Raw genomic sequence first — 144,179 nt, 5'->3', positions numbered from 1 at the left:
ACTAAAATTATTTTAAATTTATACAAAATGCAAAGGTAGAACACAATCCTTCATGTAATCAAACAAAAATCTCTTACTTTCATTTAGTACATTATATATTTTTAAAAAGGATATGTCTCAAAATTTTAAAATTTGCTTCTCAGACTTACTGTGTGTTTTTGGCTCACATTACATTGATATAAAGAGAAAATTCAGGTTTAAAATATCTGTCTATCTAGCTACCTGTCATCTATCTATCTGTAATGACCTGATCACTACAGCTTCACTCTAGTTTGCATATTAGCCAGTCCTGGGAAAGCGTGTCTCATTCAGAGAGTACAAAATGACACAAGAGAAAGACAAACTAAAGTCCTGTTTAAACAAGCGTTCATCTTGAACAAGCATTCTTGGTGCCAGCATGAAAAAGAAAGAACATGAAGACATATAAGAGGCATAGACAATATGTTTGCTTGACTGTAGGATTCTAAAGTTAGGATGTCTGGATTTAACTGTCCAGCTTTACTTAAACAGCAATTTGGTTTTATTCAAAGACAAATGGCATGTAAACATGTATCCAGGGAATTTCACAGCTGAAATAAGTACTCCTATAGCTTCATAAATAGATATATATCTAAATTAAAGGTGTATACTCCTGTTATTAACTAGCATATTACTGGAATGTAATATATAATGATAATTTCTCCATTTGGATTTCTCAAAGCCAGATTTTTCTTTTTAGGGAAATTCTAATGCTAAAGTAAAGATGTGTGGTACTGAACAAAGATGTACTGAAAGACATGGAAGAAGAAAAAAATTATTTGATTTTCTAAGCCAAAAGAATATGCTCCAAACAGGAAGAAGCTAGAAATTTTTATAGATTTTTCATAATTGTTACAAAAACTGATCCTTCTATGAGCCATATATTTCAACAAAATATAAAGATAAATCATCCAGAGTATATTTCATCAGAGCAATGGAATCAAAATATAAATAGTTAATAAGAATAACGATGACAAAGACAATGATTACAACTATAAAATCCCCAACCTCTTAAAAATTGAACACATTTAAAAATAATTCACCAGTTAGAGATTAGGAAAAAGTGTTAGAACTGCATTATAAAGAAAATAAAACATAACTAAGGTGTGATCAACTCAAACAGTATTAAGGGAAATTTATATCCTTAACTCTATATATTAATAAAGAAGTTTAAAAATCAATGAGCTAAACTTTCAACTCAATAAGTTATAAAAAGAGCAGAAAATTAAACTCAAATTAAAGAGAGAAATAGTAAAGAAAACAAATGTACAGCAGACTGTCACATAGGAATTTGAAAAAAAAGAAACTAGTTCAGCAATAAAATTAATCAGACTCATGTTTAATTAAGAAGAAAGGGAGAAAATACACCAGTTATCTACAGCAAGAACAAGAAAGGGAAAAAAAGGTAATAATCTGGCCAACAGTGAAAAACATAGTAAGTGGGTACGATAAACAAACTATGGCTAATCAATTTGGCAATTTAAATAAAATAAATAAATGTATTAAAAAATATAATTTACCACCCCCAATAGAAAAATAAATAGAAAACTCCTTTGTTCAACATTTTCAATATTATACAGAGCTGGGTTTCTTTGGTTTTTATATTGACAAAAATATTTAAAAATCATGAGAAATGCAAAGGCCCAAGATAATCCAAGACAATCCGATGAAAACTAAAGAAAGGAAGGATTTAAACTGACAGAAGTTCTCCTGCAAAACTGCAGTGATTGAAACCCTGTGGTTTAAATAGCAGAAATTTCAGAAATAGGGCAGTGCATACAGAGTCACCTATTTTATAACAAAAGTCTTACTGAAGTCGAAGGAGTAAGAGACACCACTTCAGTAGACAATTATTGTTTTATCGCTGTCATGTCTGACTTTTTGAGACCCCTTGGACTGCGTCACACCAGGCTTCCCTGTCCTTCAATATCTCCTAGAACTTGGTCAAATTCATGTCCATTGAGTTGGTGATGCTATCTAACCACCTCATCCTCTGCCACACCCTTCTCCTTTCACCTTCAACCTTTCCCAGCATCAGGATCTTTTCCAAAGGGTCAACTCTTTGTGTCAGGTGGCCAAAGTATTGGAGCTTCATTTTCAGCAACAGTCCTTCCAATGAGTATTCAGAGTTGATTTCCTTCAGGATTGACAGTAGAGGATAGACATTGTCAATAGACATTGTCAGCAGACAGTATCAAGTGAATTAGTTATGTGTATGGATAAGAGTAGACAGTTTGTGTGTTCCATCTGTAAGAACCAGTTGAAAATATAGTGCAGACTGAAGGGTAAATGGCAAGCAAGCTACCAGGGAACAGAATAAAGGGAAACATTATCATTTTGGTGAGGGCAAACATTTCTCAACAAAATATAGAAAGCATTAACAATGCTTTTTAATGTTTTATTTATTTTTGACTATATTAAAATAAATTGGGCTATATTAATTTGATTATATGAAAATAAATCATGCTTCTCACAAAGACATTAAGAGAGCAAAAAGGCAGATTAACAGATTCAGAAACTATGTTTTGTTTTACATGCATCTGACTTGATCCTTATCCAAAATATATAAATAATATTTATAGATCCACCTGACCGCAGGTCAGGAAGTAACAGTTAGAACTGGACATGGACAACAGACTGGTTCCAAATAAGAAAAGGAGTCCATTAGGCTGTATATTGTCACCCTGCTTATTTAACCTTGGAGAAGGAAATGGCAATCCACTCTAGTATTCTTGCCTGAAGAATCCCATGGATGGAGGAGCTTGGTGGGCTACAGTCGACGGATCGCAGAGTCGGACATGACTGAGCGATTTCACTTTATTTAACATATATGTAGAGTACATCATGAGAAACGCTGGCCTGGAAGAAACACAAGCTGGAATCCAGATTGCCGGCAGAAATAATAACCCCAGATATGCAGATGACACCACCCTTATGGCAGAAAGTGAAGAGGAACTAAAAAGCCTCTTGATGAAAGTGAAAGAGGAGAGTGAAAAAGTTGGCTTAAAGCTCAACATTCAGAAAACGAAGATCATGGCATCTGGTCCCATCACTTCATGGGAAATAGTTGGGGAAACAGTGGAAACAGTTTCAGACTTTATGTTTTTGGGCTCCAAAATCACTGCAGATGGTGATTGCAGCCATGAAATTAAGACACTTACTCCTTGGAAGAAAAGTTATGACCAACCTAGATAGCGTATTAAAAAGCAGAGACATTACTTTGCCAGCAAAGGTCCGTCTAGTCAAGGCTATGGTTTTTTCAGTAGTCATGTATGGATGTGAGAGTTGGACTGTGAAGAAAGCTGAGCGCCAAAGAATTGATGCTTTTGAACTGTGATGTTGGAGAATCCTGAGAGTCCCTTGGACTGCAAGGAGATCCAACCAGTCCATTCTAAAGGAGATCAGTCCTGCGTGTTCTTTGGAAGGAGTGATGCTATAGCTGAAACTCCAGTCCTTTGGCTACCTCATGCGAAGAGTTGACTCATTGGAAAAGACTCTGATGCTGGGAGGGATTGGGGGCAGGAGGAGAAGGGGACAACAGAGGATGAGATGGCTGGATGGCATCACTGACTCGATGGACATGAGTTTTAGTGAACTCCAGGAGTTGATGATGGACAGGGAGGCCTGGCGTACTGCAGTTCATGGGGTCACAAAGAGTCAGACTCACCTGAGTGACTGAACTGAACTGACATTTACAGACATAATAATTAAACAGTGCAATAGAAAAAATACATTGAAAATTCAGCTGAACTTTACTGAAGATGATAAAAAATGGCAAAAAAAAAAAGAAACATCTGTTTTACCCAGCAAGAAAACCCAAACCAAAATCATAGTGTTCTAACACAAATACTAAGATGACTACAGAGAAATAATTTTTCTTTTAGTGACCAAATGTTTTCAAGGATTTCAAGTTTAGCAACAAAAATCCTCTCTGGCTGCTGCTAAGAGTTAATTTGGTGCATTTACATAAAAAACTGTTAACAGTATCTAGTAAAATTACCAGAAATCTAATGTATGATTCAGCATCCATTCCTAGCTACACCTACAGTAAAAATACACTGAAAGTTAGTTGATCTTCTGAGGACCCGGATTGGAATGCACACCCCACCATCCTTGGATCCAAGGACTGTGTAGGTTTTGTCACACTGGTGATGAGTTATTTTCCTCCTCTATTTATAATCCAGATATAGTTGCTTTTATCCATAGCAATTAGAAAATCAGCTAAAATAGAATTTGATTAAGCTAGTACATACTATTCAGTATACTTTATTTATTAAAACAATTTTATTCAAGTATAGTTGATTTATAATGTGTTAATTTCAGTAGTACAGCAAATGATTCAGTTATATATATATATGTAGCATTTAAATATATAAATACTATATATATTACATTCTTTTACATTATAGGTTATTACAATATATTGAATAGAGTTCCTCATGCTATATAGTAGTTCCCCACTGATTGTCTATTTTATATAGTAGTGTGTATATGTTAACCTCAAACACTTAATTTATTCTCACCCTGTCCTTTGTTAACCATAGATTTGTTTTGTGTGTCTATGAATCTGTTTCTGATTTCTAAATAAGTTCATTTGTATCATCGTTTTTCAGATTCCACATTCTACAAACAAGCGATATCCTAACAATATTTGTCTCTACCCGACTTACTTCATTTAGTAATCCAGACAATTTTAAAACAGCATATTTTGTTATAATCTGAAGAACATCAGGTTTGTTATTCCTTTACTAGTGTTCAACCACCTTCCTATTATATCCTGACAAGAATTTTTCAGGTTCAGGATGGGCTCTTGTGGTCCCATAATTACAACTTGCAGTAACTCGTAAGTGGCAGCAGTATTGACAAAAAAGTACCAGCAAGAGTTTTGAAGCACTGGGATGCTGAAGTGCTCATCTGTGTAAACCGTTTTTGTTACCCATCATTGTTTTTGATACTTACCACCACAGAATGGTCATGTTTAATTTGGTGCCACATTCATACCCTCTAAAATCTAGCTTTAATTGAATTTGGCTAAGTAATACTTTCGTTTTATGAATGATGGCATTGAATCTCAGTTGTATGACCTTCTCCAAGGTCATACAAATAGTATGTGACATAGTCATGTTCAGTGTATGTAAATTTACATTTCTAAGCAAACCTTGCATGCAATCTATACACTCCAATTCATTGACTGTATAGCCAGTGGTTCCAAAAATGTTTTTGTTTGTTTGTTTTCTTGTTAGCCAGGTTCAGATGGTAGCCTAGGAGTTTACTAAATGGGGGAACTCACGCTTCCTGTTTAAATTCTCCAAGATTCAGTTTTCTATTTGTAAAATGGAGCTCCTGAAGGATAACGTTGTATAAACGTACAAATAAGTTACTATAGACAATGTGCTTAGTTTACCTGACATTACTAATTTTGATTGAGTTGAATTCATCTATATTTCACTACAGTTTTAAACTTTTTATCTTACATTAGTTTGGAGACATCTAAGACTAAGAACTAAATCAACTAAGAAATAAATTGCAAATAAACATTTTCATAAAATATATACATACACAGTTAGTCTTACATCTTTTCAAGACACAATCCCTTTCTTTTTTTCCCTCAAGGTAAATGACCATAAAACTCACTACACAGAGGTAGTTTCTTACAATTTATTTGTTAAGTGAATACGGCTATAAAAATGATAGTAAATGATAAGTAAGCCAAGTAATATATCAGGAACAAAAGGCATACAAGTTTAAGTGATAGTTAAGCTAGCATCTTAAGAGCTAGACACTACTGTGCCTTGTTAGGATTACAGGCATTTTCCTTTTTCTTTTCAAATTATAGATGCATTGAGTCAGTGCATCTTTTCAATTAGGAATCATTGTTTTGCCCAATTCGACTTTTGCTACTAGACACGATTATTTATAATGTCTACTTTTTACTGTTAACATCACATGTTAACAAAACATTTTCATATTTAGAGTTAATTAAGAATGAGAATCTAACCAAAGAGAGTTAAATTTAAGAACTACTGAATTACCCAGAAAATATCCAGCCTCTTTGTTCTAAATCAGTAACCAAATTCTGAGAGGGTTTGCTATTGCTACAGCCTGAAAAAACAGTCTAGGGTGCCAAGATCAACTGCTAAAAAAAAAAAAAAAAGAAAGAAAGAAAATAATAATACCAAATATCAAAAGCTATGTTTCACAGTTCAACTCTGAAACAGAGGACTGTATAAACAATACTTGTTATAGTCATAACAAAAACCCAAAGTTTTGTGTCAAAGCAAGAATACTTCTGAGCCTTTTAAAATTCCAGCTCAAATGGGATCCCTGATTAAAATATTAAAAAGCGAAAAGGGGCGGGTTGAGGTGCCAGGATTAAGGATAAGATAATTGGAGGTGAAAATCCCACGTTTGAACCATAATTCAATAAACACATTTATTATGCTAGCTTTAAGGTGTTATTCTTGTGTGGCTTTTAGACAGCATAGCATTTAGTTCGATTTTGCTAAGTAGCATCTCTGAATTTAGATTATGAAAAGACTTGTTTCCAACCATCCTTAGTAGCTTCCATTTCTACTCAGAGTGGTGTGGAGGGAAGGTGTGGGTTTCATTAACATGTACTATTTCTAAACCCAAATAACTTACTGATTTTGAGAAAAAGGCTTTAAAGAAAAACCCTGTAATTAAGATGGAACATTTTAGCCCCCATTATTATGAATGTTCTGAGAATCAAATTTGAAACAAAGTATGTGTATCTTTTCAAAAGGGAATTTCCATCAAATGTATGGAATTGTTTTTATTACTGTTATTTAAGTATCATTGTGAGTATGATTTGATCCTAGAGATAGTGTCCCAGTGTTATGAATAGCTGAACTTCTGCTATTTTTGCAACTAATGAATGAAGCAATGCTATCAGAAGGCCATAGTTTTCTAAGGGAAGAAGAGATGAAGGTTAGTCAATTACCAGATTGAATTGTGAAGAGGTCATTGATGGGTTTTCAGTTTTCAATAAGGAATAAGGGACAGTATGGTCATTTCAGGGCAAGAAGCTCTGTTTAGAATCTTTAGTTTTAGTGTTAAATAGCAATTCATCTAAATATTACCCAGTAACATAACTTGGGTTTCCCTTGTAGCTCAATTGGTAAAGAAACTGCTTCTAATGCAGGAGACCTGGGTTTGATTCCTGGATTGGGAAGATCCCCTGGAGGAGGAAATCACAGCCCACTCCAATATTCCTGCCTGGAGAATCCCATGGATAGGGGAGCCTGGCAGGATAAAGTCTAGTCCATAGTATTGCAAGAGTTGAACACAACTTAGCAACTAAACCACCACCTTACCTTAAGGAAAATTAAAGACAATTCAAATGAAAGACTTGAATATTCTTAATGATGGGAATTTGAATTGCTTGTTTTTCTTATGTGACACAATCCTAATTCATATTTTCATAAATGAAATATACACGTTGTACATGTTTTCACCACTGTCTGTAATATTTCAGGCTAAATTATAGCTGTATGAATATTATACATTTGTTTATTCATTTCACCAAAGACAAATAAATAAGTATTTCTGAAGTCACTGTTCAGCAGCTCCTTTTTAATTCAGCAATTAAATCCTGGTGAGTTAAGAGCTGGTTCTAGTATGCGCTGTGCTCAGACAGTTGTGTCTGACTTTGCAACCCCATGGACTGTAGCCAACCAGGCCCCTCTGTTCATGGGATTTCCCAGGCAAGAATACTAGAGTAGGTTATCATTTCCCTCTTCAGAGTATCTTCCTGAGCAAGGGATTGAATTCACATCTCTTAGAACTCCTGCATTGGCAGGCAAATTCTTTACCACTATGGCCATCTTGGAAGCCCTAGTTTTAGTAGATTTATTATTTAACCACTAGTACCCATTATTTGATGGTCATGTGCTAGGTGTGGAGAGTATGTGGATTAATAAAATCTGCTCTATGGCTGAGAGAAAGGCTCAACTCCTAGTGGAGAGATATTAATCATCATTTATGTCTTGCATTGTGTTATATATATGAGAAACAGTTACCTTAGACTTCAGAGACCAGGAAGGCATTTGAGAAGTAATTTCCATGCTGTTCTGAGCTCGACAGAAAGTGATTCTAAAGGAAGAACTGTAAGATATGTGCATATAGTCGATGTGAGGCAGCTGTTTTGATGGGCTGTTTTAGCCTTTGTTGATGTTCAGTCTCCCAGTCACGTCTGACTCTTTGTGACCCCATGGACTGCAGCACACCAAGCTGCCCTGTCCCTCACTATCTCCTGGAGTTTGTCCATAGTCATCTTTATGTCTTTTAAATTCAGACTCTAAATTTGTATCTATTTTTTAAATTAATTTTTTATTGGAGTATAGTTGATTTACTATGTTGTATTAGTTTCAGGTGTAGAGCAAAATGACTCAATTATACATAAAAAAGTGACCATTCAGTTTTAGATTCTTTTCCCATATAAGCCATTACAGAGTATTGAGGACTTTCCTGTGATATACAGTAGATCCTTGCTGTACTGTGCTTAGTTGCTCAGTCATGTCTGACTCTTTGCAATCCCATGGACTGTAGCCCATCAGGCTCCACTGTCCACAGGATTCTCCAGGCAAGAATATTGGAGGGGGTTGCCATGCTCTTCTTCAGGGGCTCTTTCCAACCCAGGGATCGAATCCAAGTGTCTTGTATTGCAGGTGGATTTTTTTACCATCTGAGCCACCAGCGAAGCCCAAAATGGGTCCTTATTAGTTACCTATTTTGTATAGAGTAGTGTGTATATATCAGTCCCAATCTTCCAGCTTATCTCTACCCCAACCCCATACCTATTTTAATTATCAAGGAATTTGCCAAAGATGAATATCTATCCCCATCCAGAAGCACCCTGCAAACTTGAGCCTTTCTCATCTCTGATCCTCAAGTCCAGTCTGGGGTTAGGAATGGTGCGTGAGGGGAATCCTTAGCAGGTGGAAGTCAGAGTAGAGGGAGAATAGGGGTGGCTGAAGGGGAAATCTTGTGTTACTGCCATCCAACCAGCCTCAAATGACCGGGGCTACATATTTACCACACTTAATCACCTCAGGAAGGGCCGCCCATCTCTCTAGGTAAAGTTTCTCAATTATCAAAGTTCGTTTGCATCTATACCTCTTTCTTAAATTCTCAGTTTCTTTCTTTGTTCACAATAATCACAATTTACTTTCAACTAGTAAATGGATTTGGTTACATAATAAGTGTATTTGAATAACCATAGCTTCCTAGACGTGATTTCTTGTGTTTTTCATGGGCTTCCTAAGCCCGATAATCGTATTGAGTATGGATAGATTATCACTGGGGTCTGACTGATGACTGAAAACATTAATAAAATGGAGTAAAATGATTAGATCACAGAGGGCAACTCTCACCATAATGGTCCTGGGAAATAGAGCAAGGCAGGTAAAGTTTAATTTATAGAACCTCATACCTTCTCTTTCTTCCTCTATCATCTTTCTCCTTCACATGTGAGCACTAACTATTCCTAGGTTCCCCCTCTCCAGTAAAACTCCTCTCATGGAGCACCATATCCTGCTCCAAGCATATTTCTTTTCTTTTCCCCAATATTAGCTTTAGACATTGCCTGCAAAAATATTTTATTATACTTGCCACATTCATCTGTCTACACCCTCAGATTTTAATCTAGTCTTACTTCCTCTGTAAACTCTCATCACCATAAAAACATATTTACCTTTAAAACTCATTGCATGCAGTGTATACTAATGTACTTAGTAGCCAAGCCAGAGGTGCCCCACAGCACATAGACAGCAGGAATAAAGAGAAGGTGAACCCCGAATCTTATGGTTCAATGTGTGTTTCATCTGTGTTCTCCAGAGAAAGAGAAAAATAATTTGTTTATACAGAGAGATTGATTGATTGTAAGGAATTGTCCTATTCAGCTATGGAGGTGAAGTCCCCAGCAGGTTGGAACCTGGCGAGCCAATGGTGTAAATTCTACCCCATGTTTTAGTCTGAAGGCAGGAGAAGACAGATATCTCAGCTGGAAGACACAGAGAGAATAAAGCCTCCCTCACCTTGCCTTGTGTTTGATTCAGGCCTTCAGTGGATTAGTAGAGGCCCACCACATAGGGAAGGACAGTCAGCTTTACTCAGTCTACAGATTCAAATGTTTATCACATCCGGAGACATCCTCACGTACCCAGAACCATGTGTAACCAAGGGTTTGAACTCCCTGTGGGCCAGGTCAATTGATATATAAAATTAAGCATCATAGTTTATGTAGAAATATGTTAAATCAAGTCAAGCAATTCAAAGATTCAAAGCCTTGGTGCATGGGGATGACCCACAGAGATGTTATGGGGAGGGAAGTGGGAGGGGGGTTCACGTTTGGGAACTCATGTAAGAATTAAAGATTTTAAAATTTAAAAAAAAAAAAAAAGAAAAGTAGTCCCAGGCCAATTAGAAAAGGAAGGAAATATTAACGATAGTCAGCATGCTGGACATTAGATTCAGGAACTTAAAACGGGAAATCTGTACCCTTTGAATATTGTACTTTAATTTTCTCACCATGGCAACAATAACAAAGTTGTGATTATATGAGGTGAAGGATGTATTAGCTAACCTTATTGTAGCAAACATTTTGCAATATATATGTGTAACAAATCAGCACATTATACATCATAAACGATGTTATGCCAATTATATCTCAATAAAACTGGAAAAAAAAAGAAAAAAAAAAGTAAGTGAGGGTACAGATTTGACTGTGGCCCAATTGTCTCCAAAAAGGGACGTTATTTCACCACATTTTGACAGTGAAATGAGGAGATTATCTGAAATAACAGGACAAGACTATATACCTTCAGGGACTTTCCTGGTGGTCCAGTGCTTAAGACTCCATGCTCCAATGCCAGGGGCCTGGGTTTGATCCCTGGTCAGAGAACTAGATTCTGCATGACAGAGCAAAAAGTCTGCACAGGGCAATGAAGATTCCACATGCTGCAACTAAGACCTGACACAGCCAAAAAGAAAAAAAAAAAAAAAGAAGTAAAACCAAGGCCAGCAGGAGTGAAGTGCAAAGGCAGCTAAGACCTGAGGGATGATATTCAGGTGAGGCTCTTCCTTCCTGCATCGTAATGCTGTTAAGTTTCCAACTCTGCCCAGATGCTACAGGGGGAGAAGAAAAGGGACACAAGGAAAGGTAAGAGTCCTTAAATTAGCTGGAGTCAGAATCTTCATATTTCTAAGTAGATCTGCAGGTCAAATCATTCATGAATAATGGATTTCCATAATAGAAAACAAAGAGAGATATGTTTTTGCCCATTAGAATTATACACATGGTTACAGAAAACACTGCTTCTACTTATTTTAAATGCATAAAGTCATTTTCATTTCTAAACAACACTTTGAGGCAGGTACTATTTTTATAACCAACTTGGAAATGAGCAAACTGAAAAGAGCATTGAACAGCTGCAAGTACTGCCCTTTGTGACGGAAGTGGTTCCCGCCTGCTTAACTCTATACTCAATTTTTCTTTTCTTATTGTCTATCTCCACTATTCAAAGCATGCACCCCTGTTGACAATAACTACTATATGTCTTGCTTGTTCTATTTTTAATGTAAACAATCTTTAGACTTTTATGTTTCTATCCTTGACAACACAGCTCCCTCCTGCCCCATAATTTTTTTATTTGGGAGGTTTCATGTTATCAGGCAAGATGAGTTAGTAAAAGTTTCCACTCTCCATGTTTCATGTCCAAAGAGTGCATTTATGCTAGTGGAATTTCACAGGGTAGCCATAACAATTAATTCACAGAGTTTTATAAAGTGAACAGAAGGATTTATGAGTTCAAGGCCCAGAATAACCAGGTCCCAAAATCAAATGGATTGGTTAAAAGGCATATAACATCCTGCACTACAGTTTATTCAACATACTGACTATATAAAAAAATGTGTTTCCTTTACTGGTTGGAGGTCAAACAAGTGTAAACTTAATTTAGCCAACTTATGATAAGGGTATAGACATGGGAACATGACAGTACCAGTTCATTAGTTTATTAGCTGTGTAATTTGAGACAGATTCCTTAACTTCTCAAGTCATAATTTTTTCATTGATAAAATAAGAATCATAATATCCATGTGCCATAGAATTTATGGGGAGGTTTGGGTAATATTATAAAGTATGCTTCTTGGCTCAGGGTAGAAAACAGAAGAATCGCTCATCATCATATTCACTATCATTCTCCACCATTCACCTAATCTCCTCTTAAAAAAAAAAAAAAAATAACTGAGTACAGGTGATCCATGAACCATGCAGGGGGTAAGGGCAAAACTTCTTATGGATAGACCTGCACAGTTCAGACCCAAGTTATTTCAAGGGTCAAATGTGTTTACATTGTTTCAGGCTACTGAGACACATTAATGAACAAACAGGAATGGGCAGCTGTCTTAGTCCATTCAGGCTGTTAAAATGAAATAACACAAACAAGGTGGCTTGTGAACAACGGAAATATGTCACCATTCTGGAGACCAGAAGTCTGCGATCAGGGTGGAGCTTGCTTGGGGGGAGCCTGCTTGGAGTGGGATGGGGGGATGCTTCCAGGTTGCAGACACAGTGTCACTGTGTCCTCAGGGAGGGCAAGGATCAGGGAGCTCCTTGGGTATCTTTTCTAAGGGAACATCACTGTCATAGTCTAATCACCTTTATGGTTCTACCTATTAATACCAGCACCTGTAAGATTTCAACACCTGCCCTTGTGGCGGACACAAACACTCAGACCACCACAACAGCTCTACTCCTTTGCTATTTACATTCCACGGGGATGCAGACAAACATCACACGACACAATTAAATGTGTAAGTAAATTGCATGACATTTTAATAAGCCTTTGAATGCCATGGAAATCAGCCAAACATAGAGCAGGGTAAACTATATCTTGATAGTTGATTTGAAGGAACTGGGCTGTGGAAGGGGTTATCATTAAAAACGGAGTGGTAGTCTTCATCAGAAAGGTAATCTTAAAGCAAATATAGGCCATGAGCGAATTGGCCAGAGAGAGCAGCTTCAGGTAGAGGAAACCACCAGTGAAAATGCCCCAAAACAGGAGCACGCGTCAGGATTCCAAGGAGACTACGGTGGCTAGGATGGAGAGCAGTGGTTGAGTCAGGAGTCAGCTGCGGAGACAGATGGCGAGCCTGTTGTCAATGCTCTGGTTTTATTCTGAGTCAGATGAGGGGCCACTGCAGAGTATGAACCAGAAGCTATGATGTTCCATCATATTACTAAGATGCGATGAATCAGGGCCTGAAACACTGTCACCGTATAAGAAATGGATCCCCTATAGAACTTCTCATAGTTATAAAGATTTGAATTTTTGAATTGGAAAATTTTATTTTAATTGGGCGCCTTCTTTTTATTGCATTTTTCAGTAAAAGGAACTTTAATAGCAACATTTCAGAATCAAAACTCTTACTTACAGAACAAAAAATATGGATTTAATGGGGGAAAGGCAAGGATAGATTGAATGTAATATTAGAGTTAAATTTGTTTGTCACCAGTGGCTCTGTGGTAAAGAATTCACCTGCCAAAGCAGGAGACTCATGTTTGATCCCTGGGTAGGGAAGATGTCCTGGAGGAGGAAATGACAACCCACTTCAGTACTCTTGCCTGGGAAATCCCATGGACAGAGGAGTCTAGAGGGCAAAAAAGGTTGCACATGACTTAGCAGCTGAACAACAAAAATAATTCAAAAATATAAAAATGAATAGTTTTAGCTTTTAAACAAATGGATTAAGGCAGTGATTTGAAACACTGAATATGTAACTAATTTGCATTTGATTTTCCTCTTTCCATTTTTATGTCTTATTAAATAATCTGATTTAGAAATATATTGTCATGGTCAACCTGGATTAACGCACCAGTAAGAAGGTCCTGGCTTGCTGCCACACAGATATTTTTCTGGTTTGCATAGACACCATGGCTTGGACAACAGCAAAAATAGGTATGCAGAGTATAATTTGGAAAAAGAAGCAGAATGCAGAGACTCTTCTAGAAGTATCGCACTTCTCCCAGAACGGTTCTCTTCTGTCCCTTAATCTTTTCCTCATAACTCAATGGCTACTCTAAAATTACATGTGCTCTAAGTTCACACTAGAGTTTAAAGTACAAATAGCCCTCATTTTCAACTTTGATGCTGGATGTGTTATGACCTCCATGGCCCTGCCTTCCACTTAAAATAGAGGCACATCTTGAGAGCCACTGAAGGGCATGCCCGCAGGCTCACAGCCCTGACACACGGCAAGGACTCAGAGAAAGGCTTCTACTTGCTCAAGTGTCAGAGAACAATTTTTATTTTAGCTGCAGTGGCCTGCTACCATCATTGAAAGTATGGCGCAGATTTTTGTTGTAAAGCTGAGGGGACGTGATTGCAGAGGAACATCTGAAGAATGAGAGAGGGGAAAGTAAAAACCTAAATGATTCATACAAGAGTACTCTGGAAGTGGTTAGATCTGGTAGCCAAACTGGAAATTCCTGATGACTCAGGGCCACTGCTCATCTATTCTTGCAAATTAGTGGAGAGTTGAAGGCTTGTCTCATGCAGGAAACTGGAGTAGTTAAGTAGTAAAGCACAGCTTTGCAAGAGGAAGAATAAAAAGTGTTATGTTAGGAAACTGACATGGAGATTTTAGTCTCCAAAGAAAAGGTCATCTGCTTTGAAAATGATGTTGCTACGAATGAAACTGAGACATTTGCCCAGAAAAGAGGTGAAGGAATTGGGTGTTTACAAAGAAAGAAACCCTCCTAGACAGGGCCAAGATGTGATAGGTTTTAGAAGGATGTCCTCATGATTCTTAAATTATCTATTTGTTGAAATGATATTTAAAGTATCTCAGAATAAAATTCTAATATAGTTTTCTTGGGGGGGGAGTGGATTTCCAGGTGGCACTTGTGGTAAAGAACCCACCTTCCAATGCAAGAGATGTGGGTTCGATCCCTGGGTTGGGAAGATCCCTTAGAAGAGGGCACTGCAACCCACTCCAATATACTTGTTTGGAGAATCTCATGGACAGAGGAGCCTGGAAGACTATAGCCTATGGGGTCAAAGAGAGTTGAACACAACTGAAGTAACTTAGTACATAGTACATAGTTGTTCCAGGGAAGAACATGTTTTACATTAAGGATGTGTGTGGTGTATTAGGTAGCCAACACAATAGAGGAGGATATTGTAGGTTTTCAGTAGACAACAGCCACAGATGCTTAATTTCCTGCATTTTGTCATTTTGAGAAACACAATCTTTCCATCCAAAACACTGACATTGGCACCATTTTTAAAAAATGAGGTAACTTAAGGGGTGTTTTTGTGAAGAATGCAAGGTTGTACCCCCAGTGTCTGGTCCAAAAGCAATGGAAGATACTTAAAACATATTGACCAAACCCAAAGCAACTGTGCCCTATAACCTGGTCCATTCCTATACGTTTGCATTTTTCTTTTCATTAATATTTGGTAAGTGTTGGAAAAGGTCTGGGATATTTCCTCTAAAGAGATCCAAGTTCTCTATTCTGAAATTTGAGCACAAAGACTCTGTTCATTTCAGACAGGGGTGATGTCAAATGGAACAATGAAGAGAGGTACTGGGAGGCAACACTTGGAGGTGAGGAGGGAATGGAACTGACTGCCAATGTCTTAGCGCCCCCAGATTAATCGCAAAGGAGTGTCAGAGTATCGTGGTTGAGTATACTATGCTGGTGTTTGCTGACTGTCATGTACACAGAGAGCTGGTGTTTGCTGAATATCATGTGCATCAGGTGGGCATTTTTATAAGAGTAGGTCTGAACGATGCCCAGATACCTGCAGCTCTTCACGGGAACAGTGTAATCTGAAGCAGATGCCTTCAGTCAGAGAGCTCCTTGAAGCATCCAGTTTCATCCAAAATTCTTAGGAAGTGCCTTTGAGTTGTGCAATTCGCTGAAGCTTTGCTTTAAAATTCAGGATGGAATAATGAGTTTATCCCATGCCACACCTCTGTTGGAAATTAAAGCATAATTTTATGACCCTTAGCAAGCAGATTTGTTTTTCACTCCTTAATCTATTATAATTGCCAATTCAAGATAATAAGAAAAGGTGTGAGTAATACACATGTTTATGTATTCACATGGACATCACCAGATGGCCAACACTGAAATCAGATTGATTATATTCTTTGCAGCCAAAGATGGAGAAGCTCTATACAGTCAGCAAAAACAAGACCAGGAGCTGACTGTGGCTCAGATCATGAACTCCTTATACCCAAATTCAGACTTAAATTGAAGAAAGTGGGAAAACCACTAGACCATTCAGGTAGGACCTAAATCATAACCCTTATGACTATACAGTGGAAGTAAGAAATAGATTTAAGGGACTAGATCTGATAGACAGAGTGCCTGATGAACTATGGAGAGAGGTTCATAATAGTGTTATTGATATTTCTGTCGGCAATCTGAATTCCAGCTTGTGCTTCTTCCAGCCCAGCGTTTCTCATGATGTACTCTGCATAGAAATTAAATAAGCAGGGTGACAATATACAGCCTTGACGTACTCCTTTTGCTATTTGGAATCAGTCTGTTGTTCCATGTCCAGTTCTAACCATTGCTTCCTGACCTGCATATAGGTTTATCAAGAGGCAGGTCAGGCGGTATTCCCATCTCTTTCAGAATTTTCCACAGTTTATTGTGATCCACACAGTCAAAGGCTTTGGCATAATCAATAAAGAAGAAATAGATGGTTTTCGGGAACTCTCTTGCGATGATGCTGTCGTCTAGATCAGGCATCCGTGGGCCAGTGCTTCAAGTAATGGAAAAATTCAACATAGAAAACCTACTTACTTTGGAACAAACTGCCATTTCCAAGACACGGAAGTGAGGCATGCTGGTGGGAAGAGAAACCAACAGTTAAGCAAAGGTCAGTTCCTTTTTGGGGCTTCACCATCACTCTCTAGTGCCCTTTCACGGCAGAGATTAATAGGAGTGCTGGCAAAGAGAAGTGTGTTCTGGACTTTCAGTTCTGGTAGCTTTAGAATCTGGAAGGTTGATTTTGAGCTCAGAACCAATAGCTTAGTAGCCAGTAGAAGAGTTTATTACTTTTTACAGACCATTGTACAAATACCTGAAAGGTTTGTGTAAAACATTGACAAGTTATAAATTTCAGGAATATTTGGAGTGCTGGTGCTGGAGTATTTGCAGTGGGAACATCTACAACCACAGTGATCCGTAAAACCTAGCTTACCTGGGAAGAGCGACCGACTCTGCTCTGGAAGAGGAATCCACTTCCATCAGCTGACTCCTAGTCCGCTTTCGTGGGATGCCGATGGAGCAGGACAAGCATTGGTATCACGCCCCCTATCCTGCAGGGAGGGGTGCTTCTGCCCTGTGTGCTCTTCTCCTCTGCTGCTGGGAGGCAGGCATGGTGGTCATGCAGTGGCGGCAGCCAAGCTCCATCAAATTTTGTCTTCAATGTCTTATCTGATATTGTTATATTTTTTAAATGTTACTGTTTGATTTTGCTTCTGTAGAAAAATACAGCCATATCTGTCCCTGCCTTGTTGTCATCCAATTCATCTGACTTCTATTAATTTTACCCTGGTTCAGTTCAGTTCAGTCACTCAGTTGTGTCTGACTCTGAAACCCCATGAACTGTAGCATGCCAGGCCTCACTGTCCATCACCAACTCCCGGAGTCCACCCAAACCCATGTCCATTGACTATTTCCACTTTTTATTTGAACAGAAAAACCATGGGCTGCATTCTTTTGAAATGGCAGGGTGTAAAAAGACATGAAAATGATAACTATCACCTATTGATTCCTTAACATGAGCTGGACACCTTTCCAAGCAATATACATGATCACTTATGTCTACAAAAATCCTACAGGGAAGGTATTATTTTCCATTTTATTGTATGAAAACTAAGTCATATCCATAGATTATAGCATCTGTGATTTTTATAGCAAGCCAAATATTTATTAAACTTTTTGTTTCCTTCCTTAAACTTCAGTCTGGAAACTGAGACTTGTTTTATCTGAATAAGTCCTGAGAAAGGATTGAGGACAGTTAATCTCTGCTTCCATTTGTCGATAAGTAATTGGGATACCACTTGCTTCTCTTAAATTATTTCCAAAAGGAGCTATGAGATCCGCTGGAAATACTAAAAACCTTAAAATTTATATTTAAAAAATCAAACATATAAATTTTTAAATCCAAGCTCCATCTTTATTACCTTAGAGAGCTTAGAAGTTTAACTTATTCTTTCAACTGCAAAACTGAAATAATTCCTAATTCACAAAATTATGCTGAGTTAAATTTGTTATGTAAAGTGTACATTTCACCTAACTTGTCAAACTAATTCAATAAATTGCCTTAAAGTTTTAATCGTATGCTCAAAATTTTCGATCACTTGTAAAATCACTTTTGATTATTTGGTGAATAAACAGTACCTTTTATTCCAACTCTTAAGTTAGAATTCTAAATTCAAACCGCCTTTTAGATCTTTATTTTTCATTTCCCTTCCGCCTTTGCTTCCAAAGTTTGGGCCATTAAAAATAAAACAAAAATGGAGACCAACCACATCTATCCTATGTTCTGTGTCATAACCCAGATTCTCCAGCTTTTTTACATTTCACATTTCTCATGAGGTGTTGAGAAGTTTTATTTTTAAAACCAACACTCTGGGGAAAATCTGAAAATAATTCTGTATAATTGAACTCTCACTCACCTAAATTGACTCTCTTTTTTCTTTAAAGCAGTGCTTGTTTGTTTGTTTCCACTGTTACATGTGTCACAAACAGTTTGGCTTTGCTACTATACTTCAGAAAGCAGTGAAAATCTATGCTGTGTGGGTCAACCTAGAAATTACCAAGTGAAGTCAGAAAGAGAAAGACTAATATCATATGAGTCACTTACACGTGGAATCTAAAAATTGATACAAATGAACTTATCTGTGAAAGAGAAATAGACTCACAGACACAGAGAACAGACTTGTAATTGCCAAGGGTGGGGAAAGATTGGGAGTTTGGGGTTAGCATAGGTAAACTATTATGTATAGGATGGATAAACAATAAGGCCCTACTATATAATACAGGGAACTATACTCAATTCTCTGTCATAACTTCTACCGGAAAAGAATGTAAAAAAGAATATATATACATATATACACATAATGTAAATATATATATAACTGAATCACTTTGCTATAGAGCAGAAACTAACACAATAGTAAAAATAAACTATATTTCTATAATATTTTTAAAACGTATGCTGTGGAAATACAAAAACACTACTAAAGCCTGAGTCATTCCTTAATTGAAAATCTAAAATAGTTTTAATTATTGAAATAAAAATGTTATGGTAATACACTTTTAATTAATTCATTTTCCCTGACCAAGCAATCATCATCTATTATGTACTTGTTCCTTATTTTTGACTGTTATGTTTGTTATGTTTATCATGGATTTTTCTCTAATTGAGACTCTGCTTTCCAAGATTAAGTCTCACAGTTTGTTGAAAAAAAATTTACTCACCACATTGTCAATAGTAGTTTTACAAGCAAAGGAAAACTTTAAGCTTACAGTCAGGATTTTACAGGAAATTTATTGAGTTGGTTTACACACTAAGCAAGTGTGATTTTTCCCTGAATTTCTCAAAGATGATGCATACATATTAATAATAAACAGTAAACAATTAAGAGTCTGCTAATGTGGCTCTATGACTTCACACTGGAGATGGAATTAACAGGCGTAAAATCAGTGGTATGCATCAGAACAACAGAAGGCTAACAAAATAAAGTCAAAATATCATTGACCATACAAAGAAAAGCTTGAAATTACATGTAGGTAGACCACCCCTCCAGAGAAAGCTCCTGGAGGCAGCGATACAGGTTTGGCATCCCTGGTCTTAGAATGGAGCTCTCCCAGGATGCCAACATCAGGGAAAGAGACAGTATGAAGAGTCTAGTAGGCAGGTTCTTAAACGCCTTGGCTCAGAAATGATGCACAGTACTTTTCTCACACCCCACTGCCTACATGCAGTCAACAGTCTCACCTAATAGAAGTAGCACTTGGAAGATTTAGACTTTCTATGTGACCAGAAAAAGAGCAGAACCAGATCTGGGTGAGTGTTAAATACCTGGACCGTAATAAGATGTATTTATTAAATTAATTCATTCAGTAAAAACACATCATCTCCCTAAATATGCCAGATTCTGTGCTAGATGGATGCTAAAGTGATCAAACATTGAGATTTTCCTCTTACATTTCATAGGGTAATCTCCACCCATCCTTTAACCAAACACTGGCAGATAGGTTTCATACTTGGTGTGAGGGTACAAAATTGCTTCCGTTTGACCTTGAACTACAAAGCCTATGGCCATATTCCACTTGCATGCTATTCCTGGTCTAAGCAAAGTTACAGACTTGCAGGGATTCAGAAGTATAATGCTCAAGGGTGCAGCAGTTGCAGCATGATTTTTGTTATTCAGGTACATGTACTTTTATAAAGCAAGTGGGCTGGGTTCCTGCAGATGTTATATTAAATACTGGTTCCCAGTCTAGGTGCACTATCCCAAATTCCATGAAGCATGTGGTGTCAAAAGGAAGAGATAGGTACAGGTGAAATTTAGATGCACATAACTTACCACAGGCTCAAGGTTGACTCCTCTACCTGGTCACATTGTGACTCTGGAATGCCAGTTATGTATGAAGAAGTAGTTCCTATGAAAGGTAGGTTTCATACCTAAGGTTACTGTTTGTGTGTTTCAAGGAAAAGATGACATCACCAGTTTCTATATTATTAGCTCAAGAGACTTTGGAAACTATTTTTTAAAATAATCTTCTCTATGCAAAAACATGGGCTGAAAGGAGAAGTGGAAATTAAAAGGATTTAATAGATTTAAATGTGCCCTAAAGGATGTTAGGAAACTCAAAACTCAGGGAAAACTCAAACATGGCTGATTCATATCAGTCTATGGCAAAAGCCACTACAATATTGTAAAGAAATTAGCCTCCAAATAAAATAAATAAATTTTTAAAAAAGAAGGAAAGAAAGAAAACAGAGCCCCAGCAGAGATGGGAGAAACAGCTGGATAACATCCAGGATGCTGGTGGAATTTATTCAAAAGTAGCCTATTAAAAGAGCCACTCCTGGAATGCTCGTAAATATACTTGACCTAATATGGACAGAGGTTGCAGAAAGAGCCCTTGCTTTTGAATTTAATAATTTTCTGGGTTGATGAATCTCTCAGATGCAAGTAGCATTTAGGATTCAAGCAATTCCTTAGAATCAGTGCTGGAATCCACAAGATAAAATTTTTGACTCTAGCTATGACAGTTTTCTTCAGAATTACCAAACAAATCATATTGAATGATGAGACATCTTGAACAAATATGCAACAAGATATAACAAATCTAGGCTATGAGGCCTCATCATCTAAAAACCGTTATCCTGACTGAATCTTCCCCAAAATGATTTATCTCTCTAATTACATTCAGTTCAGTTCAGTCACTCAGTCGTGTTTGACTCTTTGCAACCCCATGAATTGCAGGACACCAGGCATCCCTGTACATCACCAACTCCTGGAGTTTACTCCAACTCATGTCCATCGAGTCAGTGATGCCATCCAGCCATCTCATCCTCTGTCATCCCCTTCTCCTCCTGCCCCCAATCCCTCCCACCATCAGGGTCTATTCCAATGAGTCAACTCTTTGCATGAGGTGACCAAAGTATTGGAGTTTCAGCTTCAATATCAGTCCTTCCAATGAACACCCAGGACTGATCTCCTTTAGGATGGACTGGTTGGATCTCCTTGCAGTCCAAGGGACTCTCAAGAGTCTTCTACAACACCACAGTTCAAAAGCATCAATTCTTCAGCACTCAGCTTTCTTCACAGTCCAACTCTCACATCAATACATGACCAATGGAAAAACCATAGCCTTGACTAGACGGATCTTTGTTGGCAAAGTGATGTCTCTGCTTTTTAATACACTATCTAGGTTGGTCATAACTTTCCTTCCAAGGAGTAAGCATCTTTTAATTTCATGGCTGCAGTCACCATCTGTGATGGGACCGATGCCATGATCTTCGTTTTCTGAATGTTGAGCTTTAAGCCAACATCCACTCTCCTCTTTCACTTTCATCAAGAGGCTTTTGAGTTCCTCTTCACTTTCTGCCATAAGGGTGGTGTCATCTGCATATCTGAGGTGATTGATATTTCTGCCGGCAATCTGGATTCCAGCTTGTGTTTCTTCCAGCCCATCGTTTCTCACGATGTACTCTGCATAGAAGTTAAATAAGCAGGGTGACAATGTACAGCCTTGACGTACTCCTTTTCCTATTTGGAATCAGTCTGTTGTTCCATGTCCAGTTCTAACTGTTGCTTCCTGACCTGCATATAGGTTTATCAAGAGGCAGGTCAGGTGTTCTGGTATTCCCATCTCTTTCAGAATTTTCCGCAGTTTATTGTGATCCACACAGTCAAAGACTTTGGCATACTGTTACGAAATCATGACCATGTAAACAGTTGAATAAAGGAAAACTCAAACCATTCTAGTGTTTGCAAACCAGGGTAGTTTGTGACTTCTGGTAGTGTACCTTAGGTGCTAAGATTCCATTGCTCAAGCATATGTGCACTGCTGTTCTAGGATGATAAAGAAATACTAGAAATGATAGAAATTATCCTTCCATTTGTGGAACCTATAAACCAGAACAAACACATAATAGAAAAAACAATTTTAAAAGACCCATCTTATTTTCAGATGTCATAAAATTTCATAGACTGACTGGCCTAAACAATAGGAATTTATCTCATACAGTTCTGTAGGCTGGAAGTCTAAGGTCAAGATGCCTGTAACCTAGGTTCCATTCTGAGGTTTGGATTGCCTTGTGAATGGGCACCATCTTGCTGTGTGTTCACAGGACCTCATTTTGGGGGTGCGAAAGGTGAAGGATGAAGCTCTCCAGAGTCTTTTTATGAGAGCACAAATCCCATTGTGAGGCTCCCACCTTCATGGCTTTGTTTAAACTTAACTGCCTTGCAGAATCCCCATCTCCAAACACCATCACCCTGGCACTAAATTTTAGGGGAACACAAAGCAGTTCATGACTAGAGCTGTATAAAAATAGGAGCGCGCCTGTTTCAGGAAGGCTTCTCAGGTGGCTCAGTGATAAAGAATGCCTAAGGTAGGAGACTTGGATTTGATATCCTGGAGAAGACAATGGCAATCCACTTCAGTATTCTTGCCTGAAAAGTCCCATGGACCAGCCCCAGTGTTGATGTATGGCAAAACCAATACAATATTGTAAAGCAATTAACCTCCAGTTAAAATAAATAAATTTATATTAAAAAAAAATCCCATAGAAAAAGGGACCTGGCAGGCTACAGTCCATGGGGTCACAAAGAACTGGATGGAACTTAGGGACTAAACCACCACCACCACATTTCAGGAAGATAAAGCATTGGAATAATTAGTTTCCTTGTGGAGTGTCTGAATTTGAGGTATTTATGAGTAAACACAGGAAATAAACAATAATCAAATACTATCACATGTAATGCTAACATAAGAGATCATAAAAATAGTCATTCAAAAAAAATCAATGACTAAAGTTATAAATAATTGAATACATCATAATAAATAAATAAATAGACATGTATCTTTATGAGAGTTAAGTATTTGGAATATAATATTGACTGTAATAAGTATATATTTATTATAGACAAATATTTCAAGCACATATAGCTAATGTAGAATAGAAAATAGAAATATTATATGACTTATGTAGAAAATGTAAGATTTGTATTGGATCTTATGTTGCAAAGAATAATATTAACTCTAGTTAAAAACTCCACTCAGTGTTATAGTCAGTATTCATCCCAAAAAAGACAAAAAGGATAATATCCAGAAGTAGAGATTAAAGATATTTGCATAGATAGACATGGGTTATAATTACACAGAACTTTAACTGCTCTACAAGTCAGTTAAATATGATTGCTTTTATTTGAAGTAATTTTGATGGTAACCGTTAATAAGGGGTGTAGTACTTTACATATAGGACTTGAATTTAGCTTCAGGACTCTTATAATCCAAAGATTCTGCTTGAATGTAAATGACTAGCCCTGTTAATAGGTATACAAATGTTTCATTCATATATTTTTCTAATATTTTATTCTCTTCTGTGAATATTAATGCTATTTTATCTTTGAGCAAGATACAAAGCTTCATTTTAAGTAGTTATTAGTATTTTTACATTAATGTTTTCCAGAAAGACTACAATAATAATAATAGCTATTATCATACTTGTAATTGCATTTACATTTTTATTAGATGTTTTACATTCTCTATGCCTGTAACAGCTAAATTGTTCTCCTCTTAAAATTTGTATGTTAAAGTCCTAACCTCTAGTATATCAGGATTTTCCAGGCAATAGTCATGGAGTGGATTGCCATTTCCTTCTCCAGGGGATCTTCCCAACCCAGGGATAGAACCCAGGTCTCCTGCATTGTAGACAGACACTTTACCATCTGAGCCACCAGGGAAGTCCATATTTGAAGATAGGGTCTTCAAAAATGTAATTAAGTTAAAATGAAGTCATTAGCATGGGCTTTAATCTAGCTTGCCTGGTGCCCCAATAACAAGAGGAGTTTAGGACACAGATAAGGAAGGAGAGATGGAGAAAGAAATGTCAACCCACTCCAGTATTCTTGCCTGGAAAATCCCATGGACTGAGGAGCCTGGTGGGCTACAGTCCACTGGGTTGCAAAGTGTCGGGCACGATTGCGCGACTTCACTAAGGAAGCAGAGAAGACCATGTGAGCACACAGGGAGAAGCTGCCCATCAGCACACCCAGGACAGCAGCCTCAGAAGAAACTAGTCCTACCTACACCTTGGTCTTGGGCTTTCAGCCCCCTGGACCATGAGAAGTAAATTTCTGTTGTTTAAGCCCCTGAGTCTATGGTCCTTATACTGGTAGCCCTATCGGAATAACACACTGCCTAACACCATTTATATTTAAAAGTCAAGGTTGAGAGGGGTTGATTCACTTTTTGACAGGTGAGTACCTTCCTATAACGTGGGTTATCAAAAGCTATTATCTACTTTTTAGGAAGAATTATATTAAGAAGGGTTAATTGATTTATCTTCCTTTGATATTTTCTTTGACTGTAAAATGTGTGGTCTACAATCTACTTTGTTAGCTAGGATGGCTTTCTGTATGTATCTTATGACACTGAAGGCATACAGTGTGTGCACAATAAGATGGGACAAGAAATTAAAGTAATAGAGAAGGTTTCAGAGTTAGGAAGCAAGGAAGAGAAAGGCTTAAGGAAGGAATAAAGGAAGGGAAGAAAGAATGGAAGAAAGGAAAGAAAGAAAGAGGAAGGAGGGAGAGAGGAAAGGAAAAGAGGAAGGAGGGGAAGAAAGAGATGGAGAGACATCCCGGTCTCTGTGTGAAACACAAACAAGTCACTCCCTTCACAAAGGTGCGAGGAAGTGTTTTCTGTCTGTGATTCTGGTAATACTGGAAAAATTATTAAAATTAGTTTTCTGCATTAGTTTTCTAAAGTGCCTGCAAAATGTACCACCATTGGGTGGCTCAAACACCAGAGATTTGTTGTCTGCTGGTTCTGAAGGGTAGACATTGGATTCAAGGTGTCAGAGGGTGCTTTCTTGGGAGGCCATGAGGAAGTCTGTTTCTGGCACTCAGGTTGGCTGGCTGTCTTTGGTGTTACCTGGCTAGTAGGAGCATCACTCCAGGGTCTGCCTTTAAGTCCACATGGCCTTTCCCTTGTTCATGTGTCTGTGTCCTCATTTAGCCTCCTCTAAAGACACTCATCATGTTGGATCAGGAGCCACCCTCCTCCAGTATAATCTCCTTCAAATCAAATTACCTCTGTAAAGACCATATTTCAAAAAAAGTCACATTCTGGAGGTTAGGAAGACATGTAAATTTTGGGAGCCTGGAGAAATATCAATAACCTCAGATACACCGATGACACCACCCTTATGGCAGAAAGTGAATAAATAGCCTCTTGATGAAAGTGAAACAAGAGAATGAAAAAACTGGCTTAAAACTCAACATTTTAAAAAAGAAGATCCTGGCATCTGGTCCTATCACTTCGTGGCAAATAGATGGGGAAACAATGGAAACAGTGATAGACTTTATTTTCTTGGGCTCCAAAATCACTGCAGATGGTTGTTGCAGCCATGAAATTAAAATATGCTTGCTCCTTGGAAGAAAAGCTGTGACCAACTTAGACAGCATATTAAAAAGCAGAGACATTACTTTGCCGACAAAGGTCCATCTAGTCAAAGCTATGGTTTTTCCCTTTGCCATGCATGGATGTGCAAGTTGGACTATAAAAAACGCTGAGTGCCAAAGAATTGATGCTTTTGAACTGTGGTGTTGGAGAAGACTCTTGAGAGTCCCTTGGACTGCAAGGAGATCAAACCTGTCAATCCTAAAGGAAATCAGTCCTGAATATTCATTGGAAGTTGCTGAAGTTGAAGCTCCAATACTTTGGCCACCTGATGCAAAGAACTGACTCTTTCCCTGATGCTGGGAAAGATTGAAGGCAGGAGGAGAAGGGAATGACAGATGATGAGATGGTTGAATGGCATTACCGACTCGATGGACATGAGTTTGAGCAAGCTCCAGGAGTTGGTGATGGACAGGGAAGTCTGGCGTGCTGTAGTCCATGGGGTCGCAAAGAGTCAGACACGACTGACTGAACTGAACTGAATGCAACTCATAACAGCATCTATTGAAAACAGCTAAACTTAAAAATATCCCCTCTAAATGCATTTAAAATATTAAAAATGCCTATGCTGCTGCTGCTGCTGCTAAGTTGCTTCAGTAGTGTCCAACTGTGCGAACCCATCGACAGAAGCCCACCAGGCTCCCCTGTCCCTGGGATTCTCCAGGCAAGAACGCCGGAGTGGGTTGCCATTTCCTTCGCCAATGTATGAAAGTGAAAAGTGAAAGAGAAGTTGCTCAGTCGTGTCCGACTCTTTGCGACCCCATGGACTGCAGCCCACCAGACTCCTCCATCCATGGGATTTTCTAGGCAAGAGTACTGGAGTGAGGTGAGTGTACATATGTATACTATGTAAATAGAAATAAAATAAATACACATTTATATGGATTTACACATATGCTATGTGGATTGAGAGCTGACAAAATAAGGAATTATGAAACCAAAATCTAGAACAAATGACAAGCCAGAGCTACTAATGAACTTTGAGAGAGCCTGTGAAGGTTCTCATTACTCAGGCTAAACTGGGCTCTGGAGATTGTCTCTGAAACAAAAGGGGAAAGTGAAGATCCAGGGCTCACCCTCAGTGGTGCATCTGGTAAGAAATCTTCCCCATGTTAAACTCAGATCCAAAGCTCTTTTCCTCCTAGAGCCCCAGAAGGATGGTGACCTTGCCAATGAAAAGAGCTATCCCAGGAGTCTGCATCCAACAAAATATATTTAGTAATGGGGATATTCTGAATTCATTTTCAAGCAAAGACCATACTACCAGCAGGCCCTGGCAGAAAGCAAATGAGTCCAGATAGAAGATTTGAGAAGAAAGAAAGAATAAAGAACAAAGAAATGGAAAAGCATTCTGATAAATCTAAATAGTCGGTACAAACAAAATAACTTGTTTTAGGTTGAAAAAAGTCAATACAGACTTTAAAACAGCTTGATAATAGCAAACACCAGAAGGCGGCTATCTTATTCTAGTCCACACAATAATCAAGGAAGACAGAGTTAGCAATAAACATTTAGTTTAAAGGGATCCTGTGATTCTTTGGACACTTGTGAAAAGAAAAGAAAAGAAAGAAATCATACATTCTAAGTAAGTAGATAACCTCAGATATGCAGATGACACCACCCTTATGGCAGAAAGTGAAGAGGAACTAAAAGGCCTCTTGATGAAAGTGAAAGAGGAGAGTGAAAAAGTTGGCTTAAAGCTCAACATTCAGAAAACTAAGATCATGGCATTCGGTCCCATCAATTCATAGAAAATAGATGGGGAAACAGTGGAAACAGTGTCAGACTTTATTTTTTGGGCTCCTAAATCACTGCAGATGGTGACTGCAGCCATGAAATTAAAAGACACTTACTCCTTGGAAGAAAAGTTATGACCAACCTAGATAGCTTATTCAAAAGCAGAGACATTACTTTGCCGACTAAGGTCCGTCTAGTCAAGGCTATGGTTTTTCCAGTGGTCCGGTATGGATGTGAGAGTTGGACTGTGAAGAAGGCAGAGCGCCGAAGAATTGATACTTTTGAACTGTGATGTTGGAGAAGCCTCTTGAGAGTCCCTTGGACTGCAAGGAGATCTAACCAGTCCATTCTGAAGGAGATCAACCCTGGGATTTCTTTGGAAGGAATGATGCTAAAGCTGAAACTCCAGTACTTTGGCCACCTCATGAGAAGAGTTGACTCATTGGAAAAGACTCTGATGCTGCGAGGGATTGGGGGCAGGAGGAGAAGGGGATGACCAAGGATGAGATGGCTGGATGGCATCACTGACTCGATGGACGTGAGTCTGAGTGAACTCCGGGAGATGGTGATGAACAGGGAGGCCTGGCGTGCTGCGATTCATGGGGTCGCAAAGAGTCAGACACGACTGAGCGACTGAACTGAAGTGAAGTAAGTAGATGCCCATATCTTATGACCCAGTGGTTTCACTATTAGGAATATACCAGAGACAGTTAGGTACTTGGCACCGGGAAACATGAACAAGAATGTTTATGGCAACATCATTCAAAATAGCCCCAAACTTAAAATAATTCAAATTTCTATCTATACTTTGGTAAAACAAATAATACTGTAGTCTGAAATGTAGTTAAAAACAACATTGAAGGCAAACTTTGCTTGCATGCAAAAATATACAGATGAACCCCAAAGCTTTTTAATGCAAACTGAAAGACATGGAGATTTTATAAACTTTGATTTTTAAAATCAATGTTGTAAAAATAAGCAAAAGAAATTGTGTTGTTTAAAAACACATAGATGGGTAGAAATGCTATAACAGAAATCAATGGACTAATTACTACGCTGTAATTACAACAGGTCCTTCTAGGAAGGCAGGCTGATACATGACTGTATTTCTTGTCATTTGTATTGATTACATGAGAGTTGGTATTATAATTACTCATTAAAGCAGATGATTTTTTTTCAGTGAACATTATATTTAATAGAAAAAGAAGATTTAAAATGTATATATATTGAAACTACTTAAAGCAATTTGTTGTCGCTAAAGTAACAGAGACAGAAATTTGGGTAATGAGAATGTTTAAAAGATCTTTTTTAATATTACATAATGGAGGTCCTCAGTTCAGTTCAGTTGCTCAGTCGTGTCTGACTCTTTGCAATCCCATTAATTGCAGCACTCCAGGCCTATTTGTCCATCACCAACTCCCGGAGTTTACTCAAACTCATGTCCATCAAGTCGGTGATGCCATCCAGCCATCTCATCCTCTATCGTCCCCTTCTCCTCCTGTCCCCAGTCCCTCCCAGCATCAGGATCTTTTCCAATGAGTCAACTCTTCGCATGACGTGGCCAAAATATTGGAGTTTCAGCTTCAGCATCAGTCCTTCCAATGAACACCAGAACTGATCTCCTTTAGAATGGACTGGTTGGATCTCTTTGCAGTCCAAGAGACTCTTAAGAGTCTTTTCCAATACCACACTTCAAAAGCATCAATTCTGTGGTGCTCAGCTTTCTTCACAGTCCAACTCTCATTAGTATGCCATATTTTAGTCTGAATTTACCTTGAATAAGCTAGTGAACTCCGGGAGACAGTGATGGACAGGGAGGCCTGGCGTGCTGCGATTCACGGAATTGCAAAGAGTCGGACACGACTGAGTGACTGAACTGAACTGACCGAAGCTAGCAATTTATGTTTTGGAATGTTTTGATATACATTCTTTTCAATGATGTTGATAATAAGGATAATAATTAATACTCTGTGTTATATGAGTAGATTTTATTAAGAAACCAAATTAATATGATAGCTTTAAGTTTTCTTCAGTGAAACATCTTGCATTTAGTTGGTGCTCGATTAATGTATTATGAACTGCTATCTAACAGGATGAAAATAAAATAATTCAAGAAGCCAATTCAAATACATAATCTTCTATATAATGCTTACTCTTTGGCTCTTTCCTCCAATATATGTGTTTGGTTTTTTTTTTTTTTAGGAAAATTAGATATTTTTGTTTTTTTCCTTAATCAGAGTTGTATATAGTTAAATTTCCAAAGAGATCTCTGTTCTTGTGACCAAAATGGAAAAGAATATTGTGAAGCATCTCTGGGAACCTGGATGATGCACGTGGCTTTAGGTAGCACTGCAATTATCCAATTGTCAATAAAATGTCTTTATTACTTTCAGGCTTCCCAGGTGGCTCCATGGTAAAGAATCCACTTGGCGATGCAGAAAACCAGATTTCATCTGCGGGAAGACCCCCTTGAGAAGGGGATGGCAACGCTCTCCTGTATTCTCGCCTGGGACATACCATGGACAGAGGAGCCTGGCGGGCTACAGTCCATGGGGACACAAAAAATCAGACATGACTTAGTGACAAAACAACAACATTACATTGCTATGATTATTTATAGGATTTAGTTTCTGAAACTGTCTGCAAAGTAATCATAACATATATACAACCTTGGCCAATCTGAGAGATTGCCATTCAACTGTTGAACTCAGCCATAAGTGGACTCAAGAATTAATGATTCTTTCATATTTAATTAGAGTTACAACAGAGAGAGCCATTCTTTACTCATCAATTATTAACTCTACCTTGGTAGAATAATGATGCATTATGCTACCAAAGCTTTCCTTCCTAGAGATAGCTGTAAGTTTGAACATATAGTATGACTATGCACATCATTTAAATGCCCTTGTTTACAAGGATGTCTCCTAGGAAATCAAACATGCTTTGACAGGCCATTTAAATTGTTAATATCTTCCTGCCAGAGTACCAAGATTTCTCATAGGGCTCAAACCTGACATCCTACATAAATATTTTATGACTTTGGATTGATCAGGTTGCTCCAAAATATAATAGTTTTTCAAATTACTTTAGTTTTGCCCAGTAACTGAGCTGTGAATTAATTATCATTTTATTTATTAAACAGCTTTCACAAAAGTCTCACTTTCCCAAATGGTGTATATTGTAAAGGAGAGAGAGAGAGAAAGAAAGAGAGTGAGAGATGGGAGAATTTCCTATTTCAGAAAATGTTCAGTTTTTAATTATGAAAATAAATGCTGAATCTTTAAATGGAGGTTGAGTACTTAAAATATTATGATGACACATTTTGATATTTCCCTTTCCCTCTATTTTTCTATAAAGCCCCAATAACATTCTAGACTAAAAACGAAGCTAATCATCTATCATTGGCATTCTATAAATAATTTTGATAATGATTAAAGAAATATCAGTCAAAATCAATGTTCTTTCTTCCCAAAAATGCAGTTAGCTGTGAAGCAGTGGCTGGAATACTCAGAGGTAAAGATGTGTTCATGTTAGCCCTCGAAGTCAACAGTCTCATTCAATCATCAAGGTGACAGATTCCCTGCTGAGCCAACATGCATCTGCATAAGAACAACTCTGATTATTCATCAATAGCTGTGTTTACATTAAATAAGGATGCTTGAGCTTTGGGAAAGCTATAGACAAGAAATGGATTTTTGGTCAAACTTTTTCTTTGGAGAAGAGTAAATGCCATTTGTGTTCTGGCAAATGCAATCAAACTGTGATATTTTGAGTAGATATGTTCAAAAAAGACACAATATATGAATCCTACATCAAAGAATTATCTCTTCACAGCTTTAAAAAAATAGAGAGTAATCATGATGCCCTTTTTTTGTGCACATATGATTAAAACATTTCTTCAGTTCTGAGAGACAAGTGATAGATCTTTGCTTAAGACTTTTTTTCATTAAAACTCAGAAGCTAAACAACAAAGTTCTACTGTATAGCACCAGAGACTGTACTCAATATTCTGTAATAGCCATAGATACATGTAAATGTATATACATGTATATTATATGTATATATATGTCCATGATGGTGGTGGTTTAGTTGCTAAGTCATGTCGTGCTCTTATGACACCAAGCACTATAGCCCTCCAGGCTCCTCTGTCCCTGGGATTTCCCAGGCAAGAATACTGGAGTGGATTGCCATTTCCTTGTCCAGGGGGGGTCTTTCTGAGCCAGGGACCAAACCTGCCTCTACTGTCTCACAGTCAGATTATATACAGCTGACCACCAGTGATTCCCATATACATATATATACATGCATGTTATATGTCTATATGCATATTATATATAATAAACATGTGTCTATTCTTTTCCAGATTATTTGTATAATATGTATATACATGTGTGTGTATAACCGACCACTTTGCTGTATACATGAAACTAACACAATATTGTAAATTAGCTATTTTAAAAATCGGTGTATGAAAAAAGAAACTCAGGAGTTGACTTGGACAGATGAATGGTTTCTACTTTTCTTTAGTTATAATGTAAATATTAAAATCAACAAAGAAAAGAGAGAAAAAGAACTTAGAGAAAAACACCATTTCAAATATGTGAGAATTTATTACAATTATTCATTTCAGGGACTATTTCTTGCTTTCTTAATCAATTGTGCTGCTTCTTTTAAGGATGCAAGCATCACAATCACAGAGCACATTAGACAGATCCCTAGTATTCATCCCTTGTTGTACAGACATGATTGAGCAAAACTTACTTGTGTTAAAGCACGTATATTATTTCCTTTACATTAATTTTCCATGTGATTTTGCTCCCCATTGATAGTTAAGTGTAGCTTTTGCACTTAGTAATTTAAACATTATAAATAATCCTTTAAAATAAATATGATTTTATTTTATTAAAAATAGAAAATTCAATGTTAGTTTATTGTTAGTGTATGAACTTAAGCAAACCCATTATGTTTAGAATTAATGATCTCTGATTGTTTCCAAAGCAAACCATTCAATATCATGGTAATCCAAGTTTATGCCCCAAACAATAATGTTGAAGAAGCTGAAGTGGAATGGTTCTATGAAGACCTACAAGACCTTTTTGAACATTTAAAAAAAAGAGGTCTTTTTCATTATAGGGGACTGGAATGCAAAAGTAGGAGGTCAAGAGATACCTGGAGTAACAGGCAAATTTGGCCATGGAGTACAGAATGAAGCAGGGCAAAGGCTAATAATAATTTTGCCAAAAGAACGCACTGGTCATAGCAAACATCCTCTCCCAACTACATAAGAGAAGACTCTACACATGAACATTACCAGATTATTAATACCAAAATCAGATTGGTAATATTCTTTGGAGCTAAAGATGGAGAAGCTCTATACAGTCAGCAGAAGCAAGACTGGGAGCTGACTGTGGCTAAGATCATGAACTCCTTCTTTCCAGATTCAGACTTAAGTTGAGGAAAGTAGGGAAAACCACTAGACCATTCAGGTAGGACCTAAATAAAATCCCTTACGATTATAAAGTGGAATTGAGAAGTAGATTCAGGAAATAAAAGCAAAAATAAACAAATGGGACCTAGTTAAACTTAAAAGCTTCTGCACAACAAAGGAAACTATAAGCAAGGTGAAAAGACAGCCTTCAGAAAGGAAGAAAATAATAGCAAATGAAGCAACTGACAAACAACTAATCTCAAAAATATACAAGCAACTCATGCAGCTCAATTCCAGAAAAATAAACGACCTAATCAAAAAATGGGCCAAAGAACTAAATAGACATTTCTCCAAAGAAGACATACAAATGTCTAACAAACACATGAAAAGATGCTCAACATTGCTCATTATCAGAGAAATGAAAATCAAAATCACAACGAGGCACCATTTCACGCCAGTCAGAATGGCTATGATCCAAAAGTCTACAAGCAATAAATGCTGGAGAGAGTGTGGAGAAAAGGGAACCCTCTTACACTGTTGGTGGGAATGCAAACTAGTATAGCCACTATGGAGAACAGTGTGGAGATTCCTTAAAAAACTGGAAATAGAACTGCCTTATGACCCAGTAATCCCACTGCTGGGCATACACACTGAGGAAACCAGAATTGAAAGAGACATGTGTACCCCAATGTTCATTGCAGCACTGTTTATAATAGCCAGGACATGGAAGCAACCTAGATGTCCATCAGCAGATGAATGGATAAGAAAGCTGTGGTACATATACACAATGGAGTATTACTCAGCCATCAAAAAGAACACATTTGAATCAGTTCTACTGAGGTGGATAAAACTGTATGCTATTATACAGAGTGAAGTAAGCTAGAAAGAAAAACACCAATACAGTATACTAACTTATATATATGGAATTTAGAAAGATGGCAATGATAACCCTGTATGCAAGATAGCAAAAGAGACACAGATGTATAGAACAGTCTTTCGGACTCTGTGGGAGACGGAGATGAAGAGGGAGGGATAATTTCATATATGAAATGAATCGCCAGTCCAGGTTCGATGTATGATACTGGATGCTTGGGGCTGATGCACTGGGATGACCCAGCGGGATGGTACAGGGAGGGAGGAGGGAGGGGGGTTCAGGATGGGGAACACATATATACCTGTGGTGGATTCATGTTGATGTATGGCAAAACCAACACAATATTGTAAAGTAATTAACTTCCAATTAAAATAAATTAAAAAATAAAAAAAAGAGAAATATATTCAAAGGATTAGATCTGATACACTGAGTGCCTGATGAACTATGGACAGAAGCTAATGACATTATACAGGAGACAGGGATCAAGATCATTCCCAAGAAAAAGAAATGCAAAAAAGCAAAATGTCTGTCTTATACATAAAAGGAGGCCTTACAAATAGCTGTGAAAAGAAGAAAAGCAAAAAGCAACGGAGAGAACGACAGATATACCCATTTGAATGCAGAGTTCCAAAGAATAGCAAGGAGAGATAAGAAAGCCTTCCTCAGTGATCAGTGCAAAGAAACAGAGGAAAACAGTAGAATGGGAAAGATTAGAGATATCTTCAAGAAAAGTAGAAATGCCAAGGGAACATTTCATGCAAAGATGGGCTCAATAAAGGACAGAAATGGTATGGCCCTAACAGAAGCAGAAGATACTGAGAAGAGGTGGCAAGAATACACAGAAGAACTATACAAAAAGATCTGCACAACCCAGATAATCACAATGGTATTATCACTCACCTAGAGCCAGACATCCTGGAATGAGAAGTCAAGTGGGCCTCAGGAAATATCACTAAGAACAAAGCTAGTGGAGGTGATGGAAATCCAATTGAGCTATTTCAAGTCCTAAAAGATGATGCTGTGAAAATGTTTCTTTCAATATGCCAGCAAATTTGGAAAACTCAGCAGTGGCTACAGGACTGGAAAAGGTCAGTTTTCATTCCAATTCCAAAGAAAGACAATGCCAAAGAATGCTCAAACTACCACACAATTGCACTTATCTCACAGGCTAGCAAAGTAACGCTCAAAATTCTCCAAGCCAGGTTTCAATAGTACATGAACCAGGAACTTCCAGATGTTCAAGCTGGATTTAGAAAATCAGAGGACCCAGAGATCAAATTGCCAATATTCGTTGGATCATTGAAAAAGCAAGAGAATTCCAAAGAAACATCTATTTCTGCTTTATTGACCATGCCAAATCCTTTAAGTTTGCAGATCACCACCAATGTTGAAAATTCATCAAGAGATGGGAATACCAGACCACTTGACCTGCCTTTCAGAAATCTGTATGCAGGTCAGGAAGCACTAGTTAGAACTGGACATGGAACAACAGACTAGTTCCAAATCAAGAAAGGAGTACATCAAGGCTGTATATTGTCACCCTGCTTATATAATTTATGTGCAGAGTGCATCATGAGAACCAGTGAGCTGGATGAAGCACAAGCTGGAATCAAGATTGCTGGGAGAAATATCAATAACCTCAGATATGCAGATGATACCACCCTTGTGGCAGAAAGTGAAGAAGAACTAAAGAGCCTCTTGATGAAAGTGAAAGAGGAGGGTGAAAATGTTGGCTTTAAAGTCAACATTCAGAGAATCAAGAATATGGTTCCGGTCCCATCACTTCGTAGCAAATAGATGGCGAAACAGTGGAAACGGCAACAGACTTTATTTTTTGGGCTCCAAAATCAGTGCAGATGGTGACTGCAGCCATGAAATTAAAAGACGCTTACTCCTTGGAAGGAAAGTTATAACCAACCTAGACAGCATATTATAAAGCAGAGACATTATTTTGTCAGCTAAGGTCTGTCTAGTTAAGGCTATGGCTTTTCCAGTAGTTATATATGGATGTGAGAGTTGGACTATAGAAAAAGCTGAGCACCGAAGAATTGATGCTTTTGAGTTGTGGTTTTGGAGAAGACTCTTGAGAGTCCCTTGGGCTGCAAGGAGATCCAACCAGTCCATCCTAAAGGAAATCAGTCCTGAATATTCACTGGAAGGTCTAATGCTGAAACTGAAGCTCTAGTACTTTGGCACCTGATGGAAAGAACTGACTCATTTGAAAAGACCCTGGTGCTAGAAACATATAAGGTGGAAGGATAAGGGGACAATAGAAGATGAGATAGTTGGATGTCATCACCAACTCAGTGACATGAGTTTGAGTAAACTCCGAGAGTTGGTGATGGACAGGGAGGCCTGGTGTGCTGTTGTTCATGGGGTCTGAAAGAGTTGGACACGACTGAGCCACTGAACTGAACTGAAGATATAGTGTTTTCCTTATTCCTTTTTTAATTTGAAAAAGTGTTAATACACATGTTCTGTGATCTGATAGGCTCAAGCTCTACTTTTTCTTCTTTTAGAGTCACTCCTATGTATATATGTGTGTGTGTGTATTTCTGTACCTTACATGGTTCCAGTTCCCTACAGAATTGGTCACCTTCAGACTAAAATGTATTTTCTTTGGATACTTCATCTACAGTAATTTTTAAAATGTTTTTTATTCATTGTCTTTCACCCATCCCATGTAGGTCAGACCTCTTAGCCAAAGCACAGAATTGAATAGTCACTATAGACAGTTCAGGTAATTACATTGAATAATACATGTCTTTTAAGTAAAAGTTCTGAAAAAAATCTTAATTCTCTGACTTATTTGGCCTTGGAAACATGACCTAGGAGCTATCATTAAACTGTGTGGAAGAAGTAACTATTTTCTTGAAGGACAGGCATAAATAGTTCAGTGGGAAAAAACCCACAAAAATCGTTTCTGTTCTGGCAGACATTACAATGAGATGTCTCCCAAGTGTGAAAGTAAAAAGCACAGATGATTCTATTTTGGAAATGATCATAAATTTTAGTGCCAAGGGTAATGAATAAATAAAATGTACAGCTCTAAGACAGAAACATGTTTATCAAGAATGGTCCAAAATTCTGAATAGTCAAAATAGTGAACAGACTAGTTACGAAAGAAACAATGTTTTAATCACTAACGTAATAAACATCTTGCTTTTTGTTTCTACTTGCCAATATAATTAAATTTTTGAGTATCAAATGTGAATAGCAGTAGGAGTTAAACAACAATAATATTGTATTTTTCTTATTTCCTAATTCAAAACCTTCTACCACATACATTATCTCAATGACTAATTCTGGCCTTTGATGTTCTTTGCATCTTTCATTTAAAACTTACCATAAAGTGTCTTCTATGGTGAATTTATCTTTGTGTCTTGTCACTGGCTTGTAAATATTTTGGGATTAGAAACTTATTGTGTGCCTTCTGATATCTACTAGAATGTCTCGTGTCTCTCAGGGGTAAAGTGGGACTTATTGGCCAAATCAGGCTGACTGCTGTTTTTGCGGAGCTTTATTAGAACAAAACCACACCCTTGGTTTGTAAAATCTGGGCAACTTGCAGGTTAGAGTAATAACGACTCTGGTTACATAAAATCTGACATTGTGTAAATATAAAAGAAAAACCAAAACAACAGAACTGAATAATTTTCTTTTCTCAGAAATACCAGTAGAGAGAATATCAACATATTAAAAGGGATTTTGTGAGCATTTCAACTTTCTTAAAGACCCCAGAGATATTATTTGGAGAACATTTCTCCATTGTCAATATCATTATTTTATTCATATGCCACTAACAATCTGTGTTGTTAATAAAAATCTTTTGTAGAGTAATTAAGGGCAAAGAAAGTGTGAGAATATTACTCAGGAAGCTAGAAGGCATGCCAAAGTGATGGAAGAGGATGTGAGTGCCTCTCAGAAATTGATCCTGCTTGTTTGGGTTCTAGGCTGGACATCAAACCCTGTTTCATAAAGCAGTAGGCTCTTGAGATCAGGCCACTGCAAACTTAAAAAGAATGAATTTTGCTGTGATCCTCTTAATCAACAGGAAAAAAATATATAGCCCTCATAATTAATGAGCTGTTGAAGTTATTTTTAACCAAGGGACAATTAGGACAACCCAGAGTCATAAATCTATGGCATAGGTGCATCCCAATTTGATTTACTTTCCTGATGAAGCTCAGGAAAAAAAAAAGAAAACAGATTAAGGCATAATATTAAAAAAAATATCCTTCAAGCTAGGCTTCAGCAGTATGCGAACCGAGAACTTCCAGATGTTCAAGGGGTTAGAAAAGGCAGAGGAACCAGATATCAATTTGCCAACATTTGCCGGATCATCGAGAAAGCAAGGAAATTCCAGAAAAACATCTGCCTCTGTTTCATTGTCTATGCTAAAGCCTCTGACGGTGCAGATCATAACAAACTGTGGAAAACTCTTAAAGAGATGGGAATACCAGAACATCTTACCTGTCTCCTGAGAAACCCGTATACAGGTGAAGAAGCAACAGTTAGAGCCTTATATGGAACAACTGACTGGCTCAAAATTGAGACAGGAAGTATGACATGGCTGTTGATTGTCACTGTTTATTTAACTTACAAGCAGAGCACATGATGCGAAATGCAGGGCTGGATGAGTTACAGGCTGGAATCAAGATTACCAGGAGAAATATCAATAACCTCAGATATGCAGATGACACCACTTTAATGGTGGAAAGTAAAGAGGAACTAAAGAGCCTCTTGATGAGGGTGAAAAAGGAGAGTGAAAAATCCAGCTTAAAACTCAATATTAATATAACTTAAGATCATGCCATCTGGTCCCATCACTTCATGGCAAATAGAAAGGGAAAAGGTGGAAGCAGTGACAGGTTTCCTCTTCCTCGGCTCTGAAATCACTGCGGATGATGAGTGTAGCCGTGAAATTAGAAGACCACTGCTTCTTTGCAGGAAAGCTATGACAAATCTAGTCTGAGCATTAAAAAGTAAAGATATCACTTTGCTGAAAATAGTCTGTATAGTCAAGGCTATGGTGTTTCCAGTAGGCACTTATGGATGTGAGAGTGGACCGTAAAGAAGGCAGAGCACCAAAGAACTGATGCTTTCAAGCTATCGTGCTGGAGAAGACTCTTGAGAGTCCCTTGGACAGCAAGAAGATCAACCTAGTCAATGTTAAAGGAAATCTACCCTGAATACTTACTGGAAGGACTGATGCTGAAGTTGAAGCTCCAATACTTTGGCCATCTGATGCGAAGAGCCAGCTCACTGGAAAAGACCCTGATGCTGGGAAAGATCAAGGCAGAAGAAGGGGATGACAGAGGATGTGACGGTTGGGTCACATCACCAATTCAATGGACGTGAACTTGAGCAAACTGTGGGAGACAGTGAGGAACAGAGAAACCTGCCGTGCTGCAGTCCATGGTATCGCAGAGTTAGATACAACTTGGAGACTGAACAACATTAAAATATTCACCCAACAACATTTCTCCTCTGTTTGTTTACTTATTGTTTTACTTCACCTGTTGACATAAAAGACATAGGAAAGACCTGACTTCACAAATATACTAGTCATATGTCATAGTCAGAAAGAATAGTGGGGTTTGTATATTACTTTTTCTTGTTCTTTATGATTTTTCCCGTGTTTCGGGAAAATTTGTGAAATCTTCCCAGCAGTGATATTAAGATGAAAGTGTGAGTTAAAAAAAATACACTGAAAAGATTCGTGAACTTTTGCTGTCCAGTGACAAAGAATAGTCTGAATGTTTGTTTTCTAGTCTCCACCGGAAACAGGCATACTTCATTAGCTCTCAGGCTTGAAATAGCATGAGCCTAAATTTAGTGCTTGGGTCAGACAGCAGATCGAACGAAACACACAGAGTAAATAGTGCACAGTCCAAAAACATTGCCCAGGGGGTGGGGAGGGTGCTTAGCTTATGAGAGAGAAGAGACTCAGAAAATGGTTTGGAGGAGTATATTTTTCTCTGTCTCAGGAAGAGCGATTTACTTGCTTGTTTTTCCTGTTTTTCAGAGGATATCAGTAAGCTGAGTAATGTTTAAGAGACATGCATTTTGCAGGAGTCTTGTTTTTTTCTTTTTTTTTCTTTCAGACAATATTGCATAGGTTTAATTCATTTTGTTACCTTCTATTGTGCAAAATTTTTTCTATATTGCTAGAATACGGAGTGCTCAGTGATACATAAGTTATATTTTTCCACCCTTAAAACTTCAGAGCTAAAATAAGAACATTTGGCAACTAGGGATAAACTGAGGAATATTAACCCAGTTATGCTTAGAAATGATTTATCTCATTTGCTCTTGTGAAACCCAGAGGGAATTCCCACATCCCTTGGAAGGCAAAGCTGCTTGATTCCAGCACCTGAGCCACTGTGATCATTCTATCTTTTCTTTATATTTTGCAGTCCTCAATATTCTATCTCTGAATGTTATCCAAACAGTTTACATTAGACCAAATCTTCTCTCTTCTGCTCCAAGTGAACTCCCAATGTGAGTGATCAGCACCCACAGAATATTCCAGTCATCCCTCACCAGCTCTTAACCAGAGGTGCCAGCCTTAACACAGGGGCTACCTCCAATTGTTGTAGGACCCAGAACAACAGTGTGTATGAAAGCCCACATATTTGTCAAGCTAATAAACTGCTACTTTAAACAGAGTCTATAGTCCTACTTTGAAAAATAGACTTTCACAAAAACACACCTTTTAATATGCAAACTATGATTTATTTAAAAAAACCGAATTTATATTATTGCATCTAGGTGGACATAGTATTGATAAGTTAGCAACACTTTTGGTGAGAAATAAATTAATTACATAATTCATAACACATTTATTTCAGAAGTTAGTTTAATTTATCTCACTTATATAAAATCATTACTTGAGTCAAAGTTTTTCTATAATTTGTTTTATTAAAATTGACATGAATATTTAGGATTAAAACACAATTAAGGCATGATTTATTAGAGAGGTAAGTTACATAAAATTTAAAATTAACATGTAGTTGTTTTCATTTTTTCAAAGATTTTTCCCTAAACTATTAATATTTGCTCAGCAAAATTCAGTAGAAAATAAAAATCTGAATAAAAATATTAAGGATTTATATCTAAATTATTTACATTTAAATAAGTGCCTAATTTTTCAAAATATAAATAAATCTTTAAAATACAAAATAAAGAATCTTTAACTGATGCTAAATCTAGAAGAAATCTTGATAAAGATCTGGACAATTGCATCATCTTGAATTGTTCTCTTATAAATTGCTTAATTTTTGCCTGAGAAAAAGTAGTAACTTTCCTATGGAGAAGTTGGGACCCTCAAGATAAATGATCAAGCTGAACATCACCAGTGAGAATAAGATGGATATTGCCTACCACCGAGGAGAGACCCAGCATCCTTACTGCATTGTTCACCTGGGGATACAGATCCTGAGTCTGGTCCTGAAGGCAATGACAGACAAAACTCGACTGAGGCATGTTCTATTTATAAAATAAGGGCAGGCTGCAATCTTCAGAAATGTTCATATTATTAAATTGCATACATTCCTCTGGGGTTCTGTACATTTCTCTTCATTAATTTTACCTCTGTTCTTCAGATTGCACACTCTCTGTCAAGACATCTTTAGATTCACTGATTATTTTCTTTCGCCTTTTCAAGTCTACTGTTGAATCTTCCCAGTGATCTTTTTCATTTTAATTATTCTACTGTTCAACTCCAAAATTTGTATTTGGTACTTTTTGTAATTTTGATCACTTTATATTTTCTATTTAATGAGACATTGTTATCATGCCTTCTTTTACTTTTATAAAAATTGAGTTATAACTGGCATATGTCTTATAGTTTTTAAACATTATTTCCTTTAGTTCTATTTTGAAATATCTATAGACATTTATTTGTTTGTAATATTTATTTATTTGGCTGCCTTGGATCTTAGTTTCAGCATGTGGAATCTCTAGTTGTGGTTTGTGGGCACCAGAGCACACACAGGTTCAGTAGTTACTCCAAGGCATCTGGAATCTTAGTCCCCTGACTAGGGATCAAACCCTCATCCTCTGCATTGCAAGGTGGATTCTCAGCCACTGGACTGCCAGGGAAGTTCTCTCATTTAGTTCTTTGAACATGTCTATAATGGTTGCTTCAGAGTCTTTGCCTAGGAAATCTCATGGTTTCTCTTGCCGTTTCCTCCCTTTTTCCTGTGTGTGAATCACACTTTTCTGTTTAATGTCTCATAATTTTTTGAGACACTGACATGTTTGAGAATATATTTGTTGCATCTCTAGGGACTGATTCTTCCCCCACACCAATCCACACTCCGAGGGTTTCTAGTTGCTTATTCATTTGTTTGGTGACTTGGTTGGAGAATCTTAGTGAGTTCTTTTCCCTGAAGTGTGAAGCCTCTGGTGTCCTTCCTCAGAGGGCCATCTGTGGGTGACTGTACCTCCGTCTGCAGTGTTGATGGTTTTAGTAGGGCTTTTTTGATTTTTCCCTTCCCTTATCTCTGTTATCCCCTCATCTCTTCTGCTTTTTGGTTTCACACCCAGCTGTTAGGCTCCACTACCTGGTGGCAGATTGTCCTGCTGCTTCTGACAATTCTCTGAGGTGTAAATCGCTCATCTGATCCAGTTACATTTGAGATCTTTGCAGAAGTAATTTTGGGGGCCATCTCTGAGGTCTGCTGTAACAGTAGATGGGCTATCCTTAGGTCTCTCTGGCAGACTATTAGATTGATGAAAAAGTAATTACAGTTTCAGATTGTGAATTTTAAATCATTAAAACTAGGCTCAAACAAATCCTTATTAATCAAAGTAGGAATCATTATGATCAACACATTTTGCCAATGAGAAATAAGTTTGTTTATTCCTGTAGCAGAAATATCCACGCTTTGGGATTTGATGAACAGTTGGAAAGAATTTTCTGCCTTCTGCTGGTTGTAGAAGCATTTTCCCTGCAAAAAGTTGTTGATATGCTTGAAGAAGTGTAAGCAGTTGGGAAGAGGTCATGTGAATACGGCAGATGAGGCAAAACTTCATAGACCAATTTGTTCAACTTTTGGAGTATTGGTTGTGTGACATGCAATAGAGTGTTGTCATGGAGAATGGACACTTTCTGTTGACCAATGCCAGCAGCAGGCATTGCAATTTTCTGTGCATCTCATCAATTTGCTGAGCATACTTCTCAGATGTAATGGTTTCACTGGAATTCAGAAAGCTGTAATGGATCACACTGGCAGCAGACCACCAAATAGTGATTGTGACCTTTTTTGGTGCAAGTTTGGTTTTGGAAAGTACTTTTAAGCTTCTTCTGGGTCCAATCACTGAACTAGTCATTGCCAGTTGGTATGTAAAATCCACTTTTTGTCACACATCACAGTTCAATCAGGAATTGGTTCATCGTTGTTGCATAGAATAAGAGAAGACGACACTTCAAAATGATTTTTTTTGTTTTTTTGGCTTATGGTCAGCTCATGAGGCACCCATTTATCAAGCTTTTTCACCTTTCCACTTTGCTTCAAATGCCAAATGACCATAGGTTGGTCGATGTTGAGTTTTTTGGCGACGTCTTGTATAGTTGTAAAAGGATCAGCTTCGATGATTGCTCTCAACTGGTCCTTGTCAATTTCTGATGGCCAGCCATTACACTCCTCATCTTTAAAGCTGTAGTCTGCTTTGCAAAACTTCTTGAACCCCCACTGCACTGTACTGTTAGAAGTTCCTGGGCCAAATGCATTGTTGATGTTGTGAGTTGCCTCTGCTGCTTAAAGACCCATTTTGAATGCAAATTTGAAAAAAAAATCACTCGAATTTTCTTTTTGTCTAACATCATTTCTATAGTCTAAAATAAAAATAAAATAAACAGAAAGTAACAGGTCATTAGCAAAACAAAAAGCAAGAAGTACATATTAAGATGATGCATAACCACATTCATTTAAGAATATATTCCAATATCAAATGGCAAATATCAAATGGTTATCCAATAAGTTCAATAATGCAAAACTGCAAGTTACTTTTGCACCAACTTAATAGATGGGCCATAGTATAACTCTTGTTTTCGGGTCACTTCCAGTCTACTCTTAATTGCTGACCACTAAAATATCCATTGTTTTGGGGACCACCCTTAAGGTTTAACTTCCCCCACAATGTTTCCATGAAGCTCAGTATTTGGGGGATAATTCTGAAGCTTTGAAACATCTTAGGGTGTGTCTCTTCCATTAGGCAGAGAAGAACAGTGACCCACCGCCCTGGGACTGACACTTTGGTTTAGGAGAGGATCTCAGTGGGGAGAGGAAATGCTGGTTCTTAGGTGATCTTTCCCAGAGTGGAAGCTACACCCCCTGAGTGAGCTGCGGTAAAAGTGACAGAAGCCCCAGGACTCTTGGTCTTCTTTGCCTGCTGTAAGCCTCTGGTGTGTGAGTCAAGGCTGTAGGGGAAAAGGAGTTCCTGCCCTCTGGCCTCACTCTCTCGGAATTTAGTTGTTGCCACAAGTAGCTGAGAGCAGTGAGACATGCTGGTCCAGAGAGCCAAGGGCCCCAGACCAAGAGCTGGACAGAGGGACCCCCACTGCTTGGCCACATTCTCTCCAAGTGGGGCTCTCCTTACTCTGGGCTTTGTGTGAGAAGAGGTTTAAGTGAGCTGTGGCTCTAATACCACAGGGTGTTCCCACCAAGATTTAGTATATTTTCCTGAACAAAATTTCTTCATTTGTTTTATGCCCTTTAGGACAGTCTCTGGAAACCTTAAATGACAACTTTTAAAAAATGTATTGGTATTGCTAATAAACAATCAACAACTTATGACTGTTTTTTTAATAGGACCTGGTCCTCAGTACTCATGCTATGATTTCAGAAGTGGAATTATACTGGATTTCTTTATCTCAAACAACTGTCTTTGTAGTTATTTAGTTTTCCAACAAGTTTATTCAGTTTAGCAGATATGTCAGGGCTGTCTTTGAGGCTCTGAATGAGGAATCAAACACGGCAGAAAAAAAACTAACATCTGAATCTACCAAAGTTTATATACTATTTCCCTAAATAACAAATAACCTTTATTAGACTATTTATTGTCTTAATATATTTTTACTAGAATTACTATTGAAATAAAGAAAAAATAAATTCATAGTATAGATAGAGGTTAAGAAGTGTTGAAACAAGCCTTTGTTTCGAATCCCAAGTCCAACATCTAATGGCATGTTGTGACCTTTCTGTGTCTCTGTGATGAAACAGGACAATAACAGTAATCACCTTCTAGAGCTTTTGTGACTTAATATATGCAAAACACTTAAAGTAGCCTTGGGCAAAGAATACATGCTATACAAATATTTGTTGTTATTTAATAATAATAAAACTTGCATTGACTGCATGATGAAATTCAATCTGTAGGTATAAAATTATTCCATAATATGTATTTCTGTCTAGGACCAATTAATTACACTGAGAGAAATATGACTATCCTTAATAAGGTGATTAAAAATATATAATTTTTATGTACTAGTAGTTCTTTGTAATCTTAAAACAGAAGTAATTATAAAGAGAGGCTAATTTGAGACATTGCCCCTCTTGTCTTATCCATGTTTTTAGAAGCCTATAATTAACTCATAATTGTTAGTGTGCTCAAATACCTTTTATGGTCCTTGAAAATGTATTAAATTAACTTAGAAATTTTCCAAATTTTAACTTTAAGAAATTTAATTGTATTCCAAAATGCATTTAGCATCTAGAATATTTTTCTTCACATACTGCATTTTATTGAATGACTTTTTCATCCAAGAAGTCATATAATTAGAAAAATTCAAACCATGCTTATTTTTATTATATGAACATGTATAGTTATTAATCATCACAAAGGAAATTGACTATGTATCTAAGAGGAATCCCATCCTAGCATATTCCTTGAGAAGAAAAGCAAATTTGAGATCAACTTACTATTGGAAGGATTTTGGAAACACAATCTGGAAACTCCTATTTGGGGCTTAGGCAAGAAGTTGGGAATCCAAAGTAGATGAAATCTGTAAGCGTGCTTTTCTTCCTCAAGTCACATGTGATAAAAATCTAGAGGAGTAATGACACGCAGTAAAGCAAAGAAGCGCAGTTGTATTGAATGCATCTATTTCTAGACAGATTTGAAAGTTTTGACAATCAGATATAAAGGTAGGTACTTTTTATTGTGTTTAGATTCCTTTCATTGAAACTACTTTCTTCCCATTGCGAACTTTCTTGAATCCGTCTTTATAATTAGAGATATCACTGGCCCACTACCCTTTACTTTATGAAACCTTACATTTGAAAGTGTTAAAATGGTTCATGATAATTAATATATTTTTTCTATTTTATAAAGGATTTAAAGATGTCATGAAGAGGTATAGGATAAATGGATTTTGGAAAAGTATGCATGTTTTATGAAGTCTTAACTGTGTATTAACAGTTTTTGGTTGATAGCAAATACTCTTTTATTAGAAAGTAACAAAGAAAGAAGAAATGAGATTATACGAGAAGAAACATTACCTCAGAAAGGTCTTAAGTTGAACAAACTCCTCTGAAATTCAAAAAAGTATAAGGCAGCTGAATTCTATACTGATTTTTACCAACATAGTATAAATAAAAATAGGTTTAAGTGGGAGCACTGGCCACATACTGGAAATTTCACTGCTAAAGGTAAGCTTAGAAAGAAAAAGGATCAAAACTTATCCATAAAATATTTAAATGGAAATATCATGTGATACTTTTATGAAATTAAAGTATAAATGACTTATAATATTGTGAGTGTTTTAGTTGTATGACATAGTGATTCAAAATTTTATACATTACAAAATGATCACCATAGTAATATAACTACCATTTGTCATCATATGAAGTTACTACAATATTTTTCTATATTCCCTTGACTGTACATTGCATCCCAATGACTTACTTATTTTACAACTGTGAGCTTGTACCTCATAATCTCCTTTATTTATTTTACCAGTTTACCCACCCACACCCACTCAGACAACCATCAGATACATTTCTGTATCTATTCATGTGTTTCTGTTTTATTTATTTGTTTGTATTGCTTTTTAGTCCTCATATACATGAAATAATAGCATATTTATCTTTCTTTGTCTGACTTATTTGAAAATAATGCAAAATGAAAATAATGTCTGTAATTGGTTATGTGAAGGACAGTAACTGAAAAGAAAAAAAAAAATCAGAAGAGAGCTGATCTAGAAAGATTCAGCAAAATTAACAAAATAAATTGCATAGTAACTATTGAGTTTATGTGTTTTACAGACTTCACCCATAAATAAAAGAATAATGATAACATTTGAAGTCTTAATAATTTTGTAAAGCTTGAAAATTTTTACAGACACAAGAATGCTTAGCATTCAGAATGAAGTTTTCATACATATATAATTAAGAAATAGGTTTCAGAGTTTTTTCCTTAAGTCCTAAATCAATATTAAAAGGTATTATAATAATGAGATATTCAAAAATTTCAAGGTTTCAATGGTAATACAAATGTAATAAAACTTGAATTTTCAGTAAAATGCAAAATTCTTTCTATGAAAAAACATTTATTTCTTATAGCACTTAAGTTATCTACCTAACCATAATTTTACGTATGGAAACTGGATAGACAGATAAAGACATAGCTAAATATTGCAATATGGTAAATAATTGTCTTTGCTCAAATTATGTTCATAGTGATTGTTGCACAGTAATTTATAATATTTCTATGAATACACATGAGCATTTCAGTTTACTATTCCATATATTCAAAATCAAATTCTGCTTTTACAAAATCCACTTAAAACACATTAAAAAAACAAATTTCCCTTTGTACACTGTTCTGCTGCCCCTATTAGAGCTTGTACGATTGGATTTTCTCATTCACAACATCTAATCAATGTGCATTTTGCTTTTGGCTATGGAAAAGCAATGCATCCAAAATTGCAGAAAATTTTAAAGCATAATATATGTGAAAAGAAATTTTAAATATTGATATATTATCTTCTAGTCTGCTCTTTGTGCATATTATGCACAAAGATTATATCTTTGTATGTGCAGTAAGCATAACTGCACATACAAAGTGAATTTTCAAATAACCAATATTAATAAAAGAATCAATAAATATCATATTTCTACTGTAACAATTCTGTTCTATAGAGCAAGGCCTCTACTTTTGGGACTTTAATCCTTTCTCCATCTTATAAATGTACACCCTCCATCAACTTGTACATCTTAAAACCACCTATTTATATAAGGACTTATACCTTGGCTGATGCTGAAGCTGAAGCTCCAATACTTTGGTCACTTGATGCAAAGAGTCAACTCATTTTAAAAGACCTTGATGATGGGGAAGATTGAAGGCAGGAGGGGAAGAGGGCAACAGAGAATGAGATGGTTGGATGGCATCACTGATCAATGGATATGAACTTCACCAAACTGTGAGAGATAGTGAGGGACAGGGAGGCCTGATGTGCTGAAGTCCATGGGGTGGCAAAGAGTTGGACACTACTGGCAGACTGAACAACAACAATACTTTGGCTACCAAAGACCACCCTCATTGGGAAGGGGGCATCCTTTATCCATCTGGAATATATGGCTCAGAAGGTAAAGAATCCACCTGCAGTGCGGGAGACCTGGAGTCCATTCCTTGGTTGGGAAGATCCCCTGGAGGAGGGCATAGCAACCCATTCCAGTATTCTTGCCTGGAGAATCCTCATGGACAGAAGAGCCTGGTGGGCTACATGCAGTCCATGGGATCGCAAAGAGACGGACATGACTGAGTGACTAAGCACAGCACAGCACAAAGCACAATAACATATCAGCCAAGAAACTATTGGAAAATTAGATTCAAGCATTTTCTTTCAAGAAAATATTGAATTAATTGAGCTATTTAGCTGACATTCAAACAGTGGATGGGAAACTTTGCATAAGAGCATTTTCATTCTGCTCCAATAGTGTGAGTGAAAGTGAAAGTTGCTCAGTCATGTCCGACTCTTTGTAACCCCATGGACTATACAGTCCATGGAATTCTCTGGGCCAGAATGCTGGAGTGGGTAGCCTTTCCTTCTCTGGGGGATCTTCCCAACCCAGGGATCGAATGCAGTCTCCCACATTGCAGGCGGATTCTTTACCAACTGAGTTACAAGGGAAGCCCAAAAGCTTCTGTCCCAGTAGCATTCTTCAATTGTTTCAAGATTGGGGAGGAGGAGGAGCTCAAAGAATTCAGAAATATCAATGAGGATATATTTGCAGTTATTCAGATAAGTGTCAGAACTAGGTTCTTTCTATTGGGTTTGGAAAAGATGTGAGGAGAAATATTGCAAGGGTGAAATCAATGGACTTCTTTTAGTGTTTTTATGTGAATAAGGGGTTTTAGATGATATACTGAATTTTAGTTTAAACCATGTCAAGTGACTTTAGAGACTGATCAGCGCACAAATTGATCATTGAAATTGGTAATTATAAATCATTAACGTCTAATGGAAAAGCAGCTTTGGTACATTGATTAATGAGGAGGAAAATTTTGAGAAGTAACTAGATGGAATGAATGAGAATATTCTTTAGAAATCATTGAATATGAAAGGATGAAGACAGGTCATATTTGAAGGAAAATAAAGGTGGAAGGAAGATTTCTTGGGGGTATGGATACTTGATTCCTGATTTTACACATTTCTTACTCTAAGTATTGGCCGTGCATTCCTAATGGTATTCAAAGGTAATAATTTTTAAAAGAAAACAACATATAATTAAAATACAATAACATATGTACTATTGATACTATGTATAAAATAGATAACTAATGAGTACCTACTGTATAGCTCAGGGAACTCTACTCATTACTCTGTATTGACCTGAATGGGAAGGAAGTCCAAAAGTGAGGGGATATATGGATACACATAGCTGATTCATTTTACTGTATAGTAGAAGCTAACACAACACTTTAAAGCAACAATACTCCAATAAAAATTAATTTTGAAAAGACAAGGACTGTAATTTAAAAACCTATGGGGAAAAAAGTTTACTTTTTATTTTGTTGTTGTCCTTCTGTGCTGTGTGTGCTGTGCTTAGTTGCTCAGTCCTATCTCACTGTTTGTGACCCCATAGACTGTAGCCTGCCAGGTTCCTCTGTCCATGGGGATTCTCCAGGCAAGAATACTTGAGTGGGTTGCCATGTCCTCCCCCAGAGGATCTTCCAAACCCAGGATCGAATCCAGGTCTCCTGCACTGCAGGTGGATTCTTTACCATCTGAGCCACCAGGGAAACTTGTCCTTCTAATTATGACTTTTTTTTTTTTTCGTAACCATTTATCATTTATTTATTATTGTATTATTTTTTACTTTACAATATTGTTATGTCTTTATCTTAACACTTCAGTAGACTTTCAGTAAGGGGGGAAAATCCTACCCTGTTACCCAGAGCTATTTGAATATCCAGGCAGTTGCAGGCCATTTAGTCATGGGCAGTGAGGGGCAATTACAATAAGAAACAAATATGCAAGGCTATGCAAGTATCACTGTATTCAATCAAAATATACTGACATATGATCATTTAATATCAAAAGGAAATGCTTATAAAAATGAAGAAGACTTGTTTATGCTCACTTGTTTTGAGCAATGTTCAGATAGGTTCTTTTTTTAATATAAATTTATTTATTTTAATTGGAGGTTAATTACTTCACAATATTCTATTGGTTTTGCCATATATCAACATGAATCCGCCGCGGGTATACACGTGTTCCCCATCCTGAACCCCCCTCCCACCTCCCTCCCTGTACCATCTCTCTGGGTCTTCCCAGTGCACCAGCCCCAAGCATCCTGTATCATGCATTGAACCTGGACTGGTGATTCGTTTCATATATGATATTATACATGTTTCAATGTCATTCTCCCAAATCATCCCACCCTTGCCCTCTCCCACAGAGTCCAAAAGACTGTTCTATACTTCTGTGTCTCTTTTGCTATCTCGCGTACAGAGTTATCGTTACCATCTTTCTAACTTCCATATATATAAGTTAGTATACTATATTGGTGTTTTTCTTTCTGGCTTACTTCACTCTGTATAATAGGCTCAGGTTTCATCCACCTCACTAGAACTGATTCAAATGTATTATTTTTAAAGGCTGAGTAATACTCCATTGTGTATATGTACCACAGCTTTCTTATCCATTCGTCTGCTGATGGACATCTAGGTTGCTTCCATGTCCTGGCTGTTATAAACAGTGCTGCAATGAACATTGGGGTACACGCGTCTCTTTCAATTCTGGTTTCCTCGGGGTGTATGCCCAGCAGTGGGATTGCTGGGTCATAAGGCAGTTCTATTTCCAGTTTTTTAAGAAATCTCCACACATAGTGGCTGTACTAGTATGCATTCCCACCAACAGTGTAAGAGGGTTCCCTTTTCTCCACACCCTCTCCAGCTTTTATTGCTTGTAGACTTTTGGATTGCAGCCATTCTGACTGGCGTGAAATGGTACCTCATTGTGGTTTTGATTTGCATTTCTCTGATAATGAGTGATGTTGAGCATCTTTTCATGTGTTTGTTAGCCATCTGGATGTCTTCTTCAGAGAAATGTCTATTTAGTTCTTTGACCCATGTTTTGATTCAGTCGTTTATTTTTCTGGAATTGAGCTGCAGGAGTTGCTTGTATATTTTTGAGATTAGTTGTTTGTCAGTTGCTTCATTTGCTATTATTTCTCCCATTCTTAAGGCTGTCTTTTCACCTTGCTTATAGTTTCCTTTGTTGTGCAGAAGCTTTTAATTTTAATTAGGTTTATTTTTGCTTTTATTTCCAATATTCTGGGAGATGGGTCATAGAGGATCCTGCTGTGATTTATGTCAGAGAGTATTTTGACTATGCTCTCCTCTAGGAGTTTTATAGTTTCTCATCTTATGTTTAGATCTTTAATCCATTTTGAGTTTATTTTTGTGTATGGTGTTAGAAAGTGTTCTAGTTTCATAGATAGGTTAATTCTTAAGTGGAACTCCTTAAAAGAGTAAGCAAGGATTTTGATTTCTGGTTGAGTTTGGGGAAGAGATAAATCATTCTCCACCTTAGTTCTGAATATTTTGTAAATCAGCAGTCTATTTTTCATAACAACTTTTTAAAGTTCATTTTTTTCTTTATACATGTAGACTGTTGATAAAGTGTTATGTACATAGAGACAGATTTCAGTTGAGATCAAGTCCAGAATGATTTTTTGAATCGTAAAACTATATTTTCAGTATAACTGACAAACATTTAAAAGCAGTAGGTTTATTGGCCTTTTTTCCAGTCTTCACTTATTGCATGTGCCTATAAAGGAATAAATGCAAAAAGGAGGGATTCCACATTTTTTGTTGTTAAAAGCTATGTTCTCCTTTACCCTCAAGGCTCTATTCACATTTCAGCTATCTCATAACTGAGTTAAGTCAACATAGCAGAACAAAAATAGAGCACCCTGAAAGAAGTTTTTGCTGTTCTATTTTCTTTAAACTAAAAATGAAGCTTTTTATTAAGCTTGTATTTTTAATATGGAGTCAGAAATCTCTTCATATAATGAAATAAGTATTTGGTATATAGGCTGTCATAAGATGTAATGTTATTTTCTTTATGCATTCATATAATTTTATATTTCTTAGGTATATACACATAGATTAAAATTGAGAAATTCCAAGAAACAAAAATAGAGGCTAAAAATTGGGTTCACTGAAAGTAAAAAAAAAAAAAATACTGATTTTGAAACTTTGTTTTTGAAAACAATTAATTTGATTATTTCCCTTGAGGAAATGGTCAATAAAAACAAGAAAAAAGACCAATTTTTCACCACAAATACACCCCTACATCCTTATGTCTTTGTTCCCTAAAACAGCAATTGCTGATTCCTTTTCCGTGGTGCACACGTGACTATTCTCTTCACGTATATTCTGAAAAGTTTAAAAAATGTATTTTTGTCCAGCTTACTGTTTGGTTTGGATTTGTATGTTTTTTCTTCTGGACATGATTTACCATGGACTTGTTTCTCCTGACTCTCACCTTGTTTATATTTGCTTTAACGTCTAAGTCAAATCCATATAGAACAGAAAGGCACAGCAATGTAATCCTTAGAGTTTATCCCTCAGAAACAGCTGTGCTAAGATTCAAAGGTAGCTGAATGATATTTTATCAAATGTACCCAGAGATAATTTTGGTCTCATGTAAATATAACAAAAGAAATGAATTTTGCAGAAATAAAAATGACCTCAGGAAAACAATTACATGATATACCTTCAAATAAGATGGACGGGTCCATGTGAGATTGGGTGGTTTCCATTCAAATGATCATTGTGCTAAACAATTTTTTTAAATATCAATGATTACAGTTAAATATATACACATATCTTTTTAATGTTGGAATTTCAATGGAGATAACATTTCAAAAATCAAAGAAGCAGAAAACCAGTAATCTGTAGAAGAATTCAGAAAACAAAGAATGTTATACATCCTTTTCAAGATATCAACTACTTCCCATCCCATTTACCAAATACAGACTGAATGTTCTAGAACAAGCATTACATTCTGAACATGTTATTAATACTGAACAAAAGGACACACTTCTATTCATGTTTTCCCCTTGGTGTTAGCATGGCATCCTTCTGAATTTGGCTGTAATGGTAGGTACTTCAGAATTACACAATTCTAATGCACACATTATTTTTAAAGCAGAGGAAGGTTCTCAATAATAGGCAATAACTAAACAAATTTTCAGACATGGGGAATTGAGGAGACCTTGCACCAAAGTCCAATCTCATCCACAAAATTCCAGTTTCATGGGATGCTTTTGCAGAACACAATAAAAATATTTTACAGACTATATAGAAAAATATGTGACCCTAAGTTACTAAATGACTTTTTAAAAAAAGAGCAGAGAGCAATCACTGTAATAGAGAACTCAACTTGCTACAAAGCTGTAATAATAAATTTAAAAATGAAGTAAAGACTGTATCTTTTAATGTAGCATTAAACACATAGATGAGTATAACAGAATAAATGGGGTTAGAGAAAGACCAGGATACAAATGGAAGCTTGACACACAATAAAACCCAAAATCTTTGGGGAAAAAAAGAAAACTCTAATAAATACTTAGAAAAATATGTCACTACATAGGAAAAAATATAAATTTTATTCCTATTTTTCTTCCTCTGCAAGGGAAACTTCCAGATGGTTTAAAGATATGTGTTCTAATGAGGTAGATGAAACTGGAGCCTATTATACAGAGTGAAGTAAGCCAGGAAGAAAAACACCAATACAGTATACTAATGTATATATATGGAATTTAGAAAGATGGTAACAATAACCCTGTATGCGAGACAGCAAAAGAGACACAGATGTGTAGAACAGTCTGTTAGACTCTGTGGGAGAGGGCAAGGGTGGGATGATTTGGGAGAATGGCATTGAAACATGTATAATATCATATATGAAACAAATCGCCAGTCCAGGTTCAATGCATGATACAGGATGCTTGGGGCTGGTGCACTGAGACGACCCAAAGGGATGGTATGGGGAGGGAGGTGGGAGGGCGGTTCAGGATGGGGAACACGTGTATACCTGTGGCAGATTCATGTTGATGTATGGCAAAACCAATACAATATTGTGAAGTAATTAACCTCCAATTAAAATAAATAAATTTATATTTTAAAAAAGAAAAAAGATATGTGATGCATATAGAACTCTAAGTCTAAGGGAATTTAATGAAAATGCACATAGAAAAATAACTTTGTGGGGTTAGGACAAAATAACATTTTGTGAAAATAAAAATATCATATGAAATGTTGACCTAAATATTAAAAGGAACAGTATAGGTAAAGTTTATAGTTGAGCCATTGGAAGAAGGAAAGATCCATAGCTCCAGATGGAAACTAACCTCAGTGAGACCTCTGCCAAGTCTCTCGGTTATTGAATAAAACTTAAATTCTACTTATTCATTCATACTTTTATACCTTTTTTGAAGTATTGTTGATACATTCATATTTTTGTGTGTCCAATTTGATGCTTTGGAACATAAGCAAATATCCATGATACCGTGATACCATTTAGTTCAGTTCAGTTGCTCAGTTGTGTCCGACTCTTTGTGACCCCATGGACTGCAGCACGCTAGGCTTTCCTGTCCATCACCAACTCCCGGAGCTTACTCAAACTCGTCCATTGAGTCGGCGATGCCATCTAACCATCTTTCCCTCTGTTGTCCCCTTCTCCTCCTGCCAGCATCAGTGTCTTTTCCAGTGAGACAGTTCTTTGCATCAGATGGCCAAAGGATTGGTGTTTTATCTTTATCATCAATCCTTCCAATGAATATTCAGGACTGATTTCCTTTGAGATTGACTGGTTTGATCTCCTTTCAGTCCAAGGGACTCTCAATATTCTTCTCCAACACCACAATTCAAAAGCATTAATTCTTTGGCACTCAGCTTTCTTTGTAGTCCAACTCTCATATGTGTACATAACAACTAGAAAAAACATAGCTTTGACTAGACGGGACTTTGTTGGCAAAGTAAAGTCTCTGCTTTTAAAAATGCTGTCTAGGTTGGTCATAGCTTTTCTTCCAATATGCAAGCATCTTTTCATGGCTGCAGTCAGCATCTGCAGTGATTTTGGAGCCCCCCAAATAAAATCCCTCACTATTTTCATTGTTTCCCTATCTTTTTGCCATAAAGTGATGGGGCTGGATGTCTTGATCTTTGTTTTTTGTTTATTAAGCTTTAAGCCAACTTTTCATTCTCCTCTTTCACTTTCATCAAGAGGCTCTTTAGTTCTTCGTTTTCTTCCATAAGGGTGGTGTCATCTGCATATCTGAGGTTATTGATATTTCTCCTGACAATCTTGATTCCATCTTGTGCTTCATCCAGCCCAACATTTTGGATGATGTACTCTGCATATAAGTTAAATAAGCAAGGTGTCAATATACAGCCTGGACGTACTCCTTTCCCAGTTTGGAACCCATGATACCATTACCATAATCAAAATAGATAGGTGTGTTTAGAACCTCCCAGATTTTTTTTAGTATTCCTTTGTTTTGATGTGTGTATGCATGTTAAGAACACTAACCAAGAGATCTACCGCCTCAATAAATTTTACGTGCACAATGATGTATTAACCATAGGCACTCTGTAGTGCATCAGATTGGTAGAAATGATTTCTCTGGCATAACTGATACTTTACTTCCATTGAACAGAAACTGCATTTCTCCCACCCCACAGCCCCTGGCAGCCACTCGTGTATGCTCTCCTTCCATGGTTCCATTTTAGATTTGTCATATGAGTAAAATCCCGTAGTATCTGTGTTTCTGGACTGGCTCATTTCACATAGCATAATGAACTCCAGGTGTAGCATGTTGTCTCACAAGGCTGAATTCTTTTTGTGAGTCTGAATCATATTCCAGTGTATGTTGACGCCACATGTTCTCCCTAAATTCACCTATTGATGGACCCTTGGTTCATATCTTGGCGGGAGTGAACACCAGAGTGAAGATACCTCTTTGAGATTCTGATATCAATTCTTTGGATGTATCCCCAGAGGTGGAATTTCTGGATCAGATAATTGTCCTGTTTATTCATTTTAAGTTATTATTAACATCAGTGAAAATTTGCTGCACACAGATTTTCTAGTTGCAGCAAGCAGAGGCTACTCTCTAGTTGTGGCGCATGGTCTTCTCCTTGCAACTGCTTCTCTTATTGCCCAGCACAGAGTCTAAGGTGCCTGGGCTTCAGTAGTTGTGGCACAAGGGCTTAATTTCCTCTCAGTGTGCAGGATCTTAGTTCTGGGACCAGGGATTGAATCTGTGTCCTTTGCATTGACAGATAGATTCCTAACCACTGGACTACCAAGGAAATCACTCTTATTTTTAATTTTTGAAAAACCTCCAATTTTCTCTTCTATAGGTCTTGCATTATTTTACATTCCCATCAACAGTTTAGAGGTAATTATCAGACAGATTTAACCTATAATTTGCATTCAAGAAAAATACTGAAATAGCATACAGTTGGAGAAGACTCTTGAGAGTCCCTTGAACCACAAGGAGATCCAACCAGTCCATTCTAAAGGAGATCAGTCCTGGGTATCCTTTGGAAGGACTGATGCTAAAGCTGAAACTCCAGTACTTTGGCCACCTCAAGCGAAGAGTTGACTCATTGGAAAAGACTCTGATGCTAGGAGGGATTGGGGGCAGGAGAAGGGGACGACAGAGGAATAGATGGCTGGATGGCATCACCGACTTGATGGACGTGAGTTTGAGTAAACTCTGGGAGTTGGTGATGGACAGGGAGGCCTGGCGTGCTGTGATTCATGGGGTTGCAAAGAGTCGGACACGACTGAGCGACTGAACTGAACTGAAATTTATATAAAACCTACCATACAAAGAATATAAACAACAGTAATGAAATGAATTGAGCCAAAATAATACACCCACTCAAGATAAGTACCTCTGACCTAAAAATATCCATTCACAGAAAGTTGTCAGTTGCTTAAAATTACTTTATTATTCAAAAGAAAATCACTAAGATTATATCCCAAGATGTGAGAAGTTCAAAAACAAGATATTTCCCTTTCTCAGCCTCCATCTCTGTCTCTGTGTTTCTCTCTTTTGTTAGGGGAAATCATGACAGTTATTTGGTAATTTAGGGTTACTGATATACCTTTTTCTTAACTGCTGGAAAGGCATTAGGCTAAAGAGGATTATCTAACAGGCTAAACATAATTCATTTGAATGTTTCTGTAGATTATATGTCTATACATAATACATATATTAATGTTAATATTAAAAATCTGGGGCAACACAATTCTACTATACCTTCCACTTGTTCAGTCTAAGTCACAGAAAGTTTTAAGATATAATTTGTTCACAAATTCACAGTTCATATCAAATGAAAAGTGGTTTACTTAAAACTTTCACAGAAAAAAAGGTCAAATCCAATAGTCTTTAAAAGAAAAACAATTGGACTCAGGTCTGTTATATAGAGAGCTTCACAGGTGGCTCAATGGTAAAGAGTCTACCTCCAAAGCAGTAGATATAGAAGACATGGTTTCATTCTGTGGGTTGGTAAGATCCTATGGAGGAGGAAATGGCAATCCACTCTAGTGTTCTTGCCTGGGAAATCCCACGGACAGAGGAGCTTGGTGGGCTATAACCCATAGGGTCACAAAGAGTCTGACATGACTGAGAAACTGTGCACAATTTTAGAAAGCACTATAATTTAGAAGTCATGTGAGAATAATGGATTTTTTGCTTAATTATTGTGCATGGGGCTTTCAAAAGTCATGCATTAATGTATGTTTCCAGAAGTTTCCACTCTACTTTTTGTAAAAAAAAAAAAATGTTCATATACTCTCTTTGAAGGTCAAAATGGTTCATCATGAAACAAAGTGAAAAATGAAAGTGTTAGTTACTCAGTTGCATCTAACTCTTTGTGACTCCATGGACTGTAGCCTGCCAGGCTCCTCTGTCCGTGAATTCTCCAAGCAAGAATACTGGAGTGAGTAGCCATTCTCTTCTCCAGGGATCTTCCTGACCTAGGAATCAAATCTGGGTCTCCTGCATTGCAGGTGGATTCTTTACTGTCCACCAGGGAAGCAAGTCCATCACGCTTTCTGACAAATTGTCCATCACCTGGATATAACTGTTACAAGGGATGGCACAGTGAAAAATCCTTACAGCAAGTGTTACGAAGTCCTCTGTACCTAAAATAAAAATAAAAATCCACTTGTTCAGAAGTATCCACTTTTATCCCAGGCATATCCAATTCCTTCACCCAAGGGTTAAGTTCTTTATAAAATATCTCAACCTTTTCTCAATAACTTGGTTTCTCATTTCATCTTTGTTTTGTCCTTCCTACAGCGGTTTTTCTTTTGTGGAAGTTGTCTAGCTCTGACTCATTTTCATATTTAACAGCCTTGAGCAGACTTGGTACCCTAAGAAAGGAATCATGTCTTGAAGTATGCAAACACATACAAGAGAGGATTTTCATTCTTCAATCACTTCATTTTGTTTGTTTGCATGTCTCTTCTCTTCCACATTGGCAATCTTCACTGTCCATTTAATATTATATAAGCTCTACTAATTTCTTCCTCCATTTCACTTAATACTGTTGGGTCTTACTCTCTTCCAGCAGTTGAATCATCCTCTTTGACAACTTCATCTATACTTGATCAGTCTACCCATAGGTCAGGATGCTGCCTTTTTCTTCACCTGTTTTTCTCCAGGGAACTTACCTTCACAATACTTGAGCTTTCTACACTGGTGTCTTGCCACTGCCCAGAACTGTTAGCCTTTCAAAAGATTAATTTCAGACTTATTATATTCTGACCTTGTATTACCACCTCTCCATGAAACCCACACTATCTAAGGTTCGGCCTCATAAGGATTTCCTATCTGTGATCTTTTTACTTTTTATTTCTCTCTCTCCTATATTTACACTTAAATCTCTATCTTTCAGCTCTGATTTCATTGTACAGTAATATTTCTCTTGATGTTATTCTCAAATCCATTTTTCTTTTAACTTAACCATTGAATGGCCTAGGGTCTTTTCAGTTTTGGGAGAGTCAAATTATCTGATGTAACTGCTATCATATTTTTTTTAGGGCTAACACCATGATCTTCAACTCAGTTCCAACAGCGAGGTTCCGTAATACTCTTATTAAACCTGGTCACCTCTCCATAGAGTTATTCTTCCCCTATTTCATTACTTTTTCCCAATTAATTTCTATTGGAATATAGTTTATTTACAATGCTGTGTTAGTTTCAACTGTACAGCAAAATGACTCAGTTATACATATACATATCTCCACTTTTAAAAATATTTTCCCCATATAATTCATTGCAAGGTATTGAGTAGAGGTCCCGGTACTACATAGTATGCTGCTGCTGCTGCTGCTGCTGCGTTGTATCAGTCGTGTCCGGCTCTGTGCCACCCCATAGATGGCAGCCCACCAGGCTCCCCCGTCCCTGGGATTCTCCAGGCAAGAACACTGGAGTGGGTTGCCATTTCCTTCTCCACTACATAGTATACTGGTCCTTATTAGTTATCTACTTTATAGATAGCAGTGCACTAGGAATTTAAACAGCCCAGAGACAGGGCGCTCTGTGATGACTTGGAAGGGTGGAATGGGGGTGGGTGAGAGGGAGAAACTAGCACAATATTTGTAAAAATATTATAATCTAATAATAAAAATAAAAATCATAGAATTCTTAACAGCAGAAGGGTGACTTTCTCCACTTTTTTCCAAACTTTTAAATCCTGCTGTCTTTATCTGAACTTATCCTTTCTTTCCCCAAGGCTACCATGAAAATATGAGTTCTTCCTTTTACTGAGGCTAAATCTCTTAATTGTGTTCTGAAGCTCATCCTTCTATGCTTACTTAGAAATATCATTAATTATTGCCTCCCACATTTTAGAATTCTCTGACTCTATATTTATCTTCAGAGAAAGTTGAACCCTGTTAATAACCACACAAATGTCTCTCTTCACAGATTTCCCTGTTTTTAAAAATAAATTATTTTAAAATTTCAAAACATGTCACTGATTGTTCCATGCAGAACTTTTTAATTCTAAAAAACAAAAGGTCTATAAGCAAGCTTTACCTGTCAGTTTAAAATATAGCCCCATTTTCTCTTTCTATTGTCTTTAGAAGTCTCTCATTATCATTTCAGGTCTAAGAAAGAGTAAACGTGTTTTAAAACTGAAGTCTAAAGAGGATTCCAAACACAACTATTTTCATGAAGATTGAAACTAATACCATAATACCTTAAAGTATCCATTTTCCTCTCTGAACTTTTTTCCAAGGCCCAAGGCCTATGCTAGGGAAAATTGCCTTTTGAAGTAGCCTTTAAATGGTACTCTGAGCAGCCCATGGTAAAGGATTTTGAATGAGCACGTTTGCAAATAAACAGGAAACGAGTCTATGAGATATCTATTTCGACAGTTTGCCATCTATAGCTTTCCATACTATCACTTATTATGGGTCACACACCTAATACATCTCTATGACATTTAGATTCTTTTCTACCACTTACTTTATTGTGGAGAAGTACCTATTTCTTTGCCATGTTCAGATGGTTTTAGTTCTCTATTTTAGATGAAAATGAACAATCCTATTGACATCTATCGCTAGCAGGGTGATTTGATGCCTATGCTGCATAGAAACAGCCTTCTGGTTGGCTTATCTTTTTCATACTTTGAAAATTCCTACTTAAGTTTAAATGAAATATTTTGTGAGAAAAGAGAAAAATGGTTAATCCATTTATGAAGCCAATATGAAGCTTCTTTTCTTAGAATCTAAATAAAACAAGAGTTTGCTGAAAAGTAAACCTAAAGCACTTAATAGCTTAGAAGCTTTTAGTGGATTATGGCTTGATTTATTGGTAATGTGAACAAAGATGTGAACAGGGGAGCACAGCTTTTAAGTTAGAGTTTTTTTTTAATGCCTCCATTATCTTTAAACTAAGGACAAAAGTTTCTGTTTGTTCCCTTAGTTGAGGCAAGCAGGGAGACCTGCGGGTGGGGAAGGGATGAGCAGGACCCCAGGTCTTGCTCTGAGAAGTCACCTTTGTTCTCTGAAAAGCCTTTGAATCCTTAAGGATTTACAATGTGCATTTTCCATGAGTAAACCTCCAAGAGAGAATGAACATGTGCTGGATGAGGATCTTCTTTGATTTCCAACAAAAAGATATATCACCTACACATGAGAACATGAAAATATTAGATGGTGAAACACCAGGCTGTGGCTTTTACAAAGGATTTTTGATAGTGCAATGCAGGAATAAATCATAAAGTAAGGCTTTCTTCTATAATGGAGGCTTTTTGACATTCTAGTTATCCCAGGAGTCACTTCTTCATGTTAAATGTAGGACAGTCAATCCATTCTCCTGAAACAGGAATTGGGATATATTCAGTGACTCATAGGCAACTGTAGGTATTTTGTCAGGTTAAACATACTTTTTATGTACATACAGCACAGTGAAATATTAGCATAGCTACTTGCAGTTGAGGCAGTTTATACATTTGTGCTTTAGTGAATGAAATAATTCATTTTCTACTTTTTTAAAATTTAAATTTATTTATTTTAATTGGAGGTTAGTTACTTTACAATATTGTATTGGTTCTGCCACACATCAACATGAATCCACCACGGGCGTACATGTGTTCCCCATCCTGAATCCCCCTCCCACCTCCCTCCCCATACCATCCCTCTGGGTTGAAAAATATTTATTGAGATTCTGTGGAACCCATCAAGGATTCTCTGTAATTTTTAATCAGTAATGATAGAAGTGGATTACCTGACATGGAACACGTTATAATGTGGAGTAGTTGCATAATCGAGATTGGAGGCAGAAATTGATAATGATGGCAATTACGAGTTATCTGGGGGGAGAAGGCAAGCAATTCAAAGATCTAGCATTGGAAAAAATGCTGAAAGTGTTATTATTATGTGAGAGATATTAATAATAGAATTATATAATAAACATACCATAGCATGGAACCCAGGTCTCCCGCATTGCAAGCAGATTCTTTACCCTCTGAGCCACCAGAGAATCTCATAGCATAGTAAGCCAGATATTTTAGAGGAAGATCAGCCAGAGTGTAATTAGTAATTAGACATAAGACATATTTAGAAGACTGGGGCATGAGAACAAGGCTTGCAGGGTGTTATAACTTGGAAAAAAGAGGGCAAGGAATTTACAGTGTATCAGCAAAAGGAGTCAGCTGAACTTCAGCTGCTTGGGGAATATGTGCTCAAAAATAGTCTCTTAAAATGCTCTTATGGCTTGAAAACCATTTGTTGCCATTTTGATTTAGCAAGAAAAGAGGGGAGGAACCCATTGGGAAGATGGCATCGTATGAGAACGACAGTAGAAATGTCCAGTTCCTCAGGTTTTCTTACACTGTTGATCATGCTTTATAACATGTACCCATGCATCTTATATAATGTTTAATATTTATGTCCATCTCTATTGGCTTTGTTCTCTGTCCTCAACCTCAAAGTCTATTTCTTCTCTACAGCTCCTTCCTCTCACTGATCTAACCCCACCTCCCTCTGCATTCCAAACTCCCTCTGAAATAACAAATGTACCAACCCAGTTGATATTTCAGTCAAGATTGGGTGCAGTGTGGGTAGAGACGTAAGTGAGCAAACATATGAAAAGGCTTTTCCTTTGTGAATGTGACACCTTACTTAAATTTGGAGTAAATGACAGAATTTTATTAATTTTGATTGTTTAAAGTATTTGGTTCCTTCTAGCTCTAAAATACATAGGTCCTGGAAATATAATGTACATCATAGTGACTGCAGTCAATAGTTCATGTTATATATTTACAAGTTGCTAAGAGGGTAGATTGTAAAAGTTCTTGTCACAAGGAACAATTGTAACTCTGTGGTGATGCATGGCGACTTTGTGGGGATCCTCTTACAGCACACACAATCATCGAATCATGATGTTGTATCCTCAGAACAAATATAGAGTTATGTGTCAATTTTATTTCAATAAAAAAGAATAAAAATAAAATATGCAGTTCTTTACATGGAGATATGAATTCTACATAACTCAGTTTGCTTTCCTTGACATCTCATAAACTCTTAATGAGTTGTGTCATAATATTCTTCCTTCATATAATTTGCTTTTTAAATTTTTTTCCCTTTTAAAAATTTACAAAAATAGGCCTTGAAAACAATTTTTATTAAGAGTACAGTGAAACAGGTAGCATGTTAGGTAGGGAAAAGGACAAGGTTCACTCCATTTTTCTTTCTTGTGGAGGGAGAACCAGGTAAGTCCACACATAGTGAGACTGTTTAGGATGGTAGTGATTGTACTTTTCCTATAGATGACAAGTGGCCCAACTAAGATTTATACACAATCTCTCTGACTCCAAAGCCCCAAATTTTAATTTTGTCCCTCATCCCTCTTCCCAAATACTCAACATTCATCTCACTGATTTATAATCAGGGTCCTTTCCACTTGTTTTCATCAGTTGGATTTGATCAATTGGTTTGGTTGTTTCTGATGGCAAGGGATCCTACCCTAACTTAAGTCTCCATTAAAAGCGAAATGACTGCTTAACAATCTATTTTGACATCAATGTGTTTATGGACTCCTAGAGACTTACAAAAAACAAACAAACCAAAAAAAAAGATTGAACTTAGCCCACAACCTCTCTAATCATACATCCACAACTTGATACTGCTTTATCCTTGTCTGCCCTATCCATAGCTATCTTAAGGGTCTGTTTGTAGGAACAAAACACTGCTTAGGAGCTCCAGTATTTTTAATGCCACACCAGGTGCAGTCAGGTTGCCTAAAATACTTTATACCAGTTGACACATTCTCTGGAGACTCAAGTCTAGCTTAACACATTTTTAAAAGAACGACTAAAAGAAAAGAAGTCACATTATTTTGGAAAGCGTTCCAGCTTTAAGAAGAGAGCTTCATCTCTCAAGGCACATATATGCTGTGAATATCACTGATTTGTTTAGGAGGAAGATATTTACTATTTACTTCCTATGAAAAATAAATTTTCAAAATGTTTTACAAAATGAAATTTTGAGCTACTATGAGACTCTGGATCAAGCATGCTGTCATTACTGCTAAAATTCCTGTGGCTTTCATGGTTAGCCTTTGGCATCCACATTTATGGAAACTCTGAAATCCTTCTAATTTTGGAAAATATGGGTGGGATATTTTAGTCTATTTGTGCTAAGCAAGATTCTTGTCTTTATCAAAGTTTAAGCCTCAAAATATGTCCCTGCTATTTTGAAAGAACTTAGAACCCAGTGGAAGAAATAAATTAGGTTAGATTTTATACTATGCACAAAGAAACAGTTTACTAATTGGCATTTTATCCTTTTCCATATTTAAATTGGAAACTCAGATACTAGAAACTAAACCTTCTCTGTATAGTAGTATATGAAATCTTCAAGGAAGAAAGGTTAAGAAATTTCTCAGGCACAGCTCATATTTGATCCAGAGCCCACTTTAAAGTTTGCAGCAAATGCAATGGTCACATCCTACACTTCAATGAAATGCACTGAGAGTAGAGTTTGCATTAAGACTTATTGGATTAAGGCTGAGCTACATGATAAATTGCAAACTGACCACAATCATCCAATTCTTTATGAGAATCCCAGTGAAATGTAACATCATTTCTTCTCATCAAGAGATAAAGCTTATTTCGTTATGCCTTGAACTGCTTGGCCATAAGACTTGCTTTAACCAGTGGGACAGGAAAAAATATGACACAAAGGCTTGAAAGGTGATTTTACATTACACCATTCCCCCTTGCTGTTCTTGGAACCCAGATACCATGTGCCCACACACAAAAGAATATTGAGAAAATTAGAGAATAAGAAACTCAGTGGAGAAAAACTGAGGCCTACCAGCAGACAGCCATTTTCAAAATCTGGATGTTAAAACTGTTTAATTTTTTTCACCTTATATGAGTTAAAAAGACAGTCATAATTTGCATAAAGTGTAGAGAACTGCACATTGTTACGAGAAACCTGGACTAGACTTATGAGAAAATATGGTACACATTGGGATCAAGAAGTGGTTTTTGGACTTCCCTGGTGGTTCTGTAGATAAGAATCCATTTCCCAATGCAGGAGTTTGATCCATGGTCCAGGAAGATCCCATATGCCATGGAACAACTAAGCCTGTGTGCCACAACTACTGAAGCCCATGTGACCAGAGCCCAGGCGCCACAATAAGTGAAGCCTCTGCAATAAGAAGCCATGTGCACCACAAGCAAGAGTAGCCCCCGCTGGTGGCAACTAGAGAAAGCCCACGCAAAGCGATGCAGACCCCAGCACAGCCAAAAGGAAATAAATGAGCAAAATTATTTAAAAAAAAAAAAAAGAAAGAAATGACATTTGTCATTGATAGGACTTCACTTGTCATGTGACAATTCTTATTCTTTTTACAATAACACATCATGCTTTTTTAAAGCCTTATTTAATTTCCAAGAACACTGTGCATTCTATTTATGTGTATATTTGCATCTGAATTGCATGTTTCATAAAGAAAAGGAAGATCAGAATTCCAAATGGTTTATTTTCCTGTGATCACAAAAGCAGGCAGGAGATTGTTCAGGTTCTGACAGACTGTCTCTCTATGAGCCTGTGTTTTGGGAAATATTTACAAAAGTGGCTGTCAAAGATCATTTGCCTCACATCTTATCGCAGTGATTTGTAGGAAATATGATATTTAAATAAATCAATATGCAATAAAGAAAATGATGAGCCATGTGATTCTTAAAGAAGCTTATAAATAACAGGATAAAGATATCATATTTCAAAATGTAGAAGTGTTTTTACACCTCTGCAAAATAATGAATAGTGATACAAAAATGAGACAGTAATAAGTTTTTCAGTAAGTGCTATGATGGTCTTCTTTCTATGTATAACTACATATTTTAAATTACTGAGGATTAATAGTAAAGGAAGACAAAGTTTTTAGATCCAGAAAATATGATTATGACTTTACTTAACCTCCAGGGTTCTTAGCTTTTTCTTTACTTAAATATGGATTATACTACATTTTAATGTTAATCAAAGAAAGTTTACTTTTATGTAGTAATTTCAAAGACACTGTGAGTACTTGATCTAAGTTAATTCATTGTACTTATTAACCAAAAATCATCAATTTCTTAGGGTGGAATAATGTCTCAAATATGATTGATAATGAATATATACTTTCAAATATAATTGGTTATCAGTTAAATGTATATTATAAGCAACACAGTGAAGACCTGAAGAAGAGTGTGCAGAATACTTTAAATAAACAAGACATAATTTAAAAACAGGAGCTCCTAGACTCCAGTTCTCCTGAAGGTGGACAAGGGTTACTCATTCTCTGCCTCAGGATCACAACCTGTCTAAGTTCATCTTCCAAGGAACTTGACACAGTTCAGCTGACATCCATCTGCAATGATAAAACTATTTGCTTCAGAGAGACCAAGAAAGATCATGGTCTTTCATTCATTTCTGGCAAAAATACTAAACTTGTAGTAATTACTACATAGGCTTATATATATCTAGGAAAAATCCAAACAGAAGCAATTAATCAAGGCACTGTCAACCCGAATCTGTAGTAATCATTTGATAACTCTTTTACTTTATGAAGGTAATATTAGGAGAATTCAGTTCAGTTCAATTGCTCAGTTGTGTCCAACTCTTTGCGACTCCATGAACTGCAGCATGCCAGGCCTCCCTGTCCATCACCAACTCCTGGAGCCTATCTAAACTCATGTCCATTGAGTCGGTGATGCCATCCAACCATCTCATCCTCTGTCGTCCCCTTCTCATGCCCTCAATCTTTCCCAGCATCAGGGTCTTTTCAAATGAGTCAGCTCTTCATATCAGGTGGCCAAAGAATTGGAGTTTCAGCTTCAACATCAGTCCTTCCAATGAACACCCAGGACTGGTCTCCTTTAGGATGGACTGGTTGGATCTCCTTACAGTTCAAGGTACTTCCAAGAATCTTCTCCAACACCACAGTTCAAAAGCATCAATTCTTGGGGCACTCAGTTTTCTTTTTCTTTCTTTCTTTTATTTTTATTTTAAGAGAACATTAGAAACTTTTAGTCTAATTCTAACATCCATACATGACTACTGGAAAAATAATAGCCTTGACTAGATGGACCTTTGTTGGCAAAGTAATGTCTCTACTTTTTAATATGCTGTCTAGGTTGGTCATGACTTTCCTACCAAGGAGTAAGCGTCTTTTAATTTCATGGCTGCAGTCACCATCTGGAGTGATTTTGGAGCCCCAATAATATAAAGGCAGCCACTCTTCCCTCTGTTTCCCCATCTATTTGCCATGAAGTGATGGGACTGGATGCCATGATCTCAGTTTTCTGAATGTTGAGCTTTAAGTCATCTTTTGCCACTCTCCTCTTTAACTTTCATCAAGAGGCTCTAGTTCTTCTTCACTTTTTGCCATAAGGGTGGTGTCATCTTCATATCTGAGGTTATTGATATTTCTCCCAGCAATCTTGATTCCAGCTTGTGCTTCATCCAGCCAAGCGTTTCTCGTGATGTACTCTGCATAGAAGTTAAATAAGCAGAGTGACAATATACAGCCTTGATGTACTTCTTTTCCTATTTGGAACCAGTCTCTTGTTCCATGTCCAGTTCTAAACTGTTGCTTCCTGACCTGCATACAGGTTTCTCAGAAGGCAGGTCAGGTGATCTGCTATTCCGATCTCTTTAAAAATTTCCACAGTATTTTGATCCACACAGTCAAAGGTTTTGGCATAGTCAATAGAGCAGAAATAGATGTTTTTCTGGAACTCTCTTGCTTTTTCAAAGATCCAGCAGATGTTGGCAATGATATCTCTGGTTTCTCTGCCTTTTCTAAAACCAGCTTGAACATCAGGAAGTTCATGGTTTGTATATTGATGAAGGCTGGCTTGGAGAATTTTGAGCATTACTTTACTAGTGTGTGAGATGAGTGCAATTGTGCCATAGTTTGAGTATTCTTTGGTAATGTCTTTCTTTGGGATTGGAATGAAAACTGACCTTTTCTAGTCCTGTGGCCACTGTTGAGTGTTCCAAATTTGCTTGCATATTGAGAGCAGCACTTTCCCAGCATCATCTTGTAGGATTTGAAATAGCTCAACTGGAATTCCATCACCTCCACTAGCTTTGTTCATAGTGATGCTTCCTAAGGCCCACTTGACTTAACAATCCAGGATGTCTGGCTCCAAGTGAGTGATCAAATCTTCGTGATTAACTGGGTCGTGAAGACCTTTTTTGTATATTTCTTCTGTATATTCTTGGCACCTCTTAGTATCTTCCTGCTTCTGCCAGGTCCATAGCATTTCTGTCCTCTATTGAGACCATCTTTGCCTGAAATATTCCCTTGGTTTATCTAATTTTCTTGAAGAGATTTCTAGTCTTTCCCATTCTGTTCTTTCCCTCTATTTCTTTGCACAGATTGCTGAGGAAGGCTTTCTTATCTCTCCTTGCTATTGTTTGGAACTCTACATTCAAATGGGTATATCTGTCATTTTCTCCTTTCCTTTTCACTTCTCTTCTCTTCACAGCTATTTGTAAGGCCTCCTCAGACAGCCATTTTTCCTTTTTGCATTTCTTTTTTGGGGGATGGTCTTAATCCCTATCTCCTGTACAATGTTATGAACCTCCATCCATAGTTCATCAGGCACTCTGTCTATCAGATCTAGTCCCTTGAATCTATTTCTCACTTCCACTGTATAATCATAAGGGATTTGATTTAGGTCATACCTGAATGGTTTAATGGTTTTACCTACTTTCTTCAATTTAACTCTGAATTGGCAATAAGAAGTTCATGATCTCAGCCACAGTCCTCTTCCTGTCTTTTTTTTGCTGGCTGTATAGAGCTTCTCCATCTTTGGCTGCAAAGAATATAATCAATCTGATTTCGGTGTTGACCATCTGGTGATGTCCATCTCTTCTCTTGTGTTGTTGGAAGAGGGGGTTTGCTATGACCAGTGCATTCTTTTGGCAAAACTCTATTAGCCTCTGCCCTGATTCATTCTGTACTCCAAGGCCAAATTTGCCTGTTGTTCCAAGTGTTTCTTTATTTCCTACTTTTGCATTCCAGTCCCCTATAATGAAAAGGACATATTTTGGGGATGTTAGTTCTAAAAGATCTTGTAGGTCTTCATAGAGCCGTTCAACTTCAGCTTCTCCAGCATTACTGGTCGGGGCATAGACTTGGATTACTGTGATATTGAATGGTTTTCCTTGGAAAAGAACAGAGATCATTCTGTCGTTGTTGAGACTGCATCCAAGTATTGCATTTCAGATGCTTTTGTTGACCATGATGCTACTCCATTTCTTTTAAAGGATTCCCGCCCACAGTAGTAGATATAATAGTCATCTGATTTAAATTCACCTGTTCCTGTTCATTTTAGTTCGCTGAATGTTGACGTTGACTCTTGCCATCTCCTGTTTGACCACTTTCAATTTGTCTTGATTCATGGACTTAACATTGCTCTTTACAGCATTGGACCTTGCTTCTATCACCAGTCACATCCACACCTGGGTGTTGTTTTGCTTTGGCTCCATCCCTTAGGAGAATTACAGAGATGTAATGGTGATGATATTGAAGAGGAAGAAGGTATTGCATAAGAGGTAATTTGAATACTTTGAATAGTACTCTTAAACTAATTACTTAGCATTTAGTTATTTCTGCAAGGCTTCTTTACCAGGTAAATTAATAGAAATAAATATTGCTAAAGAAATATTGAATATATTTACAACAATGTGCTCTTTAAACCATTTTGGTAGTATATCATTCTTCACAATTTCATATTAATATAATTTAACTCTGGTCTTTTTGTAATATAAAAAAAAATAGTTCCTAAAAAGAACTATTAGACAATTTTTTTTAACATATCAGGACTGCATACCAGGATTAAAAATGACTTTCTGTATTATGGTCTACAATATTAAGATATTTTATTAAGCCAGACAGGAAACATTTTCAACAAGGCCAAGCCATTCATTTTCACTCTATTTTAATTACTTAAGCATTTTAAGGTGTGTGCTCCATAGTTGATATAGAAAGACAGTTGGTTTATCTTGGTGGTTCTCTCTCAAAGCCCTTAACCTGATCTAATTTTCAGACAAACTCAAAGTTAAGGATATTGCACAAGATACCAGACCAGCATTCCTCAAATGTCAAGTTCATTAAAAATAAAGAAAGTCTGAGAACCCAACACAGACCATGGAAGACTAAAACTTTGATCCTAACTGCAATGTGATATCCTGGATTAGATCCTGGGTTATAAAAAGGATATTAGTGGAAATACTAGTGAAATCCAAATAAACTGGGCATCTGGTTCAGAATAATTCTTTTATATCAGTATCAGGTGGAAATCTTTGAATGATTTATAAATGAATGTATATATTTACTTCCAAGTAGAAAAACTCAGTAATTAAGATATATTCTATAATTGCTAATGTCTTCAGAGGAACTTATAAACATTTTGTGTTTATATTTATATTTAAATATTTAAATGTGAAGGAAGCAGTACAGTTAAGTGATAAGTGAAATTAAACTAATACGTGTGAGCTAATTTTAATAGCTAACTTTTTTCTGTTGATCTAGTTAACAGTTAACATTTATTTGGGGCCTCCTTTAGATTATCTAATGCATAATTTGACTTTTAAACATCAAATCTCTACTGAAAAATGCTTATTTGATGTCATCATTTTAAAATAGCATGAAATTTTAAAGTTGTAATTTTAAAGTGTCATGGTTTTTCAGGAGTTATTAAAATAACAGGAACAAAAATAAGAACTTTTAAAAATTAAGACTTTAAAAGAATAATTTAAGATTCACAATAAAATAGAGAAGGTACAGGGATCTCCTGCTTACCCCTGCCCCCAGACATTCACAGCTTCCCCCATTATTAGCATCTCCACAAGATGGTACATTTGTTACAAATGTTGAACCTACATCGATACATCATACTCACCCATACAATGTCCATAGTTTACATGACAGTTTGCTCTTGGTGTTATACTTCTATCATCCTTATGGTACCATACAGAATATTTTCCCTGCCCCAAAAATCCTCTGTGCTTTGCCTATTCATCCCTCTTCCACCCAGCGCCTGGCACCACTGATCTTTTTACTGTCTCTTAGTTTTGCCTTTTCCAGAATGTCATATATTTGGAGTTATATGGTATGTAGTCTTCTCAGATTAGCTTCTTTCCCTTAGTAATTAGATCATTTTTGTTGCTGAATAATATTCCATTGTCTAGATATACTGCAGTTTATCAAAATTTTCACCTACTGAAGGACATTTTGGTTGCCTCCAAGTTTTGGCAGTGATGAATATAGAAACTCTAAACATCCATGAGTAGGTTTTTATTCCACTACTTTGTGGAATACCAAGGAGCATGATTGCTGAATTGTTTAAAGGTACATTTAGTTTTGTAAGAAACGGACACATTATTTTCCTAAGTAGTTGTACCATTTTGCATTCCCACAGCTGTGAATGAGAGTTCCCTTTGCTTCAAATCCTCACCAGTATTTGGTGCTGTCAGTGTTCAAATTGTGGCCATTCTAATAGGTATATAGCAATATTTCATTGTTTTAGTTTGCATTTCCCCAATGACACATGATATGAAACATCTTTTCATGTGCTTCTGTTCAAATGCATGTGTTTTTTTTTTTTTAATGAAGTGTCATTGAGATTTTAATTATAATGAAAGTCTTGGCAATCCATTATTTCTTTCATGGATCATATCTGTAGTGTCATTCTAAAAAGTCATTGCCATACACAAATTTACTTAGATTTTCTCCTATGTTTAATAGGCTTTCTATGTTTTTGAATTTTATAGTTTGAGTCTTCAAACAATTTTTGAGTTAATTTTTGTGAAACAGGTGTGATCTATGCTTAGATTTTTTTTTTTTTTTTGGCATGTGGATATCCACTTGTTCCAGCACCATTTGTTGAAAAGACTATCTTTGTTTTATTGTATTTCTTTTGCTCCTTTGTCAAAGATCAGTTAACTGTATATATGTGGTTCTATTTCTGGGCTCTCTATTCTATTCCATTGATCTATTTGTCTTTCCTTTCACAAGTGCCATACTCTATTGATTATCCTGGCTTTACAGAAAGTCTTGAAGTGGGGCAGTGTCAGTACACCAACTTTGTTGTTCTTCAACTTATGCGGCTACGCTGGATCTTTTAACTCTCAATATAAACTTCAGAATAATTGTGTAGAGAGCAATCGAATAACTTTTGGGGATTTTGATTGCAGTTGTATTGAACATATAGACGAATTTGAAATGAATTGATATCCTATAATAATGTCTTCCTATCTATAAACATAATATATCTATTTATTTAGTTCTTTTTTGATTGTGTCATCAAAATGTGTAGTTTTCTCACATAAATATTCTAAATATTGTATTAGATTTATGTCTATTTCTTTTTTTTTTTTTTTTTGGATGCTAATGTAAACGATGGGGCTTCCCAGGTTGTTCAGTTGCAATTTTAATTTTAAATTATATTTGTTTATTTCTAGGATACATGAAAGTGATTCAATATGTTCACTGACATGGTATTCTGAAACATTGCTATGATCACTGTTTAGTTTCAGGATTTGTGTGTGTGTGTGTGTGTGTGTGTGTGTGTGTATGTGTGTATTCTTTCAGATTTTCTACCTAGATGATCAGATCATCAGCAGAGAAACTTCCTTTCTTTCTTCCCAATCTTTTCTTATTTCCTTTTCTTGTCTCACTTCATTAGCAAGGACTTTCAGTACAGTGTTGGAAAGGGGTGGTCAGAGAAGACACCTTTGTCTTTTTCCTGACCTTTAGGAGAAAGCCTTGAATTTCTCTCTAATAATTATCACAACACTTGTTCTTAAACTTTTAGGTGTGAAAAATGATTTCTATCAAAACTGATGATTCTAGCATTTGCAGAATCACACTCAGGGGCAAACTCAATCTAGACTGTGATATGTTTAAATTTTTTTTACATTTAAAAATAGTAATAATATAGCACAAAGCATAATAGAAAGCTAAATTTTGGCCACTATGTAACCACTGGTATTAAAATTGAATCCAAAACAACGAGTAGAGGTGCTACAAAGTGTGGACTCAGACTATAGGTTTCATGAAGAAAAAAACTATTGTTTGAACTCATTGATTTAAAGTCTAAAATACATATAAACTTTATATCCTAGAATAAATTACTTATTGAATGTGTGAATCAACAAATAAGGGTTTTGGGTACTAAATAGCAATTTTGCTTTCATCTTCTTTCTTAGAGCTCTATCCACAAGAAAGAACTTCCCAGGGAAGCTTAGCTGTATTGACTAAAGTGGTACATATGCGATTCACTCCTATAGGGCACAGCTAATTGTTCCTTTGGGAAATTAAGGGGTAAAAGGACAAGAGAGCAGTTTCCCAAATTTCCAATTATTCACAAAAGTCATCTAGCCAGAATTAAAATTCTGAAGGCTATATTGAGACCATAGCAGGCAGGAAGGCTAAGGATCTCCAAAGGGAGGAAATAGGCTGCAAGTGTCACATTTCTTTTCTTTTAGTCTCTCTCTTAAGTGGCGGGAAGAAACAAATAGTGTCAGACTTTTTTTCCTTCTCTATGCAAAATTAAAAGGAGGTTTCTTTTAAAATTCTGTGTTGCCATGTGGACACCTGGTTCCACCTGAACTTATCTTTTCTCAAACCTTGAACTAACCATTGTGTTTTTCTTATAGAAGTGTTTTCTTCAGTTCAGTTCAATTCAGTTGCTCAGTCATGTCCAGCTCTTGTGATCTCATGGACTGCAACACACCAGGCAGTCCTGTCCGTCACCAACTCTCAGAGCCTACTCAAACTCATGTCCATCGCATCAGTGATGCCATCCAACCATCTCTTCCTCTGTTGTCCCTTTCTCCTCCTGCCTTCAATCTTTCCCAGCATCAGTGTCTTTTCCAGTGAGTCGATTCTTTGTATCAGGTGGCCAAAGTATTGGAGTTTCAGCTTCAACATCAGTCCTTCTAATGAATATTCAGGACTGATTTCCTTTAGGATATACTGGTTGATGCCCTTGCAGTCCAAAGGACTCTCAAGAGTCTTCTCCAACACCACAGTTCAAAAGCATCAATTCTTCAGTGCTCAGCTTTCTTTATAGTCCAACTCTCACATCCATACATGACTACTGGAAAAGCCATAGCTTTGACTAGATGGACCTTTGATTGGTAAAGTAATGCCTCTGCTTTTTAATATTCTGTTTAGGTTAGTCAGAGCTTTTCTTCCAAGGAGCAAGTGTCTTTTAATTTCATGTCTGCAGTCACCATCTGCAGTGATTTTGGTGGCCCCCAAAATAAAGTATCTTAGTGTTTCCATTGTTTCCCCATCTAGTTGCCATGAAGTGATGGGACCGAATGCCATGATCTTAGTTTTTTGAATCTTAAGTTTTAAGCCGACTTTTTCTACTCTCCTCTTTTACATTCATGAAGAGGTTCTTTATTTCTTCTTCACTTTCTGCCATAAGAGTGGTGTAATCTGTGTATCTGAGGTTATTGATATTTCTACTGGCAATCTTGATTCCATTTTGTGCTCCATCCAGCCCTGCATTTTGCATGATGTACTCTGGATGGCATCACTGACTCGATGGACGTGAGTCTGAGTGAACTCCGGGTTGGTGATGGACAGGGAGGCTTGGCGTGCTGTGATTCATGGGGTCACAAACAGTCAGACACGACTGAACAACTGAACTAAACTGAACTGAACTCTGCATATAAGTTATATGAGCAGGGTAACAATACACAGCCTTGATGTACTCCTTTCTTAAGCTATTTTAATGAACTATGCATTTACCTTTGACTCAGTCTTTCTTCAAGTCAGTTTTGCCTAAGACTCAGAACTGATAATGGCTCAACAAACCAGTATGTTTTACTCTGGAAATGTTCTCTTAAGCTATAAGAGACTCTGTATTTGCTTGAAAATCTGCTTTTCTTCAAGATTCATGTCATTTGTTTTATGCTCCAGGATGACTCACCTTGTGCCAGTGTTATCTCAAAATGCATGTTGTGGGTGAGGGGCCTGGTGACACTGTCTGAGTTTTGAGACATTTTTTTTCTTCTTGCTAAAAACTAGCGAGGGGGCACTGTTTCTGCCCCCGTCTGATGTCTATGTCAGAAGCCTTCTCTATCTTTTCTATGCTTTAATAAAACTTTTATTACACAAAAGTTCTGAATGATCAAGTCTGTTACTGATCCCAGATCAAATTCCTCTCCTCTGGAGGCCAAGAATCCCTGAATCTTTCACATCATAGTGACAACCTTTCAATATAATGTGTTTGATACTGTAGAAAGATAACCTATGGCTGAGCCAAAAGGATCTGGTGAGAAGACAAAGGCTTTGTGAAAGAAATAGTTTTCAGTTCATGTTGCCTGTCCCATACCTTCAGTAGAGGTTCAGAATACTGCTGTCTGAGCAGCCAGGTATCACCTCTGATGAGGGAAGTTGCCACTGGCATCCACAAATGATATTATGTTCTTGCTATCTTAGGATTCACATGTATACTTGCTTTGTTTAAACTGGGAAATAAATATTAACAAGGAGACATATATTACATTGAATGGGTAACAAAACATAGAAACCAATATAATTGGATTTAATATTAATAGATCCTTAAGAATGGGATTGACTTCTTCTTTTATATTTTCTTGTTACACTTGTGTATAGGTTCAAATTTCTACAGTTTCTAAATCAGGATTTTCATCCCTTTCCACTGGACTTCAATTTGAAGTTACATAATAAGAGTAAATATTGCACTATGTTACCTAAAGAATGTTACAATAAATACTTAAGTTATACCATACAGATTAACAATATTACTGGAATTGAGAAAATGGTACATAATAAAAATGAGCAAGAATTATAAATAAAGTTTTATAGGCTGTTTTTACTATCAGTGAAAAGATGAAGGAATTTCCACTCATTAACATATGCTAAGTCGCTTCAGTCATGTCCGACTCTGTGTGACCCCATAGACGGCAGCCCACCAGGCTCCCCCGCCCTGGGATTCTCCAGGCAAGAACACTGGAATGGGTTGCCATTTCCTTCTCCAAAGCGTGAAAGTGAAGTCGCTCATTCATGTCCGGCTCTTAGCGACCCCATGGACTGCAGCCCACCAGGCTCCTCCGTCCATGACACTGATATTCTTTGATTTATATTTCAAAACTGTATTTAATTTCTATCAACCAAATGTAGACTTCAAAGCTAGGATTTCTCTACAAACAAGCTTCTTACTGAAATTAATCATCCCACTTCTTTAATTATAAAGATCAGATGGAAATTTACACATGTTATCACAGTAGGCTTTGCAAATATGTAAGTGTTAATGCACATGTAGTTGTTGATCCATTACTTAATTCAGCACCATTGATTTAGCATATCTGGGGTCACAGTCTGAACATGATACCAGTAAAACTGTCTGAAACACTCCAGGTGAGGTGTCATAAGTCTGGGATGCCCACTCACATCATTAATTTTCAGATTATTTATTTCATATAAAAACAATACAGTTTCCAAAATGCATATTATACTTTCAAATGCACTCATAATTTATTAAATAGCCCTGACAAATTCTGTAGTTAAATCTTTATTAAATAAATATAATTTTTCCCAGGGGAGTGACATTGCACTTAAATATTGTCATATTTTTAAAATATCTCTTTAAATTATTGACATACACAGAAGTTGGAGGCTTTTAGCTGTTTGTAAATTTTCATTGATATTCCAAATAAGAAGCAATGGTAATAAAAACTCTTCAGAGAAATTGTTGAACAGAAACTGGCAATCTATCAGAAAACAAATTATCAACCACATGTAGGTCTCAAAATTTAGGATCACTAGGCAATAAAAATAGAAGCATCTAATTTTACCAAGTGAGTTGGAGTGATGCATTCAACAAGTGATGTGATTAACTTCACTGACCATTTTGATTTCAAATTTTATTTTTTAAATATCTAGGTACAGGTAAAAAATTACACATTGAGATTGGTGTTTATTTCTTCTTGTTTTTTTTTCATATTTAACAAAATTTAATCTTGATTTGTATAAATCTCCTCTTTCTAGTTTCCTTTGGTTTTATTGTTTTGTCTTGTTTTATTTTACTTCATTTTACAATACTGTATTGGTTTTGCCATACATCAACACGAATCCGTCACAGGTGTACATGAGTTCTGAATCCTGAAACCCCCTCCCACCTCCCTCCCCATACCATTTCTCTGGGTCATCCCAGTGCACCAGCCCCAAGCATCCTGTATCCTGCATCAAACCTAGACTGGCAATTCATTTCTTACATGACATTACACATGTTTCAATGCCATTCTCCCAAATCATCCTACCCTCTCCCTCTCCCTCTGAGTCCAAAAGTCTGTTCTATACATCTGTGTCTCTTTTGCTGTCTCGCATACAGGGTTATCATTATAATCTTTCTAAATTCCATATATATGTGTTAGTATGCTGTATTGGTGTTTTTCTTTCTGGCTTACTTCACTCTGTATAATTGGCTCCAGTTTCATCCACCTCATTAGAACTGATGCAAATGTATTATTTTTAAAGGCTGAGTAATACTCCATTGTGTATATGTACCACGGCTTTCTTATCCATTTGTCTGCTGATGGACATCTAGTTTGCTTCCATGTCCTGGCTATTGCAAACAGTGCTGCAATAAACATTGGGGTACACACGTCTCTTTCAATTCTGGTTTCCTTGGTTTGTATGCCCAGCAGTGGGATTGCCAGGTCATAAGGCAGTTCTATTTCCAGTTTTTTTTAAGGAATCTCCACACTGTTCTCCATAGTGGCTGTACTAGTTTGCATTCCCACCAACAGTGTAAGAGGGTTCCCTTTTCTCGACACCCTCTCCAGCATTTATCGCTTGTAGACTTTTGGATCTCAGCCATTCTGACTGGTGTGAAATGGTACCTCATTGTGGTCTTGATTTGCATTTCTTTGATAATGAGTGATGTTGAGCATCTTTTCATGTGTTTGTTAGCCATCTGTATGTCTTCTTTGGAGAAATGTCTATTTAGTTCTTTGGCCCATTTTTTGATTGGGTCATTTATTTTTCTGGAATTGAGCTGGAGGAGTTGCTTGTATATTTTTGAGATTAGTTGTTTGTCAGTTGCTTCATTTGCTATTATTTTCTCTCATTCCAAAGGCTACATTTCACCTTGCTTATATTTTCCTTTGTTGTGCAGAAGCTTTTAATTTTAATTAGATCCCATTTGTTTATTTTTTGCTTTTATTTCCAGTATTCTGGGAGGTAGGTCATAGAGGATCCTGCTGTGATTTATGTCAGAGAGTGTTTTGCCTATATTCTCCTCTAGGAGTTTTATAGTTTCTGGTCTTACGTTTAGATCTTTAATCCATTTTGAGTTTATTTTTGTGTATGGTGTTAGAAAGTGATCTAGTTTCATTCTTTTACAAGTGGTTGACCAGTTTTCCCAGCACCACTTGTTAAAGAGATTGTCTTTAATCCATTATATATTCTTGCCTCCTTTGTCTAAGATAAGGTGTCCATATGTGTGTGGATTTATCTCTGGGCTTTCTATTTTGTTCCATTGATCTATATGTCTGTCTTTGTGCCAGTACCATACTGTCTTGATGACTGTGGCTTTGTAGTATAGCCTGAAGTGTTTATTTCTTCTTGTTTTTTAGGAAATGGTTTGGATATCATCGGGTAAATGTCATTGGGGTCTTTTAGATAAAATTACAGTTTGACCAAAAAAAAGCATGGTAGTTCCATTATATTTGAATGTGCTGTCCGTCTATGTAGCCACACCTGCAAACATGTTAGTCAGTTGTTTCCCTGTGTTGTCTTAACACTTAAGTGAGGTTGATACAAGCAGAATAGAAAATTTTATTTCTTGCAGATGCTTTTGCTTAACATTTAATGCATAGGTGATTTAATTCAAGATATCCTTCCATGGAAAATATACTGAATGTCCTGTGTTGTAAACATTTATAAGTTTCAGTGATTTATTTTGAGCTGACATTAGAAATTCAATGCATAAATTTATGAGAATGAAACATGGACTGTGAATACAAGGCTTGAAAATTACAGTAATTTTGGAGAAGAGAAATAGTGTCCTCATTATCTTGAGGTCTCCTGCTAAGCTAGCCAAACCTTTTTCTAGCAAGGGCTTTCAACCCTGGCTACATATCAGACTCATTTAGAATTCTAAGATACCTAAGGCTTACTCCAAAGGCTCCAAATCACAGCAATTCCACAAAAATCTATTGAGGTCATTCCACAGCATCACTTTTAGTTAAGGACCTCAGCTGTAACCAGGATGGCCAGCCATTCACCTAGGCAGTGAACTGAAGTAACAGCCTCCTCTACCATCTTTCTTCACCCAGAGCAGTCATTTTCAACTTGGGATGATTGTGGCCTTCAAGGGACAGTTGGCAAAATCTGAAAAGATATTTGGTTGCCAGAGTTTCAGGGTATGGTTGACATCTGGAGAGAAGAGGGCAAAATAATGTGGCTGAACATCCACAGTAACAGTCCAACTAAGGAAGTTACAGTCCAACAAAGAAATAATTGACTTTGACCCAAACATCAATAGGATGAAGGCTGAAAAACCCCGAGGCAGAGACTCTAGTTTCTCATGACCTGGGTGACTGCAGACCAAATCTATTTGCCTATAATCATTTTTAAAGTATCTGCTGTTTATCTTCTCATTCTAAAAACTCTAAGAAACAATAGAGACTTGTCTCTTCCCTTTTGACTTTAATTTACTGTTTCTACTGCTCCTTATCTTTCCTGGTGAAAGCAGCTCTTTTGCCCTTTTCCTATTTGCCCATTTCTGTTGACCCTCTAAGCTTAAAAACCTATCCATAGAAATGAGATCACCAAACAGTTGAAACTAACTCCTGACTTAGGCTTCCTGAATGCACACCATGCTTTGTTTAGCCTGTCTATTCTTTTTCTGGAATAATAGAGGTTAGAATGAGGAAGTGGCCAGTTAAAGAATGGCTTTCTCTCCAACCCCAACTCTCCTCCTGGCAATCATGCAGGCAGACCACTCGGACAAGATAACATCTGCAGAGAGAGTCGGCCAGCCCACAACCATGGAGGAAGATGCAGAGCCCACCCTCCTGCCTCCGTGACTCACTGAGATTCTCCCTCACTTTTTTCTTAAACACCTATCACAATTGAGCAGAATCTTCAGCTTCTCAAGACTCGAGTCAAATCTCCCCCAGATTGCTGGCTTTTCTGATTAAAGGACCTTTCCTTTCCATTCACACTTGCCTCTCAAATTATTGGTTTTTGAACAGCGAACATTCAAACCTGAGTTCATTAACAAGAAAACCAGCCAACTTCAAAATGGATGATAAGACAAAGGGCTCAGGCAACTCCTTCTCTTCCTCCCTCCCTTCCCTTCTTTCTTCATTTTCTTTCTTCCTTAGTTGTTTTTGCATATTTAACCATTACTTGCTTGTGAATGCTAAATCCCTACAGTGTTCTACTCTGTGCAACCCTATGAGAACTAAAGCCCTCCAGGTTATGGGATTACCCAGCAAAGAATACTGGAGCAGTTTGCCAAGCCCTCTTCCAAGGGGTCTTCTCCACCCAGGAATTGGACCCTTTTCTCTTAGGTCTCCTAATTGGTGGGCAAGTTCTTTATCACTAGCACCACTTGGGAAGCCCATTACTTATACGTTGCCAAAGCAGTTGCATTATTAGGTTAAATAACAAATACAGTATTGTAAAGTAATTAACCTCCAATTGAAATAAATAAATTTATATTAAAAAAAAGAAACCAATCAAACTGAGCACCCATTATTGAGAGCTGGATTCAGACTATGTTATTGGTTTTCTGCTCCATACATTCCTCCTGTGATTTCATACAGGTAGCCAAGGAAAGCATATATTTTCACAGGAAGGCACATTTTATCACTTCTATAAAATGTGTAATTATGAAAAAAGTACAATTTTCTTTTTTTACATCATAAGCTTGTCTAAAAACAGATAAATTATAAGTTGCCATTGTGAGTCTGTTTGAGGTAGGAGATGACAGAAGCTGGTTAGATGTTAAATAATTGTAGCTTGAAAGTGAGGTCAAGGTCAGATAAATTTTGATGCTGTTTGCTTGGTAGGAAATAATTGTCTCAGTGAACAGGGCAGGGAACAGCAGGAAAGCTGATAATAGAACTTTAGTTAGGGGACCATGTTTATACTAAAAAATGAGCAGCAAATCTATACACAACAAAATACCAATCAAAAGTTGTACAAGAATTTGATATTTTAGTCAGCATTCAACATTTTAGGTAGCATTCAAGCCATATGAGTGCATTTCCTCCATCATCAGATATTTTATTACAGGGAAGAAAAGAGATGGTTTAAATTATCTAGATATTTATTTTACCCCTATTATATTAATGTTGCATTCCTAAAGCCTCAATGATATTTTGCTTGTTTAAGATACTATGACTACAGTTTCTTTTAGTAAAGGGCATGTAGACTTGACTTTCAGTTATTAATTAAAAATTCTAGTAACCCAGGGTCTCAGAGCTTCCATGAGGACACATGAAGTAGCCATGTCCAGGGCTGGTGCTAGGATTGCCAGGCACTCAGCTGTCTGTAGGCTCACACTCCATTAGGGGTCAAATGTTAATTGGTCCAAATCTGTGTTGCTCATATACTTAGGCAAAAAATTTTTCTTAAAAATCTTTATTTCTATAATAATTGCACAGTTCCTAGGACTGTTGTTTCGCCTTGGTTTTCTGGTTTGAACTCTTCGCTGAGGCTGCAGACTTGTCCTGATCCCCAACGCCCAGACAACTGTTGTCAATACCTGGGTGGGAAAGAGCCCCTGGAGAAGGAAAGGGCAACCCACTGCATTACTCTTGCCTGAGGAATTCCATGAACAGAAGGGCACATGGGGTCACAGAGTCGGACATGACTGAGGGACTGAGCACACACGCATGCTGTTCTCCAAAGGGGCCAGTGGAGAAGAGTGAGGTATGTGCAGTGAATGACAGTAGTGAATTCAAGTGCTCCAAGTGAGCGAGTGAGTGAAAACACAACATAGAAAAAGAAAAAAAAAATTGGTAGATTTGTCCCTGAGTCTTGACCCCAAACAGTCTTTTCTAGATCATAAGAGAACAAGGCAGCTTTCATCATTTTGACCCTGCATATAAAAAACAGACATGAACTATTCACAGTGATGCAAGCTGGCTTTGAAATCAGCAAGGCCTGGCTGACAGCAGCCACCAAATTGGCACATTCATTGGAAATGATGTTCAAATCAGCTCACAGGAGGAATGGGAAAAGCAGGTTTGGCTTCTCTGATAGAATACAGAGCAGCATTTCCTTTGGAATCCACATTCATGCTTGATGCTGTAAGCATGGATGGAGATATGCAGAAAGATGAAAGTATCCTACATTCAAATTTAATGTATTTATTTTTAGAAGCTGATTGATCTAATAACAAGTCTACTTACTTCAGATTTTCAAATAACCTGTGGACTGTCCCATTTCACTCTGTGATTACTTCTGGAGAGAAACTCAAATAAAGCTAAATTAAATCCATACAATTTATGGTCTGAGGGTGGCTCACTAATAAGATGCTGATAGAATAGATATGGGCCAAAAGGAAGATGAGTCTGGGTTTTGGCTCAGGGCCTCCACCAATGGCTTTTCACTCTCTCCAGTGGTAACAATCCTGATGGGCATTGACACCTGCAATATGGAACAAATAAATAACATAAGGGCCTTAGAGCAGTGAAATTCTGGAGATACTCCCCATCTCTAGCCACACTCAATGAAATATATATTTAAAGATGAGAATTTCATGGACTTCCTTGGTGGTCCAGTGGTTAAAATACTGCATTCCCAATGCAGGAGGCCTGGTTCAATCCCTGGTCAGGGAACTAGATCCCACATGCCATAACCAAATAAAAAACAAAAATGAGAATCCCAAGTTAAAATTATGGGGGGATAAATATCAGGGGAGGAAAAGAAAGGCAATTGAGACCTCTGATTATTGATTGATTAATAGGATCAGTTTGATGCTGGATGAGATTACTTAATTTCCATCTTCTGTGTTTTATCAGAGGCATTAGTTATTTGGGGAACTAAATCTTTTCTTATTTTATAGAGTGTATTTTTAAAATATTTCTGGGCTTTCTGATTCCTCAGCATCTTCGTTCACAGTACCTCCAAATTCCTTATGTATGTTGTAGTCAATGTTAGAAAGAGAATACTATATACTCTATTTTAATCATTGAACTATAATTAATAGGAAAATTAAGTGATTAGAAATTAGACACTATGCTTATGTGGAAACATGCTTAATATTAAAAATCCTATTATATAATATCATATTTAGACTACTTTTTTTTTTATAAAAGTAGTCCATTCATCTTGGGTTCCTTTCATTTAACAATGTCATTTACCAGTTAATCTCTTGCACAATATTATTTTCCCTGAATATGTTTGGTAAACAATCTTTAAATAGCCATTTGATGTCATATTTTTGTGGGTAGTTCATAAGAGTTGTAATTATTTGGCCCAACATATCTACATGAATACATGTTAGAGACAGGAACCTGTATAAACATGATGAAGTCCAAGGAAAATCACATGGAAAAAATATAGACCACAAATACCAGGTGGGACAAGTTTGCTTCTGTGCAAATATTTTACGACAAATTTAGAAATGGTCACACTTGCCCACAGGTAAGCGTGAATCCTCAGAATGGGACTGCAGCTAATAGAACAAGTCTGACACAATGACACATCAACCAAAAAATACAGACCTCTCACCCTTTCTGATAAACCTACAGTCACCAGAAGTAAGGAGTTCCACTCTGTGGGCAAAGGAAATGTGATATAATCAGTATTCTGGAATTTCAGAGTCAATTTTTGCTTTATAGAAAGTTCTGAATGTTAACTTCTATAGCTAAAAATAAGAATTACAGAAACAGTTGAATGAAAGTAAACATTATATTAATACTTAAATCATCTTAAAACCCATGTACCAAATCTTTGTCTGACTTTGTTGTTGAAGTGGATATATGCCTATAAATTGAAGTTTGATGAAATAAAGAACAGAGCTTAAAGGATGTATCTTTAGTTTGATTTAAAAATAACAAGGAACTGTTAAGTAAACAAAATAAGAAAATACTTGCCTCTTTTCCAGAGGGATGGGAGGTGGGCGGGGGCGGGGAGGTGGGAGGCGGGTTCAGGATTGGGAACACGTGTACACCCGTGGATTCATGTTGATGCGTGGCAAAACCAATACAATATTGTAAAGTTAAAAAAAATAATAATAAATTTAAGAAAAAATAAAAATAAATAAATAAAAAGAAAATACTTGCCTCTTTCAAGATTCACTGCATATTCTCTTTTTATTTATTCTGAGTCTATTTTTAATTCTTTAATAGAGTTTTCTTCATCAATATCTTCTTCATTATGTTCTGTATAATTCTTCTTATAGAAATAACATCTTATTTCTATTTTTTGCATGATTATTGCTTTTATGAGGGTATGTTGCCAACTTGCATACATTATTAAAGTATTTAGAAACTTGACCAAAGTCTCTTATTGCTTTGTTAGCTTTCTATTGATTCTGTGGTTAATAAATCATTTGCAAATAGATAAATTTCTTTTTTATTCCTCATTTTCATTTTTAAATTTTTTTGCCAGGACTTCTATTCCTGTATTTATCAGAAAGAGACTTTATATCTGCAAGAAACAGAATATTGAACTTAGAGACTCATTGCATTTAAGAATAACAACAAGGCAAAGGTCTCCATGACTATGTGTATTTTTTGTATTTGAATAACTCTTCACACTTATTAACTCAAACTTAATAATTGCATATTTCAATCTCCTATTTATACTTCAATTTCATTAATGGTGATTGGTGGTCTATTTCTTCTTAGACATCAATTTTTACATTTTATATATTTTCTAATATGTATATATTCATTTCTTTCAACTGTTTAGCTAATAAGTTTTAAATTTCAAAATTACATTTGTAAATGATTCAACTTGTCATAGATTAATACGTTCATCTCATATTTTGTAGGAATACATTTTAATGTCTTCCTTTTACAAAACTTTGTTTTCAATAGTTATAAGACAAATCCACTTCTAAACTCCAATTGATGATAAGTAGCAGAGAAGAGATTTACTGCCATGGCAAAGCACTTTTGTAGTAATAACTTCAGCACATAAATTCGAAGAATATTTACTATAGCTGTGTATATTTTAAAATGTTTGCAAATGTTAGCAATTAACATATTTAGATTGATAAAATACTGAAGTTAATATAGTCAAAACTGTAAGTCACATATATCGCTACCAATTCCAAGAACATTTCTATCTCAGTGCTTTCTTAATTCAGCACAATACTGTTTGTCAGGATGCTGTGCTCCTAGAAATTAGCTTTCTTATTATCACTGCAAATAAACATTTATTATTGAATATTGAATCCCTAACTCAGCATACCATTCATATTTTCAAAGCTCTGATTTCATAACTTTGTTCACAATATCCAGCATTTATTGGAATTAACTGTCTTTCTCTATTTTAATCATCATATGGTAATAATATAAACTTGGCATCATTTAAATTTTTGAAATTCTTCTGTTAATGGAACCAACTCATTGCTCAGTCTCCCTTTACTCTTTATAAATGCATAAAGAAAACTTGGAATAAAATCTGAGCAGAGTTTAGAACAGCCACATGTTTTAAGTAAAACATCACATTTATAGGATGATATGTGTATGTGAATGCAGGTGGGTCACCTTCCATCAAGTATTAGTGAAAGTGAAAGTGTTAGTTGCTTCAGTCATGTATGACTCTTTGTGAACCCATGGACTGTAGTGCACCAGGCTCCTCTGTTCATGGAATTCTCCAGGCAAGAATACTGGAGTGTGTTTCCATTCCCTTCTCCAGGGAATCATCCTGACCCAGGGATCAAACCTGGGTCTGCAGCATTGTGGATAGATTCTTTACCATCTGAGTCATTAGGGAGGACCAAGTTTTGTAGAGCTGAAGCTTTTTCAGCAATATTTTGTCTTTCTTTCTGTGGTCCAGGACACGATCCTGATGATGGATATTAAATATCAACAAATATTTTGAAGGCTACTTCCTTGCAGGAAGTTAGGACTGCATATTGAATTCACAGTTTTTCTCATGCTTGCAATTTTGCTTTTGAGCTCATGACTGTAAACATGCTTATTCTACTGGAATTTCTCTACTGGACACACAGAATGAACACAGGATGAGGAGACAGGAGGACCAAACAGACACATTCTAAACAGAGTAAGTCTTCCTAAAAGAAATCTATCCTCCTTGTGATCTTTATACATTTTCATTTCTAAGATACAAGAATGAGAGAAACGATTAATGAATCCGATATTTCTCTCAACTGTGGTTTTGTGTGGGGTCCTAACTTTTAAGACAAGCCTTTAAATAATAAAGCAACAAAGAAAAGAGAACAAAATTATTCCAAAAAATATGCCCAGGCAATACTGTAGAGCCTCAAAATGAAAAATGGAAGAGATCGGTTTCCTTTACTAGTATTCTTTAATCTCAAAAAATGTGTCAAAATGCCTTCATTTCAAAAATTAAAAATTTGTCTTCTTTCATTAAATTTGACAGTGCTCATTTTGGAGTGGCCAATAAGTGCTGTGACAGGGCCTTGCATAATCCTGACCCTGTTCCTACTACCTTATGGGTTTCTAAAATGAAAGTTAAAATCATGAGAATAGTTGAATTAACCTCTTAATTTTCACAACTTTGCACAATATTTTTAAAATTCTTCATGTACCAAATTGTGGCTACAGGTATTTTGCACTACAAAAAACACCCCATAGTACACTCTACATTCCCCTTGGTGATTAAAGTAAACATGAAAATGTAGAAAACAGCAATTCTTAGAAACTTGGATCCTAAATATATCCTATATTTATTTTTTAGAACATTCATGGTCTCTTCTTTTGTCCCTATTATTTTTTTTCTATTTATTATAATTAAACCAGATTGCCACTACATTGTCTTTTTGAATTAAGTAACTGTTTTGGGGTAAGATATACATTTTTTGATGAAAACTACATTTAGTAAGAAATCATTAAAAAAGCCTAGTTCATGTAAAGCAATTTTGAGTCACTTTCCAGTGAGCTGAATACTAATTCCTTTGTCAAGCTTAATAAATCTTTTAAAAATGAATTTCTACTGAGCAGAACTTATGTAGAAGTAGCTTTTATGTCATTCCTAATTAAGAAAAACTTTATATTTTCCTGTTGATTATCACGACATATTCAGTACAGAAATTAAAGCTTGAGGAAATAAGGCATTTATTTTCCAGGTTCAGAAATTATTTAAAAAAATATAGTCTAGCTCATTGCCTCAAAATCCTGGGAATGATTTTAGTTTTAAAATTATATATATATATATATTTTTTAATTTATTTATTTTAATTGGAGGCTAATTACTTTTTATTTTAACCTGGGCTATTTGGCTGAATGCTTCAGTTTTATTCAGTGCCCCATTCATAATGTCCAAAATACATATTTAAGCAATAGGTATAAACCTACATAATTCTATTCTTAAAGACACACATAATATGTTCAGGAAAAATATGAAAGAATATAAGAATTTAGGAGAAGGGTCCATGCATGTGCAACAAATAAATATCGGACAGAGGTAGAAATTTCAAGAGAACTAACTTAAAATATTTCTTTTGATCAAATTAATTGATTCATTGTTTAAAATGAACAAAGTCATTGTAGATATTTTTGCCTTAAGGAAGAGCAATGTTGACATTGCCAGAAAAATTAAAAAAAATTGAAACTGAACCCATTACCAAGTATGACTAAGCTTCACATGAAAAAGTCTTTAAATAGTGAGGTAGATGTCATAAGTAATATTTTAACAAAATATCATCAATTGGTCATTATTGGTGAATTTTTTACTTTACTAACAAATAATTTATACATTAATTTTTCCATAAAATATTTGATGTTCACATTAATATGAGTAAGCTGGACTTCTACCTCAATCCTTTGAAAGCTATCTTTTTTTTTTTAACTTTATTTCTAATAAGAAAATTGCTTTTTGCAAGTCTGTTCTATATGTCTGCATCTCTATTCTTGTTTTGCAAATAGGTTCATTAGTACCATTTTTCTATATTCCATATATATATGTGTGTGTGTGTGTGTGAATACATAATATTTAGTTTTTCTCTTTATGAATGACTTCATTCTCTATTGACAGGCTCTTTGTGGAGACTGCAACAGGCGCACATAACATGGCCAAGAGGAGCTACCCCACGTCCGAGGTCAGGGGCAGAAGCCGGGAGGACCCCATGCCCGAGGGGCGGCGGCCAAGAGGAGTTTCCCCACGTCCAAGGTCAGGGACAGCGGCCGAGAGTGCCAGGCTGCAACAGCGCAGGAATGGCTGAGAGGAGCTACCCTGCGTCGGAGGTCAGGTGCAAAGCCAAGAGGAGCTACCCCACATCCAAGATCAGGGGCGGCAGGGGGAGGAGAAACCCCACGTCCAAGGAGCTGTGGCTGCGCAGGTGCTGTAGGGCCGAGAGGAGCTATTCCACCTTCAAGGTCAGGAGGGAAGACAGTGAGGAGATACCCCTCGTCCAAGGTAAGGAGCAGGGGCTGCGCTTTGCTGGAGCAGCTGTGAAGAGATACCACATGTCCAAGGTAAGAGAAACCCAAGTAAGATGGCAGATGTTGCAAGAGGGCATCAGAGGGCAGACACATTGAAATCATAATCACAGAAAACTAGGCAATCTAATCACACTAGGACCACAGCATGTCTAACTCAATGAAACTAAGCCAAGCCCGTGGGGCCACCCAAGACGGGCGGGTCATGGTGAAGACTTCTGACAGAAGTCCAGTGGAGAAGGGAATGGCAAACCACTTCAGTATTCTTGCCTTGAGAACCCCATGAACAGTATAAAAGGCAAAATAAAAGGATACTGAAAGAGGAACTCCCCAGGTCAGTAAGTGCCCAACACACTACTGGAGATCAGTGGAGAAATAACTCCAGAAAGAATGAAGGGATGGAGCCCAGCTGTGGATGTGACTGGTGATAGAAGCAAGGTCCGATGCTATAAAGAGCAATATTGCATAGGAACCTGGAATGTCAGGTCCATGAATCAAGGCAAATTGGAAGTGGTCAAACAAGGGATGGCAAGGGTGAATTTCGACATTCTAGGAATCAGCGAGCTAAAATGGACTGGAATGGGTGAATTTAACTCAGATGACCATTATATCTACTACTATGGGCAGGAATCCCTTAGAAGAAATGGAGTAGCCATCATGGTCAACAAAAGAGTCCTAAATGCAGTACTTGGATGCAATCTCAAAAACGACAGAATGATCTCTGTTCGTTTCCAAGGCAAACCATTCAATGTCACAGTAATCCAAGTCTATGCCCCAACCAGTAACGCTGAAGAAGCTGAAGTTGAATGGTTCTATGAAGACCTACAAGACCTTTTAGAACTAACACCCAAAAAAGATGTCCTTTTCATTATAGGGGACTGGAATGCCAAAGTAGGAAGTCAAGAAATACCTGGAGTAACAGGAAAATTTGGCCTTGGAATACGGAATGAAGCAGGGCAAAGACTAATAGAGTTTTGCCAAGAAAATGCACTGGTCATAGTGAACACCCTCTTCCAAGAGAAGACTCTACACATGGACATCACCAGATGGTCAACATCGAAATCAGATTGATTATATTCTTTGCAGCCAAAGATGAAGAAGCTCTATACAGTCAACAAAAACAAGACCAGGAGTTGACTGTGGCTCAGATCATGAACTCCTTATTGCCAAATTCAGACTTAAAGAAAGTAGGGGAAACCATTAGACCATTCAGCTATGACCTAAATCAAATCAGTTATGATTATACAGTGGAAGTGAGAAATAGATTTAAGGCACTAGATCTGATAGATAGAGTGCCTGATGAACTATGGACTGAGGTTCGTGACATTGTACAGGAGACAGGGATCAAGACCATCCCCATGGAAAAGAAATGCAAAAAAGCAAAATGGCTGTCTGGGGAGGCCTTACAAAAAGCTGTGAAAAGAAGATAAGCGAAAGCAAAGGAGAAAAGGAAAGATATAAACATCTGAATGCAGAGTTCCAAAGAACAGCAAGAAGAGATAAGAAAGCCTTCCTCAATGATCAGTGCAAAGAAATAGAGGAAAACAACAGAATGGGAAAGACTAGAGATCTCTTCAAGAAAATTAGAGATACCAAGGGAACATTTCATGCAAAGATGGGCTTAATAAATGACAGAAATGGTATGGACCTAACAGAAGCAGAAGATATTAAGAAGAGGTGGCAAGAATACACAGAAGAACTGTACAAAAAAGATTTTCAAGACCAAGATTATCACGATGGTGTGATCACTCACCTAGAGCCAGACATCTTGGAATGTGAAGTCAAGTGGGCCTTAGATAGCATCACTACTAACAAATCTAGTGGAGGTGATGGAATTCCAGTTGAGCTATTTCAAATCCTGAAAGATGATGCTATGAAAGTGTTGCTCTCAATATGCCTGCAAGTTTGAAATACTCAGCAGTGGCCACAGGACTGGAAAAGGTCAGTTTTCAGTCCAATCCCAAAGAAAGGCAATGCCAAAGAATGCTCAAACTACCACACAATTGCACTCATCTCACACACTAGTAAAGTAATACTCAAAATTCTCCAAGCCAGGCTTCAGCAATACATGAACCATGAACTTCCAGATGTTAAAGCTGGTTTTAGAAAAGGGAGAGGAACCAGATATCACATTGCCAACATCCGCTGGATCGTGGAAAAAGCAAGTGAGTTCCAGAAAAACATCTATTTCTGCTTTATGGACTATGCCAAAGCCTTTGATTGTGTGGATCACAATAAACTGTGGAAAATTCTGAAAGAGATGGGAATACCAGACCACCTGACCTGCCTCTTGAGAAACCTATATGCAGGTCAGGAAGCAACAGTTAGAACTGGACATGGAACAACAGTCTGGTTCCAAAATAGGAAAAGTAGTATGTCAAGGCTGTATATTGTCACCCTCCTTACTGAACTTCTATGCAGAGTACATCATGAGAAACACTGGGCTGGAAGAAGCACAAGCTGGAATCAAGATTGCTGGGAGAAATATTAATAACCTCAGATATGTAGATGACACTACCCTTATGGCAGAAAGTGAAGAGGAACTAAGAAGCCTCTTAATTAAAGTGAAAGTGGAGAGTGAAAAAGTTGGCTTACAGCTCAACATTCAGAAAACAAAGATCATGGCATCCGGTCCCATCACTTCATGGGAAATAGATGGGGAAACAGTGGAAACAGTGTCAGACTTTACTTTTTGGGCTCCGAAATCACTGCAGATAGTGACTGCAGCCATGAAATTAAAAGACGCTTACTCCTTGGAAGAAAAGTTATGGCCAACCTAGACAGCACATTCAAAAGCAGAGACATTACTTTGCCAACAAAGGTCTGTCTAGTCAAGGCTATGATTTTTCCATTGGTCATGTATGGATGTGAGAGTTGGACTGTGAAGAAAGCTGAGCACTGAAGAATTGATGTTTTTGAACTGTGGTGTTGGAGAAGACTCTTGAGAGTCCCTTGGACTGCAAGGAGATCCAACCATTCCATTCTGAAGGAGATCAGCCCTGGGATTTCTTTGGAAGGAATGATGCTAAAGGCGAAACTCCAGTACTCTGGCCACCTCATGCGAAGAGTTGACTCATTGGAAAAGACTCTGATGCTGGGAGGGATTAGGGGCAGGAGGAGAAGGGGACAACAGAGGATGAGATGGCTGGATGGCATCACGGACTCAATGGACATGAGTCTGAGTGAACTCCGGGAGTTGGTGATGAACAGGGAGGCCTGGTGTGCTGGGATTCATGGATTCGCAAAGAGTCAGACACAACTGAGCGACTGAACTGAACTGAAATGAACTGAATATTCCATTGCATATATATACCACACTTCTTTCTCCATTCATTTGTTGATGGACATCTAAGTTGCTTCCATGTCCTGGTTATGTAAATAGTGCTGCAATGAACATTGTGGTACATTTAAGGATAGGGTGGGGCGGATTGAGAAAGTAGCATTGACATATATATTCTACCATGTGTAAAACAGATAACTAATGGAAAGCTGCTGTATAACACAGGGAAGCCAGCCTGGCACTCTGATGACCTAAAGGAGTGGGATCAGGGTCTATGTATATTATTACTGAGTATTATTACTGATTCTCATTGTTATATGGCAGAAAACACCAGAACATTGTAAAACAATTATCGTCCAATTAAAAAAATAAATTGAACAAAATAAAAAGAAAATCACTTTTTTTTTATGTCTGTGTTTTTAAGTTAGCTACTTTTCTGTGCCTTGTGTTAAAATAGAAATGGGCAACTGTAAAGCTTAGTTTCTTTAAACACCTATAGAAAATTACTGAGTATATGCGAAGGTGTTTTTTACATCTGGCTGAGTGTGTACAATACGGGTTTTGTTCATTTTTAGCAATGACAACACTACTGCAAGTGGACATAGTATCATCAGGTTAGGATGACACTCCCACCGGAAGAGTGGAAGTTATGTTTTTCCAGTAGAGGTTGTGAGTTTGCACATGTGCAGTTACACTCTTAGTTTTATTTCTCCTTATGACTAGTGACACAAGTGGAAGAATTTACCATGAACATGGGGCATGAAATATACAGAAGTGACCAAAAGTCAACCTAACCAGCCAACAAAGAGATCACACCTGTGACTGGGGCCTTATTAGCACCAAACTCAAAGTAGGTAAATTAATCCTTCACAAATTAGTTGGGCCCAGACTATATTAGTTAACCTGTTTTTTAATTTCTCAGAGCTTAGCTTTATACTTCTATGAATAAGCAATTAGTAAATGCTATCCTATCACAAAGCTTTAAATGCAGTTTTATTACTAAATATCTATGTTTTTTTGTTTTTCCCAAATATGTATGTTGCAAGTTTATTTGTTAATAGTTATAAATTTACTTTAAGTATTTAAATATAAATATTTTAATTGCTGGGGAATTCCTGGACATCAAGTTTTCAAAAAGCTTACATTTGTTATATGAAAAACAAAAAAAAAAATGGTAGGGAATTGTGGGGGCTTCCCAGATAGCTCAGTGGTAAAAATAACCCACCTGTCAATGCAGGAAATGCAAGAGACAGGGTTTGATCCCTGGGTCGGGAAGGTTCCTTGGAGGAGAAGATAGCAACCCACTCGAGTATTCTTGCCTGGAAAATCCCATGGACAGAGGAGCCTAGTGGGCTACAGTCTATAGTGTTTGGCAACAGTCCATAGGGTCGCAAAGAGTTGGATACGACTGAACATGCATGCAGGGTTAACTGACCATTTTTATGGGAAATCGACCAAACAATGCCCTCCTTGCTGTGTTAGACTTTTTCCCACTGAAAATAACATATTTTTAGGACATGAGCTGACCCAGAGCAACCCTGCAATGTTATATGGTAGATCATCACAATGAGATTAATCTAGTCAATCCTGAAGGAAATTAGTCCTGAATATTCATTGGAAGGACTGGTGCAGAAACTGAAACCTCAATACTTTGGCCACCTGATGCTAAGAACTGACTCACTGGAAGAGATCCTGAGCTGGGATGGATTGAAGGCAGGAAGAGCAGGAGATGCCAGAGGATGAGATGGTTGGATGGCATCACCGACTGGATGGACATGAGTTTGAGCAAGCTCCAGGAGTTGGTGATGGACAGGGAAGCCTGGCCTGCTGCAGTCCATGGGGTCACAAAGAGCCAGACATGACTGAGCAACTAAACTGATGAACTGAACTGAAATCATTATATTAAACAATGAGAAAAACTAATACAATTAGCAGGGCAGACAGTGTATCTTTGAGAAGAAAATTATTTTATGTATATTTATGTATGTATGGGTTTATTTTCAGGAAAATAATTAGGGAATTCATGAGATTAGAAATGAAAAGCCTAAAAGGAATAAGGTTCAAAAATTTTAATAAATCTATAGGAGTTCCTGGTACAAAGAGAGATCTACCAATTTGTCAAGATTACAGGGCAAGAGATAGAAAAATTATGTGAGGACTTTTAAATAGCAGGTCAGTATAATATTAAAATTTAAAGAAGTTATTCTTTTGTGTTATAATGTGAGCTCCCATACCATGATCTTAAACTCTGGCAGAATGTTTTATAGAGATCCCTTACTGAAATATATGTTTGTGGGAATATTCATGATGGTGATGAATTATAATGATGATATTTTTGTTGGTATGTTATTACAATGAAATTAAAGTAGTAATAACAGTAATATTTAATATTAGTAAGTGCTCACTAGATATCAGGCATTGTTTGGAATACATTGATCATCAATTCTCATTTAGTCCTTGAGATGATAGAATTGTTATCCCTGTGTTACAGATGAAGAAACAAGATATTAACAAAGTTGAAATACATCTATCTTTGTTTTCTTTTTCCAAATATCATATTTTTAATTTGGAAGATTCACCATTTTATAATTCCTTTTTTTAAAATGAGGTATTCTTTATTTACAGTATTGTTTTAGTTTCAGTTATACAGCAAAGTGATTCATTTATACATACACACATATATATACTTTTTTTCAGGTGATTTTCTGTTATAGAGGTGTTTTGTTTTGTTTTGTTTTAGTAGGGGTGCACTTTCCCCACTCTTTTTTTTTTATTTTATTTTTACTTTATTTTACTTTACAATACTGTATTGGTTTTGCCATACATTGACATGAATCCACCACGGGTGTACATGAGTTCCCAATCCTGAACCCCCACTCCCACCTCCCATCCCATATCATCTCTCTGGATCATCCCCGTGCATCTGTTATAGGTTTTTACAAAATATTGAGTATAGTTCTCTGTGCTATACAGTAGGTCCTTTTTGGTTACCTATTTTAAACACAATACTGTGTGTCTGTCTGTTAATCCCAAACTCCTAATGTATCCTCCCTACTTTGTTATCCCCTTTGGTAACAATAAGTTTGTTTTATATGTCTGTGGGTCTAATTCTGTTTTGTATATAAGTTCTTTTGTATTATTTTTGTTTTTCAGATTCCACATAAAAGGGATATCATGTGATATTTGTCTTTCTAGGTCTGACTTACTTTACTTCTTTTCTATGAAACTGAAAGTGTTAGTCATTCAGTCGTGTCCAACTCTTTGCTACCCCATGGACTGTAGCCCACCCAACTCCTCTGTCCATGAAAATTTTCAGGCAAGAATACTGGAATGGGTTGCTATTCCCTTCTCCAGGGGATATATATATATATATGTGTGTGTGCTAAGTCACTTCAGTCTTATCTGACTCTACGTGACCCAAGCAAGAATACTGGAGTGGGTTTCTATGCCTTCCTCCAGGGCATCATCCCAAGCCAGGGATCGAACTCATATCTGTTATGTCTCCTGCACTGGTAGACAGGTTCTCTACCTCTAGCATCACCTGGGAAGCCCTTAAACAAGCCACTCTTCTTTGAAGCAGAATCAGACCAGTGGCCTAAGGATTACCTTTTTTATTCCATTGTTGGAAAATTTCCAGGCAAGAATACTGGAGTGGGTCTCCATTTCTTACTACAGAGAATCTTCCCAACCTAGGGATTGAACTTGCATCTCTTGCATCTCCTGCATTGGCAGGCAAATTCTTTATCACTGTGCCACCTGGGAAGCCTATAAAATCACCACAAATCTTCAAAAGTCAAGGTCTTGGTGCCTCTGTGAAAAGCAAAGTTTACTCCACATTGATTTAGGTAATAAAAGGCAACTGAGATTCAGCAAATGAAAGGCTCCATCCAGGACACTGAATCTCCAGCAAGCAGTGTAAAGATGCAGGAATTCTCAAAATCCCTCCATGTTTGTATTTCACAGGGCCATCTACTAACTGGCAACTCTGATCTGTCACTTTATGTCCGGTCTTGACTCCTGGATCTCAAGTTATCTAGAAATACATCAATTTGTAAATTGATAGCCACATAATCAATTCATTTTCTGCTTTGGTTATTTGACTAAATATGGCTTTGGCAGAAAAAAAGAAAAGCCATAAAAGAGTGTAGAGAGGGGTAATTATGCAGAAACAGAAAACTGGAGATGACTTTGAACAATGAGGATTTGAGATCTCACAGGTATTTCCCGAGGTCCAGGGATGATGTACCAGCTGATAAGGCACAGCTCTGGTGAGGCTCTCATGGTGGCCTGAGGCTGCGGCCACAATGGTGAGCTTCATGGCACTGTGACATTTCAGTGTCACAATGCTTGTGGGAATTCTTTACTATCCTTTCTGGGCAGACCACGAGTTCCTTAGCAGGTGGGAGAGAACTCACACAGCACAGTGTCTCTAACTGATACGTAGATTACTTGCATATCAGAGACTAGACTCATTCTAATCAAGGCACTCCTCGGAGAAAAAATCTATTCAATAGTGTTAATGACAAAGGTTCTTGACCTCCTTAATCAATAGGAGTTGATTAGAAGCCAGACAATAAATGCAGGTATGGCTTTATTGGGGTTTCTACTGCCAGAGCAAGTAACAGGTGTCCTTGCTTGCTTGCAAGGGAGGTGCAAGCTGGTTTCTTATATGGACTGAGAGTAAAGATGTGTCCAGGGGTTGGCTGGAGAGGTGGCTTAAGTGATTTGCCCACCCCTTAGGTGGTGTTAAGCTCAGGGGGCAAGCTCAGGACCCTGATTTTGCTTCCAACACCCAGTTTTTGTCCTAGGCTCTTCAGAAATGATGGTTGGGTTTTTGGTTTCTTTGCATCTTTTGTCCATAATTTGCCCCAACTACACATGCATGCAATAGTTTTTAGCTGCTTACGGTTTTGTTGCTTGAGGAGATGTTTGTCCAGGTGCAAACATTGCAGCAGAGGGCCCCAAGCCTCAGGTCCCAGCCTGTCTCTGTGGCATTTTATGAAATGTAAATAATGCAACAGTACAGATCGGTGGTGCTAGTGGTGAAGAGCCTGCCTGCCAATGCAGAAGACATAAGAGACACGGGTTTGATCCCTGAGTCAGGAAGATCCCCTGGAGGAGGAAATGGCAACCCACTCCAGTATTTTTGCCAGGAAAATCCCATGGAAGTACAGACTGGTGGGCTACAGTCCATGGGGTCACAAAGAGCTGGGCATGACTGAAGCGACTTAGCATGCACACAGATGAACATGGTCCCATGTGACTGATTGTTCATTATCACAATTCATATCTCTACATCTTCAGTTATGAGTGCGTATTTTCAGATGTACCAGACTCCTCTTAAGAACTCTGTACCTTGTTCCATTATTGTCTGTAAGTGTATTTGATTTGAGTCAGATGGGAGGGGCAGGAAGCATTTAACTGTCTTTGGAGAGCAACAATGAACCTGCCCGAATGTGAAACTGAAGATTATTCGGGTTACTCTCCATCATACACAGCGTGCTCCAGGCAGGACCTGAACCTACACCAGGGCTCACCTGCCCTTCTTCCTTCAGCTCCTAGTCCCCAAGTCCCTTGAGACACTGTTCTACTGGTACAACTGTTTGATTGACAACTACAGGAAACAGTACAGTTTTGTGGTGGTTTGTCTGCAAACACTGTGTTCTTACAACCTCAAACAGGTCTACAAAATGGAGGCATTTGGTTTCATTTAGAGATGCTTTTGTATGCAGAGATCTTTTAATACCCTTTGCACAATGTGCCTCCTTCCTCAAGGAGAATTTTGAGGTCATTTTATGGTAGCAAAACATTTTTTTTCTTTTTTTGTTTTGAACTGAATGTTTATTCTCTGATGATATTTCCTGGCTCCCAAAGCCTAAAGAAAATCACAGGGAATAAAATAGAGCTCTCTTCCTTTGATGTCTATCCAAGAGCATGGAAAAACTCACTTCTTTCACCTAAAATTCCCTTAATTTGGTCCCTTGACTGCTAAGAAATGACAATTAAAGTATTCAGGCCCTAAAATGGAATCAAAAGGTATAATAAAAAACCACAAGAAGCACTCTTTAAGATTTCACCATGGTTACAAATGTAATATTAAGTTTATGTCTCAAAAAAATAGTGTGATAAAGAACAGATATAATTTTTGATACCTAAGGCCAAAAAAACTTTAGCCTGTTATTTTAAGTTTTCTAAATGATTGCTGATTATAGTTTTAATTCTATGTTATAAAATTAGGTATGCTAAAATTTTGAACTTGCTTCAGTTCAAACTTCCATTTCTTTTATAGAACAAAACAGTCTTAATTTTCCCATTTTGAATGTTTAATTTAAATAATAATCAAAATGATACAATAGGAATGTATGATCATGTAGGTGAAGAGAGATAATATAATACAAGAGGTGCTGTGTGAGTAAGAGCTCTACCTCCATACATACCACTCTTCCCCTTTCTCTTGCAACAAGCAATTTGCTTGTGGATAAAAATAATATTTTCAGGTGATTATGTGTAATAATCTGTTAATCTCTTATTGGTCATCAGAGTATTTAAATACATTTTCTTTGAAACACTATAGAGAAATTATGTTAAATTTTCAAATTATACAGAAGTTTATTAATCTGTTGCATAGAATTATAAAACATATGTTCTTGGTAGACTTACTACCACTGAAGTTTACTTTTATGCTTTTGTACCTCATATTTTAAACATTTTAAATAGGAAATCTGTTCCATTCATTCAAATAACTATTGTTATTCCTGTTCATTAGTTGAGTTGTGTCCGTTTCTTTGCAACCCCATGGGCTGCAGCACATCAGACTTCCCTGTCCTTCACTATCTCTCAGAGTTTGTCTGTTGAGAAGGTGATACCATCCAACCATCTCATCCTGTCATCGTCTCCTCCTCCTTCAATCTTTCCCAGCATCAGGTCTTTCTCAATAGTTGCTAAGTCATGTCCGACTCTTTCTGACCCCGTAAGTTACAGTTCACCAGTCTTCCTGTCTGTCATTATCTCCGAGTGTGCTCAAACTGGTGTCCCCTGAGTCGGTGATGGCATCCAACCATTTCATCCTCTGTCACCCCCTTCTCCTCATGCCCTCAATCTTTCCCAGCATCAGAGTCTTTTCTAGTAAGTCAGCTTTGAATCAGGTGGCCAAGGTATTGGAGCTTCAGCTTCAGCATCATTCCTTCCAATGAATAGTCAGGGTTGATTTCCTTTAGGATTGTCTGGTTTGATTTCCCTGCTGTCCAAGGGAATCTCAAGAGTCTTCTCCAGCACCACATTTCAAAAGAATCCATTCTTCAGCTTTTCATCCATCCTCACATCTGTATGTGACTGTTGGAAAACCATAGCTGTGACTGAATGGGCCTTTGTCAGCAAAGTGATGTCTCTCTTTTTAACATGTGTCTTTTAATTTTGTGGCTGCAGTCACAGCCCGTAGTGAATTTTCAGCTCAAGAAAATAAAATATCTCATTGTTTCCACTTTTCCCCCATCTATTTGCCTTGAAGAGATGGGATGGGATGCCATGATCTTTGTTTTATACATACATAAAAAAATAAAAATTTTGTTTGCCTATATAAAAGGCCCACAGTAGGTATTGTTATAAGGACACTTTTTACCCCTCCACTTTGGATTGTTATTAAGTCAAGAGGGTTTTAAAATAAGAGTTGTTAAATGGTTTAAATAAAGAGTTGTTAAATGGTGTAAGTTCTGAGTTTTCTGTCTTCATACTTAGCAACCAAAAAACAATAACAATATGTAATTTCACATTTTTAGTAATAATCACACCAAAATATCTATCTGAACTAAAAATTATTTTGATATTACATTTTTAAAGAATATATGCTATAAAGCATGCAGTATTGAAAGGAAAACTACTCCATCTATAATGACCCCAAATGCATGAATATACTTTAAAAATCTTGATTGCTTTTGCCTTTGATAAATCAATAAAATTTAAAAGTTTTTTGTTTGTGACTCAGTAACTGATGAATAGAGTAAATATTTTATACAAATTTGTCTTCATAAAGATTTTTACATAAAAAAACTTTTATATAATATGACAGCTTTAACTTGAATAATGCACATGATACAGAGATTGGATGGAGTGAACATGATCCATCATATTTTTCCAACTGATTTTGACTAAAAAGCCAGGACAACAGAACATGGAAAGCAACTATCACAAGACATTGAAGAGTAAGTTAGAACATAACTACTCCCAGGAAAGTCGAAACTCAACGTATGAGAATGAGCTATTCAGTGAAAACAATCAAACTACTGACCAAAAGTTTCAAAATCTACTTTTTCAGAATTCTGGGTATTAGCTTAGATTTTAAAAGTTCAAAGGACTTTCTATTCCACACAAACTGCCAGCTCTCATGACAAACAACAATGTTTGTAACTTACTAATGTGGCTTATTCCTTCCCTCTTCCCCAGTCCAGAAGTCATCTTGAAGTACAGCAGTTGTATCACCAAGGTTGCAGTTACCATCAGCAGCCATGCCCCCACCAGAGGACTGGGGAGAGTGAGGCTGGGACCCTTCAAATTCCCCATCCTCTTTGCAGTTTTCAGAAAGAGTCTCCCTCTCAGGGCTTTGTCGTGGTTTCACTTGCTTTGGAGTTTACGAAACAGGAAAAGCTTTTTTGCAAGAATGTGTCTAAAAAAATAATAATCAGTAACTGTTTAACGTGGCATCTTCCTGAATTTAGATACAAGTTGGGACAGACAAGTACATGCTTAGTCACCTCAGTCGTGTCCGACTCTCTGTGACTGAATGGACCGTGGCCTGCTAGGCTCCTCTGTCCATGCAATTCTCCAGGCAAGAATACTTGAGTGGGTTGCCATTTCCTTCTCCAGTGATAAAGTATGAAGTGAGTGAAGTGAAGTCACCCAGTGGTGTCCAACTCTCTGCAACCAAGAGACTGGCCAAAAATACAGAAAGAAGAGCTGGAGACTGAGATTCCACGAACTTTGAAAGCTCTGATATATACCTGGCAAAGAAGAAACTCACATGCATATGCAGGGCTGTTTGTCCAAAAAATGTCTAAAAGGACTCCAATCTCTCACCTTTGGGTGACCTTGAGGCCCTGCACAAACAGGAAGCTAAGGCTAAGATAGAGTTGCAAAAACAGCCTGACCATCACAGACAGGTGCCCTCAGCAAAGATGAAAAGGCACATAGTTTCAAGGTATTTAAGGAAGTCTTTTACACAGATTCACTGTGTACCAGAGTAAACCTTGTAGAGTTATCTGGGTATACTTATTCTATGTTTACTCTGTGGGTAATTATCTGCTTTATTAAAGTTTTATCTAACTTGAGTTGGAGTTATCAGTGATACTACCAGGATCCCAAAGGCATTTAGATCAGTCTTGATTCATTAACTTGGTCTGTTATGGGAAAATTGTCTGAGATTTGGGTCTTACAGTTCCAGATAAAGACCATGTAGTCACCAATGTATCCTGCTATAGCTGAAATAATGCCTCAGGGCAGGTAAAAGATGCCTACAGCAACTACAGGAAAATAGCCTGATGGTCAGCTCAATTGGTTGGTCCATGACCTTGGAGGTCATTCCTACAGGTGGGCCTCATTCTGCTCTGTGAAATACTGTTGATAGTATGGGACTTAATTAAATGCTGTACTAGAAAAAAAGGGAACAAAATTGGTCTCAGACACTGTGAGTGAGATTAATTAGAGTGGCTGACAGGGGTGTATTCATGGGAAAATTTAGCAGAAGTCAAAAAAATATAGAAACTATGGATGAGCATCATTTTGAGATGATTCATGCTGAGTCTCTCGTGTTTCTGTTTCTTTTACAAGAAGAAACACTGTTTACCTTTGTTCCAGATTATCCTTTCAAGGAGGGTTGTTTTTTGTTGTGTGTGTGTTTTTTTTTGTTTTTTTTTTGTTTTTTTGTTATAACAAATGGCTTTACAAGATGGTGCTAATATTTCCCTCTGGATCAAATATGAGGTTTTTATACTGTCTGTATAACAAAGGCAATGTGTCCTTCTGAGGCAATAGGCCTACAGTTGTTCTGAACACTCTCGAGCATTCGGGTTGCTCAGCTAAAATGCAGACTCATCCTCCAGGCCTCTTTCCATTGCTCCTCTGGGGGAGAGGAGAAAGAACACAGTATTTTTCTCACAGGACTTGCTGGACTGTGATTAATAACATTCCTTATATCTAACTCAGAAATCTAGATACTGTCAGTATCCATGATATATAACAATCAACTTTTTAGTTTGTAAATAAAGTCTGACTTTTAAATGGTCTTGGCAAACAGATAAAACCCAGGAAAAAATAGTAATTTATTTTGAGAAAATATTTAGCAAGTTCTTGAGAAAGACAAACATTCACAATATATTCAAAATCACCTCATTGAAACATGAAACAAAAGCAGCTTTACATCTGCAAATAAGAAAACACCTATGGAATAAGGTGCAGGATGCCAAAAATAAAGAATTTGCGTTCTGACAATAATAAATATTACACTACGTTTTCAAACAAAAATTATAAATCTTACTTATTGTTAGGGACCAAACGACGGGCTCTAGGACCTGAGTCATGTTTACCAGAAAGAGACAGGATATGCGCTCATCCTGCCTGGCCAATCATGTAACGCCAGCTACTCCTGTAACGGAAACAAAGAACTGCCTGTATATAAGCCGCCATACTCCTTTGTTCGGGGCTCTTTTCGGATTCCCTTGTGTGGGATGAGACTTGGGCCCTAGCGCGCTAGGAATAAACAAACTCCCTTCTTGCCCTTGCATTACTGTGGTGGACTTGCTCTCTCGGTCGGTTCGGAGATACGGGCTCGGTGCATAACATTTACCTGATCTAAACTATAAAATAAAGTATAGTATTACTTTATGAAAATGAACTTCAATCTAAAATTATAAGATTAATATACAAAAAATACTTAATGGGTAAAATGTACAAAAGAGATAAGTAGTCTTTCTGTGGTATAAATATTTTAATTCTCTTTGACAAAAGCAGTTTATAAAAACATTAAAAAAAAAAACTTTAGAGCATTTTAATTTATGGCAAAATTGAGAGGAAGTTAGAGAATTCCTATATATCTTGAGCCCTCTCACATTCAAAGCCTCCCTGTCAGTAACCCCCACCAGATGGTATATTTGTTACAGTCAATGAACCTATATAGACACATAGTCACCCAAAGTCCATAGTTTACATTCACTTTCGGTGTTCTCCATTCTATGGGTTTGGACAAGAGTATTATGAATGACAGGTACTCACTATTATAGTATCAAAAATAACCATTCCACTACCCTAAAAATCTGTACTCCATCTCTTCATCTTCCCTGCGCCACAACGCCTGACAACCTTGATCTTTTTACTATCTCCATAGTTTCATTTCTTCTGGAAAGTCATACAGTTGAAATTATACAGTTTTTAGTCTTAAAAAAAATATTCATTTTTAATTGATCAATGATTGCTTTACAATATTGGTTTGATTTCTGCCATAATCAGCATGAATTAACCATAGGTGTACATATGTCCCCTCCCTTTTGAATCTCTCTCCCATTTCCCACCCATTCCCACCCCTTTGGTTATTACAGAGCCCCAGTTTGAGTTCCCTGAGTCATACAGCAGATTTCCACTGGCTATCTATTTACATCCATTACTGTACGTGCATCCAGGCTGCTCTCTCCATTCCTCTCACCCACTTCTCCACCCTTGTCCATAAGTCTGTTCTCTATGTCTGCATCTTCACTGTTGCTCTGCAAACAGATTTATCAGTGTAGCCTTTTTAATATTGGCTTCTTTCCCTTCGTAACATGCATTTAAGTTTCATCTATTTTTTTTAAATAAAGTAAGACGTATACTTACCTGTTGGGGGAGAGTAAATCATTCAAGAAGGCCTATTCAGGCTCTCTCGCCTCAGGTTTTGTAAGTAGTGACTATGTAACAGCTGAGCTCATCTGTAGCCCTGCACATGCATGTCTCAGGTGCTCACTGGCTGTAGGCTACATTGTGCAGTATGCATTTCTGAGCTCCACCTAGAAAGTGGCTGTTGCACCACAAATTCAGTTCAGTTCAGTTCAGTCGCTCAGTTGTGTCTGACTCTCTGCGACCCCATGAATCGCAGCACGCCAGGCCTCCCTGTCCATCACCAACTACCGGAGTTCACTCAGACTCACGTCCATCGAGTTCGTGATGCCATCCAGCCATCTCATCCTCTGTCATCCCCTTCTCCTCTTGCCCCCAATCCCTCTCAGCATCAGAGTCTTTTCCAATTAGTCAACTCTTCGCATGAGGTGGCCAAAGTACTGGAGTTTCAGCTTTAGCATCATTCCTTCCAAAGAAATCCCAGGGCTGATCTCCTTCAGAATGGACTGGTTGGATGAATGGACTGGTTGGATCTCCTTGCAGTTCAAGGGACTCTCAAGAGTCTTCTCCAACACCACAGTTCAAGAGCATCAATTCTTCAGCGCTCAGCTTTCTTCACAGTCCAACTTTCACATCTATACCTGACTACTGGAAAAACCATAGCCTTGACTAGACGGACCTTTGCTGACAAAATAATGTCTCTGCTTTTCAATATGCTATCTAGGTTGGTCATAACATTTCTTCCAAGGAGTAAGCGTTTTAATTTCATGGCTGCAATCACCATCTGCAGTGATTTTGGAGACCAAAAAAATAAAGTCTGACACTGTTTCCACTGTTTCCCCATCTATTTTGCATGAAGTGATGGGACCAGATGCCATGATCTTAGTTTTCTAAATATTGAGCTTTAAGCCAACATTTTCACTCTCCTCTTTCACTTTCATCAAGAGGCTTTTTAGTTCCTCTTCACTTTCTGCCATAAGGGTGGTGTCATCTGCATATCTGAGGTGATTGATGTTTCTCCCGGCAATCTTGATTCGAGCTTGGGCTTCTTGCAGCCCAGCGTTTTTCATGATCTAATAATATGTCTGCTGCTACAGCTGCTGTGTCAGCCAGGTGAGAGACTGTGTTTTGGCTGCCATGCCAGCCAGGAGAGAATAAACGTGTCTGCAGTTCTCATGGCTCCTTGAGTCTTTTTATAGCCTCTTAGCTCGCACCTTGCCTGCCCTAGATTCAAAGAATAGTGCGAACAGGGTCAACAGCAAGACAACGTGTGGTGAGCAGGATCAGAAATACATTACAATACAGTCCAGCAATCCCACACCTAAGTATTCACTAAATGAATTAAAAATATATAAAAATATATAAAAATATATGTTCACACAAAATCTGTACATAAGTAAGTGTTTACAGAAGCTTTATTCATAATTATCAAAGAATGAAACAATCAAGATTTACATCAATAGAGGAATGGATAAATAAGCTGTGATGATCCATGCAATGGAATATACTCAGTGATAAAAAGAAAGCAAGCTAGTAACATATTAACATTGACTAATATCACCTGCATTTTATGAGGGAAAGAAATCACACACAAAATATATTGCATAGTCCCTTTCAATGACATTCTGGAAACACAAACTGTAAGGATGCGAGAAAAGATCTGTGTTTGTTTGGGGTTGAAGGGATGTTTGACAACAGATCACATAAGCAATTTATTAGGGTGATAAAACTGTTCTCTGTATACTGTTGGTGATGAATGCATGACTTTGTCAAAAATCCATAGAATTGTGTAACATAAAGACTAAACTTTGTTGTATGCAAATTAAACTAATCAACTAGAATTTGGGGAATCCCTGGATAGGATGGTGATTTTGCAAATAAACTTGACTATATTTCTAATTTTCAGCATAATCCCACTAAAAGGAGTTGGGATAAAAGGCTCTGACGTAGAGTCAGCAGTGTTTTGACTGGAAACTCTAAGGCTGAAAGACAGAAGGAACAGCACATAAATAATAATTGCATATGCAAAATTTATTTCTCGTATCTGTATGTGTTAACTATTCTTCAAACACATTACATACATCTAGGGTCAAGCAAATTCTTAAATTATAAGTAATAGTAGCCATGTTTCTAACTGTCACAATGAGAAGTTACAAATCAGAAAGTGAAGGGGGAAGCTTATTTGGCAGTCTAGCAGTTGAGAATCCACCTGACAATGCAGGGCACACAGATTCAATCCCTGGTCTGGAAAAATCCCACAAGCTGCAAGGCAACTAGGCCCATGCCCCTCAGCTACTGAGCCCACACACCCTAGAGCATGTGAGCAGCAATGAAAGAAGCCACCACAATGAGAAGCCTGCACACCAGAACCGAAGAGTAGCTTCCACTCTTTGTAACTAGAGAAAGCCCATGCACAGCAGCAGAGACCCAGCACAGCCAAAAATAGACAATAAATAAACATTTTAAAAAGTGTGGGTAGGAGAAGAGTGAAAGTCCTGTGGAACTGAATTTATTGAAGATGCCAGGATGAATTTGTTCATCAAAATGTATAAAAAGATATACACAAAATGAGTATACTTGTATATATATATATATATATATTTATGTCAGAATAACATACACAAATATATTTTCTAATTCTGTCCACTGAGAATGTTTGCAGGAAATGACAGAACAGGGGCAATGAGCATACTCAGTACACATATCTTGTTTTCTAAATGCCATTGTCTATTAAAATGAATCAAATCTCCTTGAAAAACATATCCGATTTTAGAGCTTATACAAAGAAAAGAGAAAATGAACTTGAATCACCTTGAAGTGCCAGAAGTGAAGAAAAGACACCTCCCTTGACACACCTGCTAGGAAGGGAGCTGACCATAAAAAACTCCAAAAGACCAGTGATAGAATAATCTGTGCAATAATATAAACCGTTTACAGTGATTATGTCACAAAGAATAAAACGTGTCCATAAATCCATGTTGATATAAATGATGGAATATGTAGGCAAATGGGGAGAAGGAACAAATGTTCCAAAAGACCATCAGAAATGGTTTTCTTTCAGCTGGCAGAAACACCCTTCCATTTCTTCCCTCAAGATTTCTCTCATCCTACAGTCTTTGTGGTAAACAGGTCTGTAGGCATATTTTCCCTCTATTCCACAGGGCAACATATTGCATTATCACATTGATTATGACATGATCATTGACTTAGTAATTAGAAAGCAGCAAATGCTTTTGACAAATTGTTAAGACACACACAAGTAAGAGGATGGGAAAAAAATACCACTAAATCTCAAGGACCTGGGTGAATATTCGAAGTTTAGTGATGTGGGGAAAGTTCAGACGTCCTTCTAAAGTGAAGAATTAGGTCCTTCCTACCACAAGAACTTCCCTTGTGGCTCAGATGGAAAAGTGTCCGCCTACAATGTGGGAGACCAGGGTTCGATCCCTGGGTTGGAAAGATCCTCTGGAGAAGGAAATGGCAACCCACTCCAGTACTCTTGCCTGTAAAATCCCATGGACAGAGCAGTCTGGTAGGTTACAGTCCATGGGGTTGCAAAGAGTTGGACATGACTGAATAACTAAACTTTCTAAATTTTCTGCCACAATCACAGGAACACAACACCTAGCAGTCTCCTTTGGGTTTGAAGGAGACATATACCTCATTTGGACATTCACTCCAACATGTTTACTAAGTAACTCCAAAGTTCACCAGTTTTGAGTGGGATCAAAAGGATACACAGTATATCCAGGCTGCCATATGACTTACTAAGCCATTTAAACCACAGGAACCAAGAACAAGTGACCCTTGAATTGTGTGACACATAGTGAAGTAGAGTCACCAGCAGGCTCTCACAGGTGATTCAAAGAACCTAAAGACTTTTGCTTAAGGAAGGACTGATGCTGAAGCTGAAACTCCAATACTTTGGCCACCTCATGCGAAGAGTTGACTCATTGGAAAAGACTCTGATGCTGGGGGGGATTGGGGACAGGAGGAGAAGGGGACGACAGAGGATGAGATGACTAGATGGCATCATCGACTCGATGGGCATGAGTTTGAGTGAACTCCGGAAGTTGGTGATGGACAGGGAGGCAGGCAGTGCTGTTATACATGGGGTTGCAAAGAGTTGGACATGACTGAGTGACTGAACTGACTAAACTGACGCCATCTTTTATAAATGACTATTCTCATTATGAGAAATGTCTTCAGGGTTGTTACTAGGCATTGGTAATGACTCAACACTTGACTATAAACTACCAAGTTATCATGAGACCTGAGTAGCCCATGATGAACTAAGTGGGAACAGATTACTTAGAACCATCTCTGCCATGGAAGGGGTTGCATGGAAGGGCTTGCACTGGAATAGGTGTTTGTTCTGGGTGTGGAATGGCCTTTCCTGCCCATGATATTTCTGCCAAGACCAGCACCTATTGACTTACAAATACTTCACACATCATCATGTTTTTATATACAGCATTGTTTCTGACCAGTGAGGTATTTGCACATCAAAGGAAGTGAGGTTTTTAAAAATTAGTAACACAAGTGGCAGTTAGCCCTGTATTTATGAAATCATTAAATTTTTTTCTAGATATAAATTAAAATCAATCTATTTCCAGGCTCCCAAATCAGCTTCAACATTTTAACCTCTGTGTTTGTGTGTGTCTGCACGCACACACACGTACTAAGTCGCTTCAGTCATGTCCAAATCTTGGCGACTCTATGGACTGTAAGCCACCAGGCTTCTCTGTTCTTGGGATTCTCCAGGCAAGAATACTGGAGTGGGTCACCATGACCTCCTCCAGGGGATCTTCCCAACCCAAGGATTGAACTTGCATCCCTTAAGTCTCTTACACTGGCAAGCAGTTCTTTCCCATCACCTGGGAAGTGCCTTTTAACCTACAAGAATATTTTCATTGAGCGTGTCTGTATTCCTGATTTCTACTAGGATCCAGAAATGTAGATAATCCTATAAGGAACCTAGGTGAAAATTTTAGCAACTTTTAAGAAGTAATAAAAGCTACATGCAAAGTACTAGAAATAATGGTGGATAAATGAAGGATTCCTTCAGGTGAAAACTGAAGGTTAGAATCTCCAAGCCCAGCCAATATGATGTATCTATCTCAACATTCTTTGAAATAAAATATTGCCTCCCTACTTTCCTACTTTAATTACCATTGCATGGGCTAGTCTCAGCTTCATAGATGCAAAACTAAGACATAATATACAAAATCATGTGTTTTTCAATCATGAAAAATAAGGTCAGCAGTTTCTTGAAATCACAAGATTCCCTGATCTTTACAGCACTAAACTCCCACACCTACAGGGTGAACTCCTGCTCCTCAAGGTCCCTCATGAAGCTGTGACAACAATGACCACATTCACATTCTAGCCCAGAAAAGGGAGAAGGGATTTAAGGACATTGTCCAGCACATGTGAGCAGCATTTCCATTTACATCTCTGAGAAAATATTTATCCCTGACCACACAGAGCTTCAAAGGAGCCTGGACGTTACAATTCTTTTAATTTTTAATTGAAGGATAGTTGATGTACAATGTTGTGTTAGTTTCAGGTGATCAGGTACAGCATGATTCTGCTTTTGTTTTTTATTTTCTAACAGATTATATTCCAGTATGTTATTACAAAATATTGAGTGTAGTTAGTTCCCTGTGCTATTCAGTAGGTCCTTGTTGATTATCTATTTTATATACAGTAGTGTGTATATGTCAGTCCCAAACTCCTAATTTATCCCTCTGCTACCCCTTTCTTCTTTGGTAACCCTAAGTTTGTTTTCCATCTTTGTGAGTCTGTTTCTATTTTATGCATAGATTCATGTTTATTATTTTTTTAGATTCTACATACAAGTGACATAATATAGTATGAGTATTTCTCTGTCTTAAAAGGGGCATATTGATACGTGTATTTGAGATTCAGGTTTTAAACTCAAGGTAAGAATATAACACAAAGCTGCAGTCTTAGAGACACCCACCAAGCAATATCCCTTATACCCATGTGTTCTGGATACTGATGCCTGCATAATGAACTATCTGAAAGTTAATTAATCAAAGCAAAAATCAATTTTGTTCCAGACAGATGGGTCAGGAACTCATGTAAGACCCTGCTGAATCATTCTCCTGCTGGCTGGCTGGGGTCACGTGGTGGGATTTGGCTGGCAGCTGGCTAGTCTCCAAGGTATGAGAAGGCTTTGATTACATCTGAGAACTTGGTGGGCATGTACTGAAAGTTGGCTGAGTTGTCCCACTTGGTCTCTCTACGTATTCTCATGATTTCTTCACATCATCTATGCAGTGGGGAGTTACTCTCTTACATGGTGGCTTAGACATCAAGAGTGTGTCATCTATGGAAAAAAGTGAAAGCTGTTAAGTAAGAATCAGACTTTGAAACTGGCATGATGCATCTTTGAAAGCAAGAATGGACAAATGGGGTGTAGATGCCACTGAACAGAGAGGAATTGTCAAAGAATCCTGCCCTTCCAGAAAAGAAAACTTTCAGGGTTATTTTGCTTACTTTTATAAAATTTAAATCCCGTTGCTCAAACTGTAAAAACTGAAAATAGAAATCAGGCTTAAGAAATATTCTGGAGAGTTTTCTGAGATACAGATTAGTTACAAAGAATGAAGTTATGGTTGTAACTACATTGGAAAATGTTTTGCAATTTAAAGTTCTGTAGTATCACCAACTTTAAATATAAAGATATATATATATATATATATATATATATTTAAGTAAACATGGTTGGTTATCTTCCTTTTGAGTCAGTCTGAGTGAAAAATTCTAGTGTCACACCTTTCATAATATAGTTTGAATATCAGCAATTTCCCTGGTGGTTCAGATGGCAAAGAATCTACCTGCAGTGTGGGAGATCAAGGGTCAATCCCTGAGTTGTGAAAATTCCCTGCAGAAGAGAATGACTACCCACTCCCACTCCAGTATTCTTTCCTGGAGAATTCCATGGACAGAGGAACTTGGTGGGCTACAGACAGTCCATGGGGTCACAAAGAATTGGACACAACTGAGCAACTAACACTTTCACTTTTCACCAGCAACTGTATGTTTGGGCTGTTATGTGTGTTTTCTAGTTTAGGAAGAGATTAGGGAAAAAGACTGGATTCCCAGTTGGCATTAGTGGTTTAAAAAAAAAAAAAATCTGCCTGCCAATGCAGAAAATGTAAGAGATGCAGGTTCAGTCCCTGGCTCAGAAAGATACCCTGGAGAAGGGCATGGAAACCCACTCCTGTATTCCTGACTGGGAAATCCTATGGACAGAGGAACCTGACAGGTTACAGACAATAGGGTCACAAACAGACAGGACTAATGCAACTTAGCACACGTACACATAGGTCAAAAGGACAGGCAAGTAGTTTCACATAAGTTTACTGTTAATTATAAGGAATTTGATATTTGCTTTTCTAACAGGATGAAAATAAAATTTTAAACTTTTTATTTGGTGTTAGATGCAGAAAACAAAATAACCTAAAACTAAACAGAGAAGGTTTATCATGTGCCATCCACAGACACTTCATAAACTATGTAACCTTCTTTAGTTAAGCACATACTACACGAGGCCATTCTTTGAGAACTGTACAAAAAATATCTTCACGACCAAGATAATCATGATGGTGTGATCACTCACCTAGAGCCAGACATCCTGGAATGTGAAGTCAAGTGGGCCTTAGGAAGCATCACTACAAACAAATCTAGTGGAGGTGATGGAATTCCAGTTGAGCTATTTCAAATCCTAAAAGATGATGCTGTGAAAGCGCTGCACTCAATATGCCAGCAAATTTGGAAAACTCAGCAGTGGCCACAGGACTGGAAAAGGTCAGTTTTCATTCCAATCCCAAAGAAAGGCAATGCCAAAGAATGTTCAAACTACCACACAATTGCACTCATCTCACATGCTAGTAAAGTAATGCTCAAAATTCTCCAAGCCAGGCTTCAAAAGTACATGGACCATGAACTTCCAGATGTTCAAGCTGGGTTTAGAAAAGGCAGAAGAACCAGCGATCAAATTGTCAACATCTGCTGGCTCACTGAAAAAGCAAGAGAGTTCCAGAAAAATATCAATTTCTGCTTTATTGCCTATGCCAAATCCTTTGGCTGTGTGGATCACAACAAATTGTGGAAAATTCTTCAAGAGATGAGAATACCAGATCGCCTGATCTGCCTCTTAAGAAATCTATATGCAGGTCAGGAAGCAACTGGACATGGAACAACAGACTGGTTCCAAATAGGGAAAGGACTACGTCAAGGCTGTATATTGTCACCCTGCTTATTTTACTTATATGAAGAGTATATCATGAGAAAAGCTGGGCTGGGTGAAGCAAAAGCTGGAATCAAGATTGCCAAGAGAAATATTAATAAGCTCAGATATGCAGATGACACCATCCTTATGGCAGAAAGCAAAGAACTAAAAAGCCTCTTGATGAAAATAAAAGAAGAGAGAGAAAAAGTTGGCTAAAAACTCAACATTCAGAAAACTAATATCATGGCATCTGGTCCCATCACTTCATAGCAAATAGATGGGGAAACTGTGGAAACAGCAACAGACTGTATTTTTGGGGGGATCCAAAATCACTGCAGATGGTGACTGCAGCCATGATATTAAAAGACACTTTCTCCTTGAAAGAAAAGCTATCAACAACATAGACAACATATTAAAAAGCAGAGACATTACTTTGCCAACACATTTCCATCTAGTGTAAAGCTATGGTTTTTCCAGTAGTCACGTATGGATGTGAGAGTTGGACTTTGAAGAAAGCTGAGTGCTGAAGAGCTGATGCTTTTGAACTGTGGTGTTGGAGAAGACTCTTGAGAGACCCTTTGACTGCAAAAAGATACAACCAGTCAACCCTAATGGAAATTAGTCTTGAATACTCATTGAAAGGACTGATGCTGAAGCTAAAACTCTAATACTTGGCTACCTGATATGAAGGACTTTCTCATTGGAAAAGCCCCTGATGCTGGGAAAGATTGAGGGCAGGAGGAGAAGGGAATGACAGAGGATGAGATGGTTGGATGGCATCACCAACTCGATGGACAGGAGTTTGAGTAAGTTGTGAGGGTTGATGATGGACAGGGAGGCCTGGCGTACTGCACTCCATGGGGTCGCAAAGAGTCAGACATGACTGAGCGACTGGACTGAACTGAACTGTCTTCAACATCCTCCAATCTGTGACATTTCCCAGCCATCCAGTCCTTCATAAACTTGACACCATGGAAGACTGCTGCTGCTGCTACTGCTGCTGCTGCTAAGTCTCTTCAGTCGTGTCCGACTCTGTGCAACCCCATAGATTGCAGCCCACTAGCCTCCTCTGTCCCTGGGATTCTCCAGGCAAGAATATTGGAGTGGGTTAGGCCAGTAATTTTGTGTATTTTCTCTCATTTGAGTTAATCTGATATTACCTCATGTTTATGCAGAGCACATCATGAGAAACGCTGGACTGGAAGAAACACAAGCTGGAATCAAGATTGCCGGAAGAAATATCAATCACCTCAGATATGCAGATGACACCACCCTTATGGCAGAAAGTGAAGAGGAACTAAAAAGCCTCTTGATGAAAGTGAAAGAAGAGAGCGAAAAAGTTGGCTTAAAGCTCAACATTCAGAAAACGAAGATCATGGCATCTGGTCCCATCACTTCATGGGAAATAGATGGCGAAACACTGGAAACAGTGTCAGACTTTATTTTTTTGGGCTCCAGACTCACTGCAGATGGTGACTGCAGCCATGAAATTAAAAGACGCTAACTCCTTGGAAGAAAAGTTATGACCAACCTAGATAGCATATTCAAAAGCAGAGACATTACTTTGCCGACTAAGGTCCGTCTAGTCAAGGCTATGGTTTCTCCTGTGGTCATGTATGGATGTGAGAGTTGGACTGTGAAGAAGGCTGAGTGCCGAAGAATTGATGCTTTTGAACTGTGGTGTTGGAGAAGACTCTTGAGGGTCCCTTGGACTGCAAGGAGATCCAACCAGTCCATTCTGAAGGAGATCAGCCCTGGGATTTCTTTGGAAGGAATGATGCTAAAACTGAAACTCCAGTACTTTGGCCACCTCATGTGAAGAGTTGACTCATTGGAAAAAACTCTGATGCTGGGAGGGACTGGGGGCAGGAGGAGAAGGGGACGACCGAGGATGAGATGGCTGGATGGCATCACGAACTCAATGGACATGAGTCTGAGTGAACTCCGGGAGATGGTGATGGACAGGGAGGCCTGGCGTGCTGAGATTAATGGGGTCACAAAGAGTCGGACACAACTGAGCGACTGAACTGAACTGAACTGATGTTTAAGTTCTGATTTTATTTTTTCAAAAATATCAGAGAAGTTATTTTGTGCTTTCCTCAATCCATTATACTAAGGACTGTATGACATTTATATGTTTCATTACTGGAGGTGTAAACAGAAAATTTCACTAAAGTTGTATCTGCCAGGCTTATCCACTGTAAAATTATAGCTTTTCGATTGAGAATTAGAAAATATTTAGGGCTATATTTGCACACTATGCAAGTATAGTGTGCAAATGTAATTTTTCTCATTATATTTCTACCCATGGAGTGTTTATTCCTGCCAAAGTTACTACTGCGGCATAAGCCAACAAATGGTTTTTTATTCCAGCTTTCTTTGCACATGTATTAATGAAAATACTAGTAATTAATTAACATCATTCTGGATTTTATTTTCCAATTTACTGTTGTTTTGTGATAAGAATTATTAGCATTGATAACAGTGGCTAAATTGGAAAGTAATCCTGAGTTTAGGTTTTGTTTCCACTCTGTTTTGGGGCAGCTATTGTTACCATTACATTTATTTATTTTATTAACACCATTTGGTAGGGAAGCATTAAAGAGATTCCACCTTCTCCTTAGCTGTCTTTTCTTCTACTCTAATGTTTTTTAATTTTTAAATCAGAGGCCCTTTTCATTTTTCACTTCTTTCCTTTTTTCTCTATCTCCCTCATGCTGAAGATATTAACTATTAACCATAATATAAAGGCTTTGGATATGATGTCATTTAAAGAAAAATAAATTAATTGACAGAGGAGAAGACCATGGTATCTTTTTTTTTTCCCGAGTCAGAAAACTGATGCAGTAATGAAATGAGAGAAGGTGGCTTGACATGGCACTTCAGTGTAGTTCTCTTTGCTTCTACAGCCCCAAGACAAACAGGTTGAAAGCAAAATTTAAACAAACCAAGGGACTAGTAGGAAAGGAATTAAATACACGAATTCAAAATAGAGAGTAACTTTTCCCTAAAGGGTTTTTAAAACAGAATTTTTAGCTGAATCTTGAAGTTTCTGACATTGTTTGAACAATAGGAGAAGCAGCCCTCAGGCCATAGATGGACTGTTTTGAGGATTTGGGGAAGTGTCAATTTGGAATTCCACCCACAAGAGCAAAGTGGGGCTGAGATACTTGTAGAGATGAGTAGCTAGGATGATTACTGAGGATCAAAGAATGGGGCAGTTGAAGAACAATTTCAATTAAAAAAGAAAACAGCCTATATGTGAAATAGATCGCCAGTCCAGGTTTCATGCATGAGACAGAGTGCTCAGGGCTGGTGCACTGGGATGACCCTGAGGAATAGGATGGGGAGGGAGGTGGGAGGGGGGTTCAGGATGGGGAACACATGTACACCCATGGCTGATTCATGTCAATGAATGGCAAAAACCACCACAATATTATAAAGTAATTAGCTTCCAATTAAAATAAATAAATAATTTTTTAAAAGACATAAATTAGTTAATTTTCATCTGGAGAAAAGCTAAGAAGGTATTCCATGATGGTATCGAGATTCAAGCTCTTCTCAGGAAGAAAATAAAACTTTAAAAAAGGCAGTCCTTCTGCACCATCATTTTATCATAGGTAGATGTTAAGAATAGGGGCTTCCCAGGTAGTGCTAGTGGTAAAGAACCCACTTGCCAGTGCAGGAGACATAAGAGACATGGGTTTGATCCCTGGGTCAGGAAGATCCTCTGGAGGAGGGCATGGAAACCCACTTCAGTATCCTTACCCTGAGAATCCATGGGCAGAGGAGCCTGGAGGGCTACAGTTGACAGGGTTGCAAAGAGTCAGACGCAACTGAGTGACTTAGCATGCACACATATGTAACAGTGATTTATTTCACAATCTTAGATAAAGTTAAATAGCCTGATAAACTGAGTCATAACTGATCTTTGGTCTCAGTCTAAACTTTTACACAATTCTGGTCCTTCATCTGTACAATCTAAAAGTCAAATGACTGACCCATTGGATGAAAAGGAAGGAGGCTTTGAATCATGGTCTTCAACCACATGCATTTTATTTATTTGTTTATTTGTTCTACAGTAGCATCTATATTTGCTATATACATATATATGATGTATATATATATATTTTTTTACTTTATTTTACTCTACAATACTGTATTTGTTTTGCCATACATCAACATGAATCTGCCATAGGTGTACATGTGTTTTTAAAATCTGTTTTTCAGAACACTATATCCCTCTTCTTAATATTTTGTCATACACTATTTTAACAATAATTCACACATTGCTCCCCCTTGAGCTTGTTGAGACCTCTTATCCAGAGAGATCAGTTTCATGATTAAGGTAGTACTTGCAATCCTAGAGTAAACCAACAGCCCTAAATAGACTTAGCTTGGTGACTTGTTCATCAAGTTGTATAATAGCTAACTAACTAATAAGTGCTCCATATGAGTAGTTACTTTTACGAACTTTTTTTTTTTTCTGTGTAAATTATTTCATGTATTCTTAAAAAACAAGACAACCTCACAAAGTAGGCATGATTGTGATACCACTTTCATGGGAAACAGAAGTTAAGCCGGAATATGGACTCAGAGGTATAACATATCCTAATTAACCCAATTTTCTTTTGATATATTTAATTTTTCATGTACAAATTACATATTTTTCTGTAAATAAGCACCATTCATGAAAGAAAAACACATGCACTCATTTAATTCAGTTCCCATAAATATTTTGTCATTTAATCAAACATGTATTCCTAGTAAAGTACCTTTGTAAAATACAGCCTAATATTGTTTTTTAATAGAAAAAGGAAAATGCTATTTGGTAAGTTACTAAACCTACAAAGTCTGGGTGGGGCTGTGTCTTGAGTGTGGAGGAAGGGGTTGTATACAGGTTGTGATGGTCCTACCAAGAGGCATCCTAAGGGTGGTGATGGACATAATTTTAACTATGACGACAATGGCAGTGACTTGGACAATTAACTGCACCATATTTGCAAATTTATTTTTGACTCATGACTTATTCTGTAGTAGCATATTATCTTTTTTTTTTTATTTCTTTCTTTTTTTAAAATAATTTTTTTATTTAATTTTTAAAATCTTTAATTCTTACATGTGTTCCCAAACATGAACCCCCCTCCCACCTCCCTCCCCATAACATCTCTGTGGGTCATCCCCATGCACCAGCCCCAAGCATGCTGTATCCTGCGTCAGACATAGACTGGCGATTCAATTCTTACATGATAGTATACATGATAGAATGCCATTCTCCCAAATCATCCCACTCTCTCCCTCTCCCTCTTTTTTCTAATTACATTGTTGCTACCTGCTCTTGAAAAAAAAAGACATTTGAAATCATACATAGACACACACACAAAGTATGTCAACCACAATCTCATTAAACAGAATAAACTTCTGTTAATAGTTTTGCCAACAGACTGTGAAAGAGTTAATATTCTAACTGGGGACTGGAAACCAGGGAATTCTCTGGGACACATAATCAAATTTCTCAATCCTGTGGTAAATTTTAATGATAGAATACAAAAGCTGAAGAAGCAAGACCAATAACAATAAAGGAATTCAAAGACTGAAACTTTGGATCACCTAATAGTATTTTATCAATGATAATCTCTTAAATTGATTACTGTAACTTGGTTATGCCAGAAAATATTCTTAGAAAACATCCACTAAAGTGTTTAGCAAAGCAAAGCTCAGCAGTGGCCACAAGACTGGAAAAAGTCAGTTTTCATTCCAATCCCAAAGAAAGGCAATGCCAAAGAATGTTCAACCTACCACACAGTTGCACCCATCTCATGAACTAGCAAAGTAATGCTCAAAATTCTCCAAGCTAGGCTTCAATAGTATGTCAACCAAAAACTTCCAGATGTTCACATTGGATTTAGAAAAGGCAGAGGAACCAGAGATCAAATTGCCAACATCAGTTGGATCATCAAAAAAGCAAGAAAATTCCAGAAAAACATCTACTTCTGCCTTATTGACTATGCCAAAGCCTTTAACTGTGTGGATCACAACAAACTGTGGAAAATTCTTAAAGAGATGAAATACCAGACCACCTTACCTGCCTCCTAAGAAGTCTGTATGCAGGTCAAGAAGCAACAGTTGGAACTGGACATGTAACAACAGACTGGTTCCAAATAGGGAAATGAGTACATCAAGGCTGCATATTGTTATCTTGCTTATTTAACACATATGCAGAGCACATTGTGTGAAATGCCGGACTGGATGAAGCACAAACTGGAATCAAGATTGTCGGGAGAAACATCAATAACCACAGATATGCAGATGACATCACCCTTATGGCAGAGAGTGAAGAATTGAACAGCCTTGATGTAAGTGAAAAAAGAGAGTGAAAAAGTTGACTTAAATCTCAACATTCAGAAAACTAAGATCATGGTATCTGGCCCTATCACACTTTATGGCAAATAGATGGGGGAACAATGGAAACAGTGACAGACTTTATTTTCTTGGGCTCCAAAATCACTGCAGATGGTGACTACAGCCATGAAATTAAAAGACACTTGCTCCTTGGAAGAAAATCTATGACCAGCCTAGGCAGCATATTAAAAAGCAGGGACATTACTTTGCCAACAAATTTCTATCTAGTCAAAGATATGGTATTACCAGTAGTCATGTAAGGATGTGAAAGTTGGACTATGAAGAAAGCTGATTGCTGAAGAATTGATGCTTTTGAACTGTGCTGTTGGAGAAGACTCTTGAGAGTCCTTTGGATTGTGAGGAGATACAACCAGTCAATCCTAAAGAATATCAGTCCTGAATATTCATTGGATGGACTGATGCTGAAGCTGAAACACCAATACTTTAGCCACTTGATGTAGAGAACTGAATCATTGGAAAGACCCTGATGCTGGGAAACATTGAAGGAAGGAGGAGAAGGGGATGACAGGATGAGATGGTTTGGATGGTATCACTGACTGATGAGTTTGAATAGGCTCTAGGAGTTGGTGAAGGACAGGGAAGAAGCCTGACATGCTGCAGTCCATTGGGTCGCAAATAGTTGGACACAACTGAATGACTGAACTGAACTGAACTGAAAGCGTTTAGTGATAAAAGGGCATAACGTTCCGACTTAACTCTTGAATAGTTCCGAAAACTGTAATATGCATATACATATATACAGAAGTGATGAAAAAGTAGATGGGATAAAAATGTCAATAACTGATAAATCTGAGTAAAAAAGATATATGGGAGTTATTTGTACTACTGTTGCAACTTTTCTGTAAGTTTGAATTATATCAAAATTAAGAGTTAAAAAAAAAGAAAAGAAGGTTTGGGTCACTTGACCAGGTGAAGAGGTTAAAAAAGTGAAAATGAAGTCGTTCAGTCATGTCTGACTCTTTGTGACCCTATGGACTGTACCTACCAGGCTCCTCTGTCCATGGGATTTTCCAGGAAAGAATACTGGAGTAGGTTTAAGATCACTTCACTAGATAAGGTGCTAACTGAGACTACAGACTGAATGAGCTGGTTCCTGGAAGGTGATTATAAATTCCAATAACTACCATGCAGTGTTGCCAAAAGGAAATCTAAGGAAAATGTATGCAGGTCTTTGCCAGTCCTATAATCTCTTATATGATACATATGATTAATATTAAACTCTATACTTCAGGGTTAAAGTGACAAGATAGAAAAGGGATACTATGACTGAAAAATAGAACACGATAACCCAGAGCTCGGAGAGCAATAGATGGAGCCATTCATAAATTAAAAAACTCAGTAAACCTATAATTAGGTCATATTTTGTAAAGAATTGTGACTAGGTTATGGACATATAGAATTGATGTGAATCACAGAGGTAAAAACTCAGCTATGTTTTTGAGAAGGAATTACTCTCTAAAGAACCACTTGTCTGAACTAAACGATGGTGACTGTCTAAGATTTAAACTAGCCTTTTGAATGCCTCGCCTCCCAGACATGTCTATACCCAGGGGGAAAGCTGAAAATCTGTGCATTCACCCCAAATAGCATATTCTTCAATGTTTTCTCATCTATGGTTGAGAAGAATAATGTGTTTCAGAAGAGGGATCCAAGAGCCATGGAGAATCATGGATCTCCTCCAAGGGAAGGAACATGACCTACCCTTGGGGTAGGGCTAGTACATCCTCCCAATAAGATTACAGAATCGCTGTGTCCTAGGAATGGCCCTATGCCTCCCTTTTCTCTTTCTGAAAAGCAATGTTTGTTGTGGTTTTCTGGATTTATTCAACCCTTGGTTTTGGTGTGTCTGGGGAATGAAGGAAAAAATAACTTCCTAGTTAATAGGTTTATAGATAAAGAAGAGCCACATGGAGACAATGTTAAGATTATCACAATTCTTGGAACTGTGGCCTTGGGGTTAGATCCTTTGAGAAGAGGGTGAGAATAGCTTATGTGCATGGGAAGAGAAGCAAATATTTTCATCGAGAGCAATTGTGTTAGGTTGTGTTATTGTCGAAGTTTCCCCTCTCCTACTGAGCCCATCCTCACAAGATGTCAGGCTGGGCCAAGGAGCAGCTGAGGCCAAGAAATATTTGTAGAAATGATGTGTGCTATTTCTGAGAAAAAGTCTTATGAGATATCAAGTGATTCTGACACTGCTCTTTTAGTTGTGCCAAGATTGTCCTAGATATCGGCTACTCATCTTGCTTGGGTCCATCAGGGGAGAGAAGTGGAGTGACCAGCAGTCTTTAACCAACATACAACTGTGAGACTTAAATTTATATTTCTGTATCTCACTGAGATTTTGAGATTATTACTATAGCATACTGTAGGAAAATCTAACCAGTACTCTGAAAGATTAGTTAGGGAGAATCAATTTCTATACAACAGTAAATAAAGCCAGTATTGGTGACAATATTGAACATGGAAAACAGATATGGTATTTGTCCACTAATTCAACAAACACTTCTTGAAGACAGTAACTACACTGAGGGACAATGCAATTGGTGCTATGCTTTCTGATGTTCAGAAATACGTGTGACCAAGATTTTCTTATTGTGAAATGTTGGAAACTGATGATCTAGAACTAAAAGAAAAATAGCTTTGCAGGAGAAATACAAAAAGTATTGTTTTATTGTGGTTGATATATGCCAGTGTGAACCAAGTATAAAAGTATGCAAAGCATTTCAGATAAGAATCAAGAATCTGTCATTAAAGCTGAAGGTTATTTGTTAAAATGTTCCAGACAGGCAGCTTACAAACTGGTCCTCAGAAACAAGAAAGTCTTTTCCTCTTGGACCTGAAGTTCTTTGTGTCTCATGAATACAAACTAGTTTATCAAGTCCCAAGGAAATAGCCATGAATTTCCATAGTCTTAATAAGCAGTTGGTGGGCTAAGTACAATGGCATCCCTAATTCTTACCCTAACATCCTTTTGGAAGGAACGATAAACAGAGAAGGCTCAAAACTGATCTAAGACACACAGCATGTTTGGAGATAGTGAAGGGAAATGTCCTAATGAGTGTGAGACAAATAGACATCAAAGCACAAGTACCAGTGTGTTGTGAAATTTAGTGAAATTCTAAAGACAGAAATGCTCATAAACATTGACATAAGGAAGTTCATTGACATAAGGAAGTGAATTGAATGACCAAATTAAAAACTTACATAAAGCATCAAAGAACAAAGCCTTTTTTTTATTTTAGTAAAAGAATATTATACTAAGGGAATTGTAGACAAAGCTAAGTTGCATGGACAAAAATGTCAACTCTAGATAGTGATTTTCTCTATGGATTGAGATGAAGAATCTTGGAACTCAGGAAAAGAGACTATCTAACTGACCTGGAAAAAATTAGGGCTATTTAGAAAAAAAAAAACAAAAACAAAAACCAGGCACTCTGAGAGGAGTTTCACAAATCCCATTATTGTAAACACAGTAACATCAAAGGGGGGGAAAATCAGAAGGAGGGGATTAAGATGGTAGAGTAGGGGAACAAGGAGCTTGCCTACCCCGTGGACACAACCAAAAAAGCATCTATATGGGGAGCAGTTCTCACTGCAGTCAAACTGGAGACAAGCAGAATGACTCATCCACAGCCAAACCTGTAAAGGAAGATCCCCCTGTAACCAGATAGGAAGGGAGAAGAAGCGATCAGATTAGGACCTGTGCCTGTAAGAAGGAGAAAAGAAGAGGAGTGTGATGATTTGGGCTCAGAGATACCCCTTGGGGAATGAGGGGTTCAAATCTCAAGTCGGGCATCCCAGCCCTGGAATCCAACACCAGGAAGACAAGTGCCCTTAGCTGGATTGAAAACCAGGAGGGCTCTGAGAATCCTAGACTCTGATGTGAGTCACTTGCACACACATGCTCACTCTGTGATGAATGCAGGGGAAGCAGGCAGGAGCTGCCTGAAGCTCTGGCTGGTTTCCTGTGAGCATCCCAGCACACACCTTCACCTGCATCAGGTGCCCACTCCACCCCTCTTGCTCCAATGCAGCTTCCCATGAGGGTGAAGCTTGTTGTTGCCAAAGGGAAGTGAAAGTCTTGGCAGGCTAAATAGTAAACTGAGGTCCTGCAGTTCATCTAAACTGGGCATGGACAGCCATTGCTGGCACTCACAGACGTGACTGGTCAGGAAAAGTCTGGATCTCTGACGGGCGAGCTGGGAGTCAGTACATCTCCCAGCCCCTCTTTCTCTGCCATTAAACCCCACTAGGGCAGAAGGTCCACTGCTGGGAAGGAGGAGACACACACTTAGAAGATTTAGAGTCAATTTGGACCTATATCTCAGGACTAATGCTCTAGCAACTTGGGAGTAGCAAGCTGTGGCAGCCATTGAGCAGAAGAGAAGCCCCAGTTTATGACTGACTCTGGGTCAAGCTCTTCCACTTCTAGTTCCACTTCCCTTGAAGGCAATAACTGCCAGCACACTCTGGGGGAGGAGGTGACCCATGCTCACTACAGATTCATCTCTTCCAAAGTCACTGAGCACACACAGGCTGCATAAGAATGCTACCACACAATGATACAACTTTAATACCAGGGTAAGTAATTGTTTCATCTAACTTGATAAAGCCAAAGAAAGTTAAACAACACAGGAAGACAGATGGATTTATTTAAAATGAAAGAACAGAATAAATCCCTGAAAAAAATAACTAATGAAATAAATAATTTATCATGTTGAGTTCAAAACATTAGTAATAGAACATTAACTGAACTTGGGAAAAAAAAGATTAAAACAGTGAAAAATTAATTAGAACTAGTAAATATAAAAATAACTAGGAAGAATTGAAGAATAAAATAACTGAAATTTAAACAAAAAGTAGATTACAATGAATTAACAGCAGATGAGTGATAGAGAAGAATTCATGTGATCTAAAAGATAGAAGAATGGAAATCAACCAATCATAATATCAAAAAGAAAAGCAAAATTTCAAAAATTGAGGATGGTATAAGGGACATCTGAGAACACATCAAACACACTAAAATTTGCATTATAAGGTGTTCCAGAAGGAGAAGACAAAAAAACATAGAAAATGAATTTTATGAAATTATGGCTGAAAACTTTCCAAACTTGAAGAAAGAAACATATCCAGGTAGAGGAAGCACAGAGTCCCAAACAAGAGGAAACCAAAGAAACCCACACCAAGACATATCATAGTTAAAATGGCAAACTTTTAATGAAAATAGTTAATTTTGAAGGCAGCAAGTGAAAAACAGTCACATACAAGGCAACGTTCAAAGGCTATCAGTTAATTTTTTTGCAGAAACTTTTCAGGCATGTGGGGCGTGGGATGATATATTTAAAGTGCTAAAAGGGCAAAGGTACTACTACCTAGGATACTTCACCAGCAAAATTTAAAGAGATAAAGAACTTTTCAGACAGACAAAAATTAAGAGTTCATCAACACTAACTTACTCTACAAGAAGTATTAAAGGGTCTTCTCCAGTTGGAAAAGGAAAGGCTAAAAAGAAGTTAAAATCTATAGTAAAGGAAAAATATCCCACATGTAAAGGCAAATGTATAGAAAATGCTGTGGATCAACCATGAAATAAGCTAGCATAAAGGTTTTAAAAATTGTAAAATCATTTATACCTACAATAAACAGTGAATGGATATACATGAAGATATAAATATGACATTGAAAACATAAAATGTAGGGGAAGGGACTAAAAATATTTAGATCATTTAGGATGCGTTTGAATATAAGTGACTACAAGTTTAAAACAGTAGATATAGTTATAGGTCAACATATATGAACTTTATGGTAGCCACAAGTAAGAACCCTACAATGGATGCACAAAAACTGGAGTGAACGTAACATAAGCTTATCAGTAAAGAAGATCATCAAACACCAGGAAAGGAGCTAAAAGAGGAAGAAAAGAACAATAAAAAACTATGAAAATAGCCAGAAAACAAATAACAAAATGCAAAAAGTACATACGTATAATAATCATTTAAAATGTCAATGGCTAAGTCGCCAATCAAAGGATGTAGAGTGACTGAATGTGAAAATAAGATCCATCTATAGGTTGCTTGGAGAAGGCAATGGCAACCCACTCCAGTACTCTTGCCTGGAAAATCCCATGGACGGAGGAGCCTGGTAGGCTGCAGTCCATGGGGTCTCTAGGAGTCAGACACGACTAAGCGACTTCCCTTTCACTTTTCACTTTTATGCATTGGAGAAGGAAATGGCAACCCACTCCAGTGTTCTTGCCTGGAGAATCCCAGGGACAGCGGAATCTGGTGGGCTGCCGTCTATGGGGTCTCACAGAGTCGAACACGACTGAAACGACTTAGCAGCAGGCATAGGCTGCTTATAAAAGTCTCACTTCAGAGCTAGAAATACACAGAAACTGAAAGTGAAGGGATGAAAAAAGATATTTCATGCAAATGGAAATAAAAAGAGAGATGGGTTATTAACACTCATATCAGAGAAAGTATTTTTCAAAATCAAGTCTGTAAAAGGGAAAGAAAGACATTATAAAATGATTAATACAAGAAGAAAATATAACATTTCTTAAAATATATGCACCTAATAGAAGAGCCTCTAGGCATAAATATATATGATAAATATATACAATAAATATTAACAGGCATAAAGAGAGAAATCAGCAACAATGCAACAATAGTAGGAGACTCTAACACCCCACTTACATCAATGGACAGATCAACTAGAGAGAAAATCAATAAGGAGGTGGTGGTCTGAAATGACGCATTAGATGAGTTGGAATTGCTAGGAATCCACAGGACATTCCATCAAAAACAAAAAAGAAAATAAAATACAGCAGAAAACACATTCTTCTCAAGAGCAACATGGAATGTTCATCAGGTTAGATCACATACTGAACACAAGTCTCAACAAATTTAAAAGGATAGAAATTATATCAAGCATCTTTTGCCACAATGATCTGAAACTAGAAGTTAATTATTAGAAGCAAAATGGGGGGGAAAAAAAAACAGGCACATGAGACTAAAAAAAACGCTATAAATAAACAAACAAAATGAAAACAATTGATCAGTGAAAAAAATCAAGGAAGAAATCAGAAAACACTTTGAAGCAAATGAAAATGAAAGCATAACTTTCCAAAATCTATGGCATGCAGCAAAGCAGTTCTAAGTTCTATGAAGAAAGTTTATAGTTGTACAGACTTGTTCCAGGAACAAGAAAACTCTCAAATAAAGAATATAAACTACCATCTAAAAATTAGAAAAAGAAGAAAATTTAAAGCCTAAAGTCAACAGAAGGATGGTAACAATAAAGATGAGCAGAAATAAATAAAATAGAGACCAAAAAAAAAAGAAGAAAAAATCAATGAAATGAACAATTAAAAAAAATAATAAGTAGACAAGATACATAAGGCTTTAGCCACGTTCATTAAGATAAAAATAGAAGTAACCCCAAAAAATAAGAAATGAGAAAAGAGAAATTACAATTAACATTACAGAGATACAAAAAAATTATGAGTATACTATGAATAGTGATTTGCCATCAAATTGGACAGCCTAGAAGAAATGGATATATTTCTAAAAACACAATAATCTAAGACTGAATCAGGAAGAATTAAATAATCTGGACAGAATGATTACTAGCAGCAAAACTGAATTAATACTTTAAAAACTCCCAGCAAGCAAAAGTCCAGGACCTGACAACTTCACAGGTCAATTTTATCAAACATATAAAGAAGAACCGAAATCCATTCTTCTTAAACTATTCCAAAAAATTAAAGAGGATGGAACACTCCCAAATTTATGCTACATGGCAGCTATTACCCTAATATCAAAACCAGACAATGGCACTACAAAAAGGAAACCCACAGGATATTATCTCTGATGAGTACAGATGCAATTATCCTCAACAAAATATAGAAAAATCAAATTTAATAATATATAATAAAGAGGATCATACATCATGATCAAGTGGGATTTATTCCAGTTATGCAAAGAAGGTTCAACATTAACAAATCATTCAACGCTATACACCACATTAACAAAAAGAAAGATAAAAATCACAGGACTATCTCCTTAGATGCAGAAAAATAATTTTGCAAAATTCAACAACTGCTCATGATAACATGTGTGCATGCTAAGTTATTTCAGTCATGTCATGATAACAGCTCTCATCAAATTGGTATAGAGGGAACACATCTCAACATTATAAAGGTCATTTATGACAAACAGCCATACTCATACTCAATATTAAAAAGTTTTGGGCTTTTCACTTTGTTGTCAAAAAAGAGAACAACCCTTTATTGCTTTTGGATTTTGAATCACATTTACAAGGCCTTTCCCAACACCAAGTCTAAAGAGAAATTTACCAAGTTTCTTTCTATTATATCCATTGTTTCATTTTTTCATTTAGATACATAATCCATTCTTCTGTATGCTATTCCATATAATTTTAACTTTTTGCAAATGATGACCTAATTGTCTTTCACCATTTATTAATGTCAATCTTTGCTTCAGTGAACTGAAATGCCAATTTGTCATATATTAAACTTCCATTTGTATTAGGGTCTAATTTTGGAGTTTCTATTATTATTCTATTATATTATTCTACATGTCTATTCTTTCTATTCCATTATTCTATTTATTTTTTCTATTCTATTATCCTATTTATCTATTCATATATAAAGAATTAAAATTTTTATTGTATAGATTTTACACTCTTCTTGTTAGATTTATCTTTCTATATTTTTCTAATTTGTTGTCATCTTAATGATACTATATTTGCTATCATATCTTCTGTTTATTTTTTGTATATATGAAGATAATTGGTTTTGCATGCTAACTTTATATCCTGATAATTCACTCAATTCATTGATATTTGAGCTAGTTTTAGCATTAATTTGCTTGAGTTTCTAGGTATACCATCATATCTACAAATAGAGACAGTTTAGTTATTCATTTACTTATCTTTATGTCTCAAAATGATTTTTCTTATTTAATTGTCCTGGCTGACAATATTTCTACTACAAAGCCAAATAGCAGTGAAGATAGATTAAGATACAGATACACACACAATCATGTTAAGAAAGTATAACTTTATTTCTATTTTCTCTAGAGTCTTCATTATGAATGCATGTTGAATCTTTTCAAGAGCTTTTTCAGCCTCTATGAAAATAGTTGTATGATATTGTAGTGACTTAAAGCAAAGGGAGCAATGAATGTTGCCCAGTGAGAGGACAAGAGATGGAGGGAATTTAAGGGTAAAATCTAAAGTAGAAATCCATATAGGCGAGAAAGGTAAACCTATGTGGAATGTAGGGTCTGGAACTGTTTGTATTGGCACAAAACAGCCAGTCTTAATGCACATACATATGTCCATTTTCTAATCATGGTAACTATTTTTCTGAGGTATATGTGTATTTCTGAAAGCACAAAATGATATTTTATGAGGAACTAAAGATCAGTGAAGCAGAGACCTATCTTTTTATTCCTTCAGTTGCTATGGAAACCTTTCAGTACCAAAATCTGATTTCACGATGAATACTTTGTAATACACACAATAACCAAACTGCTATATAATTTATTTGAGGTTTTAGAAGGCTCTCAGTTGCCTGAAACTCTTGAACTTTAGAAAATAATTTCCTATACATTTTATTATGAAATAAGATGACAAAATTTTACTGTATGGATAGTTTAACACCTATTTTATTTTCACCTAGTAAAATGAAGATTGGGATCTAAGTCATATCTTGGGTTTTAGATTTTTTTTTTTCATTTTTGTTTAATGTGTTTGGTGACATCATTTCTTGTGAATCAAATGTTTTATATTTAAGAAGTATCTTATTCTACTTTGCAGCAAATGATCTTTACTTGCAGGACTCATTTTTAATTTCTACTGGATTTGTCCAAAATATCCTTCAAAATACAGATGAACTTGCCCTTTCTCAAAAATTATTCTAATCTAGATATGGTTTTAAATAATGAAAAAATTAAATGTAATGCCAATGAAATAACTAAAAACTAGTCTCTCTTAAACTAAAATACCAATATATGATTAATGTATAACTGAGTTAAATAGGCTATTGCAATAAAATAATTATTCCACTTTAACAGGTTCTATGATATGTCAGATAGGCCTCCAGATTGTAGAAATATAAGTTCTAAAAAGTTTCTAATATAGTACCTCACTATAAGAAACTAGAAGACAAAAACAAATTAAAATTATCAGTAGAGCTGGTTTAGACATTCAGTGATAAATTAACCAACAGGTGAAGGAGTTATGAAGTATTACAAATGCATGCAGAATTTTATTAATAAAAATACATATAGAAATTTGAAGCTTAGAATCAGAACTCAAATTAGATCAATATCATTAAAAAGGCCACATTATAAACACTGTCATTTTCTTTATACAGGAATGGTAAATTTTAATAACATTCGAAAATAGTTTTCAGAACTACTAAAAATACTGCAATAAAAATTGAAAAAAAGTCATTTACCAAATAATAAAGGCATAAAGTAGCTAAAATTCAATTAAAATGTAGAGTTAGTGTAAGATCAGCAACAAATCACAGGCTTCTACTACTTTTCTCTTGGTTCAGCATTTACTACCTTTCAAACTATAACTTCATATTTTTATTTTAATTCTTTTATTGATATTACTGTCATTGACTTGATCAATATGCTAATAGATGGCTACTTAACACATTTGCTAGCAGCCCATGAAAAAGAACAAAATACAATGATACAGTGAAGTGACTTTCTCATTACAAGTTAGGAACTTATAGAAAAGGTAAAGTTAACAATTTATTAAAATATCTGTTCTATTAAAATACTTAAAAACTTGTAAATTATCCTTTTATCAAAATGTCTTGGGGTTCCCTGGTGGCCCAGTGGTAAAGAATCTGCCTGCCGATGCAGGAGACATGGGTTCAATCCCTGATTCAGGAAGATCCCATATTCTGCAGAGCAATTAAGCCTGTGTGCCACAACTAGTGAGCCCATGCTCTGCAACAAGCAAAGGTCACCACAATGAGAAGCCCATGCACTGCAGCTAAGGCGTAGCCCCTGCTCACCACAACTACACAAAAAGTTTCTGTGTAGAAAGAAAAAGCCTACACAGCATGCAGCAACTAAGACCAAGCACAGGTAAAAATAAATGAATAAAATAAAATTATATAAAAAAGAAATCTTTCAAAAAATACCTTAACCTTAACCTTAAATTTTAATAAAAATAAGAAAAAGCAAAGGCAGCAAAGGAATGAAGCAAGGAAGAAAGGAGAAAAGAAGCAATGAATCATATATTTTGACCGTATAACTGCGCCAGATGTTGCCCAGGAGTTACTGTGTCTTCAAGTAAACCTAAGTCTTTGGATCATTTTCATGGCTGGTGCAGGAAAAATTCCAGGAAACAGGCATATATCAAAGCATAGTGCTTACCTACATATCGTATTTCACACGCATATCGTATCTCACACACCATTTGGGGCATTCTAAGTATTGGACTATAGTGATGGCTAGTGATGTTGAGCCACCTGGCTAGAGCTTTTCTTACAGTGACGGAAATTTTTCTTACAGTGATCAAAACTTCTCTTATGGTGACCAAAATTTTTAAGTAGTTCTTCTAATGTAGATTATTTAGACTAACATTTCTGCCTTGTTCATTTTCTAACATATTTCTACCAGGAAATCCAAAGACCAAAAGGATTCTAGTAATACATCACCAAATACTTCTATCAAACTGTTATTATTTTACATATTAAATCCTAGGAAAAATAGATCACAGCAGAGGAAACTCTACTCCATGCAATTATTTGGCTAAAATAATCTATGAAAAAAATTCTGAAGCTATGATAACATGGCATAAATTTGAAGGTGTGGTTGATTTTGTTAATGTACATAATTCAACAGGAAGCTAAGGACATCCCATGCTTTTTTTTTTTTTTTTTTTTAATAGGCATCTCAGTAAGTCTTCCTGTTCTGGTATGCTAAAGGAAGAATTTCAAATGTTTGCTTTTTTCCTATTCAGGACAAGACTAGTTGGGAGATATTAAATGCATTTGAGCATGAAGCCTGGCATGCTACAGTTCATCAGACTGCAAGGAGTCAGACACAACTGAGCAACTGAACAACAAAAACAAAGCACAAGTCAGTTTGGAATTAATTCCTCTCCCCAAGAAAGCCGACCTAAATGGAGGACTAGAAGCAATAATTCAGAATGTGTGCTCTGGCATGGTGATGTCTCAGGAACCAGCTCAAATCTGTTGCTTACCTGCAAGAATACTGAACTCTTCATGACACGCATCACACCTCAGTTTCTCCATTTGTATGGGTGGATTTCATGGTGTCCAAGGAATGCGACACCAGTGTGAGACCCAGCGTCACACTGCCCAGGTCTGTACTGACAGCTGTGTAAACTTGAACAAATCTTGGTTTACAATCTTCACTGGCAATCAACAAATTTTGTATTTTACATATGTACCCACCTATTTTACATATGTAACACTTCCCCTCCTGGCTCAGATGACAAACAATATGCCTATAGTGCAGGAGACCAGGGTTTGATCCCTGGGTCAGGAAGATCTCCTGGAGAAGGGAATGGCTACTCACTGCAGTATTCTTGCTTGGAGAATTCCATGGATGGAGGAGTCTGGCAAGCTACAGTCCATGAGGTCACAAATAGTCACACACAACTGAGTGGTTATCACTTTCACTTTTTTATTCACCCACCTAATAGGGCTACTGTAAAGATTTAATTAGATAAGGCATGTGCCTGGCTAAAGTTGGTTCATACAACAAAGAGCTAGTTTTCAGTTTGCCAAACTGAAAATGAAGCAGTCTCAGGGGAAAGCTAAGTTAAACTACTGAAGGACTTTAAGCAAAAGATTGAACTTTGAAACACTGATCAAAGAGAAACTCTTGATGGGAAAAACCCTTGGAATTAAAGAAATACCTCTGTGATCTAGATTATTTTGATTGAATTTTTATTCCCTTTGGGAGTCCTAATGTTTACAAATGTCTTTGCCAATGTTGAACAGCAACTGACTATGGGGTATGGGGCAAGAAGAGAAGGGGACAACAGAGGCTGAGATGGTTGGATGGCATCCCCTACTCGATGGATATGAGTTTGAGCAAGCTCTGGGAGTTGGTGATGAACAGGGAAGCCTGGCACGTGGCAGTCCTTGGGGTTGCAGAGTCAGATATGACTGAGCAACTGAACCGAACTGAACTGAATGGGTACCAGACATTGTTCATCAACGTCTGTAAGCTGGAAAACAGCACCAGAACCTGAAGTACAGAACAGCTCCCTGTTCTGCTGTGTATGTGCACCATTCTGCATCACCACACTGCCTGGCTCTGGTTACTATGAAGTGAAAAGTTGTCACCTTTGCATGAACCTTGAACAATATGTTATGTTGCCACCCAATGCCTTGCAGGAACTCATGGGTAAAGTCTAAGTCTTGGCTTGTGTGAGAGCTTGAAAGCTCCTGCTACTTGGATTCTGCCTCTTTCAGGATGCTTAAAACCAATTCTGTCTTTACCATTTACATGTCTAATATGTTTAATGTCTTCTGGACCTTTGTCTACTGAGTTGATTGTTTTCTCTTATGTATATGAATGATGTACATGTTTTAAGGAAGGTATTATTGATATATTTTTGTCAAATCTTTTCTTTCTTTGATTTCCAAACTCTCATTTTAACATATATTTATAACTACAATGAAAATGAAAATAACTAATATATATTATAAATGTAGGATTTATCACATAGGGAAAACTAAGTATAATGAAGATCATAAATATTACCAGCACAATGAACAAAGTTGAATACAATGTTGTTTAATTATATATAATTGTAAATATTTGAATTGCATTGAAAAATATTTGATTATTATTAATACTTTGTATTTCAAAAATATAGGCACATTTACATGAATATCTATTTATGTAGCCACATATTGAAATTAGGTATATACAAATCTACATGTGTGCATACACCCATACTTCTGTTAGTAAAACCAAACATGATGGAGAAAATGAGTTTTTAATCTTTTAAATTTTATGTCTTCATGTACAGATATGTTTATTTTTCATTTTGACATTGGTGATTTTTAGCTTTTCCTGTATTTATAGGTGATAAAAACCAAGGGAAAATGTCTCACAGCAAGTACAGACTCAAACCTAATAAAATTACCATATCCCCAAGTTGCAATAATATAAAGATGAGCGGTCTGGTCCATATCATTTTAATCTTTTCCTTAGAATGTACTTTATTATGAGTTTCTACTCCCAAAACAGTGGGATATATGAAATGTGTGAAAGTGAAAGTGAAAGTGAAAGTGAAGCCGCTCAGTCGTGTCCGACTCTTTGCGACCCCATGGACTGTAGCCTACCAGGCTCCTCCCTCCATGGGATTCTCCAGGCAAGAGTACTGGAGTGGGTTGCCATTTCCTTCAATAAAAAGACCAGAGAACTGTCTTTACCCTCTCCTTTTACAGCTAATTAATCCATTCAATTTCATGCTTTGCAAAGAGTGAAGATAAGCTGTTTGAAGCAATCCATGTCAAAATCATTTTGGATGAGACAACAAAAAAACACAGGGTCATGAATTTCTTTCCAGGTCACAAGGTTTCCATATTCCTATTGCTTCATGTGTGTTCTTGTTTCTTGCTTCACCTTAAAAAAACCCACATACACACACACACACACACACACACACACACACACACACACACAAAATCATAGTGATGCAAGGTGGGTATAGTTTAAGCAAGGAAAATGACAGCAAAGATATAAATAAAACTCTTCGACTCTAAATGAGAAAGAGACAAGTTAATGTAAACATGTATATTTCAAGTTCATATAAAATATAGGTATGTACCTATGTCTTATGCATCACACTTCGTCTGCCTTTTCCAACTAATAAATGACTTTCATAGCCTGATATTGTCAAATAATATGATCTCTAAAACTCATTACTGGCAGAACAGAAGTGAGGCAGGTGGGGTCACACATTAGTAGCAGAGCATAAACTGGTCAAGGTTTATAGGAAACAAATTGACTTTGAAATATAGGCACATTTTGAGCACTTCCAGGAACAATCTCTCCTAAGGAAGCAATTCCTTAAAATATTTGGAAAAGATTTTATGTGAAAATGTTTAAAATCAATCATTTATATACTTGATAGCAAATCACTGGATAAATGATAGTGGAGATCTCTGTCTTTCTCTCTCTCTCACACAGACACACACACACAAACACAGGGTGGTATATCCCTATGATCAAATGTTATGCAGCTATTGAAGTAAAGTGAACATTAATTAAAAGGCAAAAGAAAAACTGTCCTAAAACAGTGTTTGCATGAAAGAGTAGGTTACAAACCTGTATATTGAAAATTATTCCAGTAAATGTAAGAATAAGTGGGAGAAACTGCATCGAAACATATTGTTGGATGCTGAATGGGCCTCTTAGCTCTCTCTTTGTAAGCTTTTTCTTTTCCAAATTTTATAGGTATGTAATGTTTCTTTGAAACAGAAAAGCACTAAAAGATTTAAATTATTTCATAATAAAATAGTTTGAAGAAACAGATTCATTTCTTTCTTCAACTGAATGATATTCTTCTAAATTTAAAAATTTTCCTCTATCTGGAAATATTTCACATCGAGTTATTTGGGAGGGAGATAGATGTTCAGAAAAATAATTTTTATTGTTTTTGTAAGCATAGGTAAAATACTCTAGAACAGAAAGGATATATGTCAAAATTTTGTTCCAAAAACAAGTAGGAAAGATAAAGAACAAAGAGCATAGAATTAAGAGATATTACAAATAGATACATTTTTAATAATGAGTATCTCAGTTTTCCCTTTTGTAAAATTAGGTATTTTGACTGGTTGAGCTTTATATCCTTTTAGTTCCAACAGATAATGCTTCTATGATGTTATTTCCCAAAGCTGTAATTTGTCCCCAAATTTGCCTTTGCACAAATAATCTTTCTGCAGTGATTGCTCTGGAGGAGAGAGATTAAGATTCTGGTGCCTTATAAATGCTCTCAGCTACTCAAGCTTCTCCCCTGCAATCCATAGTCTCCTTCAAATTTCTCAGCTTCAGCTTTCAGACGCTTTTACTTTCACTGGAAGTGGAATTATTTTTATGAATCATTTGTTTATGCCTTGAGAAATTATACTCTAGACTTCAAACCACATAATTGTACCCTCACTTTTCTATTTTGTTTTGTTTTCCTTCAGGCACTGGCATGTATGTGTATTTTTCCCCCTTGCTTCTGTTGCCGTGCATTCTGGTCATTAATTGGTGACTGCTGGGACTGCACATGTGTTTCACATAAAGTTGCCAGCTTTCTCTGATATTAGATGACAGCCTCCTCATAAGTTGAAGACAAGGTACTTGCACCTTGTCCAAAAAAGACATAATTGGAACTAACAGAAATTTACAGTAGCCAATGTTACATCATAGTAGAGAACCCCACAGTCATGGTTGAAGGAACAGTCATAAAGAGCCACTTGCAAGGGTGAAATATATTGATGTCAGTAACAGGATGTGAGGGCCTGCCATGCATACATCTGGGAACCTTCAGGGGTCAGAGAGAAAAAAGATCAGGAAACAGAGGCTGATTAAATATTGCAGTGCTCTCAATAGGCAAATCAAATTAAAAACAATCTTGAAGTCCTGAGTAAGGTAAACAGAATCACACTCTACAAAGCAAGAAGTGATTCTGTAGCTGAGGGGAGCTTCCTGTGACTGTGAAACTTTTGTGTGAGCTTCTCTTTAGACAAATGTTTCCTTCTGGACTATTTCCAAGGTCTCATTTTTTTTAAACATATGAACCCCAAAGGACAGAATTCATAGGAGGGTTACAAATAGAAGGGAGGTTTAAAATTTAAGTACACACACTTAAAAATGAAGTGTTTTTACATACTTTCTTCTATTCTGTTAAAAACGTCTTCAGTGAAGGAGTGAAAGCATGAAGCAGAGAAGGAATAGAACTGAATAGGAGCAGGAAAAAAAGAAATTCAAGATGAAACATTAAGGAAGGGCCAAGGGAAAGAGATGAAGGTGGTAAAACATAAGATCTCTAAGGACACGTCTGTCTTTCTAGGTGGTTCAGAATCCGCTTGCCAGTGCAGAAGACACAGCAGATGCGGGTTTTATCTCAGCCAGGATGATCCCCTGGAGTATGAAATAGCAACCCATTCCTCTATGCTTGCCTGAGAAATCCCATGGACAGAGCAGCTGGGAAGAATGCCATCCACAGTGTCGGACACGACTGAGCTCGCACACACAGCAAGAACTCACCTGGGAGGTAATAAGTGTCCCTGACTGTACATAATAATGTTAATCCATTTTTTCTAATACATTCAAAGGAATATTAGCACCAGTGTTTGTTTAAAATGATTCCGTTGTCTGGTTTGTAGAAGAACTTTTATTTCCAAAGAAAAAGAAATAATTTAAAGGGTTTGACTATGAGAGCAAGCTTTGACTATACAGTGAACTTTTTGGTATATATTTAGAGATACTCAAATGATTGCCTTGATGATACATTATTGGGGCCCTGAGTTTATACACAAGAAAGAGGTACTTCAGTGAGGCAGATTGTGTTTTAGGAAGAGGGAAGGACAATGGTTGTCTTATATGTGTATTTGATATTCCCATGGATAGAGGCGAAAAAAAAAAATTTTTTTAATTAAGAAGTTTTGACTATTAAACGGGACCAAATACTTTGAATCCTGAATAAGGTTTTGGGGAAAGCCAAAGACCCTGAAAATATTTTCTGAAAAATGACCAGAATATTCATGGGATTTATCCTATAATTTGGGCTCCCCTGGTGGTTCAGTGGTAAAGAATCTGCCTGCCATGCAAGAGAGGTGTCTCCTCTCCATGCTGGAGGCATGGGTTTGATTTCTGGGTCAGGAAGGAGCTGCTGGAGGAGGAAAGGCAGCCCCCTCCAGTATGGCAACCCATTCTTGCTGGGAAATCCCCAATGACCAAGGAGCCTGGTAGGTTATGGTCCATAGGGTCACACAGATTCAGATATGACTGAGCAGGCACATACCCTATAATTTATCTGAGGAGAAAGGGAAGTTATAAGGAATCTGAATTCTGAAAACATCATACAGGATACTTCAGTCCATGTAACACATACTTGAGTAAATTTCAAAGCAGATTAATGATACCACATTTTGCAAACATGCAACAATGGGCATTACTAATAATTCAACAAAAACACTGAAATGAACAGAGATTCTCCGAAATGAGGAGAATAGTAAGGTCCAAAGAATCTCAAAACTGGAGGTCAAAAGAATCGTAAGGCCAAGAAGGAAACTGGAGGCTTGTAAGGTCCATGAAACCCTTACAGGGGACAGCACATCCATGGAACCTTTCTGGAAAGTGTTTCTATGACACAGTCTAGAGCAAATGAGAAAACACAGGGGAAATACTTTCAAGCCATTAAAGACACTTCCAGATAAAAAGTGAGGATGCCCTTGTGACTGTCTTTTACTTATCATACGAAATACTTTTAATCATTCCTTTTGACAAAGATGAGATGTTGCTAAGAAGGAATGTGGCTGCCTTCACCTGCCTTACCAGGAATTCCCCTGAAACTATTAAATGCTAAGGAGAATTTATGGCTGAATCTGAACTTTTTCAGTTAAAGCTTTACTGTGACATGACAGATTTGGAATTTCAGGCAGAATTCATTTCAACATGCACTATCAGAAATGTTGTACACTTCTCTCTGTGAGCAAAAGAAAATATTAGAAAAAAAATCATAGAGGTAAAAAGATTACTTGTGTTCAAAAAATAGTTTATTTTGGAACAGAACAATATCTATAAACAAAATTAAAAAGAGATTTTAAGGAACTTCCACAATATTCTCCATAGTGGTTGCATGAATTTACATTTCCATCAACTTTGCACAAGTTTCCCCTTTTCTCCACACTCCCTCTAGCAGTCGTTATTTGTAGATTTTTTTGATGATGGTCATTCTGACCTGTGTGCGTGGTATCTCATTGAAAAGAGTTTTGATTTGCATTTCTCTAAAGGTGGTGCCAAGCATCTTTTCCTGTGCCTGTTTGCCATCTGCATGTTTTCTTCAGAGTAATGTCTATTTAGGTCTTCTCCCCATTTTCTGTGACTTCCCTGGTGGCTCAGATGGTAAAGTGACTGCCTACAATGCGGGAGACCTGGGTTCAATCCCTGGGTTGGGAAGATCTCCTGGAGAAGGAAATGGCAACCCACTTCAGTATTCTTGCCTGGAAAATCCCATGGGCAGAGGAGCCTCGTGGGCTACAGCGCCCATTTTCTATTGGGCAGAATTGTTTGTCTCTTTGTTTGATATGGAGCTGTAAGAGCTGTTTGTATATTTTGGAAATTAATCTTTCATTGGTTGCATCAGTTGCAAATATTTTACCCATTCCATAAGTTGTCTTTTTGTTTTGTTTATGGTTTCCTTTGCTGTGCAAAAGCTTTTGAGTTTAATTAGGTCCCATTTGTTTATTTTTATTTCCATTACTTTGAGTGATGGGTCTAAGATAACAGAGATGAACTAAAAGAGTGGTGAAAAAAATTAGCCATGGAAGCCCTGAACAGGGAAATCTAGGTGTTTTTGCAGAAATTGGTGTTATCAAATTAGAAAATCTGAATAGGTTTCAACAGGATACAGATGGCACTTTTGAAATAATTAGAGAGGGTTTATTTTCCAAAGAAGCACTCACAAAATTATAGCTATGGGGAGGCCCCAAAGGATGGAGCATTGACCTGGGGCCCAGAAGCAGCCACAGTCTTACTAAATGTGAAGGGACAAGGAAGGAACAGGGGGGAAACCAAACAAAAGGGGGCTTGCACAGTTGGCTCAAGGAGAAGGGAAGGTGATCCTGGGTTGTCTGTTTGATTATCCACTGCAGTGAGAGAGACCACCCTCCAGAGGGAAAAGTGGGAAACCTCATCTAAAAGAGGAAAAGGTCCCTACATCAGCCAGTCAGAGGGAGCAGACTGGAGGATAAAAGCAAGGCTGAAGGCATGCTCTTTGAAGATAGGAAGCAGGCAGTCTCTAGAATCTGAAAAGACAAGGAACAACAGATTTACCCCTGTATCCACCAGACAAAACACAGCCTGCCAAACCCTTGATTATATCTTAATTTTAATAACGTATTTTGAATTTCTAACCTCTATCACTATTAGATAATAAATGTGTTAACTTAAGCCACTTAATTTGTGGTAGGTCATTATAGCAGCAATAGGAAACTAATGCATGCTGCTAACAGAATTGCAGTATTTGACAACACATTAAAATTAATTATTATAAAAGTGCATAATATTATGTACACACATATTTCATAAACCACATAAACTGGGCTAGCTTATTCTTGCCTGGAAACTAGTGTCAGCACCATACTTATATTTTTAAAATATTGCAAATTAAATAATGTGAAGAGTAATTTCAATTTTATTAAGCTCCTCTAATGAGGCCACAGAGAGATTCCATAAAACATAACATAACTTTTTAATTTTGGAAGGCAATAGGTAATTTATATATTTATTTTTACTCTTTATTTTATATTGGAGTATATTACAATGTGTTAGTTTCAAATGTACAGCAAAGTAATTCAGCTATGTGTATACATACGTCTATTCTCTTTCAGATTCTTTTCCTTTATAGATTATTCCTTGTGCTATATAGTAGGTCCTTGTTGATTATTCTATACATAGTAGTATGTATATGTTAATTCGAACTCCTAATTTATCCCTCTCCTCCCCTTTCCCCTTTGGTAACCATAAGTTTGCTTTCTCTGTTTGGGAGTCCATTTATTTTTGTAAATATGTCTGTTTGTATCTTTTTTTAAGATTCTACATATAAGTTATATGGTATTTGTCTCTCTATCTGACTTACTTCACTTAGTATGATAATCCTTAGATTCATCCATGTTGCTGCAAATGACATTATTTCACACTTTTATGGCTGAGTAGTATTACACTGTATATGTGTATCACATCATCTTTATTCATTTATTTGTTACTAGATGTCTTGGCTATTTTAAATAGTGTTGCTGTCAACATTAGGGTGCACGTGTCTTTTCAAATTACAGCTACAATCTAAACTCTTAAAAAAATCTTGCTTTCCCTTTCCAACTAAGCCCACTCAAAGCTCTTTAAAGTCAGACCCAGCAGCTTCTCATTATTCTAACCTTCCCATCTCTTTCTTTTTCAAAGGAAAGCTCTTCTACTGTCTCCCAGCCTCACTCTCCATCTGTCAACAATGACCCCTAACAATGCCATGCAAAAAACCAGCCAGCTGCTCAAGCAACAAAGCCTTATTTTTCAAAGGAAGTGGGAAGGATCTGTGATAACACTCTTACGTCGGAGAGTGTTTTTCCTATGTTCTCCTCTAGGAGTGTTATAGTTTCTGGTCTTACGTTTAGATCTTTAATCCATTTTGAGTTTATTTTTGTGTATGGTGTTAGAAAGTGTTCTAGATGTATAGAACAGTCTTTTGAACTCTGTGGGAGAGGGTGAGGGTAGGATGATTTGGGAGAATGACATTGAAACATGTATAATATCATATATGAAACGAATCACCAGTCCAGGTTCGATGCATGATACTGGATGCTTGGGGCTGGTGCACTGAGATGACCAAGGGGGATGGTACGGGGAGGGAGGGGGGAGGGGGTTCAGGATGGGGAACATGTGTATACCTGTGGTGGATTCATGTTGATGTATGCAAAACCAATACAATATTGTAAAGTAAAAAATAAAATAAAATAAAATCTGAAAAAAATAAAATAAAATAAATTATTATTGAAATTAAAAAAAAACTCTCAACACTCAAAAAGCTAAGATTATGGCATCTGGTCTCAACACTTTGCAGCAAAGAGAAGGGGAAAAAATGGTAAACAGTGATAGATTTTATTTTCTCAGGCTCTAAATCACTTTGGATGGTGACTGCAGCCATGAAATTAAAGACACTTATTCCTTGGAAGAAAAGCTATGACAAATCTAGACAGCATATTAAAAGTAGAGACATCACATTGCCTACAGAATTTTTTATAGTTAAAGCTATGGTTTTTCCAGTAGTCATGTATGGATATGAAAGTTGGACCATAAAGGATGTTGAGCACCAAAGAAATGATGCTTCTGTATTGTGGTGCTGGAGAAGACTGTTTGAAAGTCCCTTGGATAGCAAGGAGATCAAAGCAGTCAATCCTAAAGAAATCAATCCTGAATATTCATTGGAAGGACTGATGCTTAAGCTGAAGCTCCAATACTTTGGCTACCTGATGCAAAGAACTGACTCATTGGAAAAGACCCTGATGCTGGGAAAGATTGAAGGTGGGAGGAGAAGGGGATGACAGAGGATGAGATAGTTGGATGGCATCTTCGACTCAATGACATGAGTTTGAGCAAACTCCAGGAAATAGTGAAGGACAGGGAAGCCTGGCGTTCTGCAATCCATGGGGTCACAAGGAGTCAAATATGACTTGGCAACTGAATAACAACAATAATTTTCTCAGTCAGTTCAGTTGTTCAGTAATGTCCAACTCTTTGTGAACCCATGGACCGTAGCATGCCAGGCTTCCCTGTCCACTATTTCCTGGAGTTTGCACAAACTCATGTCATTGAATCGATGATGCCATCCAACCATCTCATCCTGTGTCATCCTCTTCTCCTCCTGCAGTCAATCTTTCCCATCATCAGGGTCTTTTCCAGTGAGTTGGCTCTTTGTCAGGTGGCCAAAAGTATTGGAGCTTCAGCTTAAGCATCAGTCCTTCCAATGAATATTCAGAGTTGATTTCCTTTAGGATTGACTTCTTTGATCTCCTTGTTGTCCAAGGGACTCTCAACAGTCTTCTTCAGCACCACAGTTCAAAAGGGTCATTTCTTTAGTGTTCAACCTTCTTTATGGTACAACTCTCACATCTGTACATGACTATTGGAAAAATCATAGCTTTGACTATAAAAAAAAACTCTGTAGGCAGAAATATCTCTGCTTTGTAATATCCTATCTGGATTTGTCATAGTTTTTCTTCCAAGGAGTAAGTGTCCTTTTGTTTCATGGCTGCAGTCACCATCTGAAGTGATTTTAGAGACTGAGAAAGTAAAATCTATCATTGTTTCCACTTTCTCCCCTTCTCTTTGCCATGAAGTGATGAGACCAGATGCCATAAAATTAGCGTTTGGAGTGTTGAGTTTTAAACCAGGTTTTTCACTCTCCTCTTTCACCCTTATCTAGAGGCTCTTTATTTCCTCTTTACTTTCTGCCACTAGAGTTGTATCATCTGCACACCTGCTGTTATTTCTCCGAACAATCTTGATTCCCACTTGTGATTCTTCCATCTTGGCATTTTGCATGATGTACCCTGCATATAAGTTAAATATGCAAGGTGACAATATACAGCCTTGTCATACTCCTTTCCCAATTTGGAACCAGTCTGTTGTTGCATGTCTGGTTCTAACTGTTGCTTCTTGACCTGCACACAGATTTCTCAGGAGGCAAGTAAGGTGGTCTGGTATTTCTATCTCTTGAAGAATTTTCCACACATTGTTGTGATCCACACTGTCAAAGGCTTTATAGTGTAGCTGAGGCAGAAATAGATGTTTTCCTGGAATTTCCTTGCTTTTTCTATGATCCAGTGGTTGTTGGCAATTTGCTATCTGGTTCCTCTGCTTTTTCTAAATCCAGCTTGCACATCTGGAATTTCCTGGTTCTGAAGCCTATTTTGAAGGATTTTGACCTTTACTTTGGTGGCATGTGAAATAAGTGCAATTGTGCAGCATTTGAACATTCTTTGGCATTGCCTTTCTTTGGGATTGGAACAAAAACTGATCTTTCCCAGTCCTGTGGCCACTGCTAAAATTAGACCAATATTGCAAATACTGTGTGGCCACAGTAGAAATTAGCATAACATTGTAAATAAACTGTAATTGAATATATTAAAAATATTTTGAATGTCATTCCATGTTAGTACATATAAAATGACATTGAAATGAGTAAACATGTAAGTAGTAAATAGCTTTCCAGAAGAATATACAACAAATTAATAACTGTAATTATCTCTGGAAATTGGAGAACTAGTTGAGAATAGTGTGTGGTCAAAGCAGCGTTAACATACCTGTACATTGTATATATTTAACATGGGGACTGAATTTATGTATCACCTGTAATACATTTATAAAATTACAAATTTATTTTTAGGTGAGATTAGATTAATTCACTCAGATTATCATTCTCTGGTTGCTCATCAAGTCTTGTAAAATTAAATTATGTACTGAACTCTAGAAATCCAAGAAAATGCCAATGTTTCATCACAAAATAGTAATTTAAAAAGACACATTTCCACTTAGTATTGAAAATACTAGGGCACATATATTAAAATCTTATAGGCAGTAAATAATGCAACTGCAAGATTTTACATTTCTAAATCATCTATCATTTGGGAGATCAGTATTTTTCACTAGTCATTTTTGATAAAGCCAGCATGAATTTTTCATATTGCAAATCATTTAAAATAAGTGAAAATGATTCCTCATAATTTACCATCAAATAAAATGGAATAAAATGACATATTACGATGCATTTATCTTCTTTTTCTAGAGAATTCACTCACTTGTTCTCTACATGTTTCTTTCATTAATATCCAGCCAAACATACTTCAACATCTGGCTAAGATGATTTTTTGGGAGAGGGGGTTGTGGTGAGTCTTCATTGCGGAACACAGACTTTCTCTAGTTGCAGCAATCTGGCACTGTTTTTCCTTGTGGTATGCAGGCTTCTCATTTTGGTGGCTTCCCTTGTTATGGATCACAGGCTCTAGGTTCGAGGGCTTTAGTCATTGCAGCATGTGGGTTCAGTAGTTTTGGTGCGTGGACTTAGTTGCTCCATAGCATGTGAGA

General features: G+C 37.1%; 1 pseudogene; it reads right to left on the bottom strand.

Moving 5' to 3' along the window:
- Positions 1 to 43,119: 43,119 nt before the first annotated feature.
- Positions 43,120 to 142,637, bottom strand: LOC138093541 (histone-lysine N-methyltransferase SETMAR-like; annotated as a pseudogene).
- Between the last annotated feature and the right edge of the window lie 1,542 nt (positions 142,638 to 144,179).

The sequence above is a fragment of the Capricornis sumatraensis genome, chromosome 17, assembly GCF_032405125.1.
Source record: "Capricornis sumatraensis isolate serow.1 chromosome 17, serow.2, whole genome shotgun sequence".
NCBI lineage: Eukaryota > Metazoa > Chordata > Mammalia > Artiodactyla > Bovidae > Capricornis > Capricornis sumatraensis.
This window is presented reverse-complemented; position numbering and strand designations above follow the sequence as displayed.